General features: G+C 40.2%; 3 protein-coding genes, 1 long non-coding RNA gene and 1 pseudogene across 12 annotated transcripts; 1 reads left to right on the top strand and 4 right to left on the bottom strand.

Moving 5' to 3' along the window:
- Positions 1–40,835: 40,835 nt before the first annotated feature.
- Positions 40,836–66,176, bottom strand: SERPINB8 (serpin family B member 8). 9 transcript variants are annotated; one of them, XM_070275820.1, is made up of 10 exons: positions 56,205–56,284; positions 54,838–54,898; positions 53,570–53,672; positions 50,179–50,356; positions 48,728–48,865; positions 47,604–47,689; positions 46,769–46,886; positions 44,675–44,817; positions 42,903–43,055; positions 40,836–41,358 (listed from the first exon to the last, which is right to left on the bottom strand). In XM_070275820.1, exons 6-10 carry the CDS (start codon positions 47,631–47,633, stop codon positions 40,954–40,956), a joined length of 849 nt encoding a protein of 282 aa, XP_070131921.1. In that variant the 5' UTR covers positions 47,634–47,689; positions 48,728–48,865; positions 50,179–50,356; positions 53,570–53,672; positions 54,838–54,898; positions 56,205–56,284; the 3' UTR covers positions 40,836–40,953. The 9 variants fall into 9 exon arrangements, with proteins under 9 accessions (XP_070131921.1, XP_070131919.1, XP_070131916.1 ...); XM_070275818.1 differs by lacking the exons at positions 53,570–53,672; positions 54,838–54,898; positions 56,205–56,284 and adding exons at positions 56,750–57,039; positions 66,041–66,176; XM_070275815.1 differs by lacking the exon at positions 47,604–47,689 and having other exon boundaries at positions 56,205–56,276.
- On the top strand, positions 56,408–64,278 carry LOC111774760 (uncharacterized). Its single transcript, XR_002810001.2, has 2 exons — positions 56,408–57,542; positions 61,982–64,278. It is a non-coding gene; the product is annotated as an uncharacterized lncRNA (long non-coding RNA).
- On the bottom strand, positions 63,774–78,154 carry LOC100147436 (serpin B6-like; annotated as a pseudogene).
- Positions 78,155–82,749: 4,595 nt separating this feature from the next.
- Positions 82,750–108,310, bottom strand: SERPINB10 (serpin family B member 10). Its single transcript, NM_001143952.1, is given in 8 exon segments — positions 82,750–84,129; positions 86,219–86,374; positions 89,411–89,553; positions 99,310–99,427; positions 101,279–101,416; positions 101,855–101,920; positions 104,132–104,308; positions 108,260–108,310. Coding segments are annotated over 7 exon segments (1,194 nt in total). The 5' UTR covers positions 104,300–104,308; positions 108,260–108,310; the 3' UTR covers positions 82,750–83,724.
- A 3,504-nt stretch (positions 108,311–111,814) lies between these two features.
- On the bottom strand, positions 111,815–127,871 carry SERPINB2 (serpin family B member 2). The gene is made up of 8 exons (XM_003365564.5): positions 127,410–127,871; positions 123,219–123,395; positions 119,825–119,944; positions 118,346–118,474; positions 117,729–117,846; positions 114,117–114,259; positions 113,330–113,494; positions 111,815–112,778 (listed from the first exon to the last, which is right to left on the bottom strand). Exons 2-8 carry the CDS (start codon positions 123,384–123,386, stop codon positions 112,374–112,376), a joined length of 1,248 nt encoding a protein of 415 aa, XP_003365612.1. The 5' UTR covers positions 123,387–123,395; positions 127,410–127,871; the 3' UTR covers positions 111,815–112,373.
- Between the last annotated feature and the right edge of the window lie 16,308 nt (positions 127,872–144,179).

The following is a 144,179-nucleotide window of genomic DNA, read 5'->3' as shown; positions in this document are numbered from 1 at the left end:
ATGATATCTAATAAGATTCAATAGCAAAGGGGGGAGTGGGCCCTGAAGTCATAAGTTAGCAAACTTTAAAAAGATTTTTAAAACAGGTCCTGATAACATATATTGTGAAGTGGTTATAATATTTATCCAGTAAATTATTATACATATTTTATAATATTTTCCAAACATGCCAACATAAGTATATTTACCTTATTCCACATATTCTTCTTACATCCCTTCCAGAGATAGCTTGGAGCTGTGCTCCTGCCTGTGAATCTGCCCCACTGGAGTATAACCTAAGTGATGCTATAAGACCTCTGAAGTTAGATCATAAAAATGATACAGCTTTGTCTGGCTCCATCTCCCTCTCTTTAGATTACTTGCACTGGGGGAATATTAGTCCCATGCAGAGAAGCAGCTCAATGTATCTTATCAGGAGAAACCTTGTGGAAAGCCAAGAGAAGAGAAAATGAAGTCAGTCAAGATGGATATCTGTTATCTTAGGCTTCAAATTATTTCAACAAACAAATTTGCAAATAAACTGCGTAGCTCATAATCAAAGACAAGCAGTCTAATCAGGAAACTTGATGATATGAAGGGGAATCAGAAAGCATCAAACAAGCAGGGCTCCCAGATAATTAAGCACCAGCTTCATATAATTATGCTCACTATGTTCAAGAAGATAAAAGACAAGTTCAAATATTTTGGCAGAGAACTGGAACATAGCTCTTAAAAGGACAAAGCTAATTTGGAAAAGAACAAAATAGAAATTCTAAAACTGAAAAATAAATGATACTAAGAACTTGACGGATATGTTTAAAAGTGCACATCTTAGAAACAATTAAGGAAAAATAAATTAGTGAATGGGTTGAACACCAGGAAAAAATCCAGAATAAAGCCCAAAGAAACAAAATTTTGAGGAAAAAAGAGAGACTGTGAATTTAAGAGACTACGACAATACAATAAGAAATTATAAAGGAAACCATGAACAAAACGAAAAGGCAACCCACCAACTGGGAGAAAATATTTGCAAATCATATATCTGACAAGCAGTTAATTTCTAAAATATATAAAGAACTCATACAACTCAACAACAAAAAAACAATCGACCTGACCAAAACATGGGCAGAGGATATGAACAGACATTTTTCCAAAGAAGAAACACAGGTGGCCAACAGGCACATGAAAAGATGTTCAACATCACTAATCATTAGGGGAATGCTAATCAAACCTACAATGAGATATCACCTTACACCCCTCAGAATGGCTATAGCTAACACGACAAGAAATAAGAAGTGTTGATGTGGAGAAAAGAGAACCCTCGTATACTGTTAGTGGGAGTGCAAAATGGTGCAGCCACTATAGAAAACAGTATGGAGATTTCTCAAAAAATTCAAAATAGAAATATCATACAATCCAGCTATTCCAATACTGGGTATTTATCCAAAGAACATGAAACCAACAGCACAAACACATTTATGCATCCCTATGTTCATTGTAGTGTTATTCACAATAGCCAAGACATGGAAGCAACCCAAGTGCCCATCAACAGATGAATGGATAAAGAAGATGCAGTGTCTATATATACATAATGAAATACTACTTAGGCATAAAAAAAGACAAAATCGTACCGTTTGCAACAGCATGGATGGACCTTGAGGGTATTATGCTAAGCAAAATAAGCCAGACAGGTGAAGACAAACACCATACGATTTCACTTATATGTGGAAGATAAACAAACACATGGACAAAGAGAACAGATTAGTGATTATGAGAGGAGAAAGGTATGGGGGGAGGGCGAAAGAGGTAAAGGGGCTCATATGTATGGTGATGGATAAAAACTAGACTATCGGTGGTGAATATGAGGCAGTCTATACAAAAACTGATAGATAATAATGTATACCTGAAATTTACACAATGTTATAAACCAATACAACCTCAATAAAATAATTTAAAAAATAAAAATAAAATATTATAAAATTGTTTAAAAAATTCTAAGACAAATTTAATTAGAATCACAAAAAGACAAGAGAGAATTTCAGAAAGAATATTTAAAATGAAAATGGCCAAAATTTTTCAAACTGGTGAATGACCACTACACAGATTCAATAAGCTCCAGGGATGACAAGAATGACAAGGAAAGAACTACACAATTAAATGATTATAATAAAATTGGGAAAAAAGAAAAGGAGAGAAAGTCAGAGAGGGAAGGAAGGAAGTAGGGAGGCAGGGAGGAAAGAAAGAAGGAAGAAAGGAAGGAAGAGAGAAAGAGATAGAAACAGGGTATTTATACACTTGTTTTGTGTTAAAGATACAACAACCTTGTGACCTTCCAAGTCTACTCCTAGGTAAGCATCTTAAAGAAATGAGTACACACATGCTACAGGATTTATGTACAAGAGTGTTCATAGCAACATTATTTCTAATCTGTAGTGTGGATAAATAAATGGTGACATATTGTCAATGGAATATGTCACTGTAATTAAAATTAACATATTACAACTATGTGCAGCAATGTGCATGGATCTCACAAACATAATAGTGGGCAAGAAAAGCCAGTCTAAAATAATATTTGCTTTTTGTTTCCATTTAAGTATATTTCAAAGCTGGATCAAATTTAAGTAGTGGTTAGGAATGCACACTTAGGTAGTAGAGGTACAGAGAAAAAGTATCAAGAAAAGCAAGCCATGGTTAGCATGAAAGTCAAGATAGTAGTTAACTTTGAAGGAAAGGGGAGGATTTGGGTAGGAAAGGGCATGCAGAGACTCAAGGCACTGTCAACATTAATTCCTAATCTGAATGATGCGTGCATGAATGTCAAAGAAAAATCGCACTGTGAAACAGGCCAAGAAGACTTTATTCACGACTATTATTGCAACACGGGAGAGAGACTGAACTCAACTCCACTGAAACAAAAGGCAAAAGGAATTTTAAAGTGAGTTCATGGAAAAGTACTGGGAGACATCAGAGGGGAGGTTGGTCAATGTGATTAGACCATCTGTGTTCGCTAAATGACACTTACGGAAGTCAGGCTCCTGCTTCCCACAGAGACTGGGAGATAAGGACTCTGTCTTTCTTGATGGTTACATTTCAAAGAAGGGCTTTGTGGTCCTTCCTGGATTGACATTCCCTCCTTGTAGAAGATTTCCGTCTCAAAGGAGCAGAGGAAGAATTTACAACTGTAAGTTTTCTAAAGGAAATGCTCCAGGAAAAAAGAAGTCGGGGGCCTATAGTCAGGAAGAAACCTGTCTAAAGTTTAGTCAATCTGAGGGGAATGTTAAGGCCATCTTGATCAGATATTAGCTTTATAATAATTCATTTAGCTATAGACATGTTTTATGCAGTTTTCTAAATGCATTTTGAAAGCAGTTTAGAACAAAGTCCATATAATATAATTTCTGATTTGTTTTAAAAGAGATAAATGTATCGATAGTATGAAACATAAAAATTCTGTTACAAACAGGTACCAAAAATAAACAATGATTTTTTTCATAAATGATAGGATATTTTGTGATTTAAGCTAATTTTTATTTTTGCTTATGTTTTTAATTTTTCTAGTCTAGTCTTGTATAGCTCAGACTATATGAAATGATAGTAGAGAGAAAAATATTTCCTCAAATGAAATGCACGTACATACATTCTGCTTGTATGAAAGCTAGATGGTTTTATAATTACCAGAGTTTAAATATAATTTTCTCCAAGGAATCTTCTTAGGTTCCCTTTCCCTTTTTAGAAACCAAAATACAAAGCAATATGGGTAATTGTACCCACCCTTCCTCTCTCTTCCTTCTCTGTCTTCCATTTCCACAAGTTATGAAGACGCAACATGAGATTAAACAAAATCAAGTGGATCACACCAAAGTGTAGACTAATCTTTGCAAATGTTTTAGGTCCTATGAGTAAAAAAATACATTAACTTGTTGCAGGACCAACCTCTGTTTTTTAAGTGGAAATTTTCAGCCATTATGTGACTTGAAGAGAATCCTATGGGCCTAATGGCCTCCTGAGAAGTAATTTAGACAGAGAGAAAACCAGAGTTTCTGTGCATTAAGTTCCTTGAGTTGCTATGAATTCAGAACACACAGAGGTTGAAGTGACTTTGTGAAAAGTATCTGAGCCAACTCTTAGTGCCCGTGAGAAAATTCAATCTAATAATGCGTGTTGAATATTTACATCTTTATGCAGTTTATAATGTCTTTGTTTTCCCCAGTCTTTATTATTACTTATGTATACTTCTCTATTCAATACTTACCAAACCCTCAGGCTACCCAATAACACTGTAATGTTCTTCACTTCAGTCAATGAACTTTAACAGAAAGCAATGCATTTTAACTGAATTTTTGTTTATCTCAAGGAGCACATTTTAATGAAATCAATACATTCTTGCTGAAAGCCACATGAATCCACTGGAAAGAACACATTGTTACCGAAACCAATATACGGTTTTATAATGTCTGTATGTTTTAGTATAAGCATAGACATACATTAAGCTGTAACCAATATATTTCTGCAGGAAAGCCTTATTTCATAGTGAAGTCAATTCATTCTTACAGAAACTAATCCTGTATTCCACATTCCTGAGCCAGCAGTGTCAGGTTAAATGAAGACTATGATTTATATTGCTGAAAAATGTAAATACTTCCAGAAATGACACTTTAAAAAAGTAGTTTTGCAAGTGTATAAAGTATTTTAATATCTTCGTTAAGGTTACAAAATAGGTTGGAGAAAAGTTTTTGAATTGGAAAGTCACGGGCCTTCTTTATAATTTGTGTTTAGATTAAACTCTCAAATATATTTATTAACATATTTATGTCTCAGTCACTGACTTTTTAAAATTTTGTATTTACTTCATTAGATGCCCACAAAAAGTGGATATCCTTGGGAGAAATCAGAGGTTGAAATATTTCAAAATTTCCAGTCAGAAATATCACGTCTCCTTCGTCTAACCTAAGAATGACAAAACTCATCAGCTTCTTCCTCTGAATCCCTCCCCTCCCCCCCAAATAATAATGTTAATGGGGTCATCGCAGTCAAAAACTAATGAAGGAACATTGAAGGACTAAATTCAAATAATGACTCAACAATAAAATGATCAGAAAGAAATATTTAACAAGCGTTACACAAATTAGTACACATGTACATACTCACTTCTGTGTGTGTTTGTATGTATATGCAGCTACCATTGCAAAAGTCTCTTGACCTCTATTAGAGTGTTTTCCACCCCCACGCTGGCCCCTCCGCTTTATACTTAGCCTGGAGATTGAAAATGCTTCACCTTTTATAAAGCTAACATTTTAAAATTCAAATGTGCTTGTATTTAGAAAGTGACTGGTTATCTCCCAAGACGTTATCTAATTGGGAGAGTAACCTTGTTGTATAATTTATCCAGAGGAAAAGCAAGGCAGCTTGCTTCCCCAGGTATCTTCATTTGCCTTTTTAGTTTTCTCCACTAATGACATTTCCAGAAGATGAATAAAATGAAGGGAAGAATTACACTACAGTAAATGTAATAACCCAAAGTCAATTTTTTCAAAAAGCCCCTCTCAGGAAAATATGCATCGTGGTTAAAATTAAAATGTTCTACTTAACATTCGTATAAACAATGAGGAATCAATAAACAATAAGAAAATTCCCAAACCACCTATTTGACTAATTAGGAAAAGTAGACAAAACACCAAAATGTCAAAGGAAAGAGAAAATTCTTTAAAGGAAGGTCAATAATTAGTAATAAATAAAGAAAGAAAAAGAGAAAAATTTGTGGAGGACATCCTAAACCAAAAAATAGCACTGGAAACTTTTTCGCTTATTAAAGACACTCTAAATCATTCAAAGTTCTTTGGCTTCAAGGATGCTTTATAAACTTGCCCCTTAGAACTATGTCTCTATCCCTATGAAGATCCCAGCTCCTAGACAGCTACTTTTACTCAGTTTATTTTTCCGAATAAGGCCCCACTCAGATGCAGTGTTCCACCTAATAGATCAGTCTCTAAGTAAATCCCTTAACTTCTCTGTCTGAGTGTTAGGATTCCAGAAACTGAAGTCGTGAGTGGATCTCAAACAGCACATTTAACACAACCTGAAACTTCACAAAAATAAGCACCACATTCTCTTACTTCCCCTTTTTTTGGGGGGCGGGGGGCTGGGTCAGGGTGGTCTACAGTAACTGTATCATAACAGAGAAACCAGGCTGCAATAGGTCCGCATGATTAGAGCAGATGGTGATTATCTTTCCAAAGGGTGAACCTGAGCCCAGCTGGCAGCACACAAAGGTGGAAACCAAAGCCCAGAATGTCATCTTTCCTGGTTTTCCTGCATTGCCCAGCTCATGATGCGAGATGAGGGATCACGCAACTGCACTGAATGAAGTCAGAGGTCCAGCTGGGCAGAGGCAACATCCCAACAGGAGACAAATAATCATTGAAGAGGATGCTGAAACAATGCAGTTACCTACTCTCTGCTATTCTTTCCAGAGAAATGTGAGGCTATGGAATGGGCAATAAATGACATCCTTCGTTCTTCAAACAAGTAAATCCTGAAGTTTAATTTAATGCTTTTAACCCACAATTAATGCCCCGTGCTCTTCCACATGGAGCCTGGATCAGAACCTGTGGACCCCGGGCTGCCAAAGTAGAGTAGGAGAAATTAACCACTATGCCAGCAGCAGGCCCCACAGCATGTTTAAAACTGAACTCATTCTACTTACCCACCTCTAATGCTCACTCCGTTTCCAGTGTTCCTAGACTTCCACTCTCTACTCAGTCACTCAAGCCATAACCGTGGGACACATGCTCCCCTACCCACACTTTCAGTGGGCCTCTTTGGTTTCACCTACTGACCGTGCCTCCAGCCTGCCCCTGTTCTACCACACGTGACTGTCTTAGTTGAGTCCCTTATTATTCCTTGCCTAGAACACTGAACTGTACTCCCCATTCTTATCCATTCTTCACACAGCTTCTAAGGTGATAATTTGATAAGATGAACTTAATTGGGTCAATACTTAGCTTTAATTTCTCCCCATTGCTTACAGAATAAAGTGCAAACTCCTTAGCAAGGATGTCTGATCCTCCTCATGCTCTCATCCTGCTCTTACTTCTAGCATGGTTCTCTGCCAGTTCAACAAATTCACTTTGTACAAAGGTCACTAAACCATGTGCACTTCCCCTCATGCAATGCCACTTCGCTCTTCCTCTTCTCTGTAGTTGCATACCTCCCTAGATTTGACTGTATAGTGAAGTCCTGCTCATACTCAAGCTCAAAATAGGCACCATTGTCTCTTCTATGAATGGGCCACATGAGACCATTAGGAGCTCCCTTCTCCTTAACGCATATTATGTTGTAGATATACCTGCATCATAGCAACTAATACATTGTTTTGCAACTGTTTATATATCTGCATTCCCTCTCTGACCTGAAAAGCAGATTTATCTTCCACATCTTTGTATGAGAAGTAGTACCATATAGCAGAACAACGTTGGAGCCAAAATGATCAGAATTTAGCTGTCTACTTTGCAAATAGATCTGAACATTTGTTTTAGGGACTTAATTTCTCTACTCCTCTATTTTTTAACTTTAAAATGGGGGTAAAACAAGATAGAGAAAGCTTGATCAGTGCCTGGCACGTAACTGACTCTCTATAAACGGTAGCTCCCCTCTCTACTAATATTATCATTATTGTAATTATTAATTCCTAAGTGCTCTTCTAAATGTCTGCTTCCTTTCAGGTCCTCAGGAAGTGGTTCATGAATGATAATTAATAGTTATTACATATATGTATATATGTATGATTACTTTAAATGACTGTCTTGTTGACAATGACTCTATGTGATTTATTTTCCTCCAACAACTTCTAAAGTGATCTTTTCAAGTAGGTACTCAGTAAATGTTTATTGACTGAATTTCCCAGTGGTCTTTTACATCTTTATGAGGAGAAAGAATAATTATTTCTCTTCTTATTTTTTTAGTCTTATTTATTTATCTATCTAATTATTTAACAAACTTCTTCACTACTGGCATTCACAATTTTAAAGACAATAATAAATTTATTAAGAGTCTATGTTTGGATTCAACTAAAATTTTCTTACTAGTTAAGAGACTTTCAAGAAGAAATTAAAGCTTGGGCTTTTGAAAATAAGCCTAGTTTAGTATACTCAAACCTCATGACCAGTTTTTAAAGCTCTTGAGAAACAACTTGAAAATACCATCAACTACGCATAGCCTAAGATGAAAGCCTCAGTGTTTCATTCTTGAACCCTTCTGGATTATAAAACATTCAAGATTTATTGATAAAATGTAAGCGGCATGTTTGTGGATTTAGTTAATTAAGAAAAAGATTATAATAAGCCCCGAGTGCGGTAACATTGCTTTGTGTTTTGTAGATTTAATAAAGTGACTATAATGCTGTCCAGGTCATTAGAGAAAAGGTCATTAGAGACGTCCTGTGATCCCGTGACATTTTCCACCATGCTGGGTGGCCAATGTGGGGTTGGTACCTTCTATAGCTATTATGAGTGATGATGATGATGAGCTCATGGATGAAGGTCAATAGACTCATGCACCAAATTATTTTATCAAACATTCTGCAAAATGTTCTTTTTTAAACACATTAAAAATGTCCACTGTTGATCATGGGGTTTCGAGTAAAGTCAACCGAACAATGTCAAAAGACTTCTGCTCACTTCAATAAAACCTGAAACTTCAATGCCTGAAAAATTTTGAGACCACAGTTTCAAAACCCATGCTTTTTATTTTTTTCTTGCTTTTATAAAACCTACTCTTTTTAAGGGCAACTTTTAAAGGCTTTGTATCCTTCTAACCATAGGGCTTCATCACAGTAATGAGCAAGAGTCAGAAAACCCAAAGTTAGCTGACTCTACTTGACCAGAATGAATATTCAACAATTAGGTGACTGTGACTATCAGAAATATTTATAAAGCACACAGCTTTTACTTTGAAGACTCAGATGTTTTCTGTATTTTGCAATACATAAAGAAAATACCCTTTATCTTTATGGCTAATTTCTGACATCGTCCTCACTGAAATATAACCTAAAGGACTCATAAAAAGGAAACTTTTGCATGTGGCAGTCATACCAGTTCTGTAAAAGAGAAACAGCCTGGGCTTCTATTCGTTCTCCCACTTATCAGGCTGTTGTCCATTGTCATATCACATGACCTGCATTCTCTTCCCTTCCTTGGCACAATAGTCAGTGCTCATAGTTTCCTAATTTCAAAGGCAATTGAGTGAACCTTGACATACTCTGGTGAAAGATTGCTATCATCAGGGAAATCACCTCGCCCTCTAACTAGAGCTCAGGTTCCAGTGCAGTGGAGTCCTTGAGTTTAAATCACGGGAAAAAGTGTTTGCAATGGTGACCTCTGGTGGAGATTTTTCTTTTTCTTCTTTTTACTTACTTATCTTTTCTAAATTTTATACTACTTTCATAATAAAAAACACACAAAAAATATTTTTAAAGTCAGTCTGAATATCTAAAAGGACCTTTCAACTGCACGCACAAAACTGGGACAGATGACCTATCAAATTACTAGAATCTGCTCCTTACTTGCCCTTTAGTCCCACTAATTTAAAAGTGCTTTTACTGTCTCTCAACTCTAATGACTGCAAAAAAAAGACAGGAAGAGTGACTATTGGTTTATGCCAAGTGTGGCCCGTTTAAGGTATATCCCATAACCATTTAAAAGCAGTTAATTTGTTTCTATTTACCTATCCACAGGCAGATTACGGTTAGTGAAATGTGTTTGTCACTTATTTTCCCTCCCATTCATCTCTGAAACATTCTAACACAAAATTGTGCTTGCTGGTAAATCTGGTGACTACAAAATCAATGGCTTAATTTTGCTTTGGTATGCCTTTTGGAAAATGCAGCCCCAACTATCCTATTCTTTTTATACTTGAGTTATGAATCTAGTCTGTGTCCCATGCTTTGCAGAATATGAAAGATAGTGTGAAGTCTGAAGCTCTACGACTCATATCTAATGACCATGGGGGACCTCAGTGGCAGCTATATTAGAAAATTTTCACTCATCAAACCTGGAAGTGGGCCCTTCTTATATTAAAGAAATAGAATAAGGTCAATCTATCTGAATGTAATCTTAAAAAAAATAGGATCTCTGGTTTCTAATTTCTAAAGTTTGAGTGATTTTGGACCAGTCACTAAACATCTGTAAATCTTAGAGGTAAAGAGAAACAGAGTTCTTGGAGAATGATGAGAGGAACCCAGCCATGGGAAGATCTGAGGGAAGAGCAAGGAGAAAGTCACAAGATAGGATGCGCTAATTTATTAGGGGACCAGACGTCAGTGGCCTGGAGCATAGGGATGGGAATGGTCAGGCAGAACATTAGGGGCTAGGCAGGGGTCAAGACACATAAGTTACTATAGGCCATGCAAGGAGTTAGGATTTTATTCTAAGTTTAAAATGGAAGCCGTTGGAGGATTTGAAGCAAGGGAATCAGGATCAGATTTAATTTTTAAAATTTCTATTCTAGAAGCAGGGAGGATGGTCAGGAGGTTACTGTAGTAGGTCAGCTGAGAGATGAAGTTGGCTTGGTCTTAGCTGCTTTGGCATAATTAACAACTAAGTAGGGGTGTCTAACAATCAAACTTGAAATGCGCTTTCAGATGAATTATCACATTGCGTGATCATAACAGTCCCAAAGTAACTAATCATTTCATTCCCATTTTTCAGATGTTTAATCTGAAGCTTAGATATTATCTAAATTGATGTACCCAATGTCACTCAAGTGTTTGGCTACATATTTGGAATGTGAACCTGGGGATTATGGCTCCATATCTACCATAACTGTTACTGTATAATTACATTTAATAGCACTGATTTAACATTATTATTGGACCACTGGCAACTTTTAAGAGTTCCAGAATTTTTGAATTGGTAGAGACTTTCAAGATTATCTCCTTCAACACTCTGACTTCACAAATAAGGAAACCAAAGTTTTTTTTGAGTGAACTGACTTGCTATACTTTGCTGAACAAGTAGCTGGCAGGGATGGTAATATGTTCAAGTATCTTGACTCTTAGACCAATATTCTTTCCACAACAGTGTAATAAATACATTATATGGTAATTTCTATGACAGAGAAAAACATAGGTATTTTGAGAACATGAGGAAGATTTCACCTAGTTCGCAGGTATATCTAAACTTATTTAGCAAATATCTATTGAATATCTATTCTCAGACACTGTAGTAGATTATAAAGATTTAGAAATCATGTCACAGTTCCAGAGCTCCAGGAAATTACAAGCAAATGGAAAACGATGCAAAAATATATTCAATATAACAAGGTAAAGTCCAAGACATAGAAAAGAACAGAGTTATGGGATCACAGAGGATAGAGCAATTGCGAACCATGCCCAGAAGAGTGAGAAAAGGTTAAAAAGTGGAATATCTTCCAAATTCTGACCGATGATGCAGCTGAGAAGTATATTCCAGCTTGAAGAGAAAGCACATCCAAGGCGTGGGTTATGAAAGCAACTGATGTGTCCCAGGGACAGTGGGATGGTCAGTGTGGACGCAACCTGAGGCACAAGGGTAAGAACAAAAGAAGTTGGTTCAGACTTTGCAGCTCTCTGTAACTCAGTTATGGACTTTCATCTTACCCTGTGGGCAATGGATGCTGGAAAAACAAGAGTAAGTCTCTTTTTCTCGATATTCTCAAACTATAAAAAAGAGAGAAAGTGTTTCCAAAAAATCGATGGAGTAGAGCTAACCTGCAAAGTCTCTTTCATCTAATGACATCAGAAGCAGGTCATGACAGCAACATTCTGTTATGTGGTAGTACCTCATGCTAGAATTTTTTTAATGGATTAGGTTGAGAGTAGTGACTTAAGAATTATAGTTTGCGTCCCCAAAGCTGTGTCATTTCACAGTCAGTAGATGCTTTGATTCCATCTGTGACAACTAAACAACTCAAGAGGATACATGGACGAGTGAGCTACTCGACTAGTATGGTTTGGTTCTCTTTTCTGCGTCTATCTCCTATCCCAGGCTAAACTCACTTCTTCCCATTACGCCACCCACTACCTACACTACTAAATCTCAAATTGTATCTCCAGGCTAGATTTACCCGCAGGAGAGCAATCTCCATTTGGTTGATGCTGATTGCAGTTTGCAGAGCAGATATCCTGAACTGGTTCAGAAAAAGCTAGTGACTGAATTAGAATGTTGAAAACCAAAGGTTAGGCCAAACTAGCAAAGAAAATAAGCTATTAAACCAAAACCAGAAAGCACTGATTGCCTCCACTTTTGCATTCCATTATACCTTTTACCGTCTTCTAACAAACATCAGTCCAATTTTACTGCATTTTCTATTTTACATGTGTCTCTCCTTGTTAGGCTGTTAGCTTATCACAGGCAAGGAATATATCTTACTCATCTTATATCCCTGGTGCTTAGACCAGAGCCTGGTGTGTAGAAGCACTCAACAAAAACAACTAAATGAATGAGTGAATAAATAAAAAAAAAATGCATCCTGGGGTATTTGGTTTTTTCATAACATCCATTAAATCTTAGTAGATTCATAGGTTCTCTGAAGCATAGAGCCTTGGCACCAAGAGGTTATTAAAGGTCTTCGGGTGCAACCCCAGCTGACAAAGGACCTCCTTCTTCCCTGTGCCATCTAAAGACTTAAGATGATAGAAGACTCACTGCCTTCTGAGGCCCTTTGTTCATTCTTTGAACAGCTTAAATTGTTAGAAAGTTGTTTCTTTTATTGAGCTGACGTCTCCCCTTCCTCCCGCACATTCTAGTCATGCCTTCAGGGCTTTCAGTGAACAAATATAATCTCTCAAAAGATTTTCTGCCATTGATTTGTGAGCTATGTCCAGGCCATATTTGATTTCAGACTGAACTTGTTACTAGTATTAGTCTTTTCATTCACAAATCCTAATAAAAGATTATTAGAAACTTAATTGAAATTGCTCAGCGCAGCAATATTAAAGGGATAACTCCTTTCTTAGGGTCTTACCCTCATTTAATCAACAAGGGAGAAAAGAACTGTAAGTTGTTTAGTACCAACAATGTGTCAGCTAGTTTCCACACACTTCTTGCTTCATCTAAGTTAACTTATCTCATCTAATTATGGTACAAGTAGTGTCATTACTCTCCTCTTAGAAATAAGTTAATAGGTATTGTTAAGGGAACCGATTGTCCCTGGTTCAAAAATATAATGATCTGTATTTGATTTTAGGTAGATTTGACTGCAGGATTGTCATAAAATAATGTGTAAATTAAAAAATGAATCCATAGGGGCTGGCCCCGTGGCTGAGTGGTTAAGTTCACGCGCTCCGCTGCAGGCGGCCCAGTGTTTCGTTGGTTCAAATCCTGGGCGCGGACATGGCACTGCTCATCAAACCATGCTGAGGCAGCATCCCGCATACCACAAATGGACCCACAACAAAGAATATACAACTATGTACCAGGGGGCTTTGGAGAGAAAAAGGAAAAAATAAAGTCTTTTAAAAAAATTTAAAAAAATAAAAAAAAAAAATGAATCCATCATTGGCAGAGAAATTGCCTTCATCCAGATAGGAACCATGGATTTTGGAATCAAAAGGATTTTGTCTCCACTTCCTGGCTCTGCCTCTTCATAGCTAAGTAATCAAGAGCAAGTCCAACAATTTCTCTGGGATACTATATCTTAATCCGTGAAATGATGGCAATAATACAGATGTGGGAAGTTGAAGTGAGGATAAAATGGGATCATGTATGTCAGGGTTGAGTACAAGGCCTAGGACACGACACTGTGACGTTGATGAAGAGAAGTTGGAGATCCAGCCAAAGGACTCATAAGATTTCAGAGCTGGGAGGCATTTTAGCAATCACTTAGTCAAATCTAGTATATATCTACACTGACAGACACTGAGGGGACACCGGTTTTATTCAATGTCATAGAGCAAGTCAGCGCTGGCTGCCTGTTCCTAGGTCTCTGCTCTTCCCTGCGTGCACAGAGTCCCTGGGCTTAGCATCTCCTCACATGGGTTAGGACAGAACGCAGCAGGCAGGGCTGCCCCCGGCGCTCACTCAGCTTGTCCTCCAGCCTATGTGAGGGGTGCAGGAGAGAGGAAGCACAGACTTGTTCTCCCCTCACTCTCTTCCTCTGCCATTCCTTTCATGTTTAATCACTAAAGACAATCACATGAAAAATAAGTCTTCATTTCAGTGGGGTCCATCTGCTCCCACCACTCACCTGCACATGAAAAGCGCCTGCTCATGAATGCATCTCAATTTCAAATGAACGGTCAAATAAAATGCTACCATTGAGGCTGCCTCACAGGGGATAAAAGCCACGATGACAGGCCTCCTCCTGAGGCGACCAGCTCATCTGCTTCCCTCGCAATGCAGGCGGCTGCTCCTAGTAGTGAGGAGGATAAGAAGAGCCTGTCAAAGCTGCTTCCCCGGGATGTGGGACCCTCGGGCAGACAAATGTGCTGAGTGTGAAGAGAAGTTTTCAAAAGCTTTCCTCACTCTCAGCCTGGGGCAGAGCAAACACAGCCGAGACCATCACCGTCAGAGCTACTGCCTCCAGAGCTGATGCCCCACTTACGGCATTTTAATTTCACCTTCTTGCTCTCTCCTGATACAGCTAGTTTTGTTTTATGTTTTTTTTAATTTTAGTGCATTTTAAAAATTATTTTTCTTGGTTCTTTCACATTACACCTATGCGCGGCAGTGATACAGAATGGAAAAGGTAGACTCCTATCTAATCATGGCTGAGTGACGAAGCCATAAGATGGTCAGGGAAGGGCTGGAAAGGGCTGAATCCTGTTTCTTTGTCATTCTCAGTTTTCATTATACTGCTGTCCAATTTGCCCATTCTAAACAGCAGAGTGATGGGTGAAAAGCATCCCTATCATAGTCTGAATGTTCAAGGGGGAGCTACATCTCCCCTATTTCCAATCCATCTTCAGTGCTACAGAGGGTGTGTGACTCATGGCTGACCACTGGAGCAGAGGACTTACCTGACCATACTGATGAATGTAGGCGCGGATATGCGGTCCAGTCATGGCCCATCAGCTGCATAAGACTTTTTCTGAAACTATTGGAGAAGAATTATGCTCTCACATCTGCAGACTTTAATGTGGAAATAGATGAGCCTAGAAATGTCAGGGGCCACCACATGAAACTGGAGAATGAAAGCCACCCAATGGAAGGCCGAGCCCAGAAATGGAGAAAACCTGAACTCTGATGAGAGCCTAAATCAAGCAATGATTGAAGCCATTCATTTTCCTTTTTTCCAGTTTCTACGTTCTGTTATTAGTGAGTAGAGAACTGGCACAATTTCATTTGATAATCTACATTAATAAAAATTTTGTTAAGATAGGCTCAGTGTGAAGATACGTGAATTTGCTAGCACAAAATATTGAAATAAAAACCTCATGGGTTATTTCATAACATAATTTGGTTCCTTTGGCAAGCACCACACAAGAAGAAAAATATCAGGAATGAAATTATTTTAGTCACTGATACATTTCGAGCAGTAAAGTACAAATCTGTTTACTACTCTGATTAAATTTTTCTGAACTCCACTTTCTGCTTTGGAACAATGTCTTCCTTTCTTTCTCAGACAATGAGCACCTTCCCTGGGTTCCTCCAAATCCAAAGGGTCAGTCTGAGTAATATCCCTCCAAGGAGAGAAAGTGAAAAACATGCTCAATGCCAGAGGATCATGAGCTCTTTAATTATAGCCGTTGCCGACACGTGCAGCTGGCAGCTTCCCATGCTACAGTGGCTAAAGGACTCGCTATAATTTCTGTCCTAGAAACAGTTTCTCTAGAAGCCAGAGGGAAAGAATTGTCTTTCTTCCTCAGCATGATGCTCAAATGTTGCCCCAGCATGTCAACATAGTCATGAGCTCCCAGTGCCAAAATGTTCTAGAATCTTGATATTCTTGCCTTACACACAGCCATTCATTGAGGCATACTCAAGATGCCAGGATGATTAGATTAGATTGAATTTGGCTACATATTGTGTCCAGAGATAACCCTTCCCTAAGACGAGGAGAGAGAGAGAGAGAAGGCCTTTATTGGGTTCAAGAGGTCCCTTCTGGTTTGTCACTGATCATTGACAAAACTGGGATTCTCAAGCCACATGGTGGTGTGAGCCTGTGGGTAAAGGAAAGCTTCTCTGAGCTGGGCAGTCAAAATAACCCCCTTTCCAGTGTTGCCCAGCAGACTACCACACATCCTCAGACCAGTCTGACATAGCTATTTTTCCAAAGCAATGTGTTTTAGAACTAATTCAAGTTTTTCTTGTAACATCCAGAGCAGGACATATTTTCTATGAAAAGTAGACTCTCTACCACATTACACCCTGGTTTCCACCAGCATTGGCTTCTGCAGCTGGTACCTTTGTGTTTCATCCCCAATAGTGCTTCCCTATTTTAGAACAGCGTTAACCTCCAGTAGGTGCATGAAAGTACCTAACCCACTTTATGCCCTGTGGTATCTATGGAAATAACACATCAAGATATTAATAACAATCAAAAAAAAAAAATCCCTGTATGCCACCCTAGGCGTGTTATTTACCGTCAAATAAGTATTCAAACTTTCACAGACTACACAGTCCTTTCCCACTGTCAGGGCAGGACTGGCCTTACCACAAATCACTCTGATTCTGTCTGAGAAGAACTGAGACCCAAAGGGCCAAGCCCCACTAACAGTCAACCTTGATCAGAACAGTGAAAGCTACATACCCTAGAATGAGGGCAGTGAGAGCCCCCTCCTCCGCGTGAAGGTTTTCTGAGCTCCCAGACAAAATGCTTCTATATGACACAAATCATTGTGAGGTTTCATCCAGGATTTCTCGTTCCAAATTTTGGAAGTAATTTGAGAATGTGGATCTGAAAGCCAGGCAATAAGCAGCCACCAGCGGTGTCAGACCCTCACAGACCACCTGGTCCTGAGGAAGTGCAGTGCACTGATGAGCGTGAGGAGAAAGAAAAGAAAATCCCGTGAGGCTGGACACAGACACAAGAAATTAAGGAGAATGAGAGTTCGCAAAGAAATCTGCGAGAAGAGCTGGCCATCGCTCTCAACCCAGTAGCTTCAATGGCTCCACAGAAGTGACAGAACGGCAAAAGTAGACCAACACATGACACCTTCGAGTAGAGAAACACACCCTGAATTCAGGTGACCTCAGTCTGAACATCCCAGCTGCCATCAGGACTCTGTAACTGAAAGTGTCCTTACTGTGCCGACCCAAAGAACTGGGATTTGAGGGGTGGGTCAGCTGTGATTGTGGTAACATGAAAAAGGGGAAGGGGGGTGTTTAAATCACATTATGTTGAGTCTGGAGCAGCTGTTGAGTAAATGTCAGAGGAGGCAATGAGGGCATCGCAGGCTGCCTCGGTGGCTAGATTGAGCACGACAATGTGATGGTGGAGAGCAGTGCACCAACACACAGGAGAGACGCATTAGACCTGGCTCATATGCCACACATTGTACTCTATGAGGGAATATATTGTGTTTTATTTGTTTGTTTTGGTTTTAGTTTGGGGCTTTTTTGTTTGTTTTTAGTGAAACTGTCAGTTCTGAGAGAAGCTGTGAGATAAGTGGAATCTGCTTCTCCAGATGGAAAGGTTGGACCATGTGCCTGCCAGAGGGGCTGTGGGAGTGAGAACAAGAGAGAAAACAAGGTGGGAGTTGGAGGAAGCTGAGGGAGGGGGGTCGGGGAAAGGAGGAGATGGGATGGGCAAAGAGGATAGGCTTATGCTGAGAATCGCTGGTACAAACAGATTCAGGGGGGCCTGCGTGTTCTGGCAAAGGCACTGGATGAGACCTACATTTGACTTGCAGCCAAAAAGGGGAGTGAATCTTGGATCCTAAGAGGGAAGAAATCTTGTCCAGTCATGCGAGGTATCAGCCTAGGCTTGAAATTGGAAGTGGGAAAATTGGCAGGATGGAGAGTGGCCTCAAACCACCTCCCTTATTCATAGTTGATAAGAGGTAGAAATTAACATAGGAAAAGGATTCTCTTTGTTTAATAGTTGTGTGTTGGTGTTCTATTTTTAAACTTTCGATATTTGATGTCATTTTTAGCACTATTACAAAGCTTATTGAGTACACGGGAACTTCATAGCGTTCTCTGGAGACTATTACTTCAGGTGTGAAAATCAGACTTATATATTCAGACCCTGACCCTACAATGTGCAGACCATAAGAGGAGACAAAGTAAAAACACAATTTTGCATATATCTATTAAATTCAAAATATTTGATGTTTAATTTTTCCATATTAGAATGCATTTTGGATGCAAATATTAAAATAGAGACAAAAGTTACAGATGAAAAAATTTTAAATACAAAAGACTAAAAACTTTCCATCAAGACAAAAAATTGCCTAAGTAACTTTTAAAGAATTAAGATGTCATTACTTAGGACCAAGTTTTCTGAGGTGGGTGGTTAAGACAAATTTCTAATGTGGATGTTAGAGAAAACTTTCTTGGTTTGATTGGTAGTAAGATCAGTTTAAAACAAAAGCTGAGTGAGTTAACAAGCTTCAGTAGCTAAACCTGTTTAATGCTTTATTTAACAAGATGTAGATGAAATGTTACTACATAACTTTTAATGAAGGAAAAAACTTTTATTCTCGAAATGCCTAATTTTAGTTATTATGGATTATGCTAAATACACACAAAGGATTTTTTAGCTGTTCCAAAAACCAAAGGCAAAATATACTGGAATAATTTAAATCCTGTAATAAAGTATATAAGATGTAATAACAACTCTGAGAGCGCTGGGAAAATGAACTCATTTTAAAATTGCTCTTTAGCAGGTGTAATGAAGAAGATAAATTTGAACAATTAGGAACTAATGAAGACTTTGTAAAAATTGCTATTTACAAAGAACAAGTGAGAAAATGCTTGGGAAACATGGGCATATATTAGGCAATAGGTCTGAATGACAAATGCCCTAGGCTATTAAGGAAATTCGTCAAGAAACTTAATTAACTTACAATGATTTTTCAAAAATTCTTACGGTAGATTAGATACTGGCAACATGGTACCCATCTTCAGAAAAAGATTAGAAAGAATGAGCTCAGAAATTACCAGGTGGTAATTTTTCTACTAACCACGTTGATTATTAGTAAAATCATAAGATTAGAATTCAGCGCATGACAAAAAGATCATGGCATCATGATCATAATAGTCATGAGCACCTTTATTCTTTTGCCTTCAACGTCACAGAAATAGAGAGGGAAGGAAAATAAAATTTACATTGACTTTGAATATGTATTTTTTTATAATTTTGGAATGTGAGAAATCAAATATTCACTTGCCAAATTACTTTTAATTGACTTGTTTAAAAGTTCAGCTATGTAAATTCAAACTTGTCCTTAGCAAGGGAAGACTGATAATTATCTTCACATAAAAGAAATCTCTAGTGAAGGGTCACAATAGTTGACCAGAAGGCTAATTTCCATTAGTCTATACCATCTACTAATGATGTCAAGACTGAACATTGTGATATTTGGTTATATCTCAATAGTGAGAGTAATTTTAGGATTTAAACTTTCATTATACTGGGAATTTGTGGTTAGCATTGGTATGGGCAGAAAAAGAGTATACCTAAAACCTCAAAGTCAGGGGGAAAAAATAGCTTTAAATGGTAAAATTGGAGACGAGTATTTGAGAGGAAACAAAGTCTTTAATGAAGATAAATGGGTGGATAAAAGCGAGCGATCAGTGGAAGAAGGATGTTCCCCAGTCTGTGGCTATCCTAATGAATTATTCACTAGCACCACTCCCAGGACATGCTGGGAGCTGTCCTCTCCCTATTCTGCAGTTATTGGCAGAGGCAGTGGCTGTGTCCAGATCTGACCTCATGCACACTGGGCCCAGCTTTGAAGGGAGTCAGACTGTGGCACATTTAGGGGAATTACCTTCAGATTGTTGAAATAGACAGTAACCTATGTCCCCATTTTGGGGTATGGAGAGATAAAGACGACATCATCTTGCTTAATATTAAATCGCATTCTCGTGAGGTTATTTTCAGGTTCAAGACTAATAGTAACTTTCTTCCCAACAATTAAAAGTAGAAGACTTTCTACCAAAAAAATCCCCCTAAACATATCGATGTTAATTTATCCTCTAATCTTGGACAAATCTTTTCGTTTCATTGAGTCTTTGTTTTCTGTTTTTCAGCTGCGATATAGAGATGATTTTTTTAAAGACCTACTTAACAAGGTGAGTGTGAAGATTAATTACGTGAACTATCATATGCTATGATTATTCATAAATTTTCAAGTGTTGTACACACTAGTTATTATCTTCACCATTCTGGCTAGATCATATTTGTACCCCTTCTCAAAGTACTAACATATACATGGACCCATTTAACAAATGTTTACTGTGCCTCCTAATACTGTACTATTGTAACAGGCTCAAGGATAATTAAACAGCTCTCTTCCCACATAATTTATAGTGAAAGGGAGAAGGTGATGTTACAACACAATGTGATAGTGGATCTGATTTTTAAAAAATGGGTGCACATGAGAGAAACACTTATTCCAGTCTTGGGTGAAGGATGACTTCCTGAAGGAAGTGACATCTAAGATGAGAACTAAAGGATGTATAACATTTAGAAAAGTGAGAGAAGGTTTTGATGGGAGAGTATAACCCAGGCATAACAAACAACCTGTGCAAACACCTGGAATTCATAGCAGATTTCTGGAACGGCACACAGCCTAGTTTAGATAAATTGAACAGTGTAATCCTGTCTGAAAGGAGAAATGAGACTGGAAAGGTTAACAGGAAACAAACCCTGAATGGTCTTATACAACATACAACAGAGTTCAGACTTTTTCCAGTGGGCCACAGCAGCTATTACAGGATTTAAGCAGGCTATGCCATGTTTAGGTTAGCATTATTAAGGACTGGGGTAAGGGTTTAGATTAGGATTATTGCAGTAATCCAGATGGAATGTGGTAGTAAAATGTTCACAAAGTTTTATCAGAACACAGCCACATTCAGTTACATATTGCTTACGTCTGCTCTGGTGCTATCATGGCCAGGCTAAGCAGTCATGACATAGACTGTTTGGCTTGCAAAGCCTAAAATATTTACTCTCTGGCCAATCCCTGTTCTAAGGAAAAAATATTAGGAATAGAGAGAAGAAGAAGGCATTACAAAAATGGCAAGGTGCTAAAATTGACAGTTTGTGATTAATTGAACATGGAGTAGGAGGAAAGCCAAGTTGAAGATGTCTAATATGGGTTCAATGAATAGTTGATAAATAAATAAACTCTATCTCATACTCTACAAACGTTCCACTACTATGAAGTGATCACGCTCTCTGATAATCACAGTTTAGGGTAGAATATATATAACATACTGCAATTCAGCCTACAAGAATGTCAACTCATATGGTTCAACACGTAAATGAAATAGACTAAGACTTGAGAGGGTTTGCCCAAGATACATGGTTAATGCCATAGACAAACAGTGATGAGATTCATCCAAGAAAAACAAAATCATATTTGAAAGGGTAAGTTACCCAAGTCTTAGTTTTCTCACTTGTAAAATCTCTACAATATCTCTAACATCTGAAAGTTAAAATATTAATGATTCTATATCATTACGATTTTCAGTTAATCTGCAACAGAGGAAAGGAGTGAAAAGATGGTTGAGGTGGCCGTCAATCTCATTGAGAAATACAACCTCAAGAGAGAGAACTATATTATAAGAGAGATATGAATGAGCTAAAAAGGAAAGTTCCAGACTAAATACTTGGAAGGCATATATCCAGTCTAGTCTAAAACTGGATTGGATACACACTATGGTGAGTTGGTTTAGACTTTTAAAATGTTGAGAATATGGAAATCTCTTTAATAGCCTCTGTCTGTACTTTCTAGTACTTCCAATGCCGTGATGATTCTCTCTATCAAGAAGTTCAATACGGTTGCTGATTTGTTTCTCTGTTTTTACTGCATCTTCTGAAAGTTTCCTTTCTTGTCTTTTCCTTCTCACTTCCTAATAGAAAGAGAGAGAAAGGAAGGATTTTTTGTGGTATGACACATTTGGTTGATCCTAAAGACAATATTAGTCATTCAGAAGAGGAGATTGGGAGAGTAAAAGTGGCATATACATAAAATAAGTGTTGCATTGTCTATTACTTGATCATTTAGGCTTTCGCATTTAAAACCCAGAGCACAAATATTGTGAGTCAGAATCAATTTTGCTTTAAATCAGTTGGTGAGGTTCAGAGCCAAGGCACACTGGCAGCCAAAGTACCTGTTAAGGGAGATAATAAATTGAGTCCTTAAGTCCTTGGCAGAGGAGCTGACTTAGAGATAATAGATAAGAAAATTAGTTTGCAATAGAATCTCTAATGATTAGTTGGGATGGAAATCAGAAGGTCTTCTGCAGTCTTGATTACATGTTTTTTTTTATTATCTTGGCAACTTATTTGTTACATCAGCATATTTTGCAACTTTCCCCCCCACTCAGTCCCTTCAGAAACAACTTTTGCTTGAGTGAGCAGTAAATAACAAAGAGAACTAGGGACAATTAACTATTATTGTAGCCCTATGACTAATGAAAATTCTTACATTGCACTTTGGGGAAAAATGTGCTTAGTAAATGCCTGTGGGGGGTAGGTTAATGTTGCTATTTTAACTTTGCTCGGGAGAAACTGAAGTAGAATAACTTATCCAAGGTTATCCAGCTGTCCGTGGCTGTCAGCATTACATAAGCAGAGTTCCTCCCACCAATGGCCCCAAGCCACCTTGTGAAGAGAGTTGAGGGTACCTGCAGCATCCTCTAGCCACATCCCAGACTCTAAACACAGGATTCATCTCTGCATAGTGAAGCTCCTTAGCTAGCTGACTAAAAATTTATACATTAACTACTAAATCTTAATATTCCCAAAGCTTTTCACAGGCATTTGCACATTCATTTACTCATTCGTTTCTGAGGATTTGAACCCAATCTAAACTTCAGGACCCAAAAAAGAAAATTTTAATGGTGATGTGACAGTTGGGGAGGTTGAGGTGCTAGTCCATTAGCCATCAAATCACACTGTCACTTATTTCTTTATTAATTCAACCAAAATTTATTGAGCACTTACTGGGTAGTTCAGTGCTGCTGTAGCACAAATCTTAGCAGAGTACTGTAATATTAGATAGGGGGCAGATACTGAGGGCTTTCTTGTGTGACGTGAAAGAGAATAGTTTATCCTGTAGTTAATGGTTAGCTACTAGAAAATCCTAAACAGTGGTGTGACTTTGATGCAGGGTCAGTGAGCCAAGGAGTCGAAAGAAAGATTTCTTGGACTCTCAAGATCTGGCAGTAGTGCTCTTTTATTTAGAGAATAGTGTGGAATAGCATGGGGACAGGACTCATGGGCAGTCAGGCTGTTACGTGGGGACAGGGCCCACGGGCAGTCAGAGCCGCTGCTGCTGCCCCCGCTACTGCTGCAAACATGGCTGGAGAGTAAGGCTAAATTTAAGGCATAGGTATGTGAGCCATCTCTTTACAAGACAAAGGAAAGAACATGTAAAAAAGTTAAAATGGTACCAGTGTAGGTGGGGTCTGGCAATTGGGTGGTCCCACAACTTTTAGATAAGAATCAAATCGGATTAAGTAAAGGCCAGAAGCCACCACCCTAAATCAGTTACATGAGGTTGCCAGACAGTAACCAACTGAAGTCCTTGCCTTCCCCATTAAGAGTTTCCAGAGATAAGGCCATCCCGCCTTCTTCCTGGCACAGAGAGGGAGGCATCTTTACAGATGGAGGTTTCCCTTACAAACGTAAATGTTTCTCAACAAAGGGCAATCAAACTCCAGTCCTCGGAGCCTGCTTCTCATCTGCAGTTTTAAAATTAACCAGCCTAAAATCCTCATCAACTTGATTAGATTTTCTTAACTGCTTTTGGCAACAATCTGGAGGACAGAGGAGAGGAGAAATTGGAACTAGGAAATAGCCCTTTTCTGAGAGAGAGATGATGAGAACTTGAACTAGGTCATTGACCACGGATATGGAGAGATGAAGGCAGATTCCGAGAGAGATCAGTATCACATAACAAAAAGACAGGAAGACGTAGGGGAGGAAGAACATTTCCTCTACCCTCTAGGTCCTTCTGCCTGGCCCAAGAATTACACTGACATGAGACAGAATAACAGGAAAAAATCAAACAAAGCTTTATAACATGTATCCATGGGAGAAACCCAGGAAAACTATGTAATTTACCAAAACGGCTGATGTCACCACCTTAAATCACCTTAAATATTATTTTTAGCTAAAGACAAAGGAGGGTGTTGGGAGTGGCAGCTTGGGACTTCAAGGGTGATTAAGGCAATTTACATAGAGATGGAAATGAAAATGGACCAACTATAGGCAATGTGACCTGAGAGACACATCTTGCATAATACATAATCTAAGTGTTACACCCCCTTCTATTAAACTCTTTTAGGCAGTTGTGGGGGGAAGGTCAGAGTGTCTTTCAGAGTCGTTTGACCTTAAAAATAATCAAGCCAAAAGCCACATTTTGGGGTGGCCAACTCTGATCCCCCACAAAGATGTGAGTGACTGGAGGTAGGAGGCAAGAGAAAGGGGAAGTCGAGGATGACTTCTGGGTTTCTGGCTTGGAGAACAGGGAGGATGATGGTGCCATTCAGCGAGACTGGAACACAGGAGACAACCCAGATGGGGTGCAGGGATGGAAAATATCTTTACTGTGAAATATGTTGAGTTTGAAATGCCTGCAGACATCTGGAAGACAATTTCCAATGAGCAGTTCACTAGATCCGTCTAGACCTCGAGGCAAAATCTGTGCTAACATAAGGATTTGATAGCCATGGTGGAGTCGACACTCGTGCATCTTGGCTGGCCTTGGTTCTTCACCCAGCTGGTGTTTGATCCTGAATGAAGGTTATAGTCTTTGGAACTGAAAATCTAGACATGATCATTTATTTTCTCTTTGGCTTTCTTTCTTTTTAATGTGTTTTTATTTTAAGCCATGAAGAAATCTTAGCAAGTACTAGAAAAAATATGCCATCAAATATCAATATGTGTCTCATAAACTTTGATACACTTTTATAAATCCCTAATAATAGGGAGTATAATTCATAGATGCTTCTCATCTTTCCTTTGTTTCTAATGGCTTTCCTGAGTATTTTTGACACTCATGGGCGTTATTAAGATAAAGTGCTTTGTAAGCTGGAAGACATTAAACAAAAGTAAAGAATTAAAATGGTTGTAATGATGATGATTAGACTTTATACATGTAAATTACTTAACACAATGTCTTCACACCATAAATATTCAATCAATAATTATTTTTCTTACCCATTTCCATGGACCCAAGTGCTTACAACATCAGCACAATAAAACTAGAATAGTACTGGGTATCAAATTACTCGTTGTAAGAAATCAATTCTAAGCATTCCAATTCACTTTGCATTGATTTGCCCCTGAAGACATTTTGAGAGTTTCCTTCTGGTCCTGTTACTTCTGTTCAATGCACCAAGATGGCTTGGATGCAATAACTGAGGCTTCTTACTTTTCGTTAGAGAAGATTTATTTGTTCAGGAATATGTCTACTGAAATAAACACAAAGTTGATTACTATTAAGTCTTGAAAAATTAAATTAAAAAGCAAGAATTTTAGTTGAATTCTGATAGATCTATTCCAGTTTAGCCCCAAAATATTTCTTTAAAATAAAGTTGTCGTTTGTCTAGAAAATATTAGAAATCGCCGTTCAGTCAACCAAATACAGACAAATAGCGACACCAAGTGGTATCATATTGGAAATGTTTTTAGTCTGCTTTTTAAACATCTGAGAGAAATTACAACCTGGGAAAATCGTTATTGTGACCAGCGTAATTTGTAATCTGGCTCTAAAAGGGTGGAGACTTTCAATTATAATTACAGCCACTGCTTCTGTAATGAAAATTTTGTTTCCAGCCCAGACTCAGAGTCAAATAGGAAATTCCATATGGACAACCATAATTGGTATATAAATGAGCATAAATAATGGCACTTATCCTTTTGGAAAGAAGGAGGCAAGTGTGTAGAAGGCCAGCATTCTACAGACGTAGCTGCTGCCCCTAAGGAGAAGAGGTACCAATGGGAAGATTCAACCAAGTAAGGTCCAATCTTTCTTTGCTGCTTATTAGCTGTATGATTTGTAGCCCATTATGTAAAATCTCTCATTAATAAGTTTTTTTTCCCGCATCTCTAAAATGGGGAGACCTAAACTCATTGGTACGGGGAGGCCATTAACAGAAAGATCCAGATAAGACAGTGGATCCCTTATCACTTTTGGATAGCCGGACTGCTCTTGTCTTACCTTTACGTGGGGATCATCTGAGAAATTCTCCGGGTTGCAGTGTGCTCCGGTGGGTTTGTATGTGATGGCTAGAAGAGAGAGGAAGCACACCCTATTAGACCAATGTCCACAGGCGTGAGGATATGAAGTGGCATGAAATATAAATCAAACTAGGAGATGCACTACAGCTGGAGCATTATGTACAAGTGAGAGAAAATGGGAAGCAATGAGAATAAAGAATTAATGAAGGAACAGATCATAAAAGCCCATGTCACTTAAACAAGTTTAGATTTTATTCTGAAGGCATTGAAAAGTGGAAATGGTATGAATATATTTACTTTTTAAAATTATGACCTTTAAAGATTAGATTCATGGGAGGAAGCAGATAAGACAGGAGCAGAGGAACTAATGAAGGGCTGGGGGGATGGTAGATGCAAGTGGAGTCTTAACACAGGCAGGGTTTTTAATTGATTGGATTGTGGGTACCAGGGAGGTGGACATCAAAGATGATGCTTCGGTTTCTCTTCTTGTGTCTTGGCAGATGATGTTCCATAAATAGAGAAGGAAGTGCAAAAACAACTCTCTGTTACAATTTCTAAAGATGAAAGTCTCAGGGCTTGAGGGCAAGGTTCAGGCAGGCCACGGAAAAGGAAGAGTTTTATGTGTCAGTGACTCTTCGGTAGAGATCTAATGCTTCCCATTGTTCTCCCTCCACGCCATAACTCAGGACTGCCACCAACAAGATTTGCTACTGGACGCTTAATTCAAAAATATTTAATTTAATAAACTGCTATAACGTGTAACGCAAGGTGATGGGTGCTAGGCAAGCCATACAAACTCTCTGGGTCTTAGATTCCATAAAATAAGGGTGGCATTTAGATTATTCCTAAAACCCCTTCTTATTCAAATACTGAATCTCTGTGGCTTTCCAATACACCCCTTCTTACTCACTTGTCACCCTTACAATAATGAAATTTGCTTGTCCCTTCCACTCATCATCATTAATATTTCTCCTTGATGTCTACTTAAAGGTAAGGAAATTGTCCTTACTTCGATCTCCCCTGGAAAGTAGAAGTATCAGAAGTCTTGAGTTTTCTAGAACAAACCTAATTTCACACCAAAACAAACTCAATTTCAACCGGAATAATCCTGATTTCAAACCAGAAAAAAACCTGATTCAAAGCTGTTTCTCAGAAAACACAGTTGCGTGTGACCTGATTCAGGATTTGGGGAAAGTGACCTCGGTAAAGACAGCTGGAAAGCTTTCTTTATGCACCTTCTGGAAAGCTTTGTGACCATAGGATAAGCTAGGCCTCTCCCAGCTAAAGGACGTCATGACATGCCTCAGTCACGGCTGTGCTTCTCAGGAGGGGATAACCAGGTCAGCTGTCCCTTCGCCCCCCCGGCCCAGGACTCGCTGCTCTCCTGGGGAAGAGGCATGTAAGGTCTGTGAATATAAATAATCTTTCTCCCAAACAGCAGCACTGGAGCAGCAGGAGCTACCAAGCCCTGCGGCAACTTTTTCCTCCACATCTTGGTCCTTTAATTGAACGCTGTGTTCTCTCGATCAGGAAGAGAAGAGATTGCCTAGAGACCTGGGGTAACACTCAAGCAGGCTTGCCTCACCCCCTCTCTCTGACACAAGCAGCAGCCCTGGAGAACTATTAGCAAAGGCCTTCCATCTGATGAGAGAAACTTCAAAGGCCCCAGATGAGGAAAAAAGTGTCACTGGAAAATGTCGAAATGACAAATAGCAATATTTCCACTGACAAAAGATAAAGATGAAACAAATGTTAGAACAGAAAACATGATTTTATTTTGCCATGCTCTCACTGGAAGCTATCATCAAAGTCTTTAACCGAAATGAAAAAGGTATTGATATAGCAAGTACACAAGAGCCAACTTAGATTTCTAAGAATGAAAGTCATCTTTGAAATAACAAAGCTTACAAAGTAATGAAAAATCTCAATGCAGGAAGTAAGACATATGGCCCAAAGAGTCTGGTGCTGCACGTTTATTAGACAACGTCCGGGCAAGAAGCCACTTAGGGATCATCCAAGCAAACCCTTTCATGTTATACAGGAGGAGACTCTGAACCCAAAGGACTTGAAGTAACTTGCTCAAGGTCATATAACTACTTAGTGACTTCTGAATTGTTAGCAACTGTCTTCTGCACGTCCACAGAGCCAGGCTCTGGAGAGTTCTAGCTGCAAATCCACTTTTGCCCAGTGATTGAGGCAGCCCAGATCACGGCTGAACTTCAGGCTCACCAGGTGCCGGGGCCTAGTATTTGTCTTGCTGTCTTTGATCCATGCTGTGTTGTATTCATTGAGACATAGACTTGCCTGCACACGGCTCACTGCCACCCTCACAGCTGCAGATCTAGAGGTCCATAGGCAGGCCTATGCCGTCTGCAGTTCTGTCTGCCTGAGTTATGATACAGAACACAGGGATAAAAATGGTGAATTCCAGAAGAATGCTTGGCAAACAGGATAGAGGGCTGGAGAGGGCATAATGCAACCTAGAAATTGAACCCATAGAATTAAACATTAGAGGTAAGGGGGAAAGATGGAAAACCCCAAAGGTAAAATCTGTGATTTTGTTTTTCACATACTGCTTGGTATGAGAGATCCTGAGGATCAATCAGTAGGAGAGACATGCAGATAATTCACCTTTTAGAAAATGGCAAAGGATTTGGAGCTGTGTGGTTTAATCTGCCTTCCAGCTATACAGATCCTACCCCTTTCAAGAATAAGTAATGATGAAAAAAAAAAAAAAGCATGGAGCCTGTAGAGATAAACACTCTCAAATCAAAGGGAAAGAAGCAGCATGGGAAATACTCAGAGAAAGACATTCTGGGGATGGTCTCCTGCAGAATCTAAAGATGCTAGATAGGCACTGTTTGGCCCATGTAACAGATATCAAGAAGATGTTTATTTATGAAACAGGATCACACCAACAAGGAGAGAAGAGTCTGGTAAGAAAAGACTGAGATCATTGGCATAAGGAGGGGTTGCTGAAAGGGCTCTCAATCCATGCCCTCTCTTCCCAGGTCCTCTGCTTTCCTAGCCACCTCCATAGCCTTTTGTCCATCTGAAACTCTCTTCTGAGCTCCAGACCTGGCTATGAAGCTACTTTCTTGAATCAGCATGTATATGTTGCAGGAATCTCAACGTTAACAAGTTCAAAATGGGATCCTTGGTCCCCATCCCACCTAAAACCTCCTACCTCTGCTCCCCCTTCAGCTTTTCCGCTGCAGGAAAAGCACCTCCTTCCATTCCTTTGCTCATCTCAAACCCTTCAATAATTTTGCTTGTCCTCAGCACTTCCACACAACTGCTGATACATTCCATCCAACACTAGGACCCATGATTCCTTCTTTAAAAGGTGTCTCTAACATATTCCCTTTTCTACATTTCTTCCTCTACTGCTCTAGTGTCAACAGCCCTCAGCTCTTGCCAAGACTATTAAAATAAATCTTCCAATTTGGCTTCTTGCTTCTACTTTTGCCTGGTTTTTTTTTTATTCTCCATGTAGCAGTCCAAGTAATCTTTAGAAACTGCAAACTTAAAGCTTTGTATTTAAAACTCTTCAGTAGATGCCAATAGCATTAATAATTAAACATAAATATTTTTTGTGGTATAGGCCACCATTCATGACTTAACTCTGCTCCCCTCTTCAGCCTCCTCTGCTACCCCTCTCCCTCTGGCTCACAAGTGTACCCCCACACCAGCACTGTTTCAGTTCTCCTTCAATACGCGTCTTCAAACATCAGGAATTTGCACATGCTGTTCCCTCTTCTTGGAACACCTTCCCTGTTAACACAGCCTGGTTAGTCTTACTCCAGATTTAGATCTTAACTTAAATGGTACTTCCTCAAAGAGGTCTTCCCTCATGGCCAATCTAAATAAGTCTCCCAGGTTACCCCCTCATGGCATCCTTTATTTTACTTCTTTTCCTAACACTTAGGATAGTTTATAATTATATTGTTTCACATCCTTTTGGTTCATAATTATAATCTTCACTCACACAAGATGGAATGGCACAAGTAGACAGTTTGTAAATAGCAATCTTCTGGCACACGATAGATAAAGAACATGTGCTTATCTCCTATTCCTCCAAATGTCCTATTTTAATGACTATATAAAAGGAAAAAAAATAAATATACCAAAGAAAATAAGAAAAATGGGGGGGTGGAATTCAATAGGAGGTTTTGGTTGATTTCTGGAAGTTATAATGTATATGACAGAATATTGATGGATGAATCAAGGTGAAGGAACACGCAGCTCAGCACAGGTAAAGGACAAGGCTGGGGTACTGGTGGGAGTCAGAATTCACAGACAGGCCCAGCAGATAGTGAGGGAAGGGGGCAGGAGGGAGATGGAACTCCAGTGGCTCCAATTGGCTCTGTGTCTTCCTGTTGGCACAGTGATTGGCAATCCAGAATTGCCCCCTATGGAAAAAAATAAAATAGTGAACTTTTTTGTAAAGAAAGTTTTAAAATCCTGCCTGAGAGAGAAGGAGCTTTTAATATGAATAGTAGAGCCCAAGAGTAGAACTTGTCTTATTCCAAAATGTGAGAGAGAGTTAAGGTAGAGGGAAGGGCAGTAGAAGCAGGTGGGAAAAAGGGGCCAACACGCCAGGCTCTCTGCCTTTGCACCCTCTCGTACAGAATGCAGGGGACACACTTTTCTATAAAAAGCAGGCCTCTCAACTAAGTACACTCTTTGACAGAGAGGCCTATTGAGAAAATAGACCAACCTGTGCACATACACAATAGTAGAGGTGACAGAAGACAGCTGCCTACATCAATAATCAAAATACTCATTTCTAGATAGAAAAGGACAATCAAAATTTGCAAAGACCTTTGAAGAATATCATTGGTCTTCATCATTGGTCAATGTTGGTCACTCAGAAAAGTTGATCTGGAAGAAACAATTTAGGCAAGAACATTAAAAATTCCAATTTGTGTTTTTAGCTAACTCAAGAAGTTATTACACATGCTCACATGCACACAAACACACACACACACAGACTGATATGATAAAAGGAGTAATCTAAAAGCAAGAAAATATATTTGTGAAATTTGAAACATTATTGTCAAAAAAAATCAATAGAAGTGCTAGGAAAAAAATTTCAGGAAGTCTCTCAGGATTTAAGAATGGAAATAGAGAAAAATTGAACTGTAGATGATCAATTTGGAGGGTCCAACACTTGACACGCATTCTTTCTAGACAGTAAGATAGGAAGGGAAGAAATAATCAAATGAATTGTACCACATTTCATCAATTCTAAAATGACTTCAGCTCTAAAATGTATTATTATTTCATGTATCACCAAGGAAATAAATGCCTTGCCAGTTGAATTATGATACAATACTTTCTTTCACTTGAATTTTTATTTTATAAATATATGAAGAGTTCTTGTAACCGTATTTAGATATATATTTTATTATATCTTATTATTGTTCATATGTAAAATTAATTATTTGTAAAATAATCTTAAGACATATTTGGAATATGACTCGTAAATTGTCGTGTAGCTTAAAACCATAGATGCTCATGTTTTTTCCTCACAATATTACTTTCTGTACCATCAAGATCTTTAGTATGTGGGCATTATCCAACACTGCCAATGGAAGCAAACACAGCAGTCTTGCCTCTGGGATTTTCTTCCAAGCTGCTGACGCCCTTTCTGCAAGTTTTAATGTTGGCATGTGATAGCTAATCCTATAGCACAGCTTCTTCTACTTGTCCTTTCTGAGGTCCTATAAATCATGGTGATTTCTTTGAAAGAAAATAGGGAATTTCACTTATTCCTCCAAAGCTAATATTTGCTTCTCTAATATCAAATTCTACATCACTATTTCATTTCAATAATTTTCAGCATTCACAATAATTTTTTTCAATGCCACATAATAATATAATCTTTTTCATTGAAGTATAATTGACATACAACATTCTATTAGTTTCAGATGTACATAATAGTGATTCAATATCTATATACATTAAAAAATGGTCACCAAGATAAGTCTGGTAACCATCTGTCACCATACAAAGTTATTACAATACTATTGACTATACTCGTTATACGGTACATGGCATCCTCATGAGTTATTTATTTCTAACTGAAAATTTGTACCTCTTAATTCCCTTCACCTATTTCACCCACCCCCTACACCCCTCTCTGCTCTGTTAACCACCAGTTTGTTCTTTGTATCTGTGAGCCTGTTTCTGTTTTGTTTTGTGTGTAGATTTGTTTTGTTTTTTAGATTCCACATGAGTGAAATCATACAATATTTGCCTTTCTCTGTCTGACTTATTTCACTTAGCATAACACTCTCTACCCTTCATCCATGTTGTCACAAATAACAAGATTTTATTCTTTTTTATGTCTGAGTAATATTCCATTGTATATATACACCATATCTTCATCTGTCCATCTGTTGATAGACACTTAGATTGCTTCCATATCTTGGCTATTATAAATCATATGCAATGAATACAGGTGTGCATATATCTCTTTGAATTAGTGTTTTTGTTTTCTTCAGATAAATATCCAGAAGCAGAATTGCTAACTTGTATTGTAGTTCTATTTTTAACGTTTTGAGGAACTTCTATACTGTTTTCCATCATGGCCACACCAATTCACAATCCCACTAAAAGCGTATGAGGGTTCCCTTTTCTCCATATCTTTGTCAACACATTATTTTTTGTCTTTTTGAGAATAGCCATTCGGACAGGTATCACATGATATTTCATTGTGATTTTGATTTGCATTTCCGTGATGATTAGTGATGTTGAGCATCTTTTCATGTGCCTGTTGGCCATCCGTATGAGAACTTACACTACTTAATATCAAGAAAACAAAGAACCTGATTAAAAAATTGCCAGAGGACTTGAATAGACATTTTTCCAAATAATATAATCTTTAAAAATTAATGGCAACTATACTCAGCACATATAGTACCAACAATAACTTGAAGTGAAAAAAATATAGACATCTGTGACTAAAAACCGGCAAGTATGGACAAGGACAATTACATCAAGACATATTTTACTTTCAGAGGTGTGAAGATGCACAAAAATGGTCTTAGTGTGACATACAGTGTAATATTGAGCTTTTTCTTCAAATTTTTATTATTTTTTTCTGTGTTCATCTGTCCAGTATTGAAAGAGGCACATTAAAGTTTAAATTTTATCTTCACTGTGAATGGTACCTTCTTCTGTATCAAATGGCACCAATTTTCCATTTTAATTTACCTCCTTAAAGTCTACTTTTTCTGATACAGCATGACTCCTGCTGTCCTTTTGCTTAAATTTGCTTGATATCTTTGCTCATTTTGTGTCACTTTGTTTGAGACATGTTAACTGAAAACTACATTTGGCAAAATGTTGTTTTTCATTTCCAAGCGAAAATAATTTTGTCTTTTAATAAGGAAGTTATATGTAGTTTGATTATTAAATTTACAATATTTAGTCTTATTTCTCTTAGCTGATTGTAGTTCTCATTGCATTATATTATACCATGATTTCTCCATTCTTTGGTTAAATTTCCTTTTATTGTGAAATGTATCATGTGGATAACACAATGGCTATACATACATGTATGTTTAAAGGTTAATAGTAAATTTAATAAACATCTAATTTCCACCACCCAGCTTAAGAAATAGAGTATCATGAATAACTTTGAAGCCTCCTGTTGACCTAACTGAGCACATTCTTTCTCTGCCCTGAATTTAATACTATCTTGTATTTTGTGTTAATAATTCCTTTCTTTTTTCTCTATAGACTTACTACATATATTTATCTCTAAGCAAAATAATGACCAGTTTGCTTATTGTTTAACTTTATGCAAATACAATTGACACATTATTTTTGCTCTGCTTTATGTTGTACGCTAGTAGCTATGATGAATTCGTTTTCCCTAATCTATGGTAGTCCGTACAAATTTGGACAACCTCCAGAAGACACCAGTAACACTGTGCTCTGTATGAAAGGTGCTGACAGTGTGAAGGGTGCCTCAGAGCTGAGTAAGGTGTTGACCTTGATTCCACTGTATGAATACTACATAATTTATTGATTTTAATAATTCAGTATTTTTCCTAGGTTTTTTACATTTGTTATTGCTCTGATGAACAATGTTACTAGAGCATCATTTTACATGTCTCTTGAACATACCATTTCTCTAAGGTTCCTAACTAGGACTGGAATATCTGGTCATAGCGTATGTAAATACGCATGTTAATAAACAGTTTTCCTCTTGTTCATCTCTTTTTGTTAAACAGTCTCAGCTGAAACCTAGATGGGGAGAGGGAAAGTTTTCCTCCCCTACAAAAGCATAAGACGGACTGAACCACCGTTGTTGGCTTTGAAAAAGGAAAAAAGGGGCCACCAAGAAGCTGAAAAAGACCCCCAGCTGACAGCCAACAAGGAAACAGAGACCTCATTCCTACAACCACATGGAGCTCAGTGCTGCCAATTACCTGAATGTCTCTATAAATGCAGTCTCCCCCAAAACCTCCAGAAAAGAGGCAGCCCTGCCCACCTTTGACTTCGACCTTGTAAGACTGGTGCAGACAAGCCAAGCCTACTGACCTAAGGGACCGCGAGACGACTAACCTGCATTACTCAAGCCAGAGATTGTGGTAATCTGTGAAGGCAGCAATAGAAATCAACACAGTAGTGAGCTTTGTTTGTGACAGTTTTGTTGATCCAAATGCTTTGAAACAACCTGGTCAATGCTGTTTTAAATTAATTGTTTTTTCTGTCTTAAACTGGCAGAAGGAGGCCATGAACTAAGATATATCACTGCTTAATTAAGGCCAAAACAGGTTGGGTGGAAAACAGATACTTGAGTGGTCTTCCAAGCTTCCCTTTCCCAAGTCAAAACATATTCTGCTACATTTTATTGTAAAACATATAAAATTTGCTTTTCACATTTAAGTATTTAATCTCCCAGTAATTAATTGTTTTCTTCTTTTGTATGAAGAAGTTGTCCCAGGACACCGGAACAGGTTGTCATTTTCCTCTGACCTCTAATATCAGTTCTGTGTCATTTGACATTTTCATATATGAATGAGTCTGCTTCTGGCATCTTTATTCTGTGCTATTAATCTGTTTATCTATCCCTGTGTAAACACCGTACTATCTTACTGGAGCATTATAATAAGCTTCAGTATCTGCTGGAGCCGAGTACTGCAGCTTGATCTTTTTCGTTAGGAGTGTTTTGCATATTTTTGGCCCTTTGCTTATTCATATAAATTTTTAAATATACTTGTCAAGTTCCACAGAAAACATTGCCACCATTTGGATTAGAATTATATTACATCTACAGGACAAGTGGGAGAGAACTGGCAACTTTTCAACTCAAGGTCTTTCTATTCATGATATGAAGTATTACCATTTATTTTGGTCATCTTTAATGACTTTGAGTAGCATTTTAAAATTTTCAACACAACAGTCTTGCTTATCTTTTGTTAATTATTATTCCTAAGAACATTGTATCTTTAGTAAAAAATTAATTACATTTTCTAACTCTTGCTTTCTAGATGCATAAAAATGCAGTTGACTCTTGTCTAATAATGATGGTTACCAATTATATGCCGTGTACTACTATACCAGGTATTGTTCTAATCTTTTGTACTCATTAAATCCTCTCAACAGCTCTAGGAGGTGGGTGCCATTATCCTAATCACTTTTCATAGTAACTCTTCGGGTGATATGCCTGGGAGGCAGAGGGGCACTTTTAAGATCTTTTTATATAGTTTTGAGACTCCATCCTAGCCAGGTTTCACCTGCTGCTGTATGTAACATTTCCACTTCACTAGAGAGAACTCCTGAGCCACCCCATGCCCAGAGATTTGAGGTCTATGCTCAGTCACGACATGGCTGGGATTTGGGGTCATAAAACTTTCACGGTCATGGGTCGAGTGCTCATGAGTGTCTACCAAGGCTTAATAACAGGCCAATAATTTTCTCTCAAAGAGTGTATACCTTTTGGCTGATTCCGGGAGCTTATGGATCCAAGAGCCCAATAGGTGCTTCTGACTGGTGGTATCCTTCTGCCACAGGTTCTATTCAGCAAACTGAGAGGTTGCTGAGAACTTTAAGTCAAATGGCAAATGTGGATTGATGGGGCCCAAAGGAAGGGTGCTCTGGTATCCTATTGAAGGGCTTCCAGAACATTCTGTTGACTGGGCCCCATTCAAAGGTAGGAACGTTTTCTAGTAACCCAGTAGATGAGTGTCATCAAGATCCTCTCATGGGGAAGGTGAGAGCAACAGTAGCTGAATAGGCCCACCATCACTGGGTTTCCTTTTTGTTTGTTGGGGCAAAGAGGGACCAAATCTTGACAATCATCTCCTCTAGAATGAGATGTCATACCCCTTCCCCAGATTGCCACCAGGAATTTCACTTGAGTACCTGGCCTGTGTTAAGGGTGTAGCCATCTCACTGCTTGTAAGCCATCATGGCATCCAGTCGTTGATAGGCAGTGCCCTTGTCTAGGCCCTCCAGGAAGACGTCATCAATGTAGTGCAAGGCTAGTGCTTCCTCCAGGCACAGGACTTTTTCCAGATTGTGAACTACCCATTGATAGTAGATACCCAAAGAATTCAGATAGCCTTATAGAAGGACATTAGAGGTGTGTGAAATCCATACCACACGAAGACAAACTGATCCTGATCATCACAGTGGAGAGGGATGCTGGAAAAAGCCATTTGCGATGTCAATTGCTGCAGCCCAGGTTCCCTCCGGTAGCTTCTCTAAGAGTCAAAATTTCATGTACCACCAGTGCCAAGGGCAACACTATGGCAGTGAGCCACCTAAAATAAATGATGAGTCTCCAGGCACCGCAGGCCTTGCACACAGGTCACATGGGGCTATTGGATGGAGAAATAGACCCAGGGGAACTTGGGCTCCTTAGAGCTCAGCCACGAGGGCAGTTATTTCCCTTTCTCTCCCAGGCAGCTGATGTTCTTTGGAGGAGACAATGGCCCAGGCACCAGTAATCGGGCAGGTTCCTAGTCTTCCACATGCCCCCCTAAGGTGGCCCTAACTGCAGCAATTCCTGTCAGGGCTTGGGGCTGAACACTGGCGGGGGAGTGTATAGACAACGTGCTTATACCAACAGTACATTCAGTCATGGGGACCATAACAGTGGACATTTGTAGGGGCCTGAAGGTACTCTCCCAGAGCCGGAGCAGGTTATGGTGATCTCAGACCCCAGATGAGACAGCACTATCTATTTTTCACTCCTCCTGGTGCCAGGAATTGTGGAGATCACACTCACCTGTGCACTGATATCCAAAAGGCCCAAGAAGTACAATTCTCCCCACTTTCCCATTGAACTATGACCTTGACATATTTTCCCCTCTGGGGAGAGGGACCTCAACTAACCCCTAGTCTCCTTTATTTTGAAAGTCAAGAGGTTTGGGTAAAGGCTGGCAGGGCTCTGTGACTCATCTCCAGACGTGATCAGAGGGGCTGTCGTTGTTCAGACCCTAGTGGCCAGGAGTTCCTTGAGAGAGAGCACCTCAGTCTCCTCCTTTGAGACCCCCATTATTGAATAATCAGACCCCAGATCTCTTTGGGAATGCCATTGCCTGGATGATCCAGAAGAGGGCACCCAATTACCATCTTTACATTGCTTTTTCTGCCATCAATGCTTTCTTGGCAGTAGCTGCTTTTTCCATGCCTGGGAATTTGTCAGTTAAGATCCCTAGATTGTGTTGTGGACAGATTGAACTGAACTTACGGGGTTTATTTGGGCTCCATAACTAGCAAAAGCAGCATGAACAAACCTAGAAATCTGAGTCTGCTTAAAGCCTCATCATCTGCTTTTCTCAACCTCTCATTGTACACCCAGGGAACCACCACGGTGCCTCCAAGGCTGCGTAGCCTCTGTGAGGGTAGTTCAGATGCGGTTTTCAGTGGTAGGAAACTCATCATGGGTGGGCCAAACCTCTCAAATCTGTTGGAGACCAAATAGTACCCAGCGGAGGAAGGAGAGGATCTCAGGTGTCCGTGCCCTTTCATCCACCCCTTCCTCCTCCTCCTTAGGCAAAACGGCCACTGTCAAGGCAGTTGGAAGGAGGGTGCCCCACAAGGCACTATTCTCCTTCACTAGGTTCAACAAGATTACTACCTTCATTGTGGAGGTCAACTAGCCATGTCTCTAAGGTCTCTTAAGGTCACTGGGCAAAGCGATCTTGAAGGGCTCTATACTATTTTTTATTGAAAGCATGAATGTCAAGGAATCTCAATAACTCAGTGTCACAGGTCATTCATTGTTGCCAAGGAACTGCTTAGAGCTAACAAGAGTGATTGAGTGCAACTCAGGTAGCAGAGTCTACGATAACTTTTGGCCCCATCACTGGAAGACACTCTCCCCTGGCTTTCCTACACTCTGTCGGATTTCTAATTTGAGACACGGGGTGAGCTTAGCTGGGGAGTCAAGTGTTAAAAAGAGAGAGATCAGTGGTCCCCCTCAGAAACAAAAAGTTTGTGTAAACATTCCTCTAGCACACACCAATTGTGCTCCATGGGGTCCACCAGCTTCCCCAGACAGATGGCATGGTCGGCCACATGCCCTGTGGGGCCCTCAGACTCTTGTAAATGACCCACTAGCACCTTGGAGTGTCCTGTGGACACCTTTTGCTTTTATTTTGTGTTGTCTTAATTAGCCACCTTGCTCGCTTCATCAGTTTGTTAGAGAGGAAGAGAGAGAGGGAAAAAGAGAGAGAGAGAGCTTTCAGACGTCAAGGTGGTCAATTACAACAACTAGCCAAACTGAACCTAAGAGTCAAGCCCTTATTCACTTACCTCATAGGATAAGCAAGAGGCTACACAGGAAATGGTGCTATTTTTTCCTCCATGGAACAGCATCAGGCAAGGGTCAGAGGACAAGCAGAGGTAGGGGATTTGTCTCACTGCTCAGGTCCCCCAAAACAAAAGGCTCCGTCCATTTTATGGACCCTGGGTCCATGGGAGGGAGAGGGGAAGAGCAAGGAGTGGAAAATACTGAGTCAGAGTCAGAGTCGAGAAAGTGTCTTCGAGGCCTCTGAATGGAAGTGTCTGGGCTAGGAATGCAGACATGCACAGGCCGGCAGTGCCCCGAGTCCCCAACTGCAACTCCCTCCAGAGACTGCAGTGCACTGGCTGTGCACCAGATCTGTGTGGGGAGGGCAGCTTCCCCCTGTGGGGCCTGCCAGGCAAAGCTTTTGTAATTGCCTATGGTCAGGCCTAAAAGGTCACCCTTAGGACTCTGGCCTGGATCCAGACTCCTCAACAATTATAGTGAGAGATTTCAACACTCCTCTCTCAACAATTGATAGAACCAGTATTCATATCAGTAATAATATAGAAGACCCAAACACCACTATCAACTGACTTCACTGAAGTGACATTTCTGTAACACTATACCCCAAAACAACAGAATACACATTCTTTTCAACCCACGGAACATTTACCAAAACAGATCATATTTGGATAATAAAACAAACATCAATTTGTTAAATTAAATCTCAATGCTTTAAAAGCATTCAAGTTGTTCAAAATATGTTCTCAGAGTACAGAATTACATTAGAAGTCAATAATAGAAAGATCTTTGGAAATTTCCAAAATTGGAAACTAAATGATACTCTTCTAAATAACCTATAGGTCAAAGAAGAAATCAAAAGGGAAATTGCAATGTATTTCAAACTGAACAAAAAATGAAAGAAAACATTAAAATTTGTGAATGCTACTAAATCAGTCCTTGGGGGAAAATTTATAGCACTAGACACCTATATTAGAAAACAAGAAAAGTTTCAAATTAATGACTTCAGTTTCCACCTTCAAAAACTAAAGAAAAAAAGGTAGAAAAATTAAGTGCAAAGTAATCAGAAGAAAGGAAATAATAAAGTTCAGAGCAAAAATCAATGATGGAGAATACAGAAAAACAAAGGATAAAATCAATGAACCCAAAAGCTAATTCTTTGAGAAAAATCAATAAAATTGATGAATCTCTAGCAAGACTGATCAGAAAAAACAGAAGACACAAATTACCAATATCAGGAATAAGAGACACATCACTACAGATATTATAGATATTAAAGAAAAATAAGGAAATATTATAAACAACTCTATGCCACTAAATTTGACAACTCTACAAAATGCACAAGCTCTTTGAAAGACACAAGGTACCAAAGCTCACTCCAGGAGAAACAGATAACTTGAATAGTCCTATATCTATTAAAGAAATTAGTTTAAAACCTTCCCACAGTGAAAATTCCAGTCTCAGATGGCTTCACTGATGAATTCTATCAAAGATTAAAGGAAGAAATAATTGTCCATGTAGGGTGGAAGAGCATTTAGAGGGTGGTTTGTGAATCCTTGATTTGCTCCTAAAGATTCCCACAAACAATGGGCACCAACTGTGAAGGGAGCTGGCCATGCTATGATCAGCAGATGAGAGCAGAGTCCACGAGAGGCAGGAGCTCCCCGAACTTCACGCATCAGAAACCCTGTTATTCTCAACGGCTGTAGAATATTCAGTCAAGACATTCACAACCATCCCAGGTGCACACACTTTATTTTGGCGCTCAAACTATTGCCCAATTTACTCACACGGAATTTGAATTAAGGCCAGGTGGGCAGAAGGAAAGGGAGCCTATGTACAGCAGTTGCACCTCTTTATGGAGAAGAGAACCTGCCACAGAACAAAATGCTATTGGTTTTGAGATGCCTGATGAAGAAAAGGAAAGGGTGGTCTGCACAAAATGTTGGTTCACTTCTGCTGCACCGGCTGTTCCTGATCACAGCAGTGGCCGCGGCTGCCTCTGTGCCCTCCTCATTGACCTCTACAAAGCACTTGTGTGTGACCTTAGACACAGGCATGTTCTTCTTGGTTGACATTCCAGAAAAGTCTGCTTTGGCTTCCTCAAAAGCATCAGTCATTCCTAAACTTCGAAGAAAAGACTCTAAGTCATAACTCTCCTCCAACTTTAATCGAGGAAGGAAAACTTGAACTTTATCCTTAGCCATCTTTTCTGGATTTGTCCAGGCTCTGAACTTCTCATATGTAAGTGCTTTTTCCACCTGAAATAAGGAAGAGTCAAATCTTAAAATCTAGGTGACAATAGCCTGGTGCCCACCCAACTCGTTACCCCTCTCCCACGACCTAGATGGTGAGTCCTGGTGAGTGCTCCAAGACAATCTACAGAGAGAGTTCCTCTCGTAAACACACCAAGATTTTCCCTCAAATTTTCATCTTTTTCCCTGTTTTATGGAAACAAGAGTAAAACAGCGAGAAAACACTTGAGACAGGGATAGAGTTTGTTTTTTTTTAACTATCTGTACCAAATTCATTTCAAATGTTTTTTCATTTAGAAAATTCTCATAACCAATTGATTATATTCATGCAGTACACATTACTCTGAGTTGAAGAGATTGACAAAAGACAGACAAACAGCATGGCTCAGAACTCTGATGAATGAAAGAGGGGGAAATCAGGGATCACCTGAACAGGAAGGGAGACATGGCTTCTGGGGACGGGAGAGCAGGAATGGGGAATTCAATAGGACTGTGGATTCTGGCTGTCCTGGAGTTAGGTTTGAAACCTCCAAGACCCATCACTCATTCTGTTTATCCACAAGGAAGAAATAAAGGAGGAAGAGGGGGCTTGCCCTTGCGTCTCCCACTTCCCATTACCACCTGGAGCCCAGGTGAGTGCTCCTCTCCAGTGACAGCTGTTTGGATGTCAGCTCTATTCCTAGACTTTCTTAATTTTCTTCTTAAGTAACCATGACAGATCTCATCCTTGACTTATGCCACCAGCTTCCTGATGCCATAGAGAAACCAGGGAAACCAGGTAGGCCCTACCCTCAACATCCTGTGCACCGGTGTGCTGACAGTGGCTTGCATCTCTGGTGAGAGTCAATTGTTAAATCCTTGGTAGCCTAAACACAGTCATGGTGGGAGTATTTACACCACAGGAATCAGCAAAGTTATAAATGAAGGCTTCCCGCACGGCCCGGAGAGCCAGGTAACAAGCATATTATTGGCCCTCTATCTCCCACCTCACAAATTTACCTTCCCTCATCCTGAACTCCGTTCCTTTTCTGTCATGGAAAGATGTGCCTCTCCTCCTGTCTAAGATAAATTCCTCACCTATATGTTAGACTCCTGCTACTGGAAGTGTAGCCCATGACCAGCAGCATCCGCATCACCTGGAATCTTGTTAGAAATGCAAAATTTCAGGCCATACCCCCCTGAATCAAATCTGCATTTTAACAAGATCCCCAGGAGATTCATATGCACATTAACATTTCAGAAACACTGCCCAGTTCAATCCCCACCCTTTTCCAGTAGTTTTGTTCAATCACTAGCCCCCCCTTTCAGAATAAAGAATAATGTTCTTATATTTTGGGAACTCTCTCTTCTTTGCTTCATTAAAATTTGTCCTCATTCCTCAATAAATATGCAACAAAATACATAAACATATTCACCAAAAGACCTGCAATGGGTTCATCCAGCACTCCTTGTCATAACTCTAAATTGGAAATTCCTCAAATGCTATGCGGTGGCTGGACCTGGAGTTCAGGCTGGGTCCACAGACACTCAAACTCACTGCCAAAGCTTACCACAGGGAGCTCGGTGTCGTCATCAGGCAGCAGAATGACCATGCTCAGCTCCTCCCCTTCGTAGGGCAGCTCCAGCACCTGGGTGTGCACTTCGTCTACATACCCCATTTTAAATTTAGCTTGCTTAAACATCATCTGCACTGTCTTTTTCTCCTAATTAAAATATGAAACTAAAATCAGATTACTGAAAAATGAGCACAGTTTACTAAAAATAAGATACGTCTAATTTGCAGAACCCCTGGGTACATGTAAGAGAATTATGATTTCTGTGCGGTTATGTTGATAAATGTAAAATCTTCATTATTACCTATTAGTGTTGAGTACAGCATGCTATTGACCCACTAGGTCAAGTATCACCAGGTGAGACAGAATAAATTGATGAATATTCAGAGACATAAAACACATTATGTTACTTTTGGAAGAAGTGTTTTTTCTCTTTTGAGAACGTGAAGAGAGGACTCTCAGGGACTTTACATTGAAAAGTTATTTCTCCAAGATAGGAAGAGAATTAAACTAATATTCAGGCCTTTGAGTGAAGGATCTGGTTAGAAAAGATGGACGGGCCATAGGGAGTGACATTTCTATTCTGAAAAGTTGCTCAATTATATATTCGGCTTTATGGCTTTGGTTTTCTTGGAGGGGGGACCTTGACAAGATGTGTAGGGTCTAGCATTTTTAAAGCTTGCATCAGATATATTCTAGACTTTTATATCTTTGTGTAATACGCTGTTATCAAGTTGATGGGGTCAAGTTCCACGCCAATAGCTATTGACCCCAGCTATTATCATATTTGAAAGTGAATGGAGAAAAGTGGGGTTTTTTTTCCCCTGAGGAAGATTAGCCCTGAGCCAACTACTGCCAGTCCTCTTCTTTTTGCTGAGGAAGCCTGGCCCTGAGCTAACATCCATGCCCATCTTCTTCTATTTTATATGTGGGACACCTACCACCGCATGGTGTGCCAAGCGGTGCCATGTCCGCACCCAGGATCCAAACTGGCAAACCCCGGGCCGCTGAGAAGCGGAAAGTGCGAACTTAACCGCTGTGCCACCGGGCTGGCCCCAGAAAGGTGTTTTAAACTTAGGCTTATTAGTCCAGAGGTCTAATGTACAGCATGATGACTACAGTTAGTAATGCTGTATGAATACTGGAAATTTGCCAAGAAAGTAGATTTCAGTTGCTGTCATCACACAGAAAAATATGGTAACTGTGAGGAAAAGATATGTTAATTAGCTTGACTGCAGTCATTTCACTGTATGCATATCAAATCGTCATCTTGTACACTTTAAATATACACAATTTTTATTTTTAAAAAAGACCCAAGAATAAATAAAAACAAAGTTATCCTGAACATCTGCTAACACATTTTTTCTTGTGTTTGGACTTGTATAGCCATGAATGCTAAGCCAATAAATAGGTGTAGCTGTCACTGACATGGCAACAAGGCGTTTGTGTAAATACAGACAGTGACAGTACAACATAAACATAATTCCAAGGCTTAGAAGAAACTTTCTTCAATCCAAACCATATAAGCAGAGAGAGAAGATTTATTTGACCAAGAATACTTTAACCAATGTAAAATGGTTTTAGTTTTTCTCTTCCCCTCTCTAACGAAAGATCTCTTTTCTCTCTCCAATAAGATATATAGCGAGCACGAAATTCATCCAGAACTAGATTAAGAATCAATATAGTGTGAACCAAATTATTTTTTTCCATTCATTCACAATCTCTCCCAGTGTATTACTTTAAGAAAGTAGGGGAAAATATTTCCCTACCTGGTTGACTTTAAAGCGCATTCCCCTGGTGTGCTTTCTGTCAAATTGCTCATTCCACCTTCCTTTGAAATACACACCATTCACAAGGACCAGCTTAGTCAGGGGGCTGACTGTCCCGGCACCCAGTATCTCTGAAATCTTACCTGTAAAGAACATGAGAGAAGTTTATTGCTATTTGGCGGAGAATAAACATCCTTCTACAAAAATCCTCTCGACATATAAAGCCGAGACTTGGTTGAGAGCCAGTCTGGAAACCTTGATGAATTGGGGGAGGGTGTATAGTGCTGTGCACACACACACAGTGTATTGTTTGTTCTTAAATAACAATCTTTTTTTTTTTTTTGAGGAAGATTAACACTGAGCTAACATCCGTCGCTAATCCTCCTCTTTTTACTAAGGAAGATTGGCCCTGAGCTAACATCTGTGCCCAACTTCCTCTACTTTATATGTCAGATGCCTGCCACAGCATGGCTTGATAAGTGTGTATAGGTCTGTGCTGGGGATACGAACCGGCGAACCCAGGGCCACCAAAGCAGAGCGTGCAAACTTAACCACTCCACCAGTGCCGGCCCCTTAAATAACAATCTTGAAGTAGGCAGGTCAACTACCATTTTGCCCTCAATTTACAGATGTGGAAATTCATGTTCCAAGCTTTTGCCTAACTTTTTTGCCAAGGTCACATAGGTGGCAAGTGACTGAGCTAAGAAAATAACCCAAGAGTCTTGATTCTAACTGTAAGCTTCTCAACTTTGGCACCGTAATTTCTCAACCACACTACTATTGGCATTCCAGGCTGGATAATTCTTTGTTGTGGAGACTGTCCTGTGCATTGTAGGATGTTTACCCCAATTGTGACAACGAAAACTGTCTTTGGCCATTGCCGAATGTCACCTGGAGGTTGATTCTGGTTGAGAATCATTGTTCTGTGTCAACCTTCAAATCTCATTTAGGTGAGAAGAGACTTTCAAAGAGTGAGGTGAATACAGACCTGTAAGTGAGAGAGAGGGGCTTCCTGAACGGAGTGAATGGGGTGAAGGAATCAGAGGGATGCAATAAGAGGGCCAAATTGAGTTGTCCAACGAGAGAGGGGACAGGGAGATCCCAAATCCCCTCCAGCTCTAACATCTTAGGAAAACATGTGGGTGGTCAGTGTGATGGAGGGAAGAGCGTGAGCAGCCATGAAGGGGAAGCGAGTGGTGTAGGGAGGGTGAGGTGTAGAGAAGCTTCTGGTTTTCCCAGATCCAACAGAGAGTGAGAGACCACTGCACATATGATATATGAAAACGTGAAAGGCTCTTTCCTTCCAATGGTCATTATTCTATTGGCTTTCAGTATAACTGTGGCCACTGCTGCCTGACACACACTGGGTCTGCCATAAAGATTGAACCAATGACGTAAGGAGTGCTGGGTAGGCACATGAAGAAATAAGTGATTCGACTTCCCCACTTTTGGAAGTCTCAAAATTATGTTAGGTATTTAGAGTGCTTAAGAGCATGCCCCTTTCCTCTGTGCTCTAGCCAAGAACTGGCAGAAATATTTCTGATGAGACAGAATGTAGACTAGACAGAAGACCCCACAGGCTCCACATTAGCTCCACCTAAAGAATCTGGAGCAAATTCAAAAAGGTCACGCTCTGAAAGCAAACTTATCCACTGCCAAGTTAAGAGGGAAAGAGAGGGCTGCGGATGAAATGAGAGCAGTTCACATCACCACAGGGAGACGACAAGAAATGTTGCCCTGTCTCAGCTGTAACCTGAATTGAGTGTCATTCTGCCCTCAGAGAATGGCAAGGAGCTTCCCAGATAGAAGTTAAACAGGGTCCCAAAGAGGAAGCATTTTTCAGGGATTTTCCAGCACAGTCCAGAGGGGACAGGGTCTCAGCTCCTTACACTAGGTTTAAGTATTTTTCAGAAATCACCACTTCATAAGCCCAAGAAAAATAACAGAATCACACTGCTGGCCTGAAAACCCACCAAACACAAACAGGTCACTGGTTATGGGGTCACTGTGGCAACACCAGAGAGGTCACACCCCTGCCAGTCTCAGCTCTCTTTCCTCCATAACTAATAGTCTTCTGAAATGACAATCTCTCACCTTCTGTCTTTTTTGTCACCCAGTCATTTATGTGCTTCCTGCATTCTTCGGTGTCTTCAGCAAAGGATAGCTCCTCCAGCTCTGCCTGGTAGAACTTCTGGCAGGATTCCTTAAAGGCCTATAGACGCAAAATACCAAGTTTAGCCCTACTTGGCGAAGGTTCCTCCAAGTGTGAAAATTTTTTTTTTCTTAACATGTTTCTAGTAAAAACACTCGCACGGGTCATCCTGCACTTTAAGACTCATTCACACAATTACAAAAACATGTAGACGCTATGCCTGGCACTGTGCTAGGTGCTGGAAACAGGGTGAAGAAGTGACATTGGCCCTCAGATGGCTCCCAGTCTGCTGAGAGAGACAACATATAAACACAGACAGTCTCAACCACATAGGTACACAGACAGTCTCAACAATGTATATACACGGATAGTCTTAAGATGTTTGGAAAACATGGATGGTGGCAGCCAAGCACAAAACAGCCATGAACATCCCCGTCAAACACTTAAACTCCATCTTGACTTTCTGTCTGATTTTCTGTCTCCCCCACTAGACAGTCTAACTCTTGTTTACTCATTTTTGTATCATCAGCACCAAACACAGTGTCTGAAACATATTTGTGGAATGATTGGAGGCTTCACAGTGGAACTGGATTATTAAGAAATCTTACAGGTCCTCCAGGAGTGGAATGTGACAGGCCTAAACCACTGTATGTGTGTGTGTGTTTGTGTAGTGGATTAGGGAAAATACAGTGGTAGGGGGTGAGCCTTGAAGTGTAAGTTGGGGTCACACCAGGAAGGGCCTTATATGCAATACATTACAACCCAAAGATAACTCACCTCACGAAAACTTGGTTTCAGATCTACCATGCCTGGCAATTGGCTCCCATCCTCCGCCCATCTCCTGTTCTCAAATATTTTAGTTTCTACAGAAGAAAGAAGATGTAGAGAGAAGGAGGAGCCAAGCAACCAAGAAAGGAGGAGGGTTCCCCCTGTGTCCCCAGTATTTCTCAATTACAATAACCAAAGATTAGGCTGATATTCAAAAATGAACATCAATTAGCCAGGAGATGCCTGGAATCACTGGTGCTTATCCTAGAAGACTTAGCCAACTGAAGGATCCAGAATCATCTCCAATGATATTTAAGCCCAGACAGGCAACCTCCATGGGGTAGCGCCCAACAGTAGCCATGAGAGGGTATATTTGAGTCTTATAATCAAGTTACAAATTTGATTCTTATAATTATAAGTCTATAATCCTTAGAACTGCCAGCCAATAAGTTGGCCTGGCTTGCCTTGATCATTTTATTAATCTCACTGCAAATGACGTGGCATCATTTTTTGGACCTCACTTATTGAATTATGGCAGGCTTTTACTGGACTAGAGAACTTTGGAATTTTATGCTGCAGTAAATAGGAACTGCTCAGATTTAAAACCTCAGTTTTATGAGCAGATTTTAATTTTAGAAAGACTATTCTGTCAGCGGTGTGGAAGGACCAGGCTGGACTTGCAGAGATCAGTTAGGAAACAAAAGGACAGTGTAGAAGACACAATAAGAGTCTGGACCCAGGTGACATGGCAGTGATTCAGAAGAGGGGACAAATTTAGGAGACTTTGAGATGCTGGCTCTGCAGGAACAGCCACAACCAGAGGGGAGACTGGAGAGGAGCTGTGTACACACGCAGGACCATGTGGATGAACACTGCAGGGCGGGGATCAAGGGCGAGAAGCAGGTCTGGGTGCAGAAAGATGGACATATTGAGACTGACATCCCAGAAGAATATATTAAAAACAATAAAAAAAGGACATAATTCAGAAACCACAATAGAATTCAAAATGATAATTACAGAAGTAGAATTCTAAGCATATTTTTAAGGCAGTAGAGATATACTTTATCTCTGTTTTTCTGTAGTTTCTATTTTATTTTCAATTTCTTTTTCACCAATGTGTGAGTACAACTTACTGGAAGGAAATCACACGTCTTCTCTCCAAAGAGTCTGTTGGCCATTCTCAGCACGCACTGAGTGCCGGCTTTGTTAACTTCTTTGAGAAGTGACTGGAAACCCTGGTGGACATCTCCCCCTTTGTTCAAACAAAGTGCCTGGTAATAGAAAACAAGGACACCAACTTTTAACATTGCCATTTTACTCCCCCAAAGAGCCATCTCGGAATGAATCTCGGTGCTGAAAATCTCAGAGGAGCCTATCTTAAAAGGAGTTTGGTTTAACTGTCTAGCGTGGGGTTTCTTGACCTCGGTTGGCACTACTAACATTATGGGACAGATACTTTGTTGTGGGGGCTGTCCTGTGTATTGTGGGATATTTTGAAGCATTTCTGGCCCTGCCCACTAGATGTCAGTAGCACCTCTCAGTTAGGACAACCAAAGCAGTCCAGAAGTTGCCAAATGTCTGGGAAGGCAAAATGGCCCCCGGGTGAAAACCAGTGCTCCGGCAGGTTATCCAGGCCAGGAAGGCAGCGTGTGAGAACTCAGGAGGAGACAGAGCAGAGAAGATCGGTACTGGGATGTATCTCACTGCCCCAGGGAATACAAGAATGAGCAGAGATAAACACGAAAATGTTTCACCAGCAATTTACAGTTCTCCAGACCAGACTGTGATTTAAATGTCAAGTCAGAGTGAGAATTAAGGTTGTTCCTGTATCTCCCAATAACCCCAGTCCAGAGCCTCACTCCCCCAGTGAGCTGAAGAAACAACCTCAAGGGGTTCAACTGCAGCCATGGACGTGCTTCTGGAGAGGGTCCCCGCACCCCTGACATTACTGGGAACATGACATGCATATGGCAATCATCTGGGACACTTTCACCAGAGAGTCAAAGAAACTAAGACACGAGGAGGTTAAGGACTTCTTCCCTTTGTATTATCGCTATTCCTTTATAGCTAAGTTTGCACATAACCCACTTCAGATCAATCAGATTATATATTCCTTCTAACTCACTCCAGAAGAGAGAAGTCCACATTTGTGTTGCGTTCTTCCACTTCTGCATAAATGTACACTAGAAATAGCCCATTTAACAAACAGTTCATTTACACAGCTGCATTTCAATTTGAAATATAATATTAGCAAAAGTTTGAAATATAACAAAGTTGAAATTCTTGGCCTTTTTGTAGGACAGAATTATAGTTTACCTTACTTATCAAAGACGCATATTGATGTTTTATCTAGAGGAAATAAAGTAGTGACTTGATTTCTCCCATAAACACTAAGGGGAGACTCCCTGTCTCACAGAATTTACCCTTCTGCCCATGTCTGCCCTTCGTCCTTCACCACAGTGCCCCCCACCGACCTACCAGCCACAGTGGCTTCAGCAGCTGGGGTGAGGTATGAAAAGCCCAGCTTTCTGGAAGCACAGAAAGAAGCATGTGCTTGGTCTTCCTTTGTGAGAGGCATGCGTACCTGAGACATCTGGGCTGCGGTGTTTCCTTTGGCCCCCATGAAGACCATGGCCAGGACAGAAGAGATGCTCAGGGGAGAGAAGAACACATTTCGGGAGTTGTCCTTTTCACCCAACATTTTTAATAAGTTGATGGCAAAAGTGCCATTTGCTTCACAGAGATCATCCATCAGGGAAAGTCTGTATCAAAAGCACAACATAGAAGCACATCAACCACCTAGTCATTAGCACCCCTGTCAGGGCTCCTGGGTGTGGTCAGCAGAATAACTGCACCCCCAAAGACACCCACGTCAAGTCCCCCAAGCCTGTAACCACCTTAGCTTCGTGGCCATAGAGACTTTGCAGATGTGACTGAATTAAGGATCCTGAGATGGGAGAACCCGTAGTTTGATTCCAGAGCCTGAACTCTTCAATGTTACACAAAACCCCCTACTGCTGCTAGTTCTCCCTCAGTCTGGTGTCTCTAGTATAATTTACAAACAATGTTCTGTGAATCATAAATAACTCTCTGTAAATAAATGTGATATTTCTGGGGCCGGCCCAGCAGTGCCATAGTAGTTAAGTGTGCATGCTCTACTTTGGCAGCCAGGGGTTCACAGGTTCAGATCCCCAGTGCAGACCTACACACCACTCATCAAGCCATGCTGTGGTGGCATCCTACATATAAAATAGAGATAGATGGGCACAGATGTTACCTCAGGGCCAATCTTCTTCACCAAATAAATAAAAATGGCATTTCTGTTACCATGTCACCTGAAAACAGTTGGATGAATTTCAACAGATTTGGAGGGTTTTTTTGGGATGATCTGACCTAAAATATGGGCTTCTAGAAGACACAAAATTTATTTTCAGTCAGGGGAACTCCCAAAAAAATATACCATTTTCCACCAGAGTTGCTTAAACTGGCCTGGGAGCTGCAAAGGGAGCCCATGGGCAGAAATATAAAATATGAAGCCCATGAGGCCAGCGCGGTGGCACAGTGGTTAAGCACACACGTTCCGCTTCGGCGGCCTGGGGTTTGCCGGTTCGGATCCTGGGTGCGGACATGGCACTGCTTGGCAAGCCATGCTGTGGTAGGCATCCCACATATAAAGCAGAGGAAGATAGGCATGGATGTTAGCTCAGGGCCAGTCTTCCTCAGCAAAACAGAGGAGAATTGGCAGCAGATGTTAGCTCAGGGCTGATCTTCCTCAAAGAAGAAAAAAAAAATGAAGCCCAAATGTCAAGTCCTCAGGCAAACACTGAATCAGAGGCCCGGATTTTGGATCCCGCCTGGCCTTCCCTCCAGCTGGACTAAACTTTAGACCAGCTTCTTCCTGCCCCGCCGTCCTAATCTGCCCTGCCTTAGAGCACTTACTTTAGACAACCTGTCACTGCAAATTCTTTCTCTACTCCTTTGAGATGTAAATATTTTGAAAAGCCTCTTTCCTGTTTGATAGCCAAGGACCAGACCGTCTCTCTCAGTCTCTGGGAATCATCCCTTTAAAACTGTAATGACCATGCACCCTACCCTCCCAGTCCCTGTGGGAGGACTGGAGTGAAACTTCAGCAGGCACCTTGCTCCAAGTTGTAAAAATTATTACAATTTATTAATTATTATAGTTTTAGCAAGTTCTTATAAGTTCTGCATTGCTTATGTCCATGGTGGGGATCGGAATTGGCCACCCCAAAATGTGTCTCTTAGGTTAAGGACAAGAGACTGCAAGAAACTTTGACCTTCCCCCAATGGCCTAAAAGAATTTAAGATAAAAGGCCTATCCCCAGGACAGGCCATCACCACAGATAACTCTGGGTATAGTAGCCAGGGAGGGTCCTTGCTAAGCCCACTCTTATCAAAGTTCTGTCCACCAAACACTTGCTTTTCCATCTCCATGTGAACTGCCTTCTTCCCCTTTGAAGTCCCAAACCACTGCCCCCCACATCCTCCTTTGTCTTTAGCTAAAGATGGTATTTAAGGTGATGGTGTTGGCCATTCTGGTGAGTTACTCAGTTTTTCTGGGTTCCTCCCATGGATACATGTTATTAAATTTTGTTTTATTTTCTCCTGTTATTCTGTCTCATATCAATTTAATTCCTGGACCAGCCAGAAGGACCTAGAGGACTGAGGAATTGTCTTCCTCCCCTACACTATTAAACCTTATAGAAACTGGGGCTACTATTTACTAAAATATTAAAGTTCATCAACTCCTTTTGGTTTCCCTGAGTCTCTTTGCTGTTACAGTTGACGACATTTTGGAAAATAAAAGGACAAACCATTACCGACAATCCCATGACCCTACAAGCTATGTTTTTCTCTTATATTATCCACTCTTTTTTTCACTAGCATGTATATTTTTAACTCAAAAATTTTAAAGTTGCACAAGAAAAATATGTTCCAGTTTGGAAAATTAGCAAATAAGCAAAATCAAAAGTACTGGAAACTCCACCTAGAGATAAGGGTCACTGTGCCTGTGTTCATTTTTAAAGAGATGGGGCATCATATGATCTTTTTTCTTCCAGTTTCCCAGCGGACTAGAAGTGCCTCCTACAGAAGTCTTGAAACTGTATTTCATTAGGTTTTGGGGGTCTCCCGGGTCTCAGGTGCAGGAGAGGAAAGAGGAGCTGAGTGGGTGCCAGAGGGATGGGGGACAACTATTTCAACCAGAGCCTCTTGCTGCTGAAGGGTTCCTTTGAATCTTCCACCTAAGATATTTTTTCAAGAGTCGATGTCTTCACTTTAGGAAGGAAAAAAATGTGTGGTGTAAAAAAAAAATAGTAAAGACCATACTCTAAATACAGAATAACAGCCCAAACCAGAGCAAATTTTTTAAAGCTTGAAAAAAGGTATTAAAACACCAGGCCAGAAAATACAAGAGTGGCATAGTTTGCAAAGCAGTACTCTATACTCAACAGGTCATTTCTTAGAGGACAAGACATTCAAGTTCCTCACTGTCCTCACGTGGTGAAGCTACTCCAAGTCTTCAGCTGCATGGCTTGAATCAAGGGCTGCTGTTGGAGGCTGCTTTGTCTGCATTGGGCAAGACTCAGAGCAGAGCAGGGTCCAGACGGCCTGCAGCCTGCCTCCAGGTGACTTCCGGCCTTGCATTTCCTCACCTTACACTTGAGGATATTTCAGAAAATAAAAAGCCAGGAGGCAGAAGGGATATTCCAAGTGCATAGCGCGGGGCCTCCCAGAAGGTGGCACCAAAGAGACCCAAAGAAGGAAAGAATGAGGTAAACTGGAGATGGCAGACACAACTAAATTTGGATTTGATCCTACTGGAGCATAAGAGCTTTGGACTCAGGGAAGGGCAGGCGTAAGTTTAGGTGAGTGAGTGTGAGAGTGTGTGTGTGGTTATCCTGCCTGAACAGGCAAAGGAATTAACTGGAATATCACATCAATTTCAACTCTACCTTTTAACTGCTCTTAATTGCAAGTGCCTACTTCTGGATTCTTCCATCTTTCCTCTTCCTTCATCTCATTTCCTCACCTCCATTCCTTTTCAACATCCAGGTGCTGGTCAGTAGCACAGTATTTCCCATCAGTATCTGCCCCATAGTAATGACACACACTGGCACACACTTACACACAAGTGCACCTTAACGATGCGTCCCAGCTCACACCAGTGAAAAGGCAAGGGCTGAAACAGGATAACAGACTGACTCTTTCCTCCAGTTCTTCTCGGTGCCCTAATCTCATTTGTACATTAAAGCCTTTGAGAAGGTTGGAACTTTAAACAAAACGGACCTTGCCCAATAAATCTAAAAAGGAATTAATTTCAGTATCGTACAAAATAATATCTTTAGCGTCAGTGCCACAATTCAACTCTGTCATAAAAACAGCAATGTGGAAAGATTTGATTTCCAGCCAATAAAATGAATTGGCATTAAGCTAGTTTTCCTTTTACAAGAGAATAAACAAAGTTAAGACAACTAAATACTGTCCTCAGGTCTTAGATCAAGAATGGCAGAGTTGGCCACAAAAACAAGCTTTCTGCTTCCAAGTATCTGGTATCATTCTTCTCCTGGGGGCCTTGAACACCTGTGAACTCCCTGCTCTACTCCCTTCCCCACCCACACATCCAAAAGTGAATTTATTCAAAAAGCATTTATCTAGAACTTTCCTTATATGGTTTTGGAGAAGAAAATAGACAATAAATGCCATTATTCCTGACTGGGAGCTCCCGCCCTAGGAGAGATACACATACATAAATGCATGGTTTCCAGCCAGCCCTGTGCTTTGCAACAGAATAGTTTACAAAGTGCTAAGCAAGCCCACAGAAAAGCAGAATGAATTTTCTTTAGAAGCCCGGGAGAAGGGGAGTGGTGAGCTGGTTCTAACAGGTTGGGCAGGAGCTTCTGTAAGGTGGCGAAAGGGAGGGGGGGGATTTTAAGGCTGCAGCTGTGGGATTGACAGGTGCAAAGAATGTCGAGGAAGGGCACAGATTGTGTGGCTCAGGGAGCAGTCTGTGTGATTTTCCGTGAGAGACCGGGCATGGTGAGACAGGACGGGCTTTAAACCAGGTTTAGAAGTTTGAATTTGAGCTATGGTCTGGAAAGCCACACATCGTTTTTAAACAAATGATACAAATGAGTACTCATTTAAACTCATTTAAATTATACAAATTGTACTCACTTAAATAAATGAGTGCATTGGAGTTTTTAAAAGCACTGTGACTCACCATTTAGCATGGGAAAAGGCTGAGGAGGCTGCTGGTAGACCACTGCGTACACCAGCGACTGCTGAATAGAGAGAGAGGGGAAGATGGCCTTGCCAGGCTGGGTGACTGATCACATGAGGGCCAGGGAGCAGGAAGAGTCAAGGATTATGCTGAGGCTTGTTAAAAACAATTCAACTTGCCCCAAATGAAGTCACTTACTTTAAGCCCTATGTCACCAAACCAGGACTTAATCAGTTTGGCTCTCCCAGAAATGGAATCTTAAACCAGTCAATCAGGAATCGCCTGACCAGTACTAGTGAGGAAATCTGCCTGACAGACCCCTACCAACCTCTAAGGGCAAGTAACTTTGCAATAACCAACCAGCTGTTTTGCCAATATTACTTCCTTATTACCTATCCCTCCTGCCTATAAAAGTCTTTGATTTTGTACAGCTCCTCAGAGCTCCTTTGTCTCTGCTAGATTGCCCGCTGCCCAACTCAAATCAATTTTCGCTCACACTCCTAACATTTTTTATATGCCTAAATTTATCTCTTAACAGGCTCCTAGCTAATTTATGCTTAGGGCGGGCTGTGAACCGGAGGAAGTTTATATGAGGAGCCAGTTTGGAATGGGGACGATGGTACATTCCACGTAATGTGTGGAACATACCATACCCACGGAACCTGTAACAAGGACAGCCAAGGAATGTTTGTAAATATAGGTAGGTTACTTAGGAGAAGTAGATAAAGTCCTAAAGCAAGAGAGTGGGAGCCACTGGCATCCTGATTCCAGCAGATTCTAGGCGAATGGAATAAGGTTACTCGGAACGTACAGTGGAGGCATAAGAGAAGACATTAACAAAGTTCTGGGGAATTTCCAATATTTGCAGGTAGTAAGAGGAAGACAAGGGACTGAGACCCAACAATCAGGGACGTCCTGGCAGATCTGGAGGGGTGTGTCTGAGCGGCCCAGGGAAGCAGGGAAGGCTGGAGGCGTACAGGAAGGTGGCGCGCATGCGTGAGGCAGTTGGTGCCTGAAAACAGGAACAGAGCGCTGAGGAGTATCTGGGAAGTTAGGAATCGATTATATTAACTACTGTGGACGAGGGGAAGACAGGTTAGGAAGAATGTTTTTTAAGTTGAGGGAAAGCAGCCAAAGAAGAAGAACAGATAAGAGAGGTGAAATAAAGAAAATAAAGACAAAGAATGGAAGAAAGGGAAAAAAAGGAGGAACTAAGGAAGGGAGGGAGGAAGAGAGGGGGGAAGGAGGAGGAGAGTAGGCAAAGAGGGAGGGGGAAAGAAAGGAAAGGTACAACCCATAAGCTGCATCGCAGAGGGGATAGGCGTTTGTGCTGGAGGTGGCGTTGACCCAGCGTCCCGCGAACTTGCCCAAGACTCCACAGAAATCGCTGACAAGGCTACCATTGGCGCCCTAGTCATCCTGCTGCACCCTGCGGCTCCTCCCACTCACCCTCCCAAAAGTTTCCATCCGTCCAACTCCGGCAACCACACCGCAGGCTGGAATACCGGCCACGCCCCCTCTGCTGGCAAATCCCAGCGCGGTGGCGTCAGTAAGCGGCAGGCGCCACCCTGCTCCCGGGACGAGCCGCCTCTGACCCAGGGCGTGTCTGCGCGCCGAGCTTCTGTGCTCGGGACTCGCCGCCCCGGCCCTGGCGGAGGCTCACCTGAGACCCCAAGCAGCGTGGGGCTGGGGTCTAGAGCGGCTGGTGCCAGGGCGCCCCCAGCCCCGCAGCACTCCCGCCCGGTTACCTCCCGCCATCATTTCCCTAGTCGTCTCCTCCTGCTTCTCCTCTCTCTGTGTCTGCCTCTTGTCTTCCTCCTTCCCTTCCTCTCTCCGCGCTCCGCCCGAGCTCTTGGCAAGACGCGCCCGCCTTGGGAACCCGAGGACACCAGCGCCTCCCCGGCCCCAGTACCTGGGAGATTCCTGCTGCTGCGACGGCTGCTGCTACTATTCCAGCTTGGTGGATCCTTCACGTCTGCTTTGATTTCGGGCAAGGCTTCCGGCGATGACTCAGCGCAGTGGGAGATTGCACCGCCTTGTGCAATCTCTGACTCTGCATCCCCCGGCTGGACCCCAGGAGGAGCCTGCACCTCGCCCGGCATCCTCCCGCCCTGGTGCTCATGGCTTGGTGGGGGCGGCTAGTGCTTCATCCTCTGAGGGCGTTTGTGGAAGACTTCGCCAGTAGAGGATTGATTTGTTTTCCTGGATTAGTAGGCGCAATATTCGTGTTTAGTGTGTGTATGCAAGAGCAGTTTCAAAATTGGAACTTAACTGAAAATTAACTAAAAGTAAAACCAGAGGTTAAAGGTTCCTAACGCCAGTGGTTTCCAAACGGCTTTGGTAGGACACCCATCAAAAAAATTTTGAGCATGCATCCCTGGTATCAGTATGACTATATATGCTAATATGCTAAATACGAAAATATTATGAACGCTATAAAACACAAATTTGAAGGAATAAGAAAGAAAAACTTTTTGTTAGAAATACACATTTTTGTGCTCACTAAGTGTTTAAGTGTTCAACTACTGACAGCCACTTCTCATCACAGAAAAGGTCATCAGGTTTGGAACACTAGCCTTTTAAAAAAGAAAAAATAAGCAAATAATTAATGAACCTCTTTTTTAAAGTACTTTGGCATTCGCTAAGTAAGCCTCAGGGTTTTCAGAAGATATTCATGGCCACTGCACTGCGTATTACAAAGCATGGTAAGTGTTCTACTATTTACTGTTCTAGGTGGTGGCGGTTGTTTATTTAATCACGTGATACCATCTCATAGCATGTGTCCCTTTCAGTACCTTGCTGAAAGCACACATGTGAGGATGCGACTCTGAAACCTACGCTTTATGACGCCTGGTTCTAGGTGTCTGCATGGAGGAGCAGAGAGCCAAGTTGGAGTTCAAATCCAAGGAAGCGTCCCTGACTCCAAAGCCAGTGCTGTTCTCTTTCCAGAGGGGAACCGGGAAGGCTAATTAGCAATCAGACCCAGACACTCAGGTTTAGAGCGTCACAGAACAGTGTTGATGAGTATCCTTGCCACCTCAGCTTTATATTGGACCCTATTTTCAGAGGGTTCTTACTCTGGAATGTCTTAAAGGAACCTCAGCCCTGACACGTCCTTGACTGAACATAAGTTGGGTAAAGACCATACAGGGATTAGTTCTTGTGGTCTGAAGGCCAACAGTAGAGAAAGGAAGGTCTGTCTGAAGCACGTGCACCTTTAGGGTTTCCTCTTTACTCCCGATGATGGAGGGGTGGCCACTGGGCCCCTTCACTGGACCTGCCGTTTCTCTACCCCTTTTGTTTCTGGGAAGGAAGTAGACCTCTTCCTTCTCTAGGACATGGTTTCACTGATTTCCTCCTCTCTTGTATCTCATAAATATACTCAATCTCTCCCATATTAACAAAAACAAAAAACTGAATTTCTTTACTTTTAATACCCTGTAATTACCGTCCTGCTTCTTCATCCTTCCATTCATAGCCAAGTTTCTCAAAAAAAAAAAAAAAAAAAAGACATTGGCTGTTGTCTTTTTCTCACCTTCCGATTTACCCTTCACCCCTCTGCAGTGTGACTTCCACCCCAACATGCTCTGAATGAAACTGCTTGTGATAAGGTCCCCAATGACCCTGTAATTGCCAGGGTGGAAAGATATGTCCCAGGTCTTGTTTCATTGTGTTTGCTGACAACTGTTAGTAGCCCTTTTGTCTGTTGCATCCCAGGGTTCCAGAGCACCGTTCCTGGTTCCTTCTCGTCCTGTCCTCATTCCTTTCCTCCATCCACAGCTTTCTTGTTTTCATAATGTAATATGCTCTTCTTGAATGACTTGACTATCTCCATGGGTTCAGATTTCAACTTTTGCTGATTCCTTCCAAACCTCTAACCCATCTCTTGAGCTGTAGACATTACCGGTGTACTACTGGACATCTCTCAGAAACCTAGAGTCAGTCCCTTCCCCAGTTCTCTTAACTAAGTGATCAAAAGTCCTGTCATTTCTACATCTGAGTGTTTTTCCCATCCCTCCCCTCTTTCTCAATCTATTTCTTGGGTGAAGTCCTCCTCATTTCTCTCCTAAACAATTCATTTTCCTACCTAACAGTTCTCCAGATCCACCACAACCTATTCTCTACTTTAAAGTCCAAATAAACATTCTAATTCTGATTGTTACCCTGATTTTAAAATCCTTCATACCACCTTCGTATCCAAAGGGTAATTTACAAACTATCTTAAAGTTTTGATTTCTCTTCTTTCTTTAGAGCCATGGCAAACTATTTGTAGTCCCTCCACATCCTCTATATTTACATAGGATGCCTGGCACCCTAGCTTGTCTTTCAAAATCCATCTCAAATAATGCCTCCCAAGGGAAGCTTACTCTGACCTCCCCAAGAAGTGTTTGGTCCTTCTGCTTTTAAATATCCCCATGCCCCAGTCTGCACCCTAATCAAGTAAATCAGGATCTCCTGGGGACCCATCCAGGCAGCAGTATTTTATAAAGCTCTGTGAGGCCACAGGTACCTGAAAAGAAGTTTCCAGGCTTTCTCATGCAGAGTCTCAGAAACTATTTTCTGTCTTCTTGTCTTATACCTCATTTTTCACATCTCTTCAACTGATACTGGAGAGTATCAGTTGGTTCTCACCTCCTCATTCAACCCTGACCTAGGTTTTCCTATTTCTCTTCACTCCTGATTTTGCAGACTCAGGAAAGACACATTCCTAGCCTACTCTCAGTCCAGCCTACCAGAACCTCCAAGTCAGACTTCCATTTGTCTAAGAGGGCAGTGGAGTCCAGGCACAGTCGGAGAGTCCTAAGGTGATCTGAGATCTCTGTACTCCATGTTGTTGAGGGAACACACGTTCCACCTAGAAGAATCTCAGTGAGGACCAATGGTGAGGAGGCATCCATAGACTTTGCTGGGTGTCCAAAGGGTTTACATTCAGAAACTGACCATGTTCTTCAGCAATGGCCACTCCATACATGCCCTGCTTCACCTCCCACTCTCCCCACAAGATTCCCATCAGCCTTTCATGGTTTTGAGAAGGTGTAAGGTAAAAAACACATGCCTCTGTTAATAAATACCAGGAGAACAGAGATAGCATGATGAAGTTGTAAGAGAAAGTATCATCAGGATTGGTGACTCTGCCACACCCCACATTAATAATATTGTCACCAGATAACTGAAGAGTGTTCCACACATTCTGTGAGGGAAGAGGAGCTTAATTACAATGAACGAGTATCAAAATTACTGGTTGTTGAGAACATTTAAGGAATGGAGTTTTCACTCTCTGAGAGAAGTTGGGCTAAATGAGTGAATGGAATCTTGTATGTAATCTATGATGCTGTTCTGCTGAAGCTAAATTGCTGTTTTTAACCTAAAAATTGTTGTGCCTGTTTTGGTGCTGATTTTGGGGGTTCAGTGCACCTATGCTAATGTGTATATTCAATATACTCGAACATCTTCTCTATTCAGCTCTCCCACCACTTCTCTGTATTCAGATAATTACAAAACCTCTTGGATATTATTTGGCCAGTCCTTTGAATTGATGAGTCGTTTATATAGGATCTGCTTCTGTATTTTTTCATTAACATTCCCCAATCAAATTAGTACTACTTAGTCCCAAGACAATCCTAAATTCAGAGTACTCAGTCCTCAGTATTCAGAATTATCAAGTGGACATCTAGGTCATCTGAAATGTGCTTATGTTAAAATATCTAGATTATTACCAAAATAAAAGCAAGCAATGAAAAAGAAATGCTATGGAGCACTTGATGACCCAGGAATGTGTAGAGCCCAGTGGACCTAAATTTGAAAAACATTACACTAATTAGCATGCCAAATTTTGTATTTCAGGGAAATTATGAGAAATACAAAAGTGTTTCTGACATGATATTACAGTACCTAGTAACTGCCATTCATGCCTTGTTAGTGCACTGTCATTCTCTCCCTTAATTCCAAGAGTGTTATCTGGAAGCATTAAATGATAAAGAATTGGGTAGTAATTAGTGACATCTCTTTGGGCGCTGCTTTGAGTGGGTGTACTGCAGATGGTAAATTCAAAGGGAAGTAGAATCCCTGATATCCTCTTGGAATATGGCATATCAATAGGGTGACCACACACCCTGATTTCCAGCTCAGTCCTATCAGTTTGTATATGGACAGTCCCAGCTTATAGCAATTGTCTTTGGGTCTTGTCTGGTTCAGCAGTTGTCCAGATTCTTCATTTTTAACTAAGTATTTTTGTTAATAGCTGCATTAACTCAAGCCAGGTCGGGTTTGGTAAACCTTCACATTGTACTTAAGCTTTGGTCGTGGTCTTTCCTGATAGTGTGTGAGACGCATACGCAGTTACATCAGTCTGGGTCCACTCGGGAGACGGAAACCACATCAGTTATATAAACAGGAGAGAACTGATATAAAGAATTATTAACTGGTAAAGGGGTTAACAAAATAAAAAGGACCCTAATCGAGCAGAAGTAGCAGGTATAGCAAGAGAAATTGCTATCTCATGGCTGGGGGTATGTGGACAATGAAAGAACTAAGGACTTAGGAGAGGACCTCTGGACTGAATTGTCTTCCCTAAAATGCATATTATGAAGCCCTTAACCCCCAGTGTGATGGTATTTGGAGATCTTTGGGAGGTAATTAGGATTAGATAAGGTCATAAGAGTGGGGCCCTGATGATAGGATTAATGCCTTTGTAAGAAGAAGAAAAGAGGGGCCAGCCCAGTGGTGTAGTGGTTAACTTTGCACACTCTGCTTTAGCAGCCCAGGGTTTGCAGGTTTGGATCCTGGAGGCAGACCTAGCACCACACGTCAAGCCACACTGTGGTGGCATCCTACATAAAATGGAGGGAGATTGGTACAGATGTTAGCTCAGTGACTATCTTCCTCAAGCAGAAAGAGGAAGATTGGCAACAGATGTTAGCTTAGGGTCAATCTTCCTCACAAAGAAAAAGAAGAAGAAGAAAAGAGAGATCTCTCTCTCTGCCAATTGAGCACACAGTGAAAAGGCAGCCACCTGCAAGCCAGGAAAAGAGCTCTCACCAGGAGCGAGCTGGCACCTTGATCTCCTACCTCCCAGCCTCCAAAACTGCGAGACATAAACATCTGTTGTGTAAGTCACTCACTCTATGGTATTTTGTTATTGTAGCCCGAGCAGACAGACCTAATGCTCCAAGGCTGAGGTTCAGACTTCTGTGAAGGTATGGCTGCCACAAGCACATGCAGTCTGCCAGTGCCAAAGAAACATGCCTCAGGATCAAAGCTAGTTCACAGAAGCTGTTTGCCGTTGCTAGAAGATGTGGGCAAGGTGGAGCTGGCCTACGAAAGCAAAACGCCGGGTAGGGAAACAGTTGCCAGAGGTTGCATCCTGAACGACTGTGGAAATGGCCATTGTGCAGAACAAGCATGGCCTGAGACTGTGGCTAGAGACGGCCATGTGGGATGCTGGGCGCCTACCCTACATAATCACATGAGGACCTGAAACTGGAAGGGAAGTGCCTTTCTTCTGCTGTCACCTTGTGGCGCCTCTCCAGCTCCCTCTATTGACAAACCTAACATTGTGCCAGCTGGTAAAGTACTACTTTTTAGAAGGGCTAGGGCCAGTAACACAGAGTACTTCCATGAAGGGAGATTTAGAGCTGAGAGACAATAAATGTATTGATAACAAACAGAGCAGTGAATAGAGTTCTCAGCTGAACCTGTGCTTGAATCTGAAAGGCAACCAGTAAATCTGTCTCTTGTTTGCCGACCCTTTCTAGAAACCTCCCCTTTCAAGGACATAGGCTTGGCCACAAACAGCTAGGGAAAGCTAACTCCTTCTGGACTCAACTCTAGCGCTGGTGGGGGAGGGATTTGATGCTGTTTTCCCCGACAACCACTTGTTGTATCTGTCAGTTGTGCATGGCCCAGGCCATGGCCTGTGAGTGTCAGATCAGGGTCAGCTCATGCAGCAAGCCCAAGTCTGGCCCTCTGGCCCCTCTATCCCCTTCAACCCAGAAACTGCAGGTAAGGACACCTGTTATGTGCAAAAGGGCATCAGGTCCTCGTGGAGTGCCTTCTGCAGCCTCAGCATCCATCCTGTCACTCTCTAAAGCATCTGTCACTTTGAAGGCCTCCTTTGCAACTGTGGCCCTTCCTCTGGAAACAGGGATGCAAGAGCTGCTCCAGGGCTCCCAGTTATTTGGGCAGAGGAAGAGGGAAGGCTCTCAGGACCTCCATCAGGGACTCCCAGACAGGGCCAGCCATGCTTGCAGAGTTTGTAGAGGACAGCTAGACCTGGTCTTAGCTCCACACTCCAAGGACTACATCCAGGGATCTGGTATTGTGTACTTGTGGTGCTGGAAGTTTCCAAGCCCCACTTTCCAGATGGGAGGACAGAGCCAGAGAAGTAAGACTGTATCTTAGGGCCACACATATTTCTGAGCTCCTTAGAGCTCCTCCTGCTCTGTGATGATAGCTGCCCTTCCAATAGGAGCTGAGCTGAGCCTGTTAGGAAGACTCCAGTCTTTGGCATCATCAGATCTGACATTGGACCCCAGTTCTACCCCCTTGCTAGCTACAAGAACTTGTTTAAATTACTTAACCTCCTAGCCTCAAATTCCTCATGGATTTATTTATTGCTAAGGATTAAATAAAACAATCTGTGTAAAATCCCTAATGCCAAGGAGGTGCTCAGTACTCATTTGTGAATGGGTAAGAATAAACTTTTCCTAGAATAAATCCTAGAAGAAATTTATTTTGTGGACGCTTACAAGAAACACTGCAAAGCATAATGGAAAGGTTTTCTAGCACAATTTCATAGAAGAGGTGGATGTGTTATTTGGGTGGCTGTGCCTTTTATTAAAATGTAATTGTTTTGATCATCTCCATGCCATTGCTGAAGGAGGGATCTCCCACCCCAAATATTGTAAGATGGCCAAACACATGACAGGAGACACTGGACAGATGAAACTGGCAACAGTTTATTAGTCACATACACTCACGAACTGCGAGAGGAGGACAACAGACGCCCTGCAGGACCACATGGGGGTCACACTCAGGGACCAGGTGAACCAGCAAGGACTGTGGGAGGCAGGCTCTGTAGTCACAAGAGGGTGAGGTGGCCCCTGGTTCTTGCGGGAGGATGAGGCCATTGTGTCTGAATAATTTCACAGACTGCAAGGAAGTGAAACTCAGTTGGTCGGGGACTAGGTGGGAGAGCCCGCCCAGCTGATGGGGAAGTAGCTGGGCGGGGAGACTCTCTGCCGGGGGAGGGGGTGCACATATAGGGGAGAACAGGGAGACATGGCCTTTGGAGGCTTGGGAGACTCAGAGATGTCAAGGCAGCACACAGAATTTCAGGCCTTACACTATAGTAATAAAATAGTGAGGAGTAACTCTTCAAAGGCAATTTGACAAACAGCTAAGGTAACTCAGTGAGACAATAAAAGCCTCTTAGGGCAGAAATTTTTATCTTCTGTGTTTTATGATTTACATGGCTAAGGTCTATTGTATTATAAGTCTATAAGAGATAAGACCACTGTCATTCATTTTCATAATTCGCTATTGATATGGTCTGAATGTTCCTCTCCCAGGGAAAGGGAAGAAAAACACCTTAACGCTGGGGTAACTCCTATCCTGCACTTGACAGGACTCTGCAAGCCTGGGTGCAGTGGCGTGCCTTTCCACAAGGAACAGGAAATCAGCCTGCTGCTGCTGGGTGCAGCTCTCAGAGGCTCTCTCTGCAGTGGAAGAATCACACAAACTGACTATTCCCCACCCCTGAGTCTTTCTTCCACATCCCAGTGCTAGGCAAAGGAGGGAGGGGGAGAAGAGCGACAAAACCAGCAACCCCTCATTCCCTTCTTTCCTCTCTTAGCCCACATATCACGTCAATGATTCTTTAGACTTCTCGATCCCAGTCTTTCTCCACAGCTACGCTGCTCGCTTGGGTATAAAGGGGAGTGCACCAGCCAGAGAAGAGAAAGATGAGGTGCATCAGTAAGCTGGAGGGGCCCAGGATCCTCTGACTGCGAGGGGGTCAGTGGAATAAGTCCTTTCAGCTGCCCCCTAGAAATCAGCACCACTTTTCCTCTTCAGTTGACTAATCAACTTGTTCCCGAATCACTGAACACAGCAGTCACATTTTTAGCATATAACACAAATGGCCACAGAAACTTTAACTGCCTTCTTTTTCTAATACTTGAAATAAAATAGAAAGTTATATGATGTTTACCCATGAAATCGTCTAAAGCTACCCTCCTGGGAATGGAGCATGTCTAATCATCTCTGCCTACCGATGGCAATTTTAAATTTTCAAGGAAAGTAGATAGGTGTCCATTTGAATAGGTATGTGACCCACAAATCCTCATGAACGCAAACTATGATAAAAGCAGAAGCACACGAGGGAAACAGGACAGGTTCCTCACTGGTCTGAGTTGGCTGCTCACCCAGTCTCTGTGCTGGCCTCTGATGATCTCACAAAAAATCTTGGGATAGAGGGCCCCTCTCAGGATTTCCAAGATCTGCTCCCCACACCTCCTCCTACCTCTCCATTTCACTCTCTATTCTTTCATTAAAAATGGAACAAGATATCAACGCTATTTGGGAGAGAAGAGAGAAAAGTCACATCTATCTCCTTGTGCCTGGGAGAAGGGAGGCAGAGCAGACGGTGAGGGCAGCACTCCGCACAGTGAAGGCACAGTTGAAACGCGTGTGTGTGGCAAGGAGGGTGGTGGGGATGACACCTCATTCCAAGCAGAGGGATTTTGCTAAGTGGCCAATGCTACTACTGCCAATGTGACCAGAAGACCCTCAGAGAATGTCCATTTCAGATCCTAGAAAACATTTAACATGCAAACACACAAGCACACAAGTGTTCTTAACAAGAGATTTCAAAACTGGGTCCCTCATTTCTGAATTGTCACCCTTGCACTAATAAGGTCACTGTGGATTGCAGGCACATGGTCAAAAGTGGGTCAACAAGAGAAAAGAGAAGGGCCATATCCAATGACTATTATTTCCTATGGAAAGGAAAATCGACCACAGAAGAGAATACTATTGGTTTTGCTGTGCTGGATAAAGAAAAGGAAAGGATGGTCTGCACAGAACCTGGGGGTGATTCTTACGCATGTGGGAACCCAGATGATGGCAGTGACAGCTGCTGCTTTTGTACCTTCCTCATTGACCTATACAAAAGACTTGTGTATGATCCTGGACAAATACAGACCTTTCTTAGATGAAATTCCCGAAAAATCTTCCTTGTCCTCTTCTAAGGCATCAGTCATGCCCAAACTGCGAAGGACATCCTCCAAGTCATAACTTTCCTCCAGTTTAAATCTAGGAAGGAAAACTTTCACCTCTTCTTCACACATCTTGCCCGGCCTTGTTCATTCTATGAATTTCTCATAAGAAAGTTCTTCTTCCACCTAAAGAAGAGAGTTGGAAATTTTCAGATCTAGAACAGTGTTTTCCAACAGAACTTTCTGCTATGATGTTAATATTCCATACTCATGCTGTCCAATATGGTAGCCACTAGCCAAACATAGCTACTGAGCACTTGAAATGTGGGTGGTGCAAGGGAAGACTTGAATCTGTTATTTTGTTTAATTTTAATTAATTCAAATCTAAATAGCCACAAGTGGCTAATGGCTCCCATACTGGACAGCACAGATCTGGAAGAAAGCACACTGATGCTAAACCATTCAACTATCAGACGATTTTTCATTTTAATGTCTCGACTCCTCAATTCCAGAAACTTAGTCAAGCCTTTTCCTGAGGCAGAAACTTATAACTAAGATATTAGTTTGGACTACATTTGTGAGAGAGTGACTGTCCTTTTAAAATTTGGTGTTCTATCTTATTAAAAGCATGTTTAGGTGGGACATCTCAGACTTGGCCTTCTCTTTCACCCACACTTCCTTCCAGTGGCTCCATCACCATCTTCTGTTGATTTAACTTCCAAAATCTCTGTCTGATCTGGCCCTTCCTCTGTCTCCATTGCCACTGCCTTTTAAGGCCCTGTCATGTTTTGCTTGAAAAGCGAGAGCAGCCTGCTATCTGCTCTATCTCCATTCTCCCTTCTTCCAGTTCATCCACTGCAGCCAAAAGGATTAGCTTTCTAAAAAAGCAAAAGATTTTCCTGCTTAACATTCACCCATTCTTCGCAAGCTTGCTACTCAGAGTCTGGCCCAGGGGCCAGCAGCCTCAGCATCACTTGGGATCTTGTTAGAAATGCAGAATCCCAGGCTCCATCCCAGACCTACTAAACCAGAATCTGCATTTAAAAGATCCCCAGGTGATTCACAGTGTCAGAGGGGCTCTGCCTCATGGAACTGCTTTCCGAAGAATAAGGCCGCAATTATTTAGCAAGGTTGGGAAGAAGCCTGCGAATATCTGTCAATGGCACACCCTGTGCATTAAAACGGATGCATTATATACACCATCCTCTTTTATCCTACAACACCCTCATAGACAGGTACTTTCATCATTTTCCATAGGAAGAAACAGGCTGAGAGAAGAAAAATTACTAAGTTGTAAAGCAAGACATTGAACTCAGACCTGGTTCAGCCCCAACCTGAGCCCTTTCCGGGATTAAGAGTATTTTCTAAAGTGTGTTCAATACTAGGAACACCATCCCCACTGGATGTAACTATTCGAAGGGAAACTGGCACATGACCAAATATGTTAACGAAACAATGATAAAAATAAATTTAAAAAAGTTTCTTTCAGGGGTCTGGGCCAGTGGCGTAGTGGTTAAGTTCACATGCTCTGCTTTGGCTGCCTGGGGTTTGCAGGTTTAGATCCTGGGCGCAGACCTACACACTGCTCATCAAGCCATGCTGTGGCAGCATCCCATATACAAAGTAGAGGAAGATGGGCACAGATGTTAGCTCAGGGACCATCTTCCTCACACACACACACAAAAACTCTCTTTCCTACAAGGCTTGTCAGAGCCCTTAATATGATACAATGTGTACTTGGAACACTTATTACCATTTTCAAATTGGTGTTTTCATCTGGAAGCATGATGATCATGTTCAGTTCCTTTCCAGCATAGGGAAGCACTAGAATTTGAGTGAATATTTCTCCTATATAGGTCATTTTAAAAGTAGATACATTAAACATCATTTGCACAGGTTTCTTTTCATTCTATAAAGGAAACAGATAAACATTCAGTTGAAATACAATTCAAGTGATACATTTGTATAATTCAACAGACTTAGCCACTCTTTGCCCCTAGAAATGCTTTCTTCTCTTGGCTTCTAGAACATCACATCAGCCCCCTCCTTTGCCCGTTCATCTTCATGACCTCAACCTCCAAGCACTAGGGTGCCAGGACTTAATCCTTAAGCTTATTTTCTCTTGGTGATTTCATTCAGTCTTGTGAATTTAGATATAATTTCCAAATTTAAATCTCCAGCCTGGCCCTCTCCCCAGTAATCCAGACTCGTATGTTTTACTGCCCACTTGAGAGCTGCATTTGGACATAGAAAAGCAACCTCCAGTCTAACAGTTAGCACTGGGCTCCTCGTATTTTCTTCCACATCTATCTCTATCCTTCCCCATCTCAGTTGATGGCAACACCATCCTTCCAGTTGGCAAAAACCCTGGAATAACCTTGACTCCTCTCTTCCCTTCACACTGCCTATCTGACCCATTCATAAATTATATTGGCTCCACCTTTAAAATATAACCAAGCTCTGACCTGTGCCATCAGTCTCATCCAGGATCATTGCGATGAACTCCTAAGTGCTCCCCCTGCTTCTGCCCTTAACCCCCTGTGATGACTCTCAGAACAGAAGCCAGAGGGATCCAGTTAAAACCTAAGTCAAATCATATCATTCTTTGCCTGAAAACCCATCAGTGGTTTTCCTTCTGACTCACAGTGAAAGCTGAAGTCCTTAAAATGACCTTTAACTCATGACAAGAGCTCAGCCCCCATTTCCTCTCTGTCTCATCTTTCACCACTCCACTTTGCTCATCTGCTAGTCACAGGGGACTATTCAAGATCCTTGGACAAACCAGGTTCTCCCCAACTCTGCCCAGCACACTCGTCCCCTAGAAGCTGCAGAGCACTCCTCCGTACCTCCTTCTGTTCTTTACCGTCACGGCATCCTGGATAATCCTCATGTGAAGTTGCATGCCCTCCCTCCTCCACTTCCTGTCCCCTTTCCTCTGTATCTGCGTCCTGATACACTGCTCTTCTCTGATTGATGCTATTGCCGCCCTCCCCAGGAAACCATCAGCTTCATGAGGGCAGGGCTGCTTTGCCAGTTTGTATATGGCTGTAACAGTACCTAGCACAACACTTGGCACATAGTGGGCACTCAATTAACATCTGTTAAATAAATAAATAAACAAACTAATGAACAGGAGCACTGAAAGGGCCAGGCAAAATGAACACAACTTACTAGAAAGATACCACACCTATCACTAATGCATCCTCAGACGGTAAGAAAGGTCTGGGGACCGTGACAATGCTCTATACAACAATCCTCCTCAACTCCTGAACCTTCTGTAGTTTACTGATAGCAGCTATTGTGACTTTAATAAATAATCAGTGAGAGGCACAGTCGCAGGTCCTTTATATTCTCCAGTTCTCTGGGATATCATATAATTTTCTATTAAATAAATTAAACTAAAAATACATCTTTGTGTCATCACATGGTTGATGCTTACCCAAACTAACCCTCAGCCAGAACATTGTCCTCACCCATAGTTACCTCCCTCCAGGCCAGGTTTTTGAAAACTCTTCTGGAAAGGTCCAGAGAGTAGATATTTTCAGCTTTGTGGCCATACAGTTTTTGTTGCAATTACTTAACTCTGTCGTTGTAGGATGAAGGTAGTCATGGACAATATGTAAACATCTGAGCATGGCTTTCCCAATAAATTTTATTTACAAAAATAGAAGGTGGGCTGGATTTCATCACTGGATGTATTGCTAACCCTTGCTCCTCTTCCCCACTGCCAGGTCTCAAAAGTTCTGGCTTTAAATTATAAAAGAATCCAATCTTGATCATTTGTAGTAACTGAATGATTGACTAAATACAATTGTGTAGATAAGTTTAAAGTTATTTAGAAATATAGAAATTAAAATGATAATTAATATCAATTCACAATCTGTGCCCTTTAAGGACCTTATAGGTTGATGTACTTAACACTCACTACAACTTCTTTCTCCTTTGTCTTTCTCTACTAGAAAGCAAAGTAGCATTCTTCCCCTCCCCACAGGATGAAAGAATTCTAGCCAATGAAATAGAGAAGAAAGTTTTTCCTTTCTGAAAATAATGGCAGAACCTCAGGAAGAGAAGGCTTTTGCTCTTCGCCCTTTGTCTCCTCCTTTCCTCTTGTCTGGATTAAGGATGAACCATCTTGTGACCATGAGGAAGAAAGTCATGTGCTAAGGACGACAGAGGAGGAAGGGAGAGAACCAGTTCTTTAAGAGCATTACCCACAACAGCCCCAGTCCCGGCCCCCTCCAGACCTCCAGGTAGGGAAGATGAAATTCAAGCGTTTAAACTACTGTGAGCTGGGATTTCTGTTACTTGTAATAGTATAAAATCCTAACAGACATCTTGTTAAAGAAATTTAAAGGAGAGAAGTATTTTGCTAGGAGAAAATGGGACAGTTAATTTCAGAATAAAGCCAGGAAGAAAATATATTTCTTGAGAAACTGAAGATTCAGGCTCAAGCCTGCCTGGAAGATTCAACTAATGTTCAATATGAAGAATAAACTTAATCTATTCTGTCTACTTTTGTGCATTTGTAAAAATATATAGTGTTAAATAAAAAAAGAATAAATTGGATTCCATAAGAAAAAGATAAAGGGCCTTCAGCAAATAATATATTCAAAGCTGGAAGCAGCTAAACTCTGTGTAGCCTAGGTATATGTCCTTTTGCTCAGTTGTTTTTTAAACAAAAATTGGTGCTTGTATTGTCTTTATTATCAAAAGAAGACTAAAGGTAATTCTTTGGTTCAGTATTTAAGCACCAAGTAAGTATGTGCTAGGCACTTGTAAGACAGCATTCTTTACCCTCAGATAACGTTAGCAGGGTGGGAGAAGACCCCTCATTCAGCACGGCAATGCTCCTGTGGAGACAGCAGGGAGCGCTGTGACAGCTTGGAGGAGAGCATCAGTGGGACTGCAGAGGTTGGACTGTCAAGGAAGGCTTCCCAGAGGCGACACTGGCAGAATGAAAGGAGCATTTATGTAGTGATGAGAAATGCAGAGAAATAGGCAGGGTGCAAATTACGAAGAGCCTCACATATCATACTCTCTCAAAAGTTTTGGGAAGCCAAGGACTGTACCATCAGATCTATGATTTAGATAGAACACAGTACAGATGGTACAGGGAGCTGGGCCAGAGGCAAAGGAGTATGCAGCCACCGTTGTGAGAGACAAAAAGGAGCACAAGGGCAAGAGAAAGGTCTCAAGGCTTGGTGGAGAGTCAACTGCAGGGCTGCCGAAGGGCCAGGTAAAGTCAAAGTTCTGGAGGTTAAGTTTCTTGAATGTTTAAAAACCAATATGAACACAGGAACTGTTCCCAGGAGTTCCCTCTGATAGCACGGAATATTCATCTTGCTGATTTTAAAAGGCATTTCCATGGTCAGCCCTTTCGTAAACTGACTATTCCATTTTCCTTTGAAGTAGATGGCATTCACAAGAATCAGCATAGGCAATGATTAAACTGAATCTGGAGACAGTACCTCTGTAATTTTACCTGTAGAGAAGAATTTAAAAAACATTTAGCTAAAAGACTGATGTATTAGGAACGATATTCAGAAAGGGTCATCTCTTTGAATAGTCAAGTACACAGGAGAGAGTTCACTGTGCCCCAAAATATAATAACCATTTAAAGAGATGCTTGTCCTTAACAAACAATAGTAAAAACAGTCCTTAAACAATAGTAAAAGCACCAGCAACAAAAACTTGAGATCTAGTGTCCAGCTCTGGTAAGAAAAATACCATAATTTGAATAAAACACAATAAAATGAACAATTAGATATTCATAGGTGACGGATGAAATGATACCAAAGAAGATAGAAAGGAATGACTTAAAGGAACCTAAAGGATTGTCAAAGGGGCTGGCCCCATGGCCAAGTGGTTAAGATCTTGCACTCTGCTTCGGCGTCCTGGGGTTTGCGGGTTCGGATCCCGGGTGCGGAAATGGCACCACTTGGCAAAGCCATGCTGTGGTAGGCATCCCACATATAAAGTAGAGGAAGATGGGCACAGATGTTAGCTCAGGGCCAGTCTTCCTCAGCAAAAAGAGGAGGATGGGCAGCAGATGTTAGCTCAGGGCTAGTTAGTCTTCCTCAAAATAAAAAGAACACAGAGGGCAGAGCCAAGGACCAAGGCAGACAGGAGATTAGGAATGACTTCTGGAAGCACAAGGAGAGAGTAATCAGGGAATATTCCCTGGGTTCAGAACAGAGGAAACTGGCAACCTATACCTGGCTGGGTTTCAGAATTGCTATGGTTCAGTAATTGCTATGTGCTTCATTCAGTCACACGCACGTGCGCGCGCGCACAGACACACACTACCCTTTTTTGAACAGGAGTGTCTACCACAGTTCTCTCTCCCTGTCTCATGACTGTATATTGTGTGTATGTGTGTGGTGCGGGTAGGGAAAATGATTCTTTTTAATTCACAAAAATCTGCACCCAAGGAACCAGACTGAGGAGCTGCATTTTTAAAAGTCTGAATGGCACAAATTCCTGGACTTCAAGCTTGAGCCTGGTCCCATAACAGGGTGAGATTTGGGGGTCTTGCGATGGGGTAAGTGTACTTTATCTGTGGGAGGGATTTGAATCATTAGGGGCCAGAAGGTAAACTATGAGTCATTAGTGACCCCAGTGAGCCATACTTCCAGTGTTCATACCCTTGTATAGCCGCTGTCGGGCTGACTCTGTGCTTGGCTGTGTAACTGGCTTTAGCCAATGGAACATTAGCCAGCATGACACAAGCAGAGACTTGATAAGCACTTGCACATTCAAGCTTGTCCTCTTGGAATGCTCCCTCTTGAGGCCCAGGTATTGTGCTGTAAGGAAGTCCAGGCTACCGTGCCAATGAGACACCAGGAGGAAAGGCCCTCGAGGGTGAGGCAGTACATGGAGGAGAGGTCATGTGGAAAAGCCCAGATGCACCCCAACTGAGGTCCCCCCAAATGCAGCCACACAAGGGACCCTAGCCAACACCAAGTGGAGCAGAGGCACTGCCTGGTCCTGGTCCATCCAGAATCACAAAACAGTAAATGGTCACCGTAAGTCACTAAGTTTTGGAGTGGTTGCTTACTCAAAAATAAATAACTGAAACACTAGTGAAAACATGTTTGGCTAACAAATGCCATTCTAAGAGAGTCTTATTACTTAATTGAGAAAACAAAAGTAAAAGTTATTTTTAACAACTGAAAATCATTTGACAATATCCAAAGAATATCACAAGACTCAACATTGACATAAATAGTTACATCTACTTACAAACTCACATACAAGCTAGAACACTGTGCTTACAACATCATTCTTCGGAATCAAGTGTCCACCACTCTATCCCTAAGAGATCAGAGACATCCATGGAAACGCTCTGTGGTCGCAGGATGGTCAGATTGTGGTAACATGCCCTATCCTGCCGCCTCTCCATCCACACCCCTGTGACACTAGCAGAGTTATCTGTTAAGGGCAGTTTCTTTGGGATTTGAAATGTGGAAGACCAGCTCAACTGATTAATTAACAGCATTTATTTTTGTCTTTAAATGGCTTTTGGTACCTAGGACATCTGGGCAGTGGTGTTTCCCTCTGCCCCCAAGAAGACCATGGCCAAATCAGATGAAATGCTCATGGATGAAAAAAATACATTTTTCGAGTTTTTTTCACCCAGCTTTTTCAAAAGCTTTAAAACAAAGGGGCCATTTGCTTCTGATAGAGTATCCATGATGGTGAACCTGAAAGGACAGGTTTTAAAACAATATTACATAAACATAGGCATACACGTCTACCGCATTTCCACTCTATTCACAGTCAGGGTTGATATTTTTGTTTAATGTGCAAATAGAGACACATAAAAAATCTGAGTAGTTCTTTGTGAAGCCCTCAAATTTATATTGTGTGTTTCTAATATTAAAGTGAAAAAATTGAATAGTAATGTTTATCATATGATCTCATTTTTGTAAAAAGAAAAAGCAGGGACACATATTTAAATACTTGCCCTCACTAAATTCATGATGATTTCACCTCAAGAGCCTTAACTAATTACACCTGCAAAGATCCTACTTCCAAATAAGGTCACACTCTAAGGTTCTGGTGGACATAATTTTGAGGGGACATTATTCAACCCACCACACACGGTCAGTGGGGTGCATGCTTACCCTCACCTCTAGAATGCAAGCCTCTGAGGACCAGGAGGTTCATCTGGTAGCGGGCCTGGCTTCCCAGGCAATGTCTAGGTCAGGAATTCACCTAAGTAGTCTGGATGGGATGGGTCACGTGGTGTCTTCAGACGGGTCAGAGTCACAGAAGCATAAAATGTTAAAGCAGAACAGGTCTTTAGAAATATCTGTCATAAATCGCCTCTTTACTGATGGCAACCTGAAGTTCACAGAAATGAAATGATATGTCTCAGCTAAGGAGTAGACAGGCCCAACTCAGACCAATGCCCTGTGTTTTGACTGCTGCTCAAGAAGTCCTTACTTTTGGAAGATCCAGATAGGTACGGAGGATTCTGGGTGAAAGAACAAGAGGTGAATTAACACCCAATTAGTCAGGAAGTCTACAAATGCAGCAGAGAAGGCCTGGGTGGCAGGTGGGTGAGCTCTGTTGGGAGCGGCACCTGTCTGCTCTGACATCTTTTATGAATATTTACCAAATTGAGATTTTACCAATCAGACCATCCTAGCATTCTAAGACATTCACAATGAGGCATGTGAAAATAATCAAAAAATTTTAATACATTTGACTAAAAATATTTGATTTCCATATGTCAAAAAATGCCATAAGAATTAAAACATTAATGACAAAATAAGAAAATATTTGAAAAAAAATTTAAATGTCACTTAAGGGGCCTGAGAAAAAAGTTGATAAGAAAAATAGATCCCAGTAGAAATATGTGCAAAGGACATTAGCAAATGTACAGGAAAGAAAAACAATAGCTAAAAATTACATGGAAAAGTTTTCACCTCAAAGAAAAATAATAAATCTCATCTTTTGAGTCTCTATTACATGCTAGATTCTCCACGAGGACTTCTCTCGATAGCCTTGCTTTCCTCTGGATGCCCTGGAGGCAGGTGCCCGAACATCTGCATTCTACAAGCAAAGACATTGAGCCTTAGCTGTTTGAGTATCTTGTCCCTGAGGTCACCCCACTCAAGCAGCAGACAGAGGATTGGAAAACAGGTCTGTGTGACTCTGGAGTTCACTGTCTTAATCACTATGGTACACTACAGCCTTCCAAAATGAAAGCAACGGTGGGGAACAAGGTAAAGATAGCTTTTTAAGACAAAATTGGCAAGTACAAAAACTATTAATTTCTAATCCTGGTAAGGTGAGAGACATTATTTCTTCTCTCTACAAGTGGATGCTATGAATTTGGATACCAAGACTTCCAGGGTATAATTTAGAATTATGCTTAAAAAAGAAGAGGAAGGATGGAACAAGAATGAAGAAAAGAATTTGCCTTGAAAACATTGACGTTTTCTGAATCAAAAATTCCATTTCAAGGAATTTCACGGAAAGTAAAACTCACAAATATTGATAAAAATATTATGCAGAAAGATGACCATTGAATTATTTCATTTGCACAGAGAAAATCTTCACACACCCAACACAGAGAATGGGTTAGATTCTATCACATCCATGATGGGATATTAAAAAGTATTAATAGAAAAAATACAGTTTTGCCATGAGAGCATGCACCATTAAGTGTAAATTAGAAAAAAAGTTACATGTGAGCACAATTTATAGATAGACCAGAAGGATATTCTGCATACCAAGTGTTTCTGGGCAATGGCTAATTTTTATGTTATTTGTGTTCTTCTTAGGGGTTTTATAGTTAATTTTTCTTCTTATGAAATTAATGTACACACACTTAGCTGAAAAATCAGACAATGCCAGAGGAGCTATTACGAAAGATGACAGGCTCCTATCCACTCTTCCCACCTCCCCAGAAGCAATGACTCACAAGTCATTTTGCTCTTTCTCCTGTATTTCTAAATAATACATCTATACTGCTATTTTTGACCTAACAATTTGAGACATTATCTACTGCTTCCTTTAGAAGCCGAGGATTTAGTTCTCTCACTCCACTCACCCTACTTCCCTTCCCCTAAGTGTTGACTTTATTATCACTAAATAGCATTCGTTGCTAGGCCAAGTCGTATACTATGAACCCATTCCATTTTTCAAATAACTCTGTTTTCCTTATGTTAACATTGCCCTTTTCTGCATCTCTTTAGTTTTCTATGTGCCTATGGCAAATCTCCCCCCAAATGATCCACAGATCAGTCCAGTGTTTTCAGTCACTTTTTCATATGCTCAAACACATGTGAATAATCGGTCAGTCTCATTTTTCTCTCCCAGGGCACCACCCTGCTGGGGAGTGCAGGATTCTGTAAAGTTGGTGGGATTGTCATTCCCAAAGGGTAACTTTCATAAGCAGGGAAAAACTTTCCCTACTATGTATTAGACTTTAGTTAATGGTCAATTTCCTATTTGTCAATTGGGTAAAATAATTGTTCTCCTCAAACTTTAAAGCACATTGCCTACACAGCAAATAAATGATTTACTCTTAAATGTTTAAACACTGATTACGTAATCTGTCAGATTATTTTTTGAAGAAGATCAGCCCTGAACTAACATCTGCCACCAATCCTCCTCTTTTTGCTGAGGAAGATTGGCCCTGAGCTAACATCCATGCCCACCTTCCTCTGTTTTATATGTGGGACGCCTGCCACAGCATGGCTTGACAAGCAGTGCGAAGATCAGCCCCGGGGATCCGACCTGGCAAACCCCAGCCACTGAAGCCGAGTGCACGAACTTAACCATTATGTCACTGGGCTGGCCCCTGTCAGATTTCTTTAAAGCTTTAAAAACCTTTAAAAGCAAACTTACAAAGTTCACAAACACACTTTTGTAAACATTTTAACTCTCATAAATCTAAAAATCAAGGTTTGTAAATCCAGTAAACTAGGCTTTCCTAAGACTTTCAAATACGTTAAAAAATGTACAAAATAGTACAGTGATTTCAAAACTTATTTCTACATCTGTGCTTAAGTCTAGGACACCCTGTATCTACTGATGACAGTAATAATTCATGTTAACCACAGGGCACATTACTTAGGCCCAGCATAGAATGGTGCTTCAGGTCCTAAGTAGGTGACAGATACTACCTATCAGATGACATCACATCAATCCTACAAACCACACTGGGGAGAAGGCAGCTGTGAGTCATGTTTCTGTGTCAGGCACAAGCAAGACCCAGAAGTAAAAGTACCCACAGATGACGCAGCTTCCCCTTCACATCTGAGTATGCCTGACAGCAGATAAATAGCAATTATCTATACTTCTTTTTGTGTGGTGAGGAAAATTGGCCCCGAGCGAACATCTATTGCCAATCATCTTCTTTTTGCTTGAGGAAGATTGTCCCCAAGCTAGCATCCGTGCCAATCTTCCTCCACTTTGTATGTAGGATGCTGCCACAGCATGGCTTGATAAGCGGTGCGCAGGTTCCCACCCGGAATCGGAACCCACTAACACCAGGAGCCAAAGCACAGCGTGCCAACCTAACCACTACGCCACTGGTCGGCCCCTAATTGTCCATACTTTGTTTTCCAAAATTAAGTTTTAAGAGGAGGGGAAGGAAGAAACTAACTTGAGTGCCAGTATCTAGCACAACAAACCATAAACATGATTAAAATTTCCCCCACCTCCTCGTAGCCTGAGGACAAAGTACCTTGTAATATCTTCCCAGCAGTGAGCTTAATAAAAACAAGGAAGCCACAAAATCCAGAACGCCCTTATGGTTATCTCCCTAGGCCTAAATGACCTTGACATTGTGGAATTGACCAAACTCGGAGGCCAGAGCTGGCTGTGAAACTCACCAAGGTGCAAGTTCTTGGAAAAGGGGCGGGGGCAACAGGGTCCTGCCTCCTTCCGGACGGACCCTTGCTCTGTCTTGGGCCTCCATCCCCTCGGAATTCCCAACGCCCGGCTCCCTGCGAGGTCAACTGTGGCCGGGGGTCCCAGCGCTGCAGTTCGGTTGGCTCGGCGATGCCCCTATCCCGCCGCCGCCTCTCGGGTGCGAGGCCTGCGCGCTGCGGATCCAGTTGGTCCGCAGCGACCACGCACATCCCACTGGGGTCGGCAGCCCGCGCCCGCTGCCCGGTTCCCTAGGGGATCCCCGCCCTGATGCTCATCCTCCGCCTGGCGCCCGCGGTCCCCACCCGGAGCCGCAGGGGCGCGGCCAGGAGCGGCCACGCCCATGCCCGTGGAGAGCTGGGGGATCCAGAGCCCCCGCCCCGCGAGAGAGTGAAGGAGAGGGAACCCGGGGACACACGCGGAGCCCGTAGAGGGCGCACTGCGCGCTGCGCCTGGGGTTGTTTTCTCAGGCTCTCGCGCTTTTCCAAGCGATACAGCAGGTAACCGGATCCCAGCGTGTGGGCGCAGCCACCAAAGCCAGACATAGACCCCAAATTCCCGGCGCCGCTGCCAGGGGTTCCGAGCGGTGGTAAGAACGGAGCCCGGAGCAGCCCGGAGCCTCAAATATATGCTGGGTTGGGGGCCGCGGGGGGCGCAGGCGGGTTCGGCCCGCCTTCGTCTGTGGTTTAAGTTGCAGATATTTTCTCCTGATTTGTCATTTGTTTTTGACTTTATTTTTGCTTCTGGCGATTTTGGCACACACATTTTTTATATAGTCAAATTAAGGATATTTTCATTTGTTGCTTTTAAAGTTTGAGTCGTAGTTGGAAAGGCTTTCCGCAGTGCATAGAGGTCACCAGTGTTTGCTTCCAGTATGTATATGGCTTCAGTTGTGAAAATTTAGATTGCTGATCCATTTGGAGTTTATCCTACTCTATGAGAAATATGGGTCCAATATTAACGCTTTTTAAAATGGCTTTCCACTAGTTCTAAACTGTGTTTATTCCAGTTTAAATGTATTTAAAAACTCCATCTTTTCACTAATGATTTGAGCTGCTAACTTTATTACATACCAAAGAGCTATATATACTTGGCTATGTTTCTGGATTTTGTTTTCGGTTCCATTGGTCACGTAGTTTTAATTACAAAGATTTTTTCTTTAGACTTTATTTTTTAAGAGCATTTTTAGGTTCATAGCAAAATTGAGAGGAAAGTGCAGAGATTTCACATATGCCTTCTGCCCCAGACAGGCACAGCCTCCCCCATTACCAACATCCCCCACCAGAGTGGTATAGTTGTTATAAATAATGAACCTACACCCACACATCCTTATCACCCAAAGTCCTTAGTAACCATTAGGGTTCACTCTTGGTGTTGTACATTCTGTGATTTTGGACAAATGTATAATGACATGTATCCATCACTATAGTATCACACAGAGCATTTTCATTGCCCTAAAAATCCTCTGTGTTCTGTCGTCTATTCATTCCTGTCCACTCCCACCACCCCTGGCATCTGCTGATCTTTTTATTGTCTCTATACTTTTGCCTTTGGCAGAATGTCAGATAGTTAGAATCATACAATATGTACCTTTTTCAGATTGTCTTCTTTCTCTTAATAATATGCATTTACGTTTCCTCCGGGTCTTTTCATGGCTTGGTAGCTCATTTCTTTTCAGCATTGAATGATATTCTACTGTCTGGAAGTACCACAGTTTATCCATTCACCTACTGAAGGACATCTTGATTGCTTCAAGATTTGGCAATTATGAATAAAACTGCAGTAAACATCCATGTGCATGTTTTGATGTGGACATAAGTTTTCAACTCCTTTGGGTCAATACCAAGGAGCACTATTGCTGGGTCATATGGGTTAGGTTTTTTTTTCTTTTTTGCTGAGGAAGATTCACCCTGAGCTAACATCTCTGCCAATCTTCCACTTTTGTTTGTTTTCTCCCCAAAGCCCCAGTGCATGGTTGCATATTCTGATTGCAAATCCAAACATTTTTATTTTATCTTATAGGTATTAGAGTGCCTTTGAAGAATTCTGAGCTGGTGTTCACATGATTAGAATTATGTATTGGAAAGATTGCTCTGCAGCAATGTGGACAAATGGGATGTGAATGAGACAGAAGGTTGGAGACCAGTGCTGCAGTACCTCAGATAAAAGACACCAAGAGGTGAACCAGGGCAGTGACAATGCGGATAGGAGGGCATGCCTGGAAGAGCAGTTTAGAAGGAGGCTAGGCCGTGTTTGGGATCGTTGGGTGAGTGCCTAAGGAAGGAGGAGTCTAGCATGATACCCAGATTACTGACTGGACAAACCAGTGAATGGTGGTGACAATAAGAAAGATTATAAAAAGAGGGAACTGAATGAATTTGGAGGAGAAAATGAATTTCATGTTGCCACGTAAGGTTGAGGTTACATGGAAGGCCCAGGAGAGAGGTCTAGGCAGTAAATACTAACTTGGGAGTCCTCAGCAAATGGATATAGCTGAAGTCATGGGTGTGGTGAGATTTTCCTGGGAGTATGAGAAGGATAAAGGAGCTCTAAGGATGCCAATATATAAAGGATGAACAGAGAAAAAAAAAAAGAGCCAGAGAAAAGGAACCTGGAGTGACCAGAGATGCATAAAAAGAATCAGGGAAGATGGTTATTAACAACAACAACAGTAACAGCAAAAAGGTGGGGAGAAAATTTTAAAGAAGGAGTTGAGCAGTTTGGGGAGATGACAAGGTCCATGGGAGGCAATGGAATGAGTAGTCATAGTTGAGCAGCTGTAATGTCCTAAAAATTGAGTAGATGTGTGATCAGATGGGTTAGGGGCTAGGGTTGTTATCTAGGAAGACACTGAAGATTGTAGATGTGTGGATGGATGATGGTGGAGACATGGATGGCAAGGAAGCTGAGATCATGGTCCTGAAATAGCCAGTCTATCGGGAAATGAAGGTGGAAGGATGGATGGAAGCTGGCATTGCTTGGTGTCCTGGGAGTGGGCCAGAGACAGCTGGAGAAGCCAACCCTGCCTCCCTCACCCTGGAGGTGGATGGAGCAGGCTCCGTCACACCAAGAGGGCCACCAAGGCAACGCCATGGGGGAGATGGCAGAGCAGGATTAAAGGTTTATTCCATTCTATGTATTTATTTATTTATTCCATTCTGTTTTTAATACTGCAAATGCATCTCTCCCCTTCTGCTTCACGCTCAGGCCAGAGTACACTTTATTATAGTAATGTTGTAAAAGCAATACATATTTCTACTGCTAGTAATAAAATCAATCAATGCAGAATTATAGAAAGTAAGGAGTGTAATACTCTTCTTTCTTCACCAGACACCTTTAGGTACATTAAAATATGTATATGTGGTGTTGGGGAGAAAAAGTTTCCCTTCTACCCTCCTAGGTTCTTTGGCTGGTCTGATAATCAAATTAACGTAAGACAGATTAACAGGGGAAAAACAAATTTAATTATGTATGTACAGGACCCCATAAGAATATGAGACCCAAAGAAGTGACCAAAGCAGGAAGCTTTTATACCACTTAGACAAAGAAACAATAAATTTGTGAAGAACTGACAAGGCAAAGAAACTCAGGCTTGGGTGCTAATTAGTGAAGAAATCAAGAAAGGTTGTTTATACAGCCTTCTCAGCCCTGAATTCTCTCTCTCTGATGATAAGAATCTCTCTCTACCACCTGGAGTAGGGAGGGTACCTTTCACATGAGAGATTTATTTCCTACTTTCAAGGGGAACAGGGGAGGGTCAGAGTATCCTTCTTGCATCAGCTGTTTCTTAAATAACTTCAATTCAAAATAATCAATATACCAAAGTGGCATATTTGGGGGTGGCCTGCCCTGAACCCCATCACTGGGAACTTCTATATTTTACATAAATGGAATCATAGTATCTGTAAGGAGAGTCCCAAACAAAAATCCCCTACAGGAACTGAGACCTCTTTCCTACACTACCCTAAAATAGCTTTATTTTCCCTGGAAACAAAGGAGGTTAATAGACCAGGATTATTGTCTATTGTCCTAATGTCTGTGATCCTTCTAAAAAGACAGGTTACGTACACTTGCACACATGTAACATCACCAAAGTTCCCTATTTAAAGCCTCTGTATCGAAAAGCCTGATAGACACATACACACAGACACCTGTCTCCCAGATGACTGCTATTTATTTTGTAATCATTCTTTGTACTAACTTCCACTTTTGAGTCCATTTGTCCCACTGGTTTGTAAGCTCCATGATTCTAGGAGACCAGGAGATCAGGCTCTGGGTTTGTTTGGAAGTATAGTCTCCATGGCCTGAATATCAACTAAGTCCGTGTAGGTGCCCAGTAAACACTTTTTAATGACTGACTGCCTGAATGAATCTTACTAATCAAAGTTTCTAGTATCACCTTTTTTCCTTTCTTATTATTTGTTTGAAGCATGTGATGTTTACTATTTTTTGATTGTCAGCCTCTGAGAGTGTTACACTGGCATTCTTTTATTCTGGGGTGGTTTCCATATTTCTGGTTCACTTGTTGCCACTTTTCTTTTGAGTCCACAATGATCCATAACATTTAAGGACTTTTAATTCACCAGAACACAGACACAAGGGATTTCTTTCATTGCTACTTAATTTGAGATGTTATGGGTAGGGGCAAAATGTTTCATAAAGATGTGATAAAATGTCATATGTATTACAACTGCCTATCTTTGGAGCTAAAGGATAGAATCATTGTTTTATTCTATAATACCAAACCAAGAGTTGATACAGGAAACACATTTTCTTGTACTAATTTGTACATCATTCACGTCAGATCAGGTCTTTCACTTTATTGATGAATATAGAAAAGGCATCTTTGAATGATACAGTTAATCTCTGAAATTAGAATAACAGCTGATGAGGCTACCGATAAGTAGTTGTCTATTAGCATTTGTAAAAGAAATTAAAAAGACACAGCTAATTTTATGGAAATACAGTATTTCTAAGAATATCTTCTTATAACTAACAATACATATTTATATAAATCAGATTTACTCTTCTAGTTTATAAGATTTTTAAAATCAAGGATGTTAGTATGACAACTTTTACACATGATAATTATTTTTAACAAAGTTTTTATTTTGGAATAATTTTAGATTCACAGAAAAGCAGCAAAGCTAATACAGGGAATTCTCACATACTCTTAACACAGTTTCCCCTAATACTGACATCTAACATTCCTATGGTACATTTTTTAAAACCATGATGCCAACATTCGTTCATTGCTATTAACTAAGCTACAGATTTCATTTGGATTTCACTAGTTTTTCCATTAAGGTCAACATAAGTATTTTTGAATAGTCAGCAGAAAAGGGGAGTTTAATTTTACAGTGGCAATTTTTGAGCCATCAAAATAATATTCTTGAGAAAATTCTTGTTTATCAATATATTGCCTTTATAAAGATTTTTCTTCATTAAATGATGCATGTGAAATATAAGTGACAATGAAAATGCAGTGACAAGATAGTTGAAGAATTGTAAGGCATTCAATTGAATAAAGAATTTCTGAAATATAGATAAAAGTCACATTAAGATAAAATGTTAAGTGGTAAGAATAAAATTTGCCATTCTCACCAGCTATACAGATATGATAGGATCACTAGAATGCATTATTTCAAAATATTTTTGCTAATATTCATATGTGAAAAATATCCAGGCTACAAATTGATTTTTATTATAACTGTATTTTTCCACGTTATGGTGTATTTTTCACACTGTAGGATGCTCTTGTTTGAGGAGAGAGATGTAGGGTTTATGGGGAGCAGAATCTCCCATAAAAGAGAATGCTATTGGTTTTGTTGTGTCTGATGAAGAAAAGGAATGGGTGGTCTGCATTGAATTCAATGGAGGGGAGTCTAATTCGCAAAACCATCTCACTCGCAGTGCCAGCTGCAGCCTCTGTACCCTGTTCATTTATTTCCACAAAAGACTTGTGGAAAACCTGGGACAGAAATAGGTTTCTGTCCATAGACATTCCTGAGAAATCAGCTTTGCTCGGGTTAAAAGCATCACTCATCCCCATGTTGCTCAGGGTTGACTTGAGATCATAAGACTCTTCCAGTTTGAACTTGGGAAGATGCAGCTGCACGTCATACAACTCCATCATGTCTGCACTGGTCCACTCACTCAGCTTCTCATAGGTGATGGCCTTTTCCAGCTGCAGGTTTGGAACCAAGGAAGAAAGAGTCATTAATTTCAACGTGGAGTGAGAAATATTGGTTGAGGGAGACCTCTAGAGATTACACTGATGAATTTTGATTATTCCCATTACCAAGGGTATTGAAACACACATTTGGAAATTCTCTGTTTATAATGAGATCCTTCACACTGTTGACTGACAGAATCTTTGTTTTACAGATTAATAGTTCTCAGGATACAGGAGAATTAGACAATGATTCAAAATCAAAGTACTTCTATAATGACATGCAAGACATCGACTACACTCACGAATACATCAATACAAATAAGCATTGAGATCTTGTCTACACAAAAGCGTATACTCTACCACAAGTTGTATACCAGGGCACAAAAAACATTAGTTTTGGGGCTGGCCTCGTGCCCAAGTGGTTAAGTTCACATGCTCTGCTGCAGCAGCCCAGGGTTTCACTGCTTCGGATCCTGGGCATGGACATGGCACCGCTCATCAAGCCACACTGAGGCAGCATCCCACATGCCACAACTAGAAGGACCCACAACTAAAATACACAACTATGTACCAGGGGGCTTTGGAGAGAAAAAGGAAAATTCAAATATTTAAAAAAACAACAAAAAAAATTAGTTTCAATAACATGGGAGACAGTTCTTTGAAAAAGAATTCTGAGATAAAATAGTATGTCTATATTCTATAATCAAAATATAACATTAGTAACTACAAACTATAAAAAAAAGAAAAGAAAAGAAAGAAAAATCCCTAAATCTTAAGAGTAATGATTTTTTTTTAAAGTGGTTTTGAGGGTGCTTTTTCTCCTCTTTATATTTTAAATTTTAAAAACAATAAATATATATTTATGTATATATACATATACATAGTGTGTATGAGGAAAAAAAAGTGAGTTTGTTTTTTTTACATAACATGTTTGATTCAAAGCACATGCTTTGGCTACTTTGATAGATTTTGGACTGAAGTACTAATGTCAATGACATAAATGTAAATGATGTACATTAATAATGTGGCAATTCTGGGGCTAGCCCCATGGCTGAGTGGTTAAGTTCCCACGCTCCGCTGCAGGCGGCCCAGTGTTTCGTTGGTTCGAATCCTGGGCGCGGACATGGCACTGCTCATCAAACTACGCTGAGGCAGCGTCCCACATGCCACAACTAGAAGGAGCCACAACGAAGAATATACAACTATGTACCTGGGGGCTTTGGGGAGAAAAGGAAAAAATAAAAAACATCTTAAAAAAAATAATGTGGCAATTCTTTAGCTCAGGAACCTACACTTTTAGGAAGAATGTGACTCTAATGGTTTACTGTCCACACTTGGTCTTGTTTTTACCATACTCTCCAGTTTCACAAATTTTTAACATAATTTGGAAATCTTTTCTACACTCTCGTAGGGCCATGGGAACTTATAAGTATAAAGAATCTGGCACACGTGAAAAATAAGCACTGTGCAAAGAAGACAAACCACCTATTGCACAAGAAACTGGTGTTCAATTTACACACACCAATTGCTCAGAAACATGGTCTGACCAAAGTTATGTCAGGCTTAATACAAACTAGGCTGATTAACAACTGGAATAATATTTGAAGATGGTACTGAGACAGACTATTTCTCCTTAAGACTGTTTACTTGATAAAAATGCTTTTAAAAAGTTTTAGAAGTCAGTTTAATATTTTAAAATATATATCTAAAGCTAGATTAATGCAAGTGACTAAGAATTTCATGTCCAAGTAGGTAGGTTCTACCTGAGGGAGAAGAAAAACTTAGGCTGACGGAAAGATTGTTCTGATTAATCCAGACAGCCATGGGACTGACAAAAATATCTGTATCTGTTGTTTGCATGGCTGTTTGTGTGGCTACCCCATGCTAGAGGTGTCTATAGATTGCTTAACATTTCTGAGGAGTAGTAATATCAACTTTACAGAGTTTTGTGAAGCTTAAACAATATTGTGAAGGTCAAGTATCCAGGGCTCAAGGTAGGTTGGTTGCCTTCCTCCACAGGAATTAAAGAACAAGGAGAACATTTCCTTATTTTTTCCTCAGGAGGAGAAGCATCTTCATGTCAGACAGATAACGTGTTTACCTGAGCCAGCCCGCCAACATCTTCTGGCAGTAGTATGAGCAGGCTGAGGTCGCGGTTCTCATAATAGAGTTGAAGGCCTATGACTTGTGGGTTTTCTACGTGAAAAACTTGAAGTTTTTGTTTCATTGACATCATTTGCACTGGTTTGCTTGTAGTCTGTAAAAAGTAAGTAGCAAAGTTACTGAGGAGGAGTTCCATCAAATGCTTAATTCTTCATCATCATTGGTTCCCAGTAGTCTGGGACACTGGCAAAATTGGTGATCCTCTGCTAAATGCTGAATAAGGTTATTCAGACCTTGTTTCTGGAAATATGTATTATACAGAATAACATCATCAATAGGTGCTTTGAGAATTTCTTTCTTAATGCTATTGTGGCAATCTTCATAAAAGATAGCAAGCTACATTCTACCAAACACTTAAAAGAGTATCTAATCTTATGCCCACTAGATAAATACCAGTGATTCAGAAATTGAGTAAGGTGCGTTTCATGTGCAAACAATCGAGAAGTATTTTAGTATCGTAAAACTGAAATTCACTTAGAGAATGAAAAGAGAAGCAATAGACTAAGAGATAATACTTTAAAAACACGTATTTGATAAACGACTGGTATCTAAAATTTACAAAGAACTCTTAAAGCTGAACAATAATAAAACAAACAACCCAATTTTAAAAATAGGCAAAAGATATGAACTGATACTTCACCCAAGGAAGACACACAACATATGAAAAGATGTTCGATCATATGTCCTTAGGGAATTGAAAATTAAAACAATGAGGATACCACTACACACCTAAAAGAGTGGCTAAAAGTCTACAACACTGACAACATCATCAACTGGTGAGGATATAAAGCAGAAGGAACTCATTCCCTGCCAATGGGAATGCAAAATGGAAGCCACTTTGGAAGACAGTTTAGTGGTTTCTTCCAAAGCTAAACACAGTTTTTTCATGTGATCTGGCAACTGTGCTCCTGGGTATTTACCAAAATGAGTTAAAAACTTGTGTCCACACAAAATCTTGGACACAAATGTTTATGGCAGCTTTACTCATAATTGACAAAAACTGGAAGCAACCAAAATGTCCTTCAATAAGGTGAACAGATAAAAAATCTGCTACATCCATACAATGGAATATTACTCACCAATAAAGTGAAATATCTATCAAGTCACAAAAAAACATGAAGAAACCTTAAATACATACTGCTAAGTGGGAGAAGCCAGTCCAAAAATGCTACATACAATATGGTTCCAATAGTATGACATTCTGAAAAAGGCAAAACTATACACACAGTAAAAAGATCAGTGGTTGCCAGGGGTTTAGGGAGAGGGATGAATAGGTGGAGTACAGGGCGTTTTTAGGACAGTGACACTGTTCTATATAATACTGTAATGGTAGATACATGACACCATGTATTTGTCAAAACCCATAGAACCGTCAACACAAAGAGTGAACCCTAATGCAAACTATGGACTTTAGTTAATAATAATGTATCAATATTGGCTTATTAATTGCAACAAATGGACCACACTGATGCAAGGTGTTAATAATAGGGGAAACTGTGTGTGTGTGTATGTTTGTGGCGGGGGGCTGGTATATGGGGACTCTGTATGTTCCTCTCAATTTTGCTGTAAATCTAAAAACGGTCTACAAAATTGTCCATTTTTAGTAAAGCCAATGGTAAAACAAAAACAGAACCCTACAATTCAGATGTTGTAGATATATGTTATTTATCCATTCTATGTGCAGCTAAGTGTCAATCACAAAGTCCTACCCTTCTGCTAACGTAGTGGCCATATGACTATGTCTGTTCATGCGGGATACTCCACAAGACAGTGATTGTTTCAGGGATAAGCACACGAATGGCATCGACCAGAGTTAAACTTGGGAGCATTCTATTAAGGTTAGTAGCAAAGACTTTCCCTATCTAGTAGAGTTGTGAAGCTAGAAGACTGAATATGGGGCAGCCATGTTCCCTGGTCATATGGATCAATTTCATCTTCAGTATTAGAGGAGGGCAACAACCAGAGGGGAAAGAGAGAGAGAGAACTGAGATGGTGTTTTGAGACTCTAGAGATCCCATTCCTGGGCTTCTTAGTTCCTCTTAGTTACATAAGCTAATGATAATACAATTCCTGTTTTACCAGAACTAGTTTGGAATGCTTTTCAGCTGAAAATTCCTGGTGAATATATTAAGCCAGGTAACTATCTAACTCATTTCTAGTTAACCTATTGGATTACATCTTCAGTCCCTTCCCTGGATTCCGCTGATTATCTGAGCACTGCCTATTGCACACATCCACGTGATTACAGCAATAGGTCCTCAGCAGCACTGTTTGTGTGAGATGACCCACCCCAGGACTAAACAACTTTAACAAATTTTGGCTAATCAGTTCCTTTCCTAAGAACTTGGAATGAGATCTATCAGACTGGTCTCTAGAATGGAGCAGGTGTTGTGGGCAGCCACGTTCTGCCATTGTGGACTGGGAAGCAGAGAAAGTTAGACTTCAGCCTGGGAGAAGAACGATGGGAGAAACAAAGTTGAAACGATACGGAATGAATCTTGACAATATTTAAATCCTTGTTTCCACTCAAGTCTCAAGACCTTGGATTCCAGCCACATTCCAGCCCTTGGATTCTATGAGATATACCTGTCACTTTATATTAATCTCCCTTTTTGCTGTAGTGGGTTCCCGTTACAAAAACAAGCTTGTTGTGTCCTAACACAGAAAGAAACCTTAATGGAAGCGGTGAGATTTTAAATTTTTATTTTTTTTTTTTTACTTATAGAAGGTTAAGAAATTGGTAGAAGATAGCATTGGTTTAGTAGAATGAAAACAGAACTAACAGTGAAGAGTTTTGGAGTGTGGTTCTGGTAGACTTCTAACTTAGGCATGGCTCCAGGCACTTAGCCATGCTGTATTTCTCACCTGGGAAATAAATATAACAATTACCTTACCTACTCTACCATAGTTGTAGCAAGGACTGAGTGCCAATATATATGAATAGTCTTATTTTTAGAGAAAAACAATGAAAGAGGAATTTCCAGGTAGGATGGCACAGGGGCCTTTTAGCTCAGCCTTAGTAAGAGCCATGGTTTACAGGAACATATATTCAGAAAGAAGAGTGAATTAAAATAGAATCCCCTTTACGATTCCATGCAAAACTCCATAGTGATTATTAAAAAGTTCCCACCTTGTTTATTCTGAAAGGCTTTTCTGTGGTGTCTTGGACTAAGAATTGCTGTTCCCAGATTCCTTTAAAGTAAAGGGCGTTCACTAGAACCATTTTGGTTGTAGGATCCACAGAGTCATCAGGTAGGAGATTCAGGATTTTTCCTACAAGAGCAAAAGGACATGTTTCAAATAATATAGTTACATCCTGGTGATACGCCAAACTTATAAAAGTGATGATTATGAAATATTGTTAAATGATAACATCTTATATCCACCACTGATCCCAACCAGGAAGTTAGCATTGATAGAATACTAATAACAGATCTTATTCAAATTTCATCTATTGTTCTAACAAAGTTCTTTTTCCAGACGAGAAATCAATCCAAGATCTCAAGTTGCATTTAGTTGTTATTTCCTCATAGTTACCTTTAATGAGGACATTTCCTCATTCTTTTTTTGTCTTTCACAACCTTGACACATTGGAAAAGGTTTTATAGAATGTCCCTCAATTCTCAGTTCAGATTTGTCTCATGTTTCCTCAAGATAATATTTAGTTATGCACTTTTGTGAGAATACTACTGTTGTGGGTTGAATTGTGTCCCCCAAAAAGACATGTGAAGTCCCAAACTCTGGTCTCTGTGAATGTGATCTCATTTGGAAATATGGTCTTTGCAGATATAATCAAGTTAAGGTGAAGTCAAAAACGTCTATCTTATTAAGCCACTGTAGTTTGGGTCTCTTTGTTATGGCAGCTTAGCCCATACTCTAACTAATACATGACCCTATTTTTAAAATTAAGGTTATATAGAACATTTAATACCACATTTTTGTTAATTAGTAGCTATTTTTATTTATGTAATACAACTTTTTAAAATAGTTAAGAACAACTAAAATTAGATACATTTAACTTTTTGATTTCCCTTTTTATTTAAAAAAAAAGTTTAAGTATGGAAAACAATAGTAGGTAAAAGAAGTATAATAAAACAAAAATTAAATGAAATCCAGAGCTCTGGTTTTCCGTTTCTAGTGGTTGCTGGTGAACTGGCTCTGGGTCGGGGTAGGAATGTGGAGAGGGAGGCTGCTGATGTGTAGCCCATTTCCCTGGTGTAAATATTCCCCCCACAGTGATTTCCAGCTACCAGCGTGAAATCACTGAAAGAGAGGTTGGGAAGAGATGTGCACGTTCAGGAAATGGGCTCCTGTGAGCCTGCACGAGGGCCCCAGCAACCTCTCGGCTGCCTGCTGCAGTCTTCCCAGGGGCACATCACAAGCGTTTGTGGAGCTTTATTTCAAAATTCTGGGGGCAGCACTTCTAGATTCCAGTAGATCTGAGGTGTGGCTTGGACATGTCTATTCAAAACAAAACAAATACCCAAAAAGAAAGAGACTTTTTGGGTTTTTAAATTCTTTTTTTAATTTGAGTTCATAATACTTTACATCATTGTGAGATTTCAGTTGTAAATTATTTCTTGTCTGTCACCACGTAAGTGCTCTGCTTCATTCCTTATGCCCACCCACCTTCCCCTGGTAACCACCGAGCTGTTTTCTTTGTGCATGTGTTTGTTTATGAAATTCCACATGAGTGAAATCATCTGGTGTTTGTCTCCCTCAGTCTGGCTTATTGCGCTTAGCACAATTCCCTCCAGGTCCATCCATGTTGTTGCAAATGGGATGATTTTGTCTTTTTTTCTGGCTGACTGGTATTCCATTGTATCTGTATACCACATCTTCTTTATCCAATCATCAGTCAATGAGCACTTGGATTGTTTCCATGTCTTGGCTTTGTGAAGAGTGCTGCAATGAACATAGGGGTGCATATGTTACTTTGGATTGTTGATTTCAAGTTGTTTGGGTAGATACCCAGTAGTGGGATAACTGGGTCATATGATAGTTCTATTTTTAGTTTTTTGAGGAATCTCCATACTGTTTTCCATAGTGGCTGCACCAGTTTGCATTCCCACCAGCAGTGTATGAGGGTTCCCTTTTCTCCACACCCTCTCCACAACCTCTCCTCTTTTTAGTCTTAGTGATTATAGCCATTTTAACAAGCTTAAGGTGGTATCTCAGTGTAGTTTTGATTTTCATTTCCTTGATGTTTAGTGATGCTGAACATCTTTTCATGTGTTTATTGGCCATCTATATATCTTCTTTGGAAAAATGTCTGTTCATATCCTCTGCCCATTTTTTGATCAGGCTGTTTGTTTCTTTGTTGTTCGGTTGTGTGAATTCCTTATGTATTATGGAGATTAACCCCTTATCAGATATATTATTTGCAAATATTTTCTCCCAATTGATGAGTTGTCTTTTTGTTTTGATCTTAGTTTCTTTTGCCTTGTAGAAGCTTTTTAGTCTAATGAATTCCCACTTGTTTATTTTTCTTTTGTTTTCCTTGTCTGAGAAGACATTGTACTCGAAAACATCCTTTTAAGTTTGATGTCAAAGAGTGTAATACCTGGATTATCTTACAGAAGTTTTATGGTTTCAGGACTTGTCTTCAAGTTTTTGATCTGTTTTGAGTTCATTTTTGTGTATGGCAGGAGATAACGGTCTACTATCATTCTTTTGCATGTGGCTGTCCAGTGTTCCCAACACTGTTTATTGAAGAGACTATCTTTTCTCCATTGTATGTTCTTGGCACCTTTGTTGAAGACTGGCTGCCCGTAGCTATATGATTTTATTTATGGGCTTTCAGGTTTGGTCCATTGACCTGTGTGTCTGTTTTTGTACCAGTACCATGCTGTTTTGATCACTGTGGCTTTGTAGTACCTTTTGAAGTCAGGGATTGTGATGCCTCCAGCTTTGTTCCTTTTTCTCAGTACTGCTTTAGAAATTCAGGGTCTTTGGTTGCCCCATGTGAATTTTAGGATTCTTTTTTCTATTTCCGTGACGAATGTCATTGGGATTCTGATTGGGATTGCATTGAGTCTGTAGATTGCTTTGAGTAGGATGGACATTTTAACTATGTTTATTCTTCCATGCCACGTGTGTGGAATCTCTTTCCATCTCTTTATGTCATTATCTCTTTCAATAATGTCTTATAGTTTTCGTTGTATGAGTCCTTTACCTCCTTAGTTAAATTTATTCCTAGGTACTTTTTATTCTTTTTGTTGCGATTGTAAATGGAATTGTATTCCTGAGTTCTCTTTCTGTAAGTTCGTTATTAGAGTACAGAAATGCAGCTGATTTTTGTAAGTTGATTTTTTACCCTGACACTTTACTGTAGTTGTTAATTATTTCTAATAGTTTTCCAGTGGATTATTTAGAGTTTTCTATATATAAGATCCTGTAGTCTGCAAACAGCAAGAGTTTCACTTCTTCACTCCCTGTTTGGATTCCTTTTATTCCTTTCTCTTGCCTAATTGCTCTGACCAAAACCTCCAGTACTATGAATAAGAGAGGTGGTAGAGGGCATCCCTGTGTTATCCCTGTTCTCAGAGGGATGGCTTTCGGTTTTTCCCCATTGAGTATGATGAAAACTGTGGGTTTGTCATATATGGCCTTTATTATGTTGAGGTAATTTCCTTCTATCCCCATTTTGTTAAGAGTTTTTTTCATAAATGGCTGTTGGATCTTGTCAAACACGTTCTCTGCATCAATTGAGAAGATCATGTGGATTTTATTCCTCATTTTGTTAATGTGGTATATCATGTTGATAGATTTACAGAACCATTCCTTCAATTCAATTTGTTGAACCATCCCTGTCTCCCTGGTATAAATCCCACTTGGTCATGACATTTGACCATTTTGATGTATTGCTGTATTCAGGTTGCCAATATTTTGTTGAGGGTTTTTGCATCCGTATTCATCAGAGATACTGGCCTGTAGTTTTCCTTTTTTGTGTTGTCCTTGTCAGGCTTTGGTATCAGAGTGATATTCGCCACATACAATGTGTTAGGAAGCATTCCATATTCCCTAATTTTTTGGAACAGCTTGAGAAGGATAGGTATTAAATCCTCTCTGAAAGTTTGGTAGAATTCCCCAGGGAAGTCATCTGGTCCTGGGCTTTTATTCTTTGGGATGCTTTTGATTACTGTTTCAATCTCTTTACTTATGATTGATCTTTTCGGATTCTCCATTTCTTCTTGATTCAGCTTTGGGAGGTTGTAAGTGCTAAGAATTTATCCATTTCCCCTAGATTGTCCATTTTACTGGCGTATAGTTTTTCGTAGTATTCTCTCATAATCCATTGTATTTCTGTGGTATCCATTGTTATTTCTCCTCTTTCATTTCTAATTTTATTTAGCTGAGCTTTCTCTCTTTTTTTCTGTGTAAGTCTAGCTAGGGGTTTGTCAATTTTGTTTATCTTCTCAAAGAACCAGCTCTTTGTTTCATTGATCCTTTCTATTGCCCTTTTTGTTTCAATAGCATTTATTTCTGCTCTGATTTTTATTATTTCTCTCCTTCTGCTGAATTTGGGTTTTGTTTGTTCTTCTTTTTCTAATTCAATTATGTGTACTTTGAGATTGCTTATTTGGGATTTTCTTGTTTGTTAAGGTGGAGCCTGTATTGTGATGAATTTCCCTCTTAATACGATTTTTGCTGCATCCCATATGAGTTGGTATGGTATGTTATCATTTTCATTTGTCTCCAGATATTTTTTATTTATCCTTTAATTTCTTCAGTGATCCATTTCTTCTTCAATAACATGTTGTTTAGTCTCCACATCTTTGTCCCTTTCTCAGCTTTTTCCTTGTAATTAATTTCGGCTTTATAACATTGTGATCAGAAAAGCTGACTGTTGTTATTTCAATCTTCTCAAGTTTATTGAGGCTTGCCTTGTTTCCCAACATATGGTCTATCCTTGAGAATGTTCCATGTGCACTTGAGAAGAATGTGTATTCTGCTGTTTTTGGATGGAGTTTTCTGTGTATGTCTATTAAGTCCAACTGGTCTAGTTTTTCATTTAATTCCACTATTTCCTTGTTGATTTTGTCTGGATGATCTATCCATTGATGTGAGTGTAGTGTTGAAGTCCCCTACTATATTGTCTTATTATTAATATCTCCTTTTAAGTTTGTTAATAGTTGCTTTATGTACTTTGGTGCTCCTGTGTTGGGTGCATAGATATTTATAAGTGTTATTCTTCTTGATGAAGTGCCCTTTTGATCATTATATATTGTCCCTCTTTGTCTCTCTTTAGCTATCTTATCTTGAAGTCTACGTTGTCTGATATAAGTGTTGTGACACCTGCTTCCTTTTGTTTGCCATTAGCTTGGAGTATCGTCTTCCATCCCTTCACTCTGAGGCTGTGTTTGTCATTGGAGCTAAGATGTGTTTCCTGGAGGTCTTGTTCTTTAATCCATCTCGCCACTATGTCTTTCTATTGGAGAATTCAATCCATTTACGTTTAGGGTGATTATCGATATATGAGGGCTTAATGCTGCCATTTTATCACTCATATTCTGGTTCTCCTGCATTTCCTTTGTTTCTCATCCTGTGTGTTTTGGTCTACGAATTGAGCTATGTAGTTTTTTATGTTGTGTTTCTTTGTTTTCTCCTTATAATTTGTGTCTCTGTTCTGCTTTTTTCTTTAGTGGTTACCATGAGGTTTGTATTCAAAATCTCGTGGATAAGATAGGCTGCTAGGGCAGTAGGGGATCTTTGCTGTTCCCGCAGATGAACTTCCGCTTCCCCGTTCCTTCCCTCTCAGAGGCCTCCTACAGTCCCAGATTACAGTCTTTAGGGGAGGGAGTGAAGTTTTTTCTTACCCCATTCGACCTCCCCCAAGGGGGGCTCCAGCCTGTCTGCCCTCCATCATATGGCTGCATGGATTTCTCTGATGCTTTTTTGTGTTGTGTTTGGTTGTTCCTCTGTTAGCATATGAATGTTTATTTTGTTGTCTGTTGGAGGGGAGAGATTACTGGCAAAGCTCATTCTACCATGTTTCTGACATCACTCCTGTGCCCTGACTTTTTGGTATTAAAAATTAAATTTAAATTTGGTTTTAAATGCTGATGTCAAAACTTTCTGAAACGTTTTAGTACTTGTTTTTCTATCTTATTGAAGATAATATATTGAGCTTAATTTAAAATTTCTTTGATGATTCAACATGGGGAGGTCTTCTGTGGCATTCTGTATTTTGGTTTTTGCACGAAAGTTTTTTTTTTTTAAAGCTCTGTGTCATTTTATTTAATTACTCTACCATTTGATAAAGTTATATATGCAAATAGAACATATTGAGGATTGTGGTTTGCACAGATTGGTCTCAAGTTGAGATCCAGTGATTTAAGTTTTACTGCATTGATCTCTAGGTTCACAAGCTTTCAAGGAACCTAGCCTCTTGAACCCACAGCCACGTTAGGACATTTAAAATATAATTTAGATTACAAAGGGTGTGTAACATGTGCTTAAATACACCTTCAAAGTAACACACAGAGCAAGTTTGACTCCAAAGAAAATGTTTTACTCTCCTCTTGAGTGTGAAAGTGCCACCTACTGGCTCACTCATTGCTCACATCCTTGGTACTTATAGGTAATCAAAAGAACATTCTCTTTGTAGATAAATCAGGGTTAGTTCTGTTGAGCACATATTAACGTGACACTAGAGTGCCCAATGTGCCAAATGTGTGATAGATTTGAGGTCTACAAACATGTAGACAGTAATCATTGCTGATTCTCCACTTTCAAGGAGATTATAGACTATAAAGGGAGACAAACAAGAAAAAAATAATTGCAACCTATTACTGATATTATCATTGAGAATTTGATTGAACGCCAGTTGTCCCAGTAGTCCACATGGCCACTTGGAAGAAGATTTGGTTCAAAGTTTAAGGAAAGAAGCTTCTTTTAGGTAGTTTAGATAGAACCTAGTCATGCCAAAGAGTTTCTGGCAACTTTTCCTTTAGGATGTGTGAAACTCTGTCTTGACAAAGTGGAAGTTTCTAAATAATTGATTAATTCCTCATTTTATTTGATGTTGAATAGCCCTCAAATACCAAATAATTGTGTTCAGTATGTAAAAGAAAATACAGAAGGATTACGGCTTTGTCTTTCTGGAAGATTCTACTTCTGAGAAATATAGTCAGCAGGGCCAGCTGGAGAAATGAAGTCAGGGGAAGTAGGAAGCAGAGGCTTAATAAAAGATTCTGACCTTGCCCAGGGTGAGCTTATTTTGGGGGACTTCTCATTTAACCAGTGGTATGACAACAGAGGATTTTTCAAAGTGTGGCCATTCTATATCTTGACTGTATAGTAAGTGTAATCTGAGGTCTACTCAATTTAAAATATTATTCTCTCAGTTCGGCATTGAAATCAAAACTTCCGTGCTGTCAAATGGGGTAGCCACCAGACACATATGACTGCTTAAATTTAAACTAATTAAAATGAACTAAAGATAAAATTTCTATTCCAGTCGCATTAGCCATGTTTCAAATCATCTGTAGTCACATGTGGATAGAGCATGTGACTATACCACATTGGACAGTGCAGCTTTTTGGCACATTTAATCATTACAGGAAGATCTCTTGGAAAGCTCTGAATCTAGACAGTTGGGTCTTATCCTGCTCCTTCAGTGTGTCAGTCTACACTGGGGAAGCATGGTAAGGACCCTAAGAACCACGCTTAAACAGCATCAGACAGTGGCTCTCCTCGGTTCCAAAAGGCTTTGCTGGGTGTAAGAGAGCAGATCAGTTGCTCCTGGCCTTCCTATCCATAGGGTTCCCACCTGTCTTCCAGACAACATAAGGTTCTCTGGGCTGGGAATTTGAGACCTGAGGTTTAGCTCATTTCCAGCATTATTTTTACTTCTACTTCTACTACATTGAGTTTGTGTCCTGTATTACACTGTGCTTTTTCCTGTAAAATCACATTTGGTCCTTTTGCAAAGTGGATCCATGCAAGTACTCAGTAAATGCTAGCTAATTTATGATTCTAAAAAACTGACTTTTTGCATGAATGCAAATCAGGAGTAGGTTACGTATAGTGGTCACTCTTGCCTCACTGTGGCTTTTGAGTCACTAGTTCAATGAAAAAGGAACTGAGAATACAGGGCTGCCAACTTCCTGAATTCATTCTAATAACTATTAATGTTCTAAATAACTGCTATGAGCAGGCCTGTTGTGTATGAGTGATTCAAAGCTGAAACTCCAATAAGGCAACGTTATTGCACTTGGGGTCCTTGAGGCCAGTAGGGGAGGAAGAGGCATCAGCAGTTAATCAATAACAGTGTGGTAAGTGTCAAGGTAATGGTTCCCACAGAGTGCTATGAGAGCAGAGGAAGGAAGCCTCAGCCCAGCCTGGGAGCCAGAAGCTTCCTGGGGACTTATAGCTGAGTGAAGCCCTGAGAAATTCTCCTGTGGTGGTGGAGAGATTGAGAGTGACAGGGCAGGGACAGGTATTTCAGATACAGGGAAGAGCGTAAGCAAAGGCACAGGGTTGTGAAGTAACACAGGGAGATCCAGGGATCTGTGCCAGTGAGAATTCCTGAAGTATCAATTTTGAGTCAGGGAGTGTCAGTTTAGGGAGCTCGAATTCATTCTGTAGGTCATGGGGCACCATGGATGGGTTTTGAGTACAGGAGTGATCTGTCCTTCTGGTCTCATTCTTATTTTAGGTGTCATTTGGTTGCCTAAATGGAGACTGGATTTGAGGGGAGCAAGATTAGAGGCAGATTATTGTATTAATGCAGGTAAGTGATGACAAAGAATGAAAGCAGAGGAGGAAGAGATTGGAAAGAAAAGGCGAATTCAGAAACATTTCATGTACTTTGATGCAAAGCAAGGGCTTAATTATTAATCTTCATTAATAATTACGCCTTTTGTATTTCTTTGTGAGATGTAATGGACAATCAATAGAAATATCAATTTAAAAGTCAGTCTGATGATGTATTGAAATGAGTTCAGACTTTAGAACTAAACTGAGTTCTATTTGTATCTTGTTTCTAAAGCTTTAAACTTTGTGTTATTTCTCTAAAACTTCAGTCCTAATTGCTAAAATAAGGATCATAATAAAAGACTGCTAAATTACCTATGAGAATTCTTTCACTATTTCCTTTTAGAAATAGAACTCTCAAATTTTAGGTGGGCATGTGGCTACCCAGCTAAAACTACACTTTACAGACCTTTATTATAGCAAGTCCAGGTGACCAACCATCCCAGTTTGCCTGGGACTGAGAGAACTTTTGGTGCCAAAACCAGGAAAGACCCAGGCAAACCAGGACAAGTTGGTCACCCTAGCATAGTGTGCATGTAACTAAGTTTGAGATATGAGTGAAATGGATGTGTGAAACTTTCAGGGCAACCCCTTAAAAGCAAAGAGGTTTTCACTTCCCCATTTCCTGTGGACTATAAAACTGACACTTGCAAGAATCATCTTAGACTTAGAAGTGAAAGCCATGTCTTGAGGATGGCAGAGCTGACTCATAATTTTGGGTTTGTGGATGGCCTTATGGAATAGGATGCTTATCTACCTTTTGACTATTATGTGAGTGAAAGATAAACTTCTATCCTTATTATTAAGCCACTATAGTTTGGGTCTCTTTGTTACAGCAGCTTAGCCCATCCTCTAACTAATACAAGACCTTATTTTGAAAATTAAGATTATATAGCACATTTACTGCCACATTTTTGTTATTAATTAGTGGCTATCATTCTTTAAAAACCACTCATGCAGCAATTTTCAAATTTCTTTTTTTCATTTACTTGCTTTTTACCCCTGGACTCCTCTTTGGAATTAGTGGATAGGATAATTTTCTTATCTACATGGTAAAGTGGGTGTTGTGACTTACATGTTTTAGATGAAGCTTATTGGGAAATCTGTGATTCTAAAAATTATGGGTGTGAATAGAAAGAAACGTTCTGAATATTTAGAATGCATTTACAGCTCTACTTAAGAAATACATAACTTACACATAACACGAATTCAAAACAATGAAACAATGCTTGGAGAAAGCCCTCTGTGGGCACCTTTGTAAAAGCTTACCCTCAGTCTGGCTTTCGACCCAAGAGTTGATCTCCTTTCTGACTCGTCCAGAAGCTTCCAAAAAGTTAACAGACTGTGGCTCTGCACCAAAGTATGTTTTCATGTCTTCTAAATATTTCTGGAAAATATAGAAAAACCTCCTTTTGTTGAGTTTGTCCAAAACAGAGAAATCAAGTCTGTTTAGATTATCAAAAAAACTAGGCAGAGGAACCATTGAACCTCCTCTCTCCATTGCTCCCTTCTCTCTTTCCTCACTGTGTTATGGTCAAAAACTAAACACCCCCCTCTTTAAATTTTCTGGACTTTGAGGAGCCATGCAGAACTCCAGGTGTGGAAGGAAGGCCTGCCTCCCACAGTTCTGGAGCTTCCACATCCTCTGCTTTTCTGTTTTATTCATTCCCGGGAAATGGGGCTGGCGTGAAAAGGGGAAGTGCCCTAGGAACCCAGGAGTGACTCTGAGGGACAAGAAGTATTGGGAGTTGTACTTGGCTCTCTTCCTGCAGCAGAGATGGACCCAAAGTGAGGCTTGTGGGTCTGGAGCTGCCTGCTGTGAACTCTAAAACACCCAAGAACCGATGGAGTCCACTGAGGAAAACTATGCTGCCATGGAAACTGACTTCTAAGCATGGACAAAGGTTTCCTCAGGCATTCTGAGAAAAAAGCTGGGCCTCTTCCTTCCTGCCCTTTGATGTTACCCCCGTGGCAGTCATCATAAGTGGGCTGTAACTGGGTTTGCTGCTTAAGAGGATGCCTGCCTTGGGGACATAATTTATTCCTCAGGATGGTTGTGGTACTCCTTCAGTTTCCTTACTTCATGAAGGAATTATATGCAGTAAAAAGGGGTGCGTTAGTTCAACTTCCAGGCAGTGGTATGAAGATTATGAAATTTAAATTCTGTCAAATTTATCATCTAGTAAAAAGAAAATTTAAAGATTCACGGGGCACCGTTCGCTATCTTGACTCATGGGTTCTGATCAACCTCTCTGAGCACATCCAGGGCCTGTGGACATTTTAAAAGATGTATCTTTCTGTGTCTCTGTGTCTTTCTTATTTCCAAGTGCTCATCCAGCTCAATCATCTCTCTTACTTCTGAATAAAACCCAAGACCATGAGACTTCTACCAATAAAAATGACTTTAAGACCTCATTTGGTTCCTTTTTTGCCTTTTGTATTAACAAAGCCCAGGTCCTGAAGTCCCCAGAGTTCCCTGGATATGGGCAGGGATAGCCCTGCTTGAAATCACATGTTTTTTCTGTTGCTATCCCTCTACCGTATCCAGTTTCCTTGCTCTTTGCCCACTGGACACCTGGGTCCTCCTGCTCTATTCTGAGATGTGCCAAAGGGTGTGGTGGGCAAACGTGAGAAGAGCAAATGCTTGGTCTGCTCCAGGGTGGACCACTCTGAGAAGCCTTTGAGTCTGAACTGAGGGCAAAGTCACAGCCTGCACTGTGGGGTTTCCTCCATCAGAGAAGGGGAGAAGCTGATATTATTCGATCTTAAGAGTCTTTCCTAGAGTCTCTAAAGTCATGATGTGAAAAGACTTGACTGACCCCAAAGTCAGCTTTTCTCTTGAGTACACAGTCTCCAGCCACACTCCTATGATCAACCCTGCCCTCTGCTTTTCAGATTTACCCTCCTTAGTTACTACACATCTTTTGTTCCATTTCCTGTGAAACAAACGTTGGCCCAGAGATTATATAAACCAGATTTCTGTGTGTGTTCATGGCTGTTGCCACGGTGTGCCGCTTTATTCTGGGCATAGAGATCTGACCACTAGATCTGGTTTGAGACTCAGTATTGGTTTCCTTTACAATTGGACATTTATAAGGTGGTCTAAATGATTTTTACCAGAAGTGCTGACCACCTTAAGACTGCCCCTGGGACCCCTAGAGAAATGTACAGAGTTTATTGACTGGTGTTACATGGCTCTCTTTTCCCCATCTACTTAAAATAACACATTTGCACTTACAATGAGAAATGGATGAGTTTTCTCCGCATAGACCCTGTTGGCTGTTTTAAGTATGTAGGCATTGCTGCAATTGTTGATTTCTGAGATAAGTGTCTGGAAATTAGAGTGGATTTCTTCAACCTTTACCAAGTTGAATTCCTTAAAAAAAAAAAAGGATTAGTCAAATGAAAATTTTGAACAGGAACTACATATATATGAACATCTGGTATCTAAATGAAATGATTTGGTGTACAGCGAACAAAAACTGAAATTGATTGTATAGTAGATAAAAAACGTTTTCTTTAATGTTATCAATGCAAGAATTTAAAAGTTGTTGGGGTATCATTTCCTTCATATTTAGTTTGCAAAGGCAAGAACAAGTTTGAAAGTGGAGCAGTTTTGAAAGGGAAGCAAAGAGGGGGAAAGATAATGGGGAAGAATATGACCCAAAAATTGTAGACATTTTGTAGTTTGAAAAATGTTTCTATAATTTTAGCATATGTTTCTAAGAAAAGGTTGTTTAAATTAGCTACTAAAATACGTGTGCTAAAAGTGCTTTCTCCTTATATTAAATAGATATTAAAATATAAGATATACCATTTTCATTTTCTTTTCACTTTCATGAAAACTTTTGATGTCCTGGTCTCTGTTAAACTGAAGCACCTGTGATTTTAATAAAAAGACAGTACGTAAGCGCACTTTGCAGGCGAGTAATCATATGAAATACACATGGGTAAATACAAGTCAATCATCCTTAAAGCTATAGAACATCTAATTAACTAACTGGGGATCTGATTTGACTTAAATGGTGTGTTAGCTGAACTAATAGAGTAAGTCAAGAGCTACCTTTAAATAAATTTTTTAAAGTATAATTTAGGTTGCTAGACTTTATTTTAATACTTTTTGTAGGATATTAGGAAGATGTTGGGAATACCCTTAGAGTGCCTTGTTTTCCAAGTTTCATTTTTGTCTATGGTTGTTTTTTGAAAGGAAGGCTAGGTGTTCAATTGAGACCATCATTTAGCAATTTAAGCAAAAGCTGCCATTGCCCCAATTCTCTGGAAAATTCAGAGGTTTTAATTGTCTTTTCTGGGTTAATACTTCAGTTCTCATCGTCTACCACCACTTGACATATAGACACCTTCTCTGTGTTTACACTAGAGTTTCATTTGAAAGTTAACAGAAGGGATGTGGACATCCTTGTTTCCCCTGAACTGTACAACAGTGGAAAACAAGGCAACAATTCCACCTCCCACATCCCGGACCCGGCTCACAATAAGGAATAAAGTCTATTTTACCAACGCTTGTGCTGAAAAGTGGTGCTAGAACAGGGACCATTTACCATAGAAAAAAAGATGCACAGGCAACTCATTAGTCTCAATTGCAAACTGAAGCTGTTAGTATTTAAATAAATGTTAAATAAAACAAGGGCAAACAACACTCAGCAATATATTTAGATGAAATGAGGCCAAATTGGTATCCATCTAAGATTAAATCTATCATATTAATGGTTAAGCGTTTTTTGGCTTTTTTGTTTTTTGAGGAAGATTAGCCCTGAGCTAACATACTCCTCCAATCCTTCTCTTTTTTGCTAAGGAAGACTGGCCCTGAGCTAACATCTGTGCCCATCCTCCTCCACTTTATATGTGGGACGCCCACCACAGCATGGCTTGGTAAGTGGTGCACATGTCTGCACCCAGGATCTGAGCCTGCAAACCCCGGGCCACTGAAGCCGAGCACACAAACTTAAGTGCTGCTCCACCAGGTCTGCTCCCGTGTGAGCCTTTTAATAATTAACCAGTTATTAACTAGTTGTGAACCAGGATATTTTTGTTTTAAACCACACAATATCCTGTGAACTACAAGAATAAGGCAATATCCTAGGTCCAAATTGACAGAATATATATTCTGCCTGTCTTACTCAGCATTGCTGGCTGTGCCCATTTCCACACTTGGCACAGAGGGCACCCTCTTGGGTGGAAATTCTGTCACTTGGCCTTTCACTTGTTATGTAATTTAAGGCTAGCTTACTCTTTCCTGTTTTTATTTTTATTTAAAACACACGTGTGTCTATTTATATGTTTATACATGCATATATATAGATAAATACATATACATACGGCTATTTTATTGTATATTTTGCTATCTATGGCTGTGCACACATTATGTTTTGAGGATGCTTACAGAAAATTAATAATTGCTTATACAATACTATTATTTTTCTATTTTTAACATTCCTAATGGACTCTTTACTTTTTTTTAATTTGTTTATTTTTGGTGAGGAAGATTAGCTCGGAGTGAATATCTGGTGCTGATCTTCTGTCACAACTTGATGAGTGGTGTAGATCCATACCTAGGATCCAAACCGGTGAACCTGGGCTGCTGAAATGGAGCACGCTGGACTTAACCACTATGCCGTGGAGCCGGGCCCCCTCATGGGCTCTTTAATTCATCCAGACAACCAAACAAAGCAAGAGGAACAGAATTCACATGATTTTTGGGTTTGTGTCTTCAAGAAAATCCTTCTGAGATTAGAAAGATGATGACTAACTCTATCACTTAAAGCTTGCTCCATAACTACTTGAAATATTTTAATAATCAAAATAAAATTGTTGATAACTTCATCATCTCTCCATCTGATTTTGCTAGAGAACACAGAATCTTAAGTGGCTTTCTTATCAACAGTTTTCAAATTGATTGCCTTTCCCAGACTTCTTTTTATGGTCTAGAAAATTTTTCAAAGTGTATCTTTTGTTTTAGAGGATATAGTTGTAAAATGTTGGCTATTTGGATCTCAGGAGAAAAATGAAGATGCAAAGTAAAGAAAACATTTTGTTTCAAGGCAGCATAGGATGATTGACCCTTCCCACTCACCTGGGCCATTTGGGCTGCAGTGGTCCCTTTGGCGCCCAAGTACACCATGGCCAATGAGGTTGAGATGCCCCAGGGAGAAAAGAAAATATTTTTACCCTCAGCAGATTCAGCTAGCTTCTTGCTAAATTCAAGGGCAAATTGGTTGATTGATTTTGCTAAAGAATCCATTGGGAAAACCTAAGAAAATAAAGCAGAGATAGAGAACATGTTAATAACCTTTTCCATTCATTTCACTTTTGCGAAAGAATTTGTAGGCTTACACAATTGTTGTTTTAATCATCCTTCATTGAAATGACAAAAATATATATTATCCAATTTGATTATATATACATAATCGTTAAAATATAATCCATCCATATATGTATGCATATGAAATTGTATGTATCATATGTATATATGTGTGTGTGTGTGTGTGTATTCTTTAGACCCCAATGGACTTTAGGAAAATTCTACTCCAATATTATTATTTTATATATCGGAAAACTGAAATCCAGAGAGTTTAAGAGAATTGCCTCAAATTTTAGTGCTAGCACATCAGAGAACGATTGGATTCTGGTCTGTTAGCAGCTCCTTCTTGGGAATGCCGCAGTAAAAATGGCCTTGGAACCAGCCCAGTGCTCTCTCAGCCCAGTGCTTCTTTTCAATATACCAAGCGGCTTCTGACTTTACATAGTAAATTAGAAATAATTATACATCTTTTCCACATTGTATTTTTCTCACTCATCTTCCATACATATTTTATGTTTTTTAACTTTATTTATTCCTTTACACATTTATATGTGATACTCTTGGTTTCTGGAATGCCTTTATCCTCCTTTATTCCATTGAAATTTAAGTCTGTTCAAATTCCTTTTTTTCCTCTGGAAGCTTTTCCTGATGTTTTGGGTGCACAGGACCATGTCTGCCACCCAAGTCCCACAACATAGTTTTGCTACTTGCTTCACACTGATCGCACTACTAGTTCTGTTTTCATGTTTATATCTTTCCAACTGTAGGGTAAGTTCCTTGAGAGCAGAACTGTCTTACGCCGCTTTGTACATCCCGAGGACAACATCTAGCTCAGAACTTTGCACAAAATGGATACTTATAAATACTTGTTTGCAATGCTCATTTCTTGGGCTCTCGCTACCTTTTTTTATGTATTTAGACTTGAAATCATGCACAATTTAGTGGGAAATGCTTATAGAGAAGTAGAGAAGTCAAGACTCTTTTGCCTTTATTCTCACTCGCTCAAAACCCTCTGAAACTGGTCTTCTTGGCACTCAGGTTGTCTCATTTTTTTGATATTCAACTTCTAAATTTCACCTCTAATTACTCTGACATTTTTATTTAAATCTTTTAAGATTGAGTCTCTATCAAAGAAATAGCTGGTTCAATCTGTGGTCATTTTATAGCCAACTAATTTCTCAAACTTGTTAAATGACCAAAAATAAATCAAATTCCTGGGCCTAGAATGTGCCATTAGTGTCAATGTCGTATAGAACTTGGTCTTCCCCTGACATCACCTGGCCCTCTGAGAAGCCTAGAATAAGAACATTAGAAAGGTCGGGAGTTCTGTCTAGTTAAATAGTTGAATCAAAGGGGAGACATGTGCAGACAAAGTTTTGGTTTCATCGTAACTTGGATTAACAGTGATACTGTTGAAATCCCGCCAGCCATAGGCTTACACTTAACAAAACAGTTTCCCAGCCTCTCAATCACGCCCCTGTTGAATTCCAGAAACTAGTAATAATCCTAGGCAAACAATTGATTAAAGAAAAAAATAATTCTAGTTTTGTAATAATTCCACACCTTCATAAAATATTTGAAACTTACCTGTGAGTAATTTTTCTTGTTATCCAATCCTTGACAGATCTTGGAAATAACGTCTCTATTTCCTTTAGGGCTATAGTCATTGAAATATTGCTTTGTTTACTGTCTACATATTAAACTTTACCTTGTTAGAACTCGTGAACTAGATTCTGTGGAAAATGCTTGAGTCTGTAGCCAAACCTTACTCATGGTAAAGGGAAGAAAGGAGACAGCACCATCTTAGGGCCTGAGATTTTTATCTACCTGTGGTTTATGGTTATTCTAGAGTTTAATTACTTGTTAAAAATTCCTGAAAACAATAAATCTCTCTAATGAAAGAGCCACTTTCTTGTGAAAAGTTACTATCTAGTTATCTCTCATTAATGACAGCATTAATATGTCCAGATGTAGCCCAGAACATAGAAGAGGAAACATTCCTGCCTTTCCTTTTTTTTTCCCTAAAGAGATTTACAGTAATGTAGTCATTAGTAAAATTTAACCCAACAGTAAAAAGTGCTTTCTGAAGGATGCAGAATATTGGAATGAGATTTTATAGGACATAATTTGTCCATACAAGGATTGGACAATGATCTTTTCAGAGAAGACTACAAATGTCCAGCTCAGAAGCCTAGTGTGCCATTTTCAGAATGAACTGCTCTTTTGCAATTTTCAGGGGCTCTCAACAGGTGCATGGATATAAGATATATCAGTTTAGGTAAATAAATACATATATATGTAAAATCTCGGTCTGTGAAGGCGCTTAGGGGAGAAGCGAGACAACTATGAGAGTAAGACAAGGATAGTGTCACTCATCAAAGTATCTCCTCCTAGACACACACACTCTTAGCATATTAGAGTTGGAAAGAACCTGGAATCCCTCTAATCCAGTTGACTCACTTAACTGCTGGGAAACAGTGCCTGGAGCGGTTACATGTGCTGACTAACGGGCAAGGCTTGCTAATAGCAGAGTTATCACAGTACTCCCATTCTCCAGATTCTGAATACAATTGCTTTGGTCATTGTATTTAGTTGTCTTTAAGATTTTAATGATAAAGGTAAGGATTGGGTCATGAAAGAGGATGAACAGGAGAAGGAAGACAAGAGGGATGACAATGAGCAGGAGGAGGCAGTGGGAAGGATTTTCATCCCCTTTTCCATAAAAAAATAGCCAAGGCCTCTTGACTTCCTGAAGATACTGATGATATTACCCACTTCACGGAGGTGTGCATTTCAGAAGATGACATCTCTCCCCAGCACTTCTATATTCACCTAAAGCCATTTTAGGGAAGTAATAGTTTGGGGTGTTTTATGATGGGCACCGGCTATAAGGTGGGGGCAGCCAGGACTTAGGCTATTCCATGGAAGAAAGCTAATGGCTCATGGAATGGTGGCCAGGACTGAATGTTGGTGATACTGACCCTGATATCAGTTTCCCCACATTAAACCCAGCATATACGGGGTTAAAACCCAAACACTCTGGCTTCCTGGCTCCAGAATCCACTATCCTCCATGGAGACAGATGCCATTAAGGACAAGCACCTGGATTATCTCCTCCCCACAAAGAGATCAGGCTGGTGGGAAAGCTGCTGACCAGCAAGGTCACGGGCTCCATCCTCTCTGCAAGTGTCTCAAGGCCAAAGACAGGCTGGTGGGAAAGCTCCGATCAGCAAGGCCATATGCTCCCCCTCCCCTATCTAAAACCCCAAATAAAAACGCTTCCTTTTAGCTTTTTGGGGAGTTTGGGATTTCAGCATTGGCTGCCCTCTCTCCTTGCTCAGCGCTGTGCAAAAATAAATTCCTACTTTCTTCCACCACACCCGGTGTCAGAAATTGGCTTGCTGTGCAACAGGTGAGCGAACTTACTTCAGGTTGGGTAACATTGGGTGGGGATGAGGGGTAAAGAGTCAAACCATTAGCTCCATACATTAATGACCAGGGTCAAATTCATGTTGCCAAGCCCACTCTGCTGAAGAGTTAGAAGGGTTTTGGCTCAATTATTCTGAGAATGGTCTATGTCTCTTTGCCGATGTTGACAGATACAGAGGTAACAAATCCAGAAATGTGACTGGAGGAAACTCCATTCATTGTCTCACAATTCCTGGCAAAACAATTTACCTTCTTTGGAAATGAATGCTCTCTCCCTCTTAACGCTCTTTCTAGTACAGACTTTTAACCAGCTCAAGGTTAAATCTCTCTGACTGGCACAGAATTCATGGGGGTTGAAACTTTATCTATTATTTCTGTTTTGGAGGTTCCTGATCATTTGTTATTTAGCTAGGCACTTCAACAAAGAAGGAAAACATAAATAAACATTTTAAGAAGAAGTGTTTACAATACCTTGTTTTCTTCCACCGGAACAGGATTGGCAATTTGCTTCTTCAGTAAGATAGAGGGATTGTGGCTGAGTTAAGTAACTTTTAACTGTAGAAATTTAAAAAAAATTCTAGCACCTCCTTCTTCTTAGCCCCACCCTTTGATCCATATTCGCAAGACTGTACACTCTTCTTTTCAGGTTTATCTTGGCCAGAAGCTCAAATAAAAAGACAAAGAGATAGAAGATTAAGATTCTGCCTAAATTATTTAATTACTCACATTTTCCATGTCTGGTCACATGTCAAAACCTGAATTCTGACAAATCGTAATTCACAGTTTCCTTGCTTGATCTCCTCTCTAGTCTGCCAACTGGCAACAATTAGAGTGCTTCTCCCAATAGATCTTTTTTTAAAAAACCAAAAAAGAAAGAGCTCAAAATTAGTGGATTAATCATGGGCAATGAAATGGAAAATATTATTGGTGAAGTATTTACTGTTAAACTGTTAAGGTTACTCTTCTCATTTGGAGTTTTGGTATAGAACCCTAAGCGTAACTCCAATGAGTGAGATGTCCATTCTCCCCACCCCAGGGACAAGAGGTCTAGATCAGTGTTTTAGATACAGTCACTGAGTCAGATGTTGGTTCATCATTTTCTGGTTCTCTTTTATTTCTCCCTGTGAGTGTTCCCTCACTCCTCCATATTTACTAGGAAGGAAAACAATACTTTATAGTCTCATTTTCTACCACAGCATGCATGTGCTTCAAGGAACAGAGGAGGGTGTGAAGAGACGGATGGGAATGGAGAAACAATCCAGAAGGGATTAAGGGAAAAGCAGAGCCTATTTGTTTATAATATATTTGGTATGTTTTTCTTCATGTAGTTTCCATTTGTCCCTTCATAGAGGCACACATATCTTCTGGTAAACTGGCTCAGAGTTTAATATTTGAATGTCGGTGTGGAACCTAGAGCAGAATGTTTCTCTGGATTTCACCAGAAAATGTGACTTGTGGTAGGAAATCCTGTGAGGCCTGCCTGACTGACGTGTGCTGAGCAGATATTATTATCCAAGGATGCCTCCAGACTATTATTAGCTGAAACTGTCATAAGGAGGCTCTAGATAGAGGGACTGCTCATCTTGAGTCACAGTGGTTCACCAGAGAATGGCTTGTGCTGCGTCACTGCACAGCGTGGAGACTTGCTCCAGTTACTTATCTTGCATTAAATGCGTCAATGTAGATTCTTCTGAACCAGCCAAGAAATTGTTCCATCTTCTTTAAAGTCACAGACTAAGTTTTACTCATTTTTTTCCCCCCAAAACCTTCTCCAGATTTCTTCCTCACTTAGCTCTTGATTAAAATCCTTACACATAGATATACTACCTACATCAATAAAATCATAATTGCCCATTATTTTGGTGCCTGTTGGGGAGGGGGAAGAAAGAGATAATAATATCTTAGGTTAACAATATAATACCGTTAGCATAATTTTGTTTGTTGTTATTTATGGCCTGTCCTATGTGTATTTAGTAATATGTACAGTTATTACTAGTGGGGATGGAAGAATATGAACTAAATGAATGGGGAACTGGGGTGGGAGGAAGAATTTTTGTTCTAGTCCTTTTATGATATTTAATGTTTAGACTGAATGACTTTAGTAGGCATTCAAAAATTTGTTGAAACAGAGAGAAGAACTCCAGGTGCATCAGTGTTATTCTAATAGGAATCTGGAAGAAAGTCAATAGAGTGGGGCAGAGACAACTGAGTGGATAATGGCATGGCTGTCTTATTCAATTTGGGTTGCTGTAACAAAGTACCATAGCTTGGGTGGCTTAAACAGCAAACATTTATTTTTTACAGTTCTGGAAGCTGGAAGCATGAGATCAGGGTGCCAGCATAGTTGGATTCTCGGTGAGGGCTCTCTTCTTGGTTCAGATGGCTGCCTACTCTCTGTGTCCACATATGGTGGAAAGAGGAAGCTCTGGTCCCTTCTTCTCCTTGTAAGGGCACGAATTTATCAGGAGGATTCCACCCTCATGATCTAAGCTAACCCTAATTCCCTCCCATAGGCCCCACTTCCAAGTACCATCACACTGGGAATTAGGATTTCAATATATCTATTAGGGGGACACAAACATTCAGTCCATAGCGATGACCGAGACTTTCCCAGAAGTGAAGCAATATGCAAGTTTCCAGATGGAAAAAAAATCTGCTGATAAGCAAGATAAATTTTAAAAAACAATTTAAAAATTACCCTTAATGCAATGAAATATCAGGAACATCATCAAGAATAAAGAGAAAATTATTAAAATTATCAGCAGCAAGAATTATCTTGATATCAACTTTCCCATCAGCAACTTTGGTGCCAGAAGATAGAAAAATCTTCCCCTTAAAGTGCTGAAGAGTGCTCCGAACCTAGAATTCTATGCTCATGCTCTAATTCAATAACGAGAGAGAAATATGGATATCTTAAGATTCACAGTGATTCAGAAAGCTGCTACCTGTTGACTTGCTGAATGAATTATTGAACTACATAGAAAAATGAATCTAAAAGTAAGAAGAAGAATGCAAGAAGCAAGAACCGCCCCAATTTTTATGAATATCTGATTAAAGGGGGAAAAAAATCACAATTCCAGCCTTAAAAAATTAACTGAATAATTTTCTGGGATTCCATGTTTGATCAGCTGAAAGTGAGACAGTTTTGTTACTGACAAAGATAATAATCATAATCGCTATTATTTGTTAAATACTGTATATGCTAAGCATTCTTTCAATTGCTTATGTATGAATTCATTTGATCATCATAGCAGCCTTACGAGGAAAGCATTATCTTCCCAGCTTACACTGAAAGAAAACCGAAGCGTGACAAAGCACCACTCCTCGCCCATGGTTAGACTTGTAAGTGTTAGAACTGGGATTTGGAGTCAAGGTCCTGAGGCTACCTCTTTAGCCACCACGCTCCAGGGGGTCATCCATCCCCACCTTCCGCCACAAGGAGGGTGATGACTGAGGTGCATTTCCAGGATCCAGCCACACTTCTGCAGCCAGACCCTGCAGCGAGCTCAGACTCTCCAAACCTCGGATCTGCCTTAGCTCTCAGCACTTCTGTTATGTTCACTCAAAAGTATTCAGTGCTATTTGAACCAAACGCCTTTAAAAGAAGCCATCTTGTGTTTCCCCTCCTGCTCTTGCACCCAGCCCATCTCCACTCCTCTGAACTGTCAGCTCAGTGACTGTGACCTTGATTCTATGTCTGGACCACTGGACTTGAGGCTTATTCTTGATGTTCTTGAGGTTTAAACATGAGTGTCCCCGAGGGACTCTGATCCAAACTATTCTGAATTGCTATGCCTTTTACTGGTGTGAGAAGGCAGCTCTAAGCTCTAAAGCATTTTTCACATAACATCATCCCACCCCCAACACTATGGCTCCTTGCAAGAGGTTTGGTTATCTCCTTGGTTCCTTTATTCTGTCTATTTTTTCTTCCTTCCCACAAATGAACCATAATGCCTGATTCCTGAGAATCAAGATATAACAGGTCTTATGATCTGAAGACCTAATAAAATGACAACAAATAAATGGTTGTGTGAAACATGTTTATTTATTGTATATTTGTGATTTTACATAAGTTACTGACACATCTATGTGATACATAATGCTAGAAATGCAAATATATATTTCCTTGTTGTTCAATACTTTCTTCTAGATTTTTATTATAAACGGGCACAGAGGACACCTACTGATCCTTCATGATAAGAACAAATAAATGCATTTCCTTAGAAACAAAAATAACTGATCACCTGCTTTGTAATGGTATCAGCCTCATTAAATAGTGAACAACAATTAAAAAACCATTTTACAAAATAATAAATAATACAGCAAAAGATAATGCTATAAAATAAACTAAGAGTAAGGAAGAACTAAATGGGACATAATCCCATTTTAGATCAAAGGATTAATAGGGTTGCTAATGCTGTGATTGACAGTTGTCTAGTTATTTCTGTATTTATATTTAGGGGGTAATAGAGGTTCAGAAAAACAGAAATATATAGAAAAAGTCTCTAAATTTTGGGCACTAGAGCAAATCTGAGGCTTATAGCTCATATTACAAAATCCTGTGCAGAAACAGAACCTTTCAATTTTAGGGTGAGGCAAATCTGCCAAAAAAGAGGATGTTCTTGGTTATTTTGTGCATGATAAAGAAGAGGAAGGGCTGATCTGCCACAAACTGTGGGCCTCCATGGCCAGTTCTCCCTGACATAATGGCCCCAGTGCCAGCAGCTGCTTCAGTGCCCTCCTCGTTAACATCCACCGTGGCTTGATGGAACACTTCAGACAGAAACAGGTCGTTTCTTTCTGACATGCCTGAGAAATTAGCCTGGCCCTCGTTGAAGGCATCATCCATGCCCATTCTTCTCAGAATGGATTTGAGTTCATAATGCTCTTCTAATTTGAACTGTGGGACAAACACCTCCACGTCATCTTCAGCCATTGTGTCTTTGCTGGTCCACTTGTTGAGTTTGTCATAGGTTATTTCACTTTCCAGCTACAAATAAACAAACAAAAAAACAGAACCACTGAGCGCTTAGAAGAGAAGGAAAACAACTTCTAAGTCTATGTTAAAAATCAGTGACTTTAACTTTACCGTATTGCGGGTGACAAAAAAATTGACTAGATTGGTAAAACTTTGGCAAGAAGGTAGCATGTATGTTTGAGACATGTTACGTTTACTCTCAACTCACATTTTTTTTTTTTTGAGGCAGATTAGTCCTGAGCTAACATCCACCGCCAATCCTCCTCTTTTTGCTGAGGAATATTGGCCCTGAGCTAACATCTGTGCCCATCTTCCCCTATTTTATATGTGGGACACCTGCCACAGCATGGCTGGATAAGCCGTGCATGTCTGCATCCAGGATCTGAACTGGCAAACCCTGAGCCACCGAAACGGAGCATGTGAACTTTGCCATGCCACCGGGCCAGCCGCAACTCATATATTTTTTTATTTTTGCACATCATTTCCAAAGGTGTAGATACATTCACCGTGACAGGTAAGTTTAGCCCCAGAAGTCTAAAACAGTTAAAGTTGGAAAGGCTTACCAACTCCAAGCCAGTGGACACGTCAGTAATTTCATCTGGAAGCAACAGGAACATGCTGATATCTCCAGCATATGGAAGTTCTAAAATCTGAGTCTTTAGGTCTCCTATGTATCCAATGTTCAGCTTTTCACGCAAGTACATCATCTGTACAGGTTTACGCCGAATCTAAAATTATTAAAAAGTAAACTATGAAAGTTGATACTAAGATGTCAAGAGATTTACAATTAGACATAAAAGAGAATGGGTTCTGCTTAAGTGTTGAAGAAATATGTTTTTTAAAGTCAACAAAATAAGTTATTTGTATACCCTTACAATGGCTCTGATCTTATTAGCTTTCAAGATTACACCCATTACTCATAAGATGGACGATAATAGTAATAATACTAAAACATTTGTTCAGTACCTACTATGGGTCAAGAACTCTGCTAAATTTCATTGAATCTTTACAACAACATTTTGAGTTGGATGTTATTATTATCCCAGTTTTACAGATCAAACCATGTAATGCATCAAACACAAGTAAAGTCATAGCTGGTGAGTGGTAGAGCCTACATCGAGTCCAGGATTGTGAATTATAAAGCCCATGGTCTTTCACCACTGCTCATGTGGCTTCTCAAAAAATTCCTGAATGATATTCAGTAACTTGAAAAAGTCAATCAACTGTCCAGTGTGCGTAACATAACTAGCAAGTCATGTATGAGCATCAATGCGTCGTCTCTAATTCTTTCTCTTTCTTGTCTAAGGTCCTAAAATATATGTTAGGAAAATGTGGCTTGTTGTCTCATACCGAGTTCACACGGAAAGGATAAAGCCCATTTAATTTCTTCTGAAATGGAGTTTTCCACTTTCCTTTGAAGTAGACAGCATTCACCAAGACCATCCTGGTGTCCCCATCTACAGAACCTTGTGGTAGTAACTTTGAGATTTTGCCTGTGAAGAACATGACATATGTTTAGGTTTCACGATAAAGAGCTGTTAAGTTATTATGATTTCTTGAATCTTTTGAGTTGCCCTCAAACCCAGCACCCACATTTGTCAAACTCTGCAGAGAGATTTATCTTCAAGCTCAAGTTTTTCTCTGGATTTATTTAAAGCATAAGTAAAACTCAGACCAAATTTCTCAGGTTTGCAAAATCTGAGAGAAAATGAAGAAGTAATGCATTTGAAATTTAGAATGACTATCAAACTTGGAGAGGAGATTTTCACTTCATTTTCTACTGTTTTCTCAAAGATTTGTAGTTGTATGAAGTTATTCAGTTCAGATGGGAGTGAAAGGGAGTCTCTTAAGGATAACAGTGCCTTTGTATAGTATGTCACTTAGTGCTCCTTCTAGACCTGGTCTGGACCGTCTGTGGGTCCTACTCACTGATTCATTCAACAACACTTTTTGGGAAGCTGTGCTAGGCCTAGACCTACACGAGGAATAGTGCAGATACAAGAGGGGAGAAAGCAAGAATTGTCCTCGTAAGGCTGAGAATATTGGAAGAGACTTTCAAAATCAGTTGGAAAACACTGTAAAACAATGTGTGATAAGTTCTATAATAGAGCTAAATAATGCAAAGTGCTATGACAAAACAGAGAACAGAGTAAATGAGTGAGCCGGAGAAAGGTCTCAGAAATGATAACATCCAAGTGTGATAGTTTTTTAAAAGATAAAGTTGATTTAAGAAACAGCCCATTTATAGTGAATACCTGCTCTGCAATATTTCAGCCACTAAGTACATTATTGTATATAATCCTCACAGCTATTTTATTTGGTGTTATTAGTGTCCTTTTACACAAAAGGACACCATGGTGAGAGAGGTTAGCAATCCTCCCGAGGTCACAGTGCTGGTAAGCTAATCAGGATTCTGTCTTCTTAGTTCAGCACCTCCCAATCCTACAGATAGATACAGGACTCTAGTAAAAAGGTCGCTGTAGTCTGACCACCGTCAATGCATACATTCAATATCTCCATTCAATACATCCCCAGGCACTTAAAATTCTTGGTTACCATTGAAATCTACTAATGTTTTCTTTAACTTTGTGATGCATATGACAAAACTAGTATTTGATCATAACAAATAAAACAGAAAATTCTCTCAAATTATTGTAAAATTTGGTAAAACAATCAGCCCAATGACTACTTGGCATTTTGGCAATACAACTGATTCACTTACAGCCATGCAACATGAAGCTTAAAGAGAAAAACAATTCATCCTGTTCTTCAAAAAACAAAACTGTCGTGTGTCTCTAACTTTGCACTCCGTTTTTACTTTCACTTCCGTGAATCTTCACTTTCCCTGCTTCCTTTGTGTCAGTGGTTTGTCAATATTTTAGGACAGTAATTTAAAAATTGGTAATGAAAATTAAGAACTAAAGCAGATCAACTATTTTCAGAAAAACAAAAGTATTTTTTAAATTTTATAGAACTTAATTTATGTGCTTTTTCCCATTATCGTAGCTAAAAAATCAAGACACCAAACTATTGCTTGGAACAATGTTTTAAACATGAGTTAAATAAAGATCCACTTTTTTGCGTTATCATCAAACTCTTTAAACATCCAGATGAAGACTTCCAGAGTTAGACGGAAGATCAGAAGAAGAGGGAACCCCAGCCTCACCGCTAAGTGGCAGTGGGTTCTTAGATGAGGCAGTTAGCCCCTCAGGGGTTTGGAGTCCACAACCATAAAGTGGCAATTTGGATAAATCATCCTCAAAGACCATTGCAATCCTAGCAGCTCATAAATCTGTGAAATACCAAAACAGTTCTACATCCATAATAATCTCTACTTTTTTCCTCTTAGAAACCCATCTATATGTGACTATTTAATAATTAGTTATTTAAGACCTATAATAATACCTGGAAATTTAGAGGAAAGAAGGATTTTAGCTATCATCAAAAGACTGTGCTAATTTTTGTGGGGACACAGGAGGAGCGTAACATACTGGCCCTACTCTAAAATAATTATAGTCTAAGTGGGATGGCAAAGCAAACAAAATAAAGTCAGTTCAATAACAGTTCAAGGCCATATATGGCAAATGTTAACATGAATCATGAAGCTGACAAAGTACTAGAGGAGTCGAGAAGAGGGAAGATGAAGACATGGTTGGGAGATCCCTCTAGGAAAGACTAAGACTCTGATTGCCATTTAACATTCTGAAGTTGAGGAATGTATTGAAAGAAAGTATGGAGGTCGCGATGTGTTTATGAGAGCTCAGGAGTCAGCAGTAGTCAAGTATAGTCTGTCGGATTATGGAGAACACAAAAGTCAAGGTAGAGTAGGATCTTCTGCTGAGCACAGTAGGAGGTCCCCAGAGAGATTTTAGTGTGGGGCTAGCATGATAAACGTGTTACTTCACCCCTTTAGCTTCATTTCCTCCTTTCAGCTCCACTCTCCAGTCAAACCAAACTCCATTCATTTCCCCAGAGAGCACGGTCTCTCACCTCTGGATCTTTGCACATCTGTGCCCTTTGCCTCGAACTCTCTCCCCAGAGACAATGCCCTCTGCCTGGCCAGCTGCAGCCCATCCTCCTAATCACAACATAAATGTTTCTTATTCCAGGAAGTCTCCTCTTATCAGGGCACTGGAGTCAGGTACCTTTCCTATGTGCTCCCATGCAGGGTCCTGTGCTTCCCCGTAGAAGCACCTATCACCATTGATAGCAAATGCCAATGGGATTGAATGTCTCCCTAGACCATCAGTCCCATGATGGCAGGGTCTGGATTCTGTGTTGTTTACCATTTTTATCCTCCTCTCCACGTACAGTGTCTGGCACATAATATGCGGTGGCTAAATCATTGTTGGCTGAAGGACTGAATTCAATAACAATGAATAAATGATTTAATTACATTTCAGTCCTTGTAAAAATTACAAAGGGAGACAGGAGCTTAAGAAAGAACTAAGGACATAAGTTACTATGATAGAAGTGGCTTCGACAATCAAGGAGAGATGAAGCAGAGACCAAAAGAACTTGAAAGCAGATTGACTCTGAATGGTGAAAGAGAAGAAAGAGTTAAATAATTTTATGATCCCACCCTCTTCCATTGCCAATAGTCTCACACCAATCACTCAGGTGAGGGTCAAGCCTTTTTCTTTGTTTTTGTCCACGGTGGATATACAGTCACAATTATTTCAACACTGATATTTCCTATGTTGAAAAATGTCTGCCTCCTCTCATGTTCTATTCTAAGGTAATATCCAAAATCAGATTATTTAAGTACTGAACCATGTCTTCTGTTAGTAGGCCTCAATTATTTAAAACACCACTCAGCTAAATAAGAGTAAGATTACCTTAACCAAAATAACTAAGGTTGAATGAATTTTAAGGGAGCAAGGGCTAAGTCCAGGGATGGTTTTAAAAAATAGATCAGAGTTTTCTAAGTGGAATGAACACAAAATATTTCCTTAGTTTTACCTTTGGTTTGGGTCTCAACCCAAGAATTAATCTTTTTTCTGGCTTCTTCTGCATGTTCTAGGAAGTCGACTGCCTGGGGTTCTGTAGAGTAATATTTCTTACAGAGTTGTATGTATTCCTTTAAAGCAAGAAAAATGGTAAAGGTTACATAGAATATGTACTGAATGAGCCTTGGTGTAATTGTGAATTACAGGCTTCCGGTCAAGACTGGGGGAACTGAGGTAGGGGAAGGGGTCTACGGGGTGGGCTGAAAGAGGGAATGCAGATTCTAAGTGCTCTCTTGACCTGCTTACCCCACACTCATCCCCAATTCTATTTGCCCTCCTGCATTCTTTTCATTGTAGACACTGAATCTGAGGGTAAAGGTTGGGCTAGACGGATAGCAGTGCTGGTGCTGGAAATCAGTTGTGTTCTTCCTAAGTGCTTACTACTCATCTAGTGGGAATTTTGCAGCAGGGAGAGGAAGCACCGACAGAGGGAGCATGTGGGATATCTTAGGAAGCTATCGGGAAGCTGCATGGAATTCTGACTCTCTGTATGGATCATAGAGAACAGCTTTGGACGTGACGTCATTGCAGGTTTGGGGCGCTGTCATTTCAATTACAGGTTTAACTTACTTCCCGGAATTTGGCAGACTTCTCGCCAAACAGCTTACTGGCGCTTTCCAATAAACACTCCCCTGTGGATGTGTTGATTGCAGAGATGAGAGAACGGAAGGATGAATGGATTTTATCTCCAACTTGTGCCTTAAACAGAAAGGAGAGATTCTCTTTATATAACACAGGACTACTAAGCAAGATATTTCATAAGCAATGGGATTTTTTTAAAAACAACACTGCTGTATTAATTAATTAGTAAAATACTGTATTAATGTATACTTTTTTCTGGCACTTTAGAGGAATCTCTGAGGAAATGTTCTTGATATAGATGTGGTGCATTAAAACTAACAAGATAATTTTTTAGTCATTTCGAATTTTGTTGTGCCTATGGATTGGATTTAACCATGAAGTAACCAACATCATAGAAAAAAGTCAGGCTCCTTTTGCAGTTTCCTAAACCTCAAGGTCTCTAAGGAATTTTTATTATATTAAAATATTACCTTAAAATTGTTCTAAACAGAGTTCACATAACTTCTAAAAATACCCATTTTATAATTGAGGGGTAGTTTGGGCACTGGAAAATGTTGGTTTTAGACAGCCATGAAAGTGAAGGAGAATTCCAATCCCCAACCTGAAGTTTGTAAGCACGGGGACAGACAGGGGTTAGTCACAGCAGTGGCCAGGTGAAGTGGAGGACAGAGCCCTGCAGATGGACTGCCAAGTGTCCATTTAGACCTGGTGAATCTCCATGCTGAAGGGGCCCTCTCCACCTCCTCTAGCCCATAATTCCCCGGTGACGGGCAGATGGAGCATCAGCGCTCCTATGAAGGAAGCTATGGGAGAAAGCTCCGCACAACCTAACTCAGGAATGTGATTATGGAGGTTGCTTACCAATAAGAGCACATCTATGACAAGTTCCTATAACGTAGGTGGATAGCTAGTGTTTAAGGAAATGGAGTATTGAGAAAAGATGTTGCTACTTGAGATAGACAGATGATAGACACATAGATAGATAGATAGATAGATAGATAGATAGATAGATAGATGATAGAGAGAGAGAGATAGAGAGATGATAGATAAATAGATTGATTGAGGGTCTGTGGTCCCTTACGAAGTTATCGGTCCTGGCCTTCCCCATTCCTCAATTATTTGTTACTCCTTACCGCCTCCCCTCTGGAAAGCTGTATTTATGCATGTGTTTTCTAGGACTCTCTACCATGGTCTTGAAATAAATTACGCATACCTACTAATGGCCAGGGGTGTGATAGAATTTAGAAACAGTCTGGGCCTAGAAGTCACAAAGTCTGGATTCTACCCTGGCTCTGCCCTTACTTCTTACTGTGACCATAGGATATTTACTTAAGGACTCTGAGTCTTAGTTTTCTTTCTGTGAATGGGGAAAGTTGTCCTAGGTTCCTTCCCTAACATTGTGATTTTTAAGACAAGAAGATTCCAAAAATAAAATATAAAAGAAATGTGAATGAATGAGTTAAATACCTGTAAAATAGCATCAGGATAAGTGGCCTGCTGGACCTGCTGCATGATTTCACCACTGGTCAACTCCTCTGGGGTCACTGGGGGGACATCACAGACTATAACTTTGTTAAACTGAAGCACCTACAATTAGAATTAGAGAGAATGGGTACATTTTCCTGCTAAATTACTTAAATTTTAAACCAATGGCTATCCGATACCTCTTAGTGGTCTTAGGTCTAGTTCCCTGCCTTTTTGCATGTGGGGAAAAAACACAGATACTCTTTATATGTAGTAAGTATCAGCCAACAGAAATTTCTCTTACAAGAAACAAAATGAGAGACTCCATACTAATCCATATACTGGCCATTTTGGACAATGATTTGTTTTTATGAGATGATTTATAACATCTTCCCTAAATTATCATCCAACCCATAAATTGCCTTGAAAAAAATGCCAGTATTTTGAAGAAAGTAATAAGCTTCACCAGGGACTTTGTACCTATTGCTCTACTCAGCATCTTTATGTATTATTCACTTAAATCTGTTAAAAAACTCCAAGCCAAAGTCAGCATAAGCATAAAAACAGGTCACTTAGTGTTAACAGGAATCACCTAAAACATTTACACAAACGATATTCACACACAGAGAGAAACTAATACCCATGTCGGGGGACAGATGATGGGTCAGATGACAATACGAATCTGTTTATAGTGTAAGTAGCAGATCCAGATAACACAGTGAAGCTGGTAGGAAAAGATTGGCTCCTAGGAAGCTGCCTCAGTCCCCTCCCCTAACACTGTAGCCTTCCCAACCTGGCCCTGCCACCCAGACGTCCCTTCCGCCTCCAACATCCTTGGGATCCCATTGGTCCTGTGGAACCTCCCCATCCCCGTGGAGCCCACAGTGAGGAGGAGCTTATCTAGCAAATGGATTGATGGTGGGGCCTCTGGTAATGAGGGAAAGGCAGGCTTGTCCAGCAGGTGGTGAGTTTCTGGGCTGGAAGGAGAGGAGTCAGGGTTTGTGGGGTCTTTCTCTGCTCCTCAGACTGTATGTTATAAGTCCTACCTAATAGTCTATCAAAAAATTTGGTCCTACTCTGCCCCCACATATGAGAAGAATGTTCCTGTAACAGCTTCCCCTGTTATCCTCCCTTCTAAGGAAACTGACCCTTCAATCAGGGGTCCCAGGTCAGCACTAAAGCCTTCCAGAACCACTGTAAAAGTCCCTGCAGGGGTGGGGTTTTGGCGAGGTGACCCTGGGCCTTGCAGAGGCACGGAAAAATTACAAGGTAGGTATACCGCCCAGAAAGGAGGTTAGTCTGGGTGGGTCAGCGCCTTACCCTAAACGTAAGAGCTGGGAGAACAGTCCTTGTTGGCATGCTAACCTCATAGACCTGTGCTCTGTAGGAGTGGATGCCTTCCAGTTATGCCTCTCTTTCTGCTACAATCATACCACCCTTACCAGGTACACCAGTTCCCAACTGTGCGGTCTCTTCTTGCCCTAACTTCTTCATCTGTAAAATGAGTACGGGAATCATAGCGCCTACTACCTCCTAGGATTTTGTAGTATGTGGGTAAATTGCGTTCTTAGAAAGGTGCTTGGCTCAGGCACTAATAAACATTAGCTATTGTGACAACTTCTGCTAAGAGGTGCTTTACACATTATCTCTAATCCTCACAACAGTCTTGCGGGTTATGCATTTTCATACTCATTTTATAGATGAGAAAACTGAGCCTCAGAGAGTTTAAATGCCTTCACTCATGCACCTAGCAAGTGGCAGAGCCACCACTCAACACAGGTAGGTCTGTCCCCAAAGTCCGTGCTTCTTCCTTCAAGCAAAAGAGCTTCTCCTCTTTCCTTTTAGTAAGGAATTATCCACATATGTACATGCAGCAGACTTACAAGAAAACTATATAAAATCTTTACATAGTTCCATATGCTTGAAGCACTTTTCAGATACAGAAAAGCTATATTGTGCCCATGGTGACAAATAAGTTAATTCTCCTTTGGTATCAAAGTCAATTTTTTTACTTTAACAGCCTAGAGTACTTCATGTAGCATTTGCCTTCAAAATATATTGCTTTTGATTCCTTTACACTTAAAAAATTAAGACCCTGATGTTTTCTAAAGTTTTCAATGCAGTTCACTATTTTTTCAATAAGAAAATAAAGGGGAAGGAGTGTTGCAAAATGTCGCTGCTATCAGAGAGTTGAGCAATTGAGTTGTAAGTCAGGGTTTAAACCGCCACAAACACAGAAAGTGATGCAGCCATCCCTCCTCCTCCTGGAGTGAGATTGACCAATGCTCTCTCTGTGAGCCACTTCAAACAAAGCCCATCTGAAATGGGTCCCTGTGTATCTGGGAAGGGTATATGTATATGTACATACTCAGGTACTTCTCATGGGAAACCCGAGAGTAGCCCGTGGCATTTTGGCGTGACTGAAAGCACATTGTGTGCTTGTGAGAAACCAAAGCCTGTACTTAAAGCATCCAATTTGAATGTTTGTGTATATGTGACTATAAAAGAATTTTAATTACAGCATATGACGACCTCGGCTGGGTCACTGACCTAGGAAATAGGATCATGTGAATTTTAAATGTGCTGAATTCATTCCATAGGAATATTGCAGTGTGCAGTTGAAGTAGTTCAATGTATTTTCAAGGCGGCAAATTCAGTGAAAGTGTCCCCTGACTGAACTTGTGTCCGTTCACCAAGGAAGGAAGCCAGTGGCCTTGATAGAAGTACCCACAGTGCTGCTCCACACACCGTCCACCTTGATTTTGAAGACCGGTCATCACGCCAGGCCCCATTTTGTTGACATGACCTCATGGGGTTGATAACGTGGCTGAGGTTCTCTGAAGTCACACTGCTCTCCGTGCATCTCCAAGGGTATGGAGACCACAGCTCCGAGACTTATTTTTCTTTTCATGACCCTCTCTTAAAACCACTGGGAGGAATTTTTACATGGGGAGCAAACACACCACAGTGGCAGAGCAGTGGAAGAAACTTCACCAGGAGTGAGGCAGCCTTGGGAGACTCTGGGAAAGTTGCTTCATTCACACTGCCAGTTTCCCACCCGTGAAATGACACTTGTCTTAAAGCCAAAAGGGATAAAGCAGGCAAAATACTTTGAAAAGTATAAACATAGTATTATTAAAATGTGAGATGGTGTCACTATTACCAATTTCCAGCCTTGCAGGACAAGAAACTCTGATATGCCTTCTGCTATCTACAGTTGAGGGTTTTTGTGGTTTGGCTGTTTTGTAAGTTTGAATTTGAGGAACTTGTGTTGTAATTGCTGACTTTATAGACAAGATAGTTATAGTCAAGACATCTCAAGGGTAACATCAGAGCAATTCTACAATTGAGTTCAGGAATCATCCAGTCCTAATTTGGAGCATTAGCAGAAGCTTACCTTGGCCATCTGGTCTGCAGTGTTGCCCCTGGCACCCAGGTAGACCATGGCCATGGTGGATGAGATGCTCCATGGAGAGAAGAAGAGATTCTGGGTGCTGTTTGTATTTGCCAGATATTTGAAGAAATTGAGTGCAAAAATTGTGTTTGCCACATAAAGGTTTTCCATTGTTTCAACCTAGAAGGAAAGTGAGGAAGAAAAAAAACAGCTCTAAAAGATGACAACATTTTGGGTGATGTCAACAGAGTAGTTCAGGCTGTACCACACATAGGGCAGGGATGCCCTCTCTATTCTTCCTTCGTGGAACAATGTGAAGCAGAGCAGGGCAGCATCATGGTCATGTGACCTGTGTAGCCATAAAGGGCCCCATGCTTGGTACAATGCTCTGCTGTCACCATCTTGAAATTCTTAACAATTTTAAACCAGGGACTCTGCACGTTCCTTTTGCGCCAGACCCTGCAAATTGTATAGCTGATCTTGAGATATAATGAACAGTTATATGTGAGTAGTGACCCTCCACATCACAATAAAGATAATAATAGCAGTAACAATAAATATCATTTATTGAATTCTTACTGTACAATAGATGCTGTTCTAAACCTTTTACTGTACTAACGATTACCGAAACCTTAAGAGGAGGGCACTGCTATTTCTGTTTTACAAAGGAAGAAACTGCTGCACAGACAGGGTCAGAAAAGTGAGCAGTGCCACTTGAGTATCAGGGGTAGGACTAGGCTGAAGCCGGGTGAGTGGCCTCCAGGGTCATGCTCTCAACCTCTGTGCTGTACCCACAGATTCATAGCACACAGACAGGCAAATACACACGTATTCAGATGTATGCCACATGCACACATATTCCTGTTGGCTCCAGTTGAGATGGTCAATCTTCTTTCAAATTCCTTGATTCTAGAAGTGGCTTAGATTCACTATTTGAGGGTTGGTATTTTCACCCAGCCCTTACCACCTTTTTCCACCCCCAAACACATGCACATACCCAGCCTTGCTACAAAAGAGCTTCCTATGCTGAGTTCAGTACTGGGTGTGCTGGAATAGCCCCCTCTTTTCCTGCCACTCCCTAGCAGAGAAGTCAATTCCAGGCAGCACTGCAGGGATCATGCTGGGTATATGAAACACACACACACACACACCCCCGTCAACCATCTGAAGGTAAATGGCAGACACGCCTTCCATGACCTAAGGCTCTGCACGCAGCCAAATGCTTGGACACACCCGAGGTGTGTGGGTATCTGTTGGTACTGGCCAATTATCATCTTTCTGACTGTATAATATGCTTTCCTTGTGGCTTAAAACACCCTATAATTACCAAAATATATAAATATACTAAACAATACTGACACTCATCACTCACAGGAAACCTTCTTGTGACAGTGGCTTCCCAGAGCTGAGGAGGGGCTGGGGAAGTCCCTGGATGAAGCACTTCCTGCAGCTGTTGTCTTGGCTCACAAAGCAGGGCTTCCCAATGAAGGCTAGCAGTCACTTCCCTCCCTGATCCATGGATATCTTAGGTGAACACTTGGTTCATGAGCATTTCTTTTTAAGAAAATGATTGCAATTTGTATCAAAATCTCTCATTTGAAATACCACTCAATTTTGTTTTATCAAGACAAAATAGTAAATTAGGTAAAACTTGTCCCTGAAACTCTCTCACCTCTTCTTCTCACTGAACCTTCACAAGATCTGTATGAGGTAGATACTATTAGCTTCAGTTTGTAGGTTACATCCTGATGCTCAGAGAAGTTAACTTGTATAAGGTCACAGTTCGTATGTAATGGTGCGGGGAGTCAAGCCTAGGTCTGCTTTGGAAACCCACGCTATTCAATGTCCCACACGGCCTCACCTGCTGATGTTTAACTTCTCTATTATGTGGAAGAGTTCAGACAAGCTGCTAGTTTGAGAAATACTGGAAAGAGGAAATAAAAAGAGGAAAGAGGCAAATCTGTAATGCTCCTAGAAGGCTTATCAAGTAAAGAAAATCACTTTATCTTGTGGGCCGGCCTGGTGGTGCAGCGGTTAAGTTTGCACATTCCGCTTTAGTGGCCCCGGATTTGTGGATTCAGATCCTGGGTGGGACCTATGCACCGCTTGTCAAGCCATCCTGTAGAAGGCATCCCACATATAAAGTAGAGGAAGGTGGGCACGGTTGTTAACTCAGGGCCAGTCTTCCTCAGCACAAAGAGGAGGATTGGTGGCAGATGTTAGCTCAGGGCTAATATTCCTCAAAAAATAAAAGATCACTCTACCTTTTCTTTTGCTTCATCACTGAGGTTAGAGTAGCTTGAGTGGCTCAGCAATTTGCTCCCTCTTCCTTCTACCAATTTAAAATTGTCTTTATAATTAATTAGTCTTACTGAGCAGATCTTTTTTGTAAATCATCTCACTAACATTTTGGAAATAAACTGAGAATTAATAACATACATTAAATATTTCTCTATCCCCATGTGAAAAAAGTAAATAAGATATAGGAGCCAGAAAAGTAAATGTAGGCTTCTGCTATCCCTAATTCTTTGTAACAACCTGCATAGTTGGTCGCTTTGACACTAACAAAATTTGAGTGTCAAGAAAAACTATCAGTGACTTTATAAAGGAGAAAAAGTAAATAAGAACAGAATTAAATTGTCCCAGGTGCATTTACTTCATTTAAAAAATAGTCTAAATTTTATTTTTAAAAGATGCAATTAAGTGCGTTAACATAAAAAAACCTTCATGTCTATATTTGTACTTGCCAAATCCCTTCAGCCGCGTTGTTTTGTTTACTTTGCATAATTCCTTGCCCCATAGAGTCTAGTAATTCCTGTTGTACAAATGAAAATATGAAGATGTAAATTGCACAGCTAGTTAGTTTCAAAGTCTAGACTGAACCTCAGCCTCCTGATTCCAAGTGTGGTGCTTCTCCTGTAAACCTTTCAAATGAGGTTTGAGAAGTTCATAGTTTTAGAAATTTAGGAAGGCACCCATGTAGCATTTCCCAACTCTTGGACAAGTCCATGCCTTACATTTGGATGGGAATCTGCCTAAGACAATGTAAAGTTGAAGTCACAGAGGGCCATGAAATCACATAATCGCCCAGAACAGGTCACAGCTGTTGTAAATTTCTTAACACTAGAGTAAGTTACACAACTTCATTAACTTCTAAATCTTATGCTCTTAATTAATGTTGAATAGCATCATTGGGAAGAATGGATGGAAAGCATACATGGGGCTGGGCTCCATGATGTTTATGTTGTTTCCTGAAACGCAAGTTGACAAATGTGCCACTGAAACTTGGCACAGGTCACAAAACACTTGAGAGGAGCCACAAGGCACACTACCCCACTCCAACTTCTTCTTGGCACTAGATGTTAGATTTCAGTTTGCTGTGGCACTTAGAACAATTTTTTTTGTAACTTCACAGTGCAAATATTTTGAAATTGACCACAGAAGTCAATGAAAGCAAAGAGAAAACAACAACTTTGAGGAAACTTCCTGTGCAAAATTGACACATTTCCCCCTACAATATTAAAAGCAGTTTGTTATTTGATGACTTTCATAATGAATAAGTGTTTGCTTATGGGTATTAGATTATCTGTTGGACTATTATTTCAGTCAATCCAACAACTAGTTTGGCTGATTTTTCTCTTTCACTAAATTGACCAATTATTGAACTAAATTCAATAAATATATTCTGGTGTTGAACTGGCCCAATCCAGATTGCTGCTTAATTTCTGCAGTTTCTGATTGTTTTAGATGAAAACTGAGTCATCTTTTTATTTGTATTATATTTATATACAATTTATAGACTACTTTCAATGCTTAAATTAATATATTTTAATTGATCTAGCTATTTCCATCAAACTCAGTGTCAAAACACCTGCTGGTAAAAAAAATATACATATTCAAACTGTTTGATAAAATTGACATCACAACTTGAATGTACATTTTGGTTTGGTTAATGTTGCATTGGCATTTGCTGGCTTCTGAGATTCAAGATCATCTCATTAAATTTAACTCAAATAGAACTAAAATATTTCAAGTTAAACAAACGACTAAACAAGAAAATACCACTAAATTTGTACTCATCCTCTAAAAACTTCCCCCATTTTAATTTTCATTGTGTTAATAATACCAGTATGAAAGAAGAGAAAAAATGAAAACTATATTATATAGAGATGCCCGTGGAAATCACTGAAATACCTTGTTATTCTCTGAGGTGCTGTCAGACAGGAAACAGTCTTCCGAGAGTGTCCTTAGAGTCAGACATGGTGATGCCTGGTTTTATAAAGCTCTGCCCCTCCCACACAGCATTTTTTTTCCCCTCTGTTTCTAATCTGTATCTTTTGAGTGATTCAACATTTTACTCAGAAAGACATCACTAGAATAGAAATGCCTCTTTGCTAAGAGACCATTTCAGAAATTTGTTGGGAGGATGATGTCATTCAGAAACTTAAGAATTTGGCAATATCTACACATGCCTGTTAAAATTAGCTATAGCGTGTCAGCCCCACTTTCAAGTGTCTCCCTCTATACCTGTGTTCAAAGATAGTGGCAAATTCTACAATACCCCTTCTGTCTTGGACAGGGATGGCCTGTGGCATCTTTGAAATACATAAAGATGGTGGAATCCTTTCTCTCTTTTGAGTCTAGGCAGCCCCAAGTGACGCTTTGGTCATGGGAAGGAAAAAAACTCCTCTATTTTTCTTTCACAGAAATTGTTTACTTCAAACTGTCTTACATTTTCCCAAGCTATAATTGCCTAAATAATTCTGGGTTCCACCCTAATCTCCTGTCACAAGCCACACCCAAAGAACTTTCCATTTGTCCTTGTTTAGAACATAGATCTTATCTTTTATTAAACAGTGAAAATCCACTGTGTGCATAAAGTTAATTTTTAGCTCTGAGTAAATCATAGGTGTTGATTGAAAACTGTAGTGTCAAAAACTTGTTTGAAAATGTTGCTAGATTTTTAGATATGACCACAGGAATTTAAAAAACAAAAATAGATAAAAGATATGCATGATGAAATATAATTTGAGTCTGAAAATATTCATGTTGTTAGAGCTTATTGAAAAGTGTTCACAGCACATTGTAAAGATGGCTTCTCTTCACCTTACTTTTATGTATGGAAATCCCCAAAGGGAAAAGGATGAAGAGAAGTAAAACCACATATTTCTTCTCAGATGGTGTGGTGAGCTCCGTGTCTGGGTTGACAATCTGGGGAGTCAGTGAAACCAAGACTGTGGGTCTGAGCCCTGTGTGAGCTTCTTAGCTTGGCTGTGGTCCACAGAGCCAGATGTGTCCTTGGTTATGGATACATCTATCCGTAGATAGACTTGTTAATGTGAATCTCTGGTCCAAAGGAGTGGGGAGACTTAACCCAAGACTCTCATTATTATTAGAGGGATGGTGGGGTAAGTGTGATCTTCAGTATCTGTGTCTAGCAGTCAAAAGCCAAATTACCTGATTTTTTAATTGCCAGAAGATCTCAGGTCATATAAAGAAAAATAATTGGAATTCTACCCTCAATGATGATCTTTCTGCTCTTAAATTCCTCTATTAGACCCAAGGAAATGTTTAGGCAGCCATCGACCATTTTACAGGTTTTAACATCCCTTGGTACTTGGCCAGTTCTCTGCCCCAGTGACTGTTCAGTAGATGCTGTTGCTTGCTGGTCTAAGTCTCTCTCTCTTTTAGGCCTCAGTCCCCTGGAGGGTCCCCTCTGGCAATGTCTGTTGACCAATCTGTTCAACTGTTCTTTAACCACACGTTGACAGCTCAACAGTCTTCTGAACCAATAGCAAATGTACCTAGAACCTTAGCCATCCTTTGCTTCGCTCACTTTTAAGGCTCTACTGTTTCTACCTCATTGCCTTCACTCAAGTTATTCTTCTCAACAGGAATGCCATTCTTCCTTCTGCCCACTGATCCAAATCTGTGAGGTTCAACTCACATCCCATAGCTTGCCTGAAGTCCCGTCTGACTCCAACCCTCAGTGAATTCCTGCTACAAAGAACTGTATCTCTTAAAGCTGAACTTGCAATATAATAAGGTACAATTAATTAATTAATTAATTAATCTTGTGATTCTAGATGTTTTGTCTGAGTTGGGCTTTTATCCCTAAATAAATTATATGCTTGATTCCCCTTTAGCAGCAAGAACGATGCCGAACATAAAGTAGACACTCACTAGATATTTTTTGACTAATTGAGTAAGATACTAAAACTTCCTCAAAAGGCCCTTTAGTATGGGGAGCAAAGATATGGATTCTGAGAGACTCGGAAAGGTCTAATTTGAATCCTCTTTCTGCCACTTACTAGTTGTATAATCTTGCACAAATTTCTCAACCTCTCTGAGCTTTAATTTCCTAGTAATGCTACAAGGCTGGCACTTCTCATTGCCTATGCAAAAGCAATCCGTTTTTACTATACTTCTTCCTGATTTTGTTTATGTATTATTAAGAGATTTCTTGATCTTGGGCAAGGAGGACCTAGTTGCTGGTAAAGGGGGCAGCTATATAATGCAGTCTGGTAAATGAGATGTGGGAGAAGTCTTTTGGGGACTATTTGGGGGAATTTTTCTTTCCTGATAAGAGGGAGACATGCAGAGAAAACCTTCTTATTTGACACCATCTCCTCCTACTCAGGAACATGGTTGTGTGAGGATGTGATGCAACCATATGGCAATGACAGAGGGAGAGTAAGAGATTTTCAGAAATGCCAAACCAGAGCCCAGACATCAGAAAGATCCTAAACCAGTGCTGGAAACCACTCACCTCCAGTTTTTGTTCTTGTTGTTATTGTTACATGAGATAATAAATAAGTCTCTATTGTTTAGGCATTGTTAGACACCTTGGGTCCTCTGTAATTTTCAGCCAAAAGCATTCCTAAATGACACAAACTTTTGTGAAGAACAGATGAGGTAATATCTGTCAAGTACTTAGCATATTATCTTTCTTATAGTGAGTTCTCCAAGTGTTAGCTAGTATGACAGAGTGATTGTTGGTGGCCAGGTGTTGCCTTTCTGCCTAGATTAGAGCAATTTTATGAGCTCAATATAGGAAGACAAAACGTTCACATACCAAACAACTGGAGAAAGTTGTAACAGGCAATATATGATTAAGAGCCAAATTGAGTTGTGCCGAGGGTAGGAAGTCTCATAGGAAGGAGGGGAAAGGATTGATAAATGTGTGTTAGGGTCTCAAGGAAAGGGTCAAGGTAAATGAGAAAAACTGAAAGTTGAAAGGGGAGGCACTGAAATTATAGAAGTGAAAAGAAAAGATCATTGAGTGGCTGTCTGAGGTCTCATAAGGGAGGAAGAGTAAGAAAGAGGGACGGTATCTTACAGAGGGTCCTCTGACTGCAGACTGAGTTAAGATCTAAACTAAAGGCAGCCTACTACAAATTCTAGAGACTCGAATGGAAGTGACTTGTAAAAAGTGGTGTTTCAAGAAGAAAAATCTGGAAATTCTGAAAGACAAAGAACCCAAAGGATGAGTCACCTCTTAGGAGACCATTGCAGTAACCCAGTCAGCAGGTCGACAAGATGAAAGAGCACAGATACTGCAAAGTGCCCCTTACCTTTATAAAATAGATAATATCAAGATCTTTCAAATTACCCGACATCATACGTGTATCAGTCATGGGATAGACCACTTCCACAGAAGCTGAGAGCAGTGAGACAGAAAGTCTGTCACTTTTTCATTTTCCTATCTTCTAGGAAAAAGTGTATGAGATAATCATAATTTTAAAAAAAGGATATAAGATTATATATACAGTGTAAATAAAATATGTGCAGAAATATGTTGAAGGAAATATGTCAAAATGTGAACAGTGAGTGTCTCTGTGTGGTAACGTTATAAATGCTTGTCATTTGTTTTTTTTATACTTTAAAAAATTTCCCACATTTTCCCTAATAGATATACATTACTTTTAAAATCAGAAATATATTATCAAAGTATCCTGAGGTGTTTCTTTTCTTCCCAGTGGCACTACAATGAATTGTGTACAAAGGAGAAATAATACACAGAATAAGAAAACAACTTTATGAATAAAGTTCTAATATTATAATTTGGAGATTGCATACACTGTGCTTTTTCTTTGAAACACCTATCCAACTGTGATCGAATAGCCTGACTAAAGAGTTAACTATGCACTGTCTATCTTGCTGCTAGATGATAAGTACCACGTGGAGGTCCACAACCATGATGGTCTTTCCCAATGACTAGGACAGGCACTTGGCTCATATTGCGTGCTCACTAAGTGTTTGCTAAATGACTTACTCATGCTCAGCACGTTGCAGTGTTTCTATTCTCCTCTCCACTTTGAATGAGCAACCACTGGCACTTCCATAATTCCTTTACATGTGATTTACTGGAAGATGCTACATATACAAATTAGAAAAATGTATCATCTCTACATCAGCACTGAATGCTGAAATGTCAGCACTGAAATTTTCCAAAGCTTGATATGATTGTAGGTCAAAAAGAAAGTCCCATTTTGACATAAAATTGCATATAATAATCTTATTTTATTAATGACCTTCAGTTAAATATATTAAACACCGTTTTTATAGCAAAGATCATTAATACTATTTTGCCTAAGTATTCAGACAGCATCGTTCACTCTAGAAACTTAAGGAGCTGCTGCCATGAGCAGAACCAAATATATGTGAAGGTGGTCACCTCTATGATGTGAATTTGGCGTCACCTTCATTCAATCATTCTCCAATATAAGCTTCTCGAAATATCTTTATCAGAGAATAAACACCTCCTTCTACAATTAGCAATAAAACTTAGCATGTTAATGGCTCTAGGAGAAATAATACGTGTATCTAAGTTCCTGCAGAGGAGATTTTGAGGGAGTAGGGGGAGAGTGGTGAGAGAAGCAGTTTCAGGGTGTGTAAAGAGGATAAGCAGAAGAGTGAGAAGGCTTTGAATGAGAGTGGGCCTAAGCCACAAAGAGGAATGGTCCAGAATCCAGAGCAACAGAAAGCAAACCTCGCCTAATTTAAGATATTGCCCAGGGCCATCCATTGAGTGTGAGAAAGTTTACACATGAAGCAAGCTTTGTTAGGGAGTGTAACACCTCAGTCAGAGTATTTATCTTGTTGCCAAGTGATAACCCCAACATAGATGCCATGGTTGGTAGACTGTGGGAACAAATATCCAGTGTTGTGTGATTCAGCTCTTTGAAAAAGCCAATAACCTTCCTAAACCTTGTCATGCCAAAAGCATGCAAAGAGAGACTGCATTTTCAGAGCAGCTTCAGAATGCATTGTGAATCATGAATTCAATCCTCATATACACCAGGTAAAACTTATGCTTATAATGATACGTTTCCTTCAAGGATCTAATGACATAATTACAATTACACGCATCATTCAACTCTCTCTTATCCTTGTGGATTATTTAGGGATAAATGGATTACTATACTACTTAACAAGTCTTAATTTAATGTCTCTCTTATCTAGCATATTCCTAGTACATCTCAGCCAATGCTGTATGCCTAGTAAAAAGTAACAAATTTCACTGTTAGCTTTCATAAAACATACTTAGAAGGTAAAATGTAAAGCCACATTATCATAGAATGCATTCCAAGTCCAAATGTCAGTTACTTTTGTTTATCTTCTTATGGATTTCTGTATCAAGAGTAGATAAAAGGCCAGAGACCAATCAATACTTACTACTAAAATAAATGCATGATTCACACACAGACTTCAGATTTGGTCCCAGGTAAAATGACTGGGAGAATCCCTTAATTTCTAGGAAGAGAATGTCAAAGAAAGTTAGATAGACTGAGACAGTGACGCATTTTATCACAGGAGTGGACCAGAGAATTTACATCGTCTTCAAATCATGACAGCCTTAGTTAGACTTGTGTAAATATGAGGACGAGGGAGAGGAAATCATTGCTCAGTTCTTCCCCTGTTACCTAGTCATAATCCTTGGAATGCATGGACAGGAATGTGGGAATATAAATGGGATGCGTGGGTGATTGGGGAGCAGGAAGGGAAAGGAGATAACAAAGGCTCCTACTACTCTTTCTCCAGCCTTGAACTCTTCCTGATCTTGAGATTGCCAAATCCAGCCTCCTAGTGGACATCTCCGCTTAACTGCCAGTGGCCACTCCAGTTTCAGCATGTCCCAAACTGAACACATCATCTCCCCGTCATTCTCTCAGACCTGTTTCTCCCCGTCTACTTCCCATCTGTCTACTAGTCGTCCAAGCCAAAATCAAAGCAACGTCCTGACTCTTCTTTTTATCTACTTTCAGATCTATCATTTAACAAGTCCCACTAAGTTTAGTTTTGAAATACTTTTTGAGTCAGTGTGCTCCTCTTTTTTTCTCTAAAACTATTGCCCTGGCTCTGAGACAGAGACCAATCTCTATCTCTAGTGTCTTATCCCTTACACCATAAGCTTAATCTATTTGCAGTGTAAATCTGACCCAGCTGTGACTCTTTTCAAAATTCTTCAAGTCCTGATTAATTACAGGATAAAGTCCTAATTGGGTTCACTTGAGTCCAAGACCATCCGCGATCTGGCCCCTGCCTTCCTCTTCAATCACATTGTATTAAAGACTCTAGGTAAGTCTTTATCATAATATTTGACACATAGTAGCTACTCAAAATTGTTAGCATTAATAATTACTATCTATTTTACCTCTGTTACTGTACTTAGAAAACTGTATTAAAGTTTTATTTTTACATATTTTTCCCCCAGTAAAGCTCTTGAGGGCTGAAATTGTGTATCTCATTTTTTACCTTTAGTATAGTATATGCTCACTGGGGATGCCTACTTCTTTTTTTTTTTAACTAAACTGAAAACAAACTTTTGTATCCCAAATTTGATCCTCCCTATCACTACTGAGCTAGCCTCAAAGTGTGACCTTCCTTCTCTTCCCCCTTCACTATGAGGATAGAAAACTTTATCTTCCAGGACAAGGTGCAGTTTGGGGTCCCATGAACTAGATTTGAGGTGAATGTTGGCATTCTGGGTCTAGGAGCTGGGGGAGCTTCAGGGGCAGCTGCTGGGGTACGACTCCATAGGCAAAGGAACAGAAATCACGATCTTAGCTAGCTGCAATAGGCACAGAGGAGATCAGGCCTGTGGAAGGGGAAATATCTCCTTTTGCCAGGGTTTGGATGAAGGCATCATAGGAGTTCTAAGCAGTGAGCAAGTATCAATTACTGAGGAAGGAGGCAGAGAGCTAAGAGAAGATGGTAGAGGTTAAGGCCACTGGAGGAGGACTCACAGGGAAGAAACCTGCTTCATCTGCCTCAATTTTCGAAGATTTTTATTGAAAACTTGATTACACACAGAAATGAATAAAACTTTTAATGGAAAAAACTTAGGAAGATGCCACTCAGCACAACGTACCAGGTAATAAATTACAGTCATATGCCACATGACAACGTTTCAGTCAATGACGAACCACATATATGACGTTGGTCCCATAAGATTAGTACCATGTAGCCTAGGTATGTGGTAGGCTATACCATCTAGGTTTGTGTAAGTACACTCTGTGATGTTCACACAATGGCGAAATTGCCCAATGACGCATCTCTGAGAACGTGTTCCCATTGTTAAGCACCACGTGGCTGTACATAGGGTTGGCAAGAATATTGGCTCCAGAGAAAGGAATAATTTAGATGATCTATGTATTAGACATTGAAATGAATAGGCTGATGAGATTGTACAAAGTTCAGAACATCTCGTATTTCCATCAGGTCAGGACTTGTGATGACTTTCTTTTTTCCCTGACGTTTCTTTCTAGATACTTAATCTATCCCTTTGAAGTGCTTACTTATTTGAACTCTGAGTCAAAGGAATTAATATCCCCCAAATTATATTATTTCTCAATGATTTTTGCTGTTATCACCCTTCCATACAGTATTTCAACCATATTTCTTGGTGATTTCAATATTTGCGCCCATATGTTTGTTGCCTTAATATGAAAATGCTGCTCCCTCTTTTCACACACTGGCAGGGTAGAGTACTGACTACAGTAACTTAACTTTTCTGTAGTAGTGACTTCTTAGTGTTCAATGGCTCTCTGACTTGTCAGAAATGGCTACATATTGTATTAAACTCACGTGTCATCAAGCAGTGCTAAGAAACCCAAATACATGGAGAGATATGGAATGAATCCATACCATTTACTGAAGGAAAGTTCTAGACTTCTCTACAGCACTCAGGTATGTATATCCTTGTGGCCATCTCTTAGAGTTTACAAATATTTAAACATTCTTACTCCACACCAAATTCCTGTTTGCCTGAACATGAGCACATAAAGTCCATTTCAAAAATTTTTTGGAAGACTTCATCATCAAGGAAGAAGCTTTGATCAATCACACTTTTCTAATGAAAAGTTATGGCTTCTTAGCCTGTATCTGTGACTCTTATGGAAATTATGTTGCATATAATCTTGAAGATCATCTTTCTTCTTATCATATTAGCGTGGAAAGATAAATACGTCCTCTGCATTTTCAAAATTTCTGATATAGTCATTTAAAATATGATTGTGCTAATGAGTTCCAACAGCTCTGGATAAAATTATGAAGAAGGAGTGATTTGAAAGAGTCATATGCTATATATGCAAAACTAAAGTATTGTTGTTATAAATGGAATAATGAAAGTGAAGTGTTAGGCAGAATGTTTAATCATAATAAGCACTCAATATTATTGTTATTACTATTGAAGTACTGTTGGTAATATCTCCATTTGAGTGTTAGACTAGTATAAGATATAGATGCATGATCTTGGATGGGTCACTTAACTTCTTTGGGCTCCCCTTTCTTTACATTGTAATGACCCCATATAATTTATAAAATACTTTAATTTACATTATCTTAATATTTCCAATGATTGCTTGAGTAGGATAAATCATTGTTTTACAGTTGAGGAAATGGAAGAATAGAGTAGTCAGGGATTTGCTCATTGTTAATGAAAGGTGAAGGATTAAACTAAACCCAAGTGGTTTAGGTCAGTGCTCCTTCCACTGACAATACTTTTCATGCTCTCTCCAGTTCTGAAATGTGTGATTCTATGTTTCTGTGATTGTTTAAGGAGCTGTTAGGACCTCAAGGACAGAGACAGTGGGGAGCTCTTGACTTCTCCAGTGGTAGCAATGTAATTAGCAAATGGTAAGTCCTCACTACATGCACTAAATTGGATCCTCTTCAGCCATGTTTCCTCTGACAAAGCATTATCAAACATCCCACCCCCATTTATGGCTGGGGTATACTCTACGCTGGATGCGTTCAGAAAGCTGGAGTAATTCTTTGATTAGTATCCCAATAAATCTCATCTATAGGGATGAGAGACTCAAAAGAGGATAAAACTGTAAAGAATAAAGACATAGCAGCCAATCATTTTTGGGTGAGGATGGAGGTAATTGGTATTTTATGGGGGGTAAGGAGACCTCACTTTTGTCTTTGCTTGGACAAATGGCTTTATTTTGTCTCGTTTTATCATGGTCTCAGAGTAACTTGTCTGAGGTTGATATTCTGTGACATGGTTTACATCTGATATGAGAATAAGAGGACCTGGCTGTAAGTGTCACACCAGCTTCTGAATATCAGAGGCTGCTCTTTTTTTTCTCTCTCTAACTGCCAAACAGCCCTCATTTCTGGAGGAACAACTTCACATGGATTGAAAGATTGCATCATGTACTAAAGAGATTACAAAAGAGCATCACAGCCTCAGGAGTTCAAGCTAACTTGTTTAACCAATTTCTGTTAAGGAAGGCCCAACTCCAGATACTGCTATATTTTGTTTTTCGGTTCATTAGATTTGGAGAAGACAATCATATTTAATACATCAGGTTTTGGTTTACAGTGTAATTTTTGTAATTTATTTTATTATTGATTACTATTTTATTGAAGTCACATTGACTTATAACATTGGGTAAATATCAGGTGTTCATCACTATATTTCAGCTTCTGTATAGACTGTACCATGTTCACCTCCCAAAGTCTAATTTCCATCTATCACCATACAAATGTGCCCATTTTCCCCTTTCGCCCTCCCTCCACCCACTTCCCCTCTGGTAACCACCAATCTGTTCGCCATATCTATGTGTTTGTTTATCTTTCACATATGCGTGAAATCATACGGTATTTATCCTTCTCTGTCTGACTTATTTCACTTAGCATAATATCCTTCAGGTCCAGCCATGTTGTTGCAAATGGCACTATTTCATCTCTTTTTATGGCTGAGTAGTATTCCATTGTGTATATATACCATATCTTCTTTATCCATTCATCTGTTGATGGGCACTTAGGTTGCTTCCACATCTTAGCTATTGTGAATAATGCTGAAATGAACATAGGGGTGCATATATCTTTTTTAGTTAGTGTTTTCATGTTCTTTGGATGAATACCCAGAAGTAGAATAGCTGGACAATATGGTATTCCTATTTTTAATTTTTTGAGGACTCTCTGTACTGTTTTCCATAGTAGCTGCACAAGTTTACATTCCCATCAGCTGCGTATAAGTGTTCCCTTTTCTCCACATCCTCTCCAACACTTGGTATTTCTTTTAAAATTTTTAATTAAAACCATACATGAATATAACTTTTTTCTCATGTTTCCCACTCTTTAAAGGCAATTATTCTTAACTCTTTTAGCTAATTCTTTTGGCATTTACCTCCATACCTCTCCTAAAACTGTTTAAGAAGTATCAAGGTAAACATGGTCTTTAGAGATAAACACAGGTACATTTCCCATCCTGCTGTTTCTGATATTAGTTTTGATTTTATTGATTACATCAGTAATTGTTTACATTATTGTAACTATGTGCATGGAATTCACAGCTGGGTCATATTCTAGAATTGCACTCTTCGCACATTTTGTTTTCCTACCATTATCAATTATCTCATTTTTTAAATTTATTTTTATATATACTTACTAACTCAAACACAAAAGCCTCTCCTAGCTGAACAAATCTTATTTTAATGCATTCAAACACTTGAAGTATCTAATCAATTTCATTTTCTTCAAATAATGACACTTGGAGCCTCTGACTTGCTCCACAGTAAACGGGTTGCTCTCTCGGCCTCTGAAGGTCTATCTTCTTGTGATGCCTTAAAATCCTGAAGATTCCTTCTACATCTCTCCAGGATTGGGTTCTCTTTTTCCTACATCCTCTATCGTCCTCTTCGTGGTTCACTGACTCACTTTTGTGGAGCACGTGCTCCACTGGCTACGTGAGAAAACAGACATGAGGATAAGAAATCGCAAACGTCTGAAAATGCCTCTTCTCTCCCCTCTACTAAATTGGTAGTTTGGTGATGTATAGAATTCCAGATTAAAAAAATATTTTCCCTCCAAAATTGAAGGTGTTTTCTATCATAGTCTAGCTTTTAGTCTTGCTATTAAAATGTCCAATGTCACTCTAATTTCTGATCTTTTGTATATGACTTTAATTTTGATCTCTGGAAGCTTATAGTCTTCTGTCTCCAATGTCCTGAAAAGTCACGATAATGTGCCTTGAGGTGGCTTACCTCTATCTAGGTTATTGGTACACAGTAGGCCCTTTTAACCTGGAAGCTTATGTCATTCATCTTGAGAAATTTTCTTGAATTATTTCTTTTTGTCTTTTTAATTTTATTTATTTATTTATTTATCTATTTATTTATTTATTTGAGGAAGATTAGCCCTGAGCTAACTGCTGCCAATCCTCCTCTTTTCACTGAGGAAGACTGACCCTGGCCTAACATCCATGCCCGTCTTCCTCTACTTTATATGTGGGACACCTACCACAGCATGGCTTTGCCAAGTGGTGCCATGTCCGCACCCGGGATTCGAACCCGCAAACCCCGGGCCGCCAAAGCGGAACACGCACACTTAACCGCTGTGCCACCAGACCAGCCCCAATTTATTTTTTGTTATATTTGTAATATAATATTTAATGCATGGAAGGGAATATTACTATTAACTTCCATTTACTATGGATTCCTTCCAGTTTGATTCTCTGTCTTCCAATCCCTACCCAAATTAAACACTATTCTGAATTTATATTCATCATTCTCTAGTTTTGTTTTTATATCTTTATCACATGAAAGTATGACCAAATAACATATTGTTTACTTTTGCTTGTGGGTGAGCTTCATAAAAATTTGGCATTATCTTATACATATTCTAGAGCTGGGGTCAGCAAATTTGTTTGGTAAAAGGCCAGAGAGTAAATGTTCCAGCCTTTGCGGGCTGTATGGTCTCTGTCATCACTATTCAACTCTTGTTGTGGTGGGAAAGCAGTCACAAACAAGTGGGTATGGCTGTGTCTGAATACAATTTTACTTACAATAACAGGTGGTGGGCCATGCGCTGTAGTTTACTGACTCCAGCTCTGCACACATACACAGGAAATGCAAGAGTTTCTTGGGTATATACAAAACAATGCCAAATTATTTACAAAAATTTTACATATTCTATCAAGTCTTCTGGATCTTGGTTTTTCCCCTTCTACAGTGTGTTTCTAAAATTCAGCCACATTGTTTCTTGTCAGTATAATTCATTTTGTCATTGCTACTCCGTTGAATGAATTAAAGCAACACAATTTATTTATCCGTTCTCCTGTTAATATATATTTAAGTTGTTTCCAGTTTTTGTCTTCTGATGTGGTTTTCTAACACATATTCCCATCAACGATATGCAAAGATATCCCCAATGCACACCTCTCCAGTACTTGATATTGTTCAGTTTCTGAATTTTTGGCAACCTGGCATGTATAAAATGGTGTGTCATAATCTGCATTTCCCTGATTGCCAAAGATATTGAACATCCTTCCGTAATTCTATGATTATGTGGATTTCCTCTTCTGTGAAATGCTTACTTGAAATGTTTTTTGTGGGGAAGAGTTTGGGGAGGCATTTTTTGCTTTGTTATTTGTCTTTCTCTTATTGACTTATTGGAGTTCTTTATACATATTTTCAACTATATATGTTGCAAAAATATTCTAGTTTGCTATTTTTTGAATTTGTTTAAGATGTCTTTTGATGCTGTTATGTCTGTCTATACATTCTTACATGCTCAGTATTTTGTGTCTTTTTAAGGAAATCTTTTCTATCTCAAAGTCAGAAAGATATTCTCCTATAGTAACTTCTAAAACTTTTGCCTCTAGAGAGGACTAGTGCTCCTTGAAAAAATAATTTTTTCTATGTCTGAGGAAGGAAATATATAAGATGAGTCTGGAACATATTGTCGCACCAGAAAGCAAAAAGGCCATCAAAGACTACTAGGGTTATGTCAAAAGGACACAGAAACCAATCTGAAAAAGCTCCCACTGGACAAAAATAAGGCAATTTGAGCATGAAAAATAATAATAACAGTGATGAATTCTTTTTTCAGAGATCAAAATTTAGAAATTTATTCATGCAATTTGCATTAGATAAATGAGAAAGTAAGGAGCAAGCTCATTTGTCACATTAAAAACTTTAAATATTGATTTGCCTGGTGTTGGTTCAAAATGTGAAAAAAAAAGAGTTTGATATAGGAATCGTTTTTACACATAACTTTTTGTTTATTTACAACTGAAGAAAGGTAAAGATTTTGAGTACAATAGTGGTTGTCTATATAACGGCGATGAATTTAAATATTTCAAGAATGTTAAAATTCCTGAGTTAAAATGATACTTAAAGGAAAAGCCACCAAAAAAATGCAACAGTGGAACTATAGAATTTCATAGGAAAATATTTAGGAGAAATTACTAATTTTCTTCAAAAATTATATTTCGAGGACAGTACAAAGGAGAAAACTAGATTGAAAGAGATAAGAGATATACTTTAAAAATGCAATTTGTGAACCTCATTTGTAGTCTGGTTAGAACTAACCAACTACAAAAGGACGAAATTAGTAGTCAAGTGGAGAAATTTAAACGACTGGCTTTTTGATGACATAAAGAAATGGTTATTTTTTTAGTTATGATAAAGGATATTGTGTTATGACTTTAAAGAATCCAGACTTTTAATGAGATATACTGAAATATTTGTGGATAAGATGAGATGAGATGATGCCTAGATTTTGCTTCAAAGTAACCAAAGTCGAGGGAGAAGGGGGGTGGAGGTGTAGGTGACACAGAGGTCACAGGGTGATAATCATTGCAGCTAGTTGATGAGTATATTGAGGTTCATTAAACTGTTATTTCTACTTTTGTAAATGTTTGAAATTTTCCAGAATCAACGTAAAATAAAAATCAATACCCTAATATAATAAAAGACCTTTTTCAATTACTTCATGGTCCCGTGTGAATCAGTGGGTATAGGGTGAACGCTCTGTTCTATGCAGTCATAACCAGACCCAGGTGTAATATCCTGTGTCACCTAGCCAAAGGGCCTAAGGCAAAGCTTACACACTAATGATTATTATAGGGTGCAATTCTGGAACTTCAAGAGGGAAGGAAGAAAGGAAGTGATGCAGAGAAAGAAGGAAAGCTGTTACCAAGTGGTCCATTACCTAACTGACCCCAGCTAGAAAACCAGCCAGATGTTCATTCACACAGGACATCTCAGGGAAGCTCTATGGAAATAGCACATCTTGGAACAGTCCTTCAATGTGAAAAAGAGAGGGCTTTACCTGTAGGCTTATTCTGGTCTCCTGTCTCTGTCTAGTCCAAGTTTGTTCTGCGGAACCTATCTCTTTCAGCTTCTGGGTTCTTTCCCAGCCCCTCTGGACAGCTTCTGGGAGAAGCATCTCTAACATGAGAAATGCTTTGATATTTTTTCATTTTTAGATGATTTCCTTAAATGCTTGTGGATGCTTGTCAGTCTACTCCTGTTTCAGAATAGGGCACCAAAAAGCTAACTGGAACTCTGCTTAGAAGGGAGCCTGGGAGGGGCCAGCCCAGTGGGGAGCAGTTAAGTGCGCGCGTTCTGCTTCGGTGGCCCGGGTTTGCCAGTCCAGATCCCGGTTGCAGACATGGTACTGTGTGGCAAGGTGATAGGCGTTGCACATATAAAGTGGAGGAAGATGGGCACGGATGTTAGCTCAGGCCAGTCTTCCTCAGAAAAAAGAGGAGGATTGGCAGATGTTAACTCAGGGCTAATCTTGAGGGAGGCGGGGGAAGAAGGGAGCCTGGGAAGAGGGGAGAAAGTGTTGAATGTAGAATGATCTAGCTGGGCTGTTTCTTTTGCATATTCCCAGTATTATTTTCTTTAGATGCCCAAAGAAGATATTCCAATCTCCTGCCTGCAAGATAGTCCTGCCAGGTTTCTGGGGCCCAGGGGGTGCCTGTATAATTCAGAATTTAGACTTTCACTTACTCCTCCTTTTTTATTATGGCAACGCTGATCTTATCTGTATCTGGTTTACTGCAATCTGGAGGTTACCCTCTGTTTTACTCCCTCTAAGGAATCAACCTCCAGTCATCTGCCTCCCTTCCTGGCCGAGGTGGGGCAGTGTGCTGGCTGCGTGGAGCGTGGGAGAGGATCTGAATGTCAAACTGCCTCTTCGACAGACTACCAGTCCTTCTGTTTGTCTATTTTTGGCTCAAGCTTCCATTCCTGAGGTCACTGGCGCTGCTAATCTTCAGCCCTTAGAGAGATTCTGTGGTTACATTAGGTTAATTATCAGCCTTCCCCCGTTGCTCACCTGCTAGGATTTCTTGGTTCTGCTAAGTCAATTACCACTCATAATAATCATTCTGCCTTTTAACCTCCAAAATGTTATTACTGTTATATTCTATTTTATTACCTTTATCTTCTTGGGTCAATTTTAAACAACAGCAGCAAAAATAAGAAAACCTTATGATATTCTTGTGTGATTTTAGGAAGATCCTGAGGTTAAAGGAGTGTGTGTAATCTCCCATCTTTAAGTTGTCTCCCAGTATTTCCCGCAGCATCCCTGTGTTAGTTGACTGACCACATTGTGAGTCTGAGGGCAGGAATTTTCAAAGTTGCAGAAGAGACATTTTTGTACTGTGGGGGGCCTTTTGGTGACCAATATATTATAGCCTAGAGGTTCCTCCTCATGTATGAGTTGTGTCGTGACTCCTTAATGATGCATATCTGAGTCAAGTGCTTTACCTGCGACACTTCAAAATGTCTTTCAAGCTTCAATTGTGGGGTCAACTCTAAATCTTGCCTTATTTTGGATTTTGCTCTTTCCTATGTCCATCCCCAAACCATTCCTCCTCAGTCACTCTCTCCTCATCTCCTACCCCTTGACACCCAAAAAGATGTCTGTTCTGGGTGAAGTAATGCAAACTGCAGAGTCTGGGAATTTGGGACCTGCCAGCCTGGTGTGATAGAGCATTGAGTAGGGAAGCTGGCGCTGCCCTGCTTTCAGCTGGGAATGCCTTCTCTTTCCCCTGGTTTCAGCTGCTAGGCCAGAGAATCTTTAGACTGAGCACTTTCCGAGTCCACCATGTTGCAGCACTGATCTTGATGCTTCTTCCTGCCAGTTTAGGAGGTCAGTAAATCATTTTTTATAACACTCTAGAGCCAAGTTTCTTAGAAATTAATGTACATACAAGTCTCCTGGAGACCTTCTCAATATTCAGATTCTGATTAAACTGGGTCTTCAGTGAGGCCTGAGATTCCACATTTCTAATAAGCTCCTTGGTGATGGATCTCTGTTAGACCAGATGCTGCTGGTCTGAGGCCCACACTTTGAGGAGCAAGACTCTGGGTGCTCTCTCCTTCTTTATTTCCTGTCTACAGCTGCCCACACTGGTGGGGTGTAGTGGACACTGTTGATGCCCTGCCTATGTGCTCATGACCCAGTTCTGTCTGCTTTGTTGCTAATGGCTTGCGCCTGCAACATTTAGAGAATTTCCATTGGATGCCAAAGTTACGTCTCCAATAATGAGAGCTGGAAGTGCCTGGGAGTTTTGTGTCTCCTACAAGAGGCTCATAGCCAATAGCTGACTGTTGTGGGAATACAAAAGCCTGACTCCTTGGTCTTGATGTGGTGCAAACTCTGAAGTTTGAGCTCACCATGATAGAAGGCAGAATCTAGGACTTCACCTGA

Source organism: Equus caballus, chromosome 8 (assembly GCF_041296265.1).
Source record: "Equus caballus isolate H_3958 breed thoroughbred chromosome 8, TB-T2T, whole genome shotgun sequence".
Taxonomy (NCBI): domain Eukaryota; kingdom Metazoa; phylum Chordata; class Mammalia; order Perissodactyla; family Equidae; genus Equus; species Equus caballus.
This window is presented reverse-complemented; position numbering and strand designations above follow the sequence as displayed.

Coding starts and splice junctions, on each gene's coding strand:
- SERPINB8 (XM_070275815.1), bottom strand. CDS start 53,616: ATGGAAGAATCCAGAAGTAGGCACTTGCAATTAAGAGCAGTTAAAAG. Junction 48,866..50,178: donor CCGCAGCCCAGATGTCTCAG/GTACGCATGCCT, acceptor TTCTATTACCAG/GCACTTTGTTTGAACAAAGG. Junction 46,887..48,727: donor AGACGTGTGATTTCCTTCCA/GTAAGTTGTACT, acceptor TTGCGTCTATAG/GCCTTTAAGGAATCCTGCCA.
- SERPINB2 (XM_003365564.5), bottom strand. CDS start 123,386: ATGGAAAACCTTTATGTGGCAAACACAATTTTTGCACTCAATTTCTTC. Junction 117,847..118,345: donor AGTCTGCCAAATTCCGGGAA/GTAAGTTAAACC, acceptor CTTGCTTTAAAG/GAATACATACAACTCTGTAA. Junction 114,260..117,728: donor GGTTGAGACCCAAACCAAAG/GTAAAACTAAGG, acceptor TGTTCTTCACAG/GCAAAATCTCAAAGTTACTA.